Source organism: Phycodurus eques, chromosome 10, assembly GCF_024500275.1.
Source record: "Phycodurus eques isolate BA_2022a chromosome 10, UOR_Pequ_1.1, whole genome shotgun sequence".
Lineage (NCBI taxonomy): Eukaryota > Metazoa > Chordata > Actinopteri > Syngnathiformes > Syngnathidae > Phycodurus > Phycodurus eques.
Window position 1 is genome coordinate 28,765,233 of NC_084534.1, and position 121,896 is coordinate 28,887,128.

Genomic DNA, 121,896 nt, shown 5'->3' on the forward strand with positions numbered 1-121,896 from the left:
ACCGATACCTTTGACATCCAACACCTGCGCTTCCTCCTCCTATTCTTCATGCACACAAACGTTCATTCCTTCTTCTTCTGTGTAAGAAGCAGCAGCATGCCCCCCCCCCCCCTCCCCCTCCCCCGAACCTGGCACTCCACAAGCTCTGTTAGAACCTTCTGGCCCGTCCTGTCTCCCTAGGAGGTTTTTTTTTTCTTTTCTTTTCTTTTAATCTATCCCCATTTTCTTCCTACTTCCTTCCTCCTCCTCCTTAACTTCCTATTGGCTTGTTAGTCCTGCCCACTGGCTGCTTTTATTCCACTTTAATCCAAACAAACGACAAGACAAAAAAGGTTATTAAACTGTGTGTTTATTTTCAACAACAATGCTCACGACTTCTCCTTTTCGTCCCACTCATGCTCGTAATGCTCGTTTGCTCATAGACTCGAGGGGGGCGCCAGGGGGAGAACACCCAAGCACCACATAAAGCATTTTAGGAACTAAAACATCGAAGACCTAAACAATCACAATCCCGAAGTTTACCGGACCTCTCGAAAATTTCCAGGAACTAACAGATCAGATTACGAGAGGTTTCAGAAATTAAATATTAGACCCCAAAAGTTGAAGAACTAAAAAATAAAAATCTGACCCCAAAGGCTCCAGGAACCACACACTCAAAGTTTAGGAACATAAAGATCAGAGCCCAAAGGTTCCGGGACCTCTCCAAAAGTTTACCAGCGTTTTGGAAATTAAAAGATGGAAACAAAAACAAAATAAATAAATTGGACCCCAAAAGTTCAGGAACAACCAGAGAAACCAAAAGACACCCAAAGGTTGAGGCTTTGGGTCTCACCTGTGAAAACTGCATTTGCTGTTGTGTTGTTTTCTTGGCTTTGGGTCTCACCTGTGAAAACTGCATTTGCTGTTGTGAAAACAGGCAGACCAGAGAGCTGTCTATGGGAGAAAAGCCAACCATTTTGAAGCTGAGAGAAAATCGATCAGAGCTATTGCAAAAACATTGGGCATAGCTGGTGCAACAATTCAAAGCGTCCTAAAAAAGGAAACTACTGGTGTACTGAGAAACCGACATCGAATAGGTCGGCCAAGGGTATCGACAGCAACATTGTGAGAGCTGTGAAGAAACACCAAAGACAACAGTCAGTGGCATGACTGCCAACCTCAACAGGACAGGGGTGAAGGTATCACAATCCACTGTAGAAGAAATATACAGGCCATACCACAAGACGCAAAGCACTCATCAGCAAAAAGAACCTGAAGGTCAGATTGCATTTTGCAAAGAAGTAGAGAGATGAGCCACAAAGGTTTTTCAACAAGGTTTTCTGGACTGATGAGACCAAGATGAACCTCTAGCAGAGTGATGGAAAGGCCAAATTATGGAGAAAGAGAGGATCTGGCTCATGATCCAAAACACACAAGCTTATCTGTGAAGCATGGTGGAGGCATGTCATGGCTGCTTCTGGAACGGGCTCACTAATCTTTATTGATGATGGGAGCAGGAGAATGAATTCTCAAGTCTACAATGCCCTTTTGTCTGGCAATTTACAGAAAAGTGCATCCAGACTAATCGGGAGAAGCTTCATCATGCAATAAGACAATGACCCAAAACACACTGTCAGCACAACAAAGGACTTCATGGGGGGGATGGAAGGTTAAGTCAATCACCAGACCTTAACCCAATAGAGCATGCATTTGACCTCCTGAAGAGGAGACTGAAGGGAGAAACAAGACCTGAAAGAGGCTACAGTAAAGGCCTAGAAAAGCATTTCAAATGAAGAATGCAACAGTCTGGTGAAGTGAATATTGCAAGTAAGGATTATGCCACCAAATATTCACTTGAAGTTCATTTCATATGTTCCAATACTTTCTTTTGCTGACTTGGAAAGTGGGTGGCTTCAAACAAACGGTGCTCTGTCCTGAGTTGTTGAACACATCTAGATGTAAGTGCCATGAAATAAAAGGTGGAATTCTGAACTTTTGTCTAAAACAAAAACAAAGGAATTGACCTTGCTGTTCTAATACTTTTGGAGGGCACTGTAGAACAGGCATTTTGTCAAGTTGGACTGGTTTCCATAGTGACCAGAGACCGTATCAAGCCACCATTTTATGAAAGTTGTCCTAATACACGCTAACAAGCGTGATTGGTCATGGACATTCCACTCTTAATTTTGGTTTGCTGGATCAAAAATATTTTCATCCACTGACCAAAAAAAAAAAAAAGCTGCAGAAGCTTTTTTTTTTTTTTTTAACCCACTTTAAATCAAATCAAGAAAAACTAATTTGCTTGTTTGACTTAAGGGTACGTCCCCCGCCCGGATGATTTTGTCTTTCAGCTTTTACGTGTTGACGACAAGGACACAAAAAAATGTACAAAAACATTTAATGTCAAAGATTTATCGGGTCTTGAAAATGTGATTTTTTTATTTTTTATTTTTTTTTTGCCAACACACTACATTATCACAATCATCAGTTCCAAAATGAGTAGGTTCTGAAGAGTTTGAAGATGTTGCCGCTAACATCGCTTCTGCGGGCCAATCGGAAGGCTGCGTTTCCGTCTGCCGGGGGACAAAGAAACATTTTGCGTGATAACTGGTGTCACGTTTACCTGGAGTGAGGAACATCCAGGATCGAAGATGGGATTAGATGAAAAAATGACCAACAAAGGTGTGATCACAGGCAACAATATCAAAGCTGCGATGAGCGTGAGATTTGACATCCCTAGATGAAGAATGAAGACGTGTCATCTAAAACACACCACAAGGAGACTAAAACATCAAAAGACTAAATTGAATGAGACCAATGAAGCAAGGACATGACAAGATTAAGGGGATCCAAATGAAAGCAGCGCTGACTGATTGAGAGATCAATGGACCAAAAAGCTGAGGCGAAAGTAGATCCGTGACATCGAGCTCGAAGACACGGCATAAAAGATGGCGCCAACGAAGGACGATTTAAAAAAACGACAGCTAAGCCACAACCAATGAAGATCAAAGACTATACGAAAGGAAACGGTGAACTGAGCAATGAGGATGAAAGGAGCCCAAAAAGAAGCGATCGAAGGGGACGACTAATGAAAAAGCTCAAAGACGCCAGTGATGGAGGAGGTTTCAGGCACTTGGGTCAAAAAGATGGGTGGCGCCAGTAGTGACATTGACGGAGCGGACTGCTTCATGATTGGTTGTCTTTGTGGACCGAACTCCGCCCACTTTTGTTCCCGAACAAATGCGCGTCAGGTGGTCACTTCTTCTTGGTCTTTGACTTCTTCTTTTTCTCCTGCGGAGGTGGTGGTTGTTTCTGTTGTTGTAATTGTACTTCCTGTAGCAGCTTGATGGCGGCAGTGTTGTTTGGCTCCAGCTCCAGGAGCTTGTTGAGGTCTCGGACGCAACTTTTCACGTCCTGGAGGAAAGAAAAAGATGGAAACCGCTACGTTAGCATCGCTAAATAAAACCATGTACAAAAGTAGGTGGTCAGGAAGGTAGGTTGAGTGGGTACCTAGCTGGGAAAGTCAGTATGTAGCTAGATAAGCAGGCAGGTAGTTGTGTGTTAAGTAAGCAACAAGGTAGCTTGGTGGGTAGCTAGGTAAGTAAGCAGACAAATAGGTGCCTAGTTAGGCAAGTAAAGAAGTAGGTAGCTAGCTTGGAAGGTCAGTAAGTAGACTGGTAGCTATCTAGGTCAATACGTAAGTAGACCGGTTGATTCCCATCTAGAAAGGTAAGTACGTTAGCCGGTAAGCGGTCACCTTGAGCTCCTTATGCGCCTGCGCCCGTCGGTAGAGCGCCTTGATGTTGGCGCCGTCAATGGCGAGCGCTGCATCACAGTCAGTGGCTGCATCGCGGTAGCGCTTCAGCGCCAGGTAGCACAACGCCCTAACCACACACAGGTTAGCATTGATGCCACGGCAATGCATCCATCTTGTTTACCTACCGGTTGGTGAAGGTGGCAGCCTCTTTGGCATGGTGGAGGAGGCTCTGTGTATATTTGTCAGCGGCCCGGGCGTGCTCCCCTTTCTTTACCAGTGCGTTTCCTTCCTCCTTGAGCAACTTGGCTCGCTGTACGTCCTCGCCCGCTAGATTGTGGTTCTGCGCGGCGCCGTTGTGTTGCGGCGGCGCGGTCCCGGCCGTTCGTCTGAGCTTCTCTCGGACAGCCAGAGGCACGACGGGGATGGTGGGGAGCTTCTCTCGCCACGCCGGACCGTCTGCCTCCGTCAGCGCTTTTGTCATCCTACGTAGGAAAGGGTAAGTGCAGAAATAGGTAGGTTGGGTAATTAATAAAATAGTAGGCAAGTATGTGGAGTGGATTTGATATTTGCGGTGGATAGAGAGTGGAGTGAATGAATGAGTGCAATTGAAAAGCGCTGTGAGTGGTATGCATTATTATTATTGTGTACCTGTTAGTACATTTTACACCGATATTTAGCATTTTATGCTGATTGGCTTTGTCGTAATTCTCCGATCCGCAAAAGACTTTTAGTCCGCGTCGCCATCGTGCACACTATATTTGAATCCAAAAGCTAGTTTATTTTTAGCCTTGTCACGTGTCTTTTGACCGTAGTACTGTAAATATGACGGCCAATGAAGTCATTTAAAAAAAAAATGAAATATGTCGGTGGTATGGGACAGACAACAAGACAGATTTGCTCTTTTGCGACTGCACTGTCAAGACTACTGCAATAAAATATTGTATCCCGTTTTTTTACGATCATTGGGCTTTATCTTGTCAACTCAAATGCGACCGGACACACTTGTTACCGTGGCGACGACAAGAGTGGAGCGAGCCAACTGCATTATAAGAACACAATGGGGGGGGGGGGGGAAACGTTGGTGTAAGGCTCGCTTGAGGAATGTTTTCCTACTTTGAATACGATACGGCTCGCAAGCAGGCAACAAAACGTTATGTAGCCTAGCAAGCTAGTGCTCGCACTAACGGTTGTGCGTAAACATGCAAAGCATTTCTAAAGTTTTGGTGTGGGTGAAGTAATTTAATTACAGTAGGTTAACACCCATTATTTCTGTCATGTTGTAATGTTGGTTTGACCTGACTGATTAGAATATATAACCTGACTAGAGCAGTGATTTCCAACCTTTATGGACCCAAGAAACATTTTACAAATGAAAAATCACTACGTACTTCCTGTCATCTAATAGAAGACCTTTCATTTGTTCCGTCTGTCACTATGCCTCACTGGCATAAATAGAGGAACAAAGATACATTTCTTGTAAATATAATTCTGGGAGCAATTAAGTATATACAGTAAATGAACAGGTCATTTAAATAGACATTGCTCCATCTTGTGATCGTTTTTTTTAAACTCACTGATCGTCCCCAAAAATCCTGATCGTGTCAAGCCTAATTATTAGGGCTGTCAAACCATTAATGTAAGCGCACGTTCTAATCTTATCTTTCCTCATTCTTTTGGGGAAGCTCAATGTCCGAATATTGTTTTTAAAGAAAACCCACTACGGTGCGTTTCGGCACCCGCAGATTCACAGAGTTCCAATTCATTGAATTTTGTTTTCTTCATTTGGGGGACCCAACCCTCAAAACACTTATTCACACTTTATTCATGCTTATTTGAGAATTTTTGGGAATCTATAGAAAACTTCCCTTCTCAATGCAATTCTAATGGGCATAAATTATCCGTGGATTTTCGTTCTTCGCAGTCCGGCCCGCTTCTTATCCCCCGCACACCCTAAATCAGTGACTACTTTACTGTTCTTAAGCACAGAAACACCATGAGCCATTCAGCCACCAACACAAGAACGTCAAGGCAGAAATTTGGTGTCGACCTATTTTTGAAGTGGACTTAAAGCGAGTTATTCGATGATTCTTGGCCACCCAGCCCTAATATGTAAGGAAGGTAGCCCGTACCTGTTTGCTCCGTCGTGCGCCGCCACAATGTGTGCGTCCAGCTGCAGTGCGGTCTTGTAGTCCACGTAGGCCTGCCGGTAACGCTCCTGAGCCTCTGAGGCGGCGGCCCGGCGCAGCAACGACTTCACGTTGAACGGTACCAACTCCAGAGAACTGGCAAAGGACAGACCGAAGAGGAGGTGGGGGGGGCTTTTGTCATCTCACAGCCTAATACTCAAATACTTGCACGCCATGTTTTGACTGACGTCATTTGTTAAAACTTGGCGGCTTGCTATCAAAGGATTTCCCAGCGTGTCTAGCGCCATTGTGTTGTTTTATGTCAGTTCGTCCCCTAAACTCTTAAATAGTCGTAATGTGAATGTTAATAGCCCTTGTGTGCGTTTATCCCCCTCTGCATCTTGTTGTTGTGTCCTATCTTTATTTTTATGTTGCACTAGGAGTGACATGACTTGTTTAGCTTTCACTACGTTGCGCAAGTCGTCTCACGTCAATGTGGGAAATGCATACATCAAGCTGCAAGGTCAAAACTAAACACTGGGGTGCGCCACAGTATAAAATATTAAAGTGCAAGTACAGTTGTGCTCATAAGTTTCCATACCCTGGCAGAATGTATGATTTCTTGGCCATTTTGCAGAGAATATGAATGATAACAAAAACTTTTTTCACTTATGGTTAGTGCTCAGGTGAAGCCAATATATTCATATTCTCTGAAAAATGGCCAAGAAATCATACATTCTGCCAGGGTATGGAAACTTATGAGCACAACTGTACATAAGTATTAATAAGAAGTGATTAGGAAAACTAAAAGTGCATCACCACTACCTTTTATAGCATACAAACATATGAATGGATAGACAATCATGGGTGTGCATTGTATATGGGTAGAAGACTTCTTGATTTTAGGGGTGTGCATTATACACAGGGAATTATGGTTAGATATTTTTTTTTTTATACATTTCAATGCCACCGTGCAATATTGTCTAGAATTCAAATCTAATTGCTTTTCAAGGGGATGTATTTGAATTATTACGCGATATATTGGTTGCATAAAAAAAAAAAAAAATAATTTACATCTCGATGTAAATACCATCATCCATCCATTTTCTACCGCTTATCCGGGTCGGGTCGCGGGGGCAGTAGCTTTAGCAGGCACGCCCAGACTTCCCTCTCCCCAGCCACTTCATCCAGCTCTTCCGGGGGGATCCCGAGGCGTTCCCAGGCCAGCCGAAGGACGTAGTCTCTCCGCCGTGTCCTGGGTCGTCCCCGGGGTCTCCTCCCGGTGGGACGTGCCCGGAACACCTCACCGGGGAGGCGTCCGAATCAGATTGCCCCAGCCACCTCATCTGGCTCCTCTCAATGCGGAGGAGCAGCGGCTCTACTCGGAGATCCTCCCACCCCATCTCTAAGGGAGAGCCCGGACAGCCTGCGGAGGAAACTCATTTCGGCCGCTTGTATCCGGGATCTCGTTCTTTCGGTCACGACCCACAGCTCATGACCATAGGAACGAAGAGCGACCGGTAAATTGAGAGCTTCGCCTTTCGGCTTAGCTCCTTCTTTACCACAACGGACCGATACAAAGTCCGCATCACTGCAGACGCCGCACCGATACGCCTGTCGATCTCCCGTTCCAGTCTTCCCTCACTCGTGAACAAGACCCCAAGATACTTGAACTCCTCCACTTGGGGCAGGATCTCATCCCCGACCCGGAGAGGGCACGCCACCCTTTTCCGACCGAGGACCACGGTCTCAGATTTGGAGGTGCTGATTCTCATCCCGGCCGCTTCACACTCGGCTGCGAACTGCTCCAGTGAGAGTTGGAGATCACGGCTTGATGAAGCCAACAGAACCACATCATCAGCAAAAAGCAGAGATGCAATACTGAGGCCACCAAACCGGACCCCCTCTACGCCTCGGCTGCGCCTAGAAATTCTGTCCATAAAAGTTATGAACAGAATCGGCGACAAAGGGCAGCCTTGGCGGAGTCCAACCCTCACCGGGAACGAGTCCGACTTACTGCCGGATATGCGGACCAAACTCTGACTCCGGTCGTACGGGGACCGAACAGCCCGTATCAGGGGGTTCGGTACCCCATACTCCTGAAGCACCCTCCACAGGACTCCCCGAGGGACACGGTCGAACGCCTTCTCCAAGTCCACAAAACACATGTAGACTGGTTGGGCGAACTCCCATGCACCCTCGAGGACCCTGCCGAGGGTGTAGAGCTGGTCCACTGTTCCACGGCCAGGACGAAAACCACACTGCTCCTCCTGAATCTGAGATTCGACTTCCCGACGGACCCTCCTCTCCAGCACCCCTGAATAGACCTTACCAGGAAAGCTGAGCAGTGTGATCCCCCTGTAGTTGGAACACACGCTACGGACCACCACCCCAGTCTGCCAATCCAGAGGCACTGTCCCCGATGTCCACGCGATGTTGCAGAGGCGTGTGAACCAGGCCAGCCCCACAACATCCAGAGCCTTTAGGAACTCCGGGCGAATCTCATCCACCCCCGGAGCCCTGCCACCGAGGAGCTTTTTAACTACCTCGGTGACCTCAAACCCAGAGATAGGAGAGCCCGCCTCAGAGAACCCACACTCTGCTTCCTCATGGGAAGGCGTGTCGGTGGAATTGAGGAGGTCTTCAAAGTATTCTCCCCACCGACTCACAACGTCCCGAGTCGAGGTCAGCAGCGCCCCATCCCCGCTATACACAGTGTTGGTGGTGCACTGCTTTTCTCTCCTGAGACGTCAGATGGTGGACCAGAATTTCCTCGAAGTCTTTCTCCATGGCCTCACCGAACTCCTGCCATACCCGAGTTTTTGCTTCAGCGACCACCAGAGCTGCATTCCGCTTGGCCAGCCGGTACCCATCAGCTGCCTCAAGAGTCCCACAGGCCAAAAAGGCCCAATAGGACTCCTTCTTCAGCTTGACAGCATCCCTCACCGTTGGTATCCACCAACGGGTTCGGGGATTGCCGCCACGACAGGCACCGACCACCTTACGGCCACAGCTCCGGTCGGCCGCCTCAGCAATGGAGGCGTGGAACATGGTCCACTCGGACTCGATGTCCCCAGCCTCGACCGGAACATGAGCAAAGTTCTGTCGGAGGTGGGAGTTGAAACTCCTTCTGACAGGGGATTCTGCCAGACGTTCCCAGCAGACCCTCACAATACGTTGGGGCCTGCCACGTCGGACCGGCATCTTCCCCCACCGTCGGAGCCAACTCACCTCCAGGTGGTGATCGTTTGACAGCTCCGCCCCTCTCTTCACCCGAGTGTCCGAGACATGTGGCCGCAAGTCCGATGACACGACCACAAAGTCGATCATCGAACTGCGACCTAGGGTCGGTGTCCTGGTGCCAAGTGCACGTGTGGACACCCTTATGCTTGAACATGGTGTTCGTTATGGACAATCCATGACGAGCACAGAAGTCCAATAACAGAACACCGCTCGGGTTCTGATCGGGGGGGCCGTTCCTCCCAATCACGCCCTTCCAGGTCTCACTGTCATTGCCCATGTGAGCATTGAAGTCCCCCAACAGAACAATGGAGTCCCCAGCGGGAGCGCTCTCCAGCACCCCCTCCAAGGACTCCAAAAAGGATGGGTACTCTGAACTGCTGTTTGGTGCATAGGCACAAACAACAGTCAGGACCCGTCCCCCCACCCAAAGGCGGAGGGAGGCTACCCTCTCGTCCACCGGGGTGAACCCCAACGTACAGGTGCCGAGCCGGGGGGCAATAAGTATACCCACACCTGCTCGGCGCCTCTCACCGTGGGCAACTCCAGAGTGGAAGAGAGTCCAACCCCTCTCGAGAGGACTGGTACCAGAGCCCGAGCTGTGTGTGGAGGCGAGTCGGAACTTCTCGACCTCACACACCAGCTCGGGCTCCGTCCTTGCCAGAGGTGACATTCCACGTCCCTAGAGCCAGCTTCTGTAGCCGGGGATCGGATCGCAAAGGTCCCCGCCTTCGGCCACCGCCCAGCTCACACTGCACCCGACCCCTATGGCCCCTCCCGCAGGTGGTGAGCCCACGGGAAGGGGGACCCGCGTTACCCCCACGGGTGCAGGCCCGGCCACCGGGCGCTCGCCTTCGAGCCCCACCACCATGCCTGGCTCCAGTGGGGGGCCCCGGTGACCCTCGTCCGGGCAAGGGAAAACGAAGTCCATTGTTTGTCGTCATCATTAAGGGTTTTTGAGCCGTGCTTTGTCTGGTCCCTCACCTAGGACCTGTTTGTCATGGGTGACCCTGCCGGGGGCATAAAGCCCCAGACAACTTAGCTCCTAGGATCACTGGGACACACAAACCCCTCCACCACGACAAGGTGACTGCTCAAGGAGGGGATACCATGAAATAAAAGCTGAAATTCTGAACTTTTGTCTCATATTCATCATTTGATCTGAAACCCAAATGTCTTCAGTAGACAACAAAAACAAAGAAATTGAACTTGTCGTTCCAATGCTTTTGGAGGGGGCTGTAGCTAGGTAGTCAGCTATGTAGGTTGCTATAATAATAATACATTTTATTTGTAACACACTTTTCATTTCGTAAAATCTGCGGTAATAAGTACTTAGATAACCAATTAAGTAACTAGTTACCAAGGTAGGTTGCTAGCTACAATAGGTTAGTAACTAGGTATGTAGATTGACAGGTTACGAGTTAGGGAGGTTGGTAAGTATGGAGGTAGTTGGTTACCCAACTAGGTGGGTTGGCAAGTAGGGAGTAGCTAAGTATAGAAGTAGGTAGATGCATAAGGACAAACTTAAGCAAATACAGTGTCGGAGTGTCCGGAGAAAACCCACGCAAGCACGGGGAGAACATGCAAACGCCGGATTGAACCGCGGTCCTCAGAACTGTGAGGCAGACGCTCTAACCAGTGGGCCACCGTGCCGCCACATTTATCATCTGCGAGAAATTAGAATGTTACCTAAGAAGCAGTCAGCTTTGAATATGGAAATGAGGTTGGAATTGGCCTTCTGAAAATTATTTTCTTGTGTTGAATGAATCTAACATTTATGAGTTTCACGTTTGGATTTCCAATGCTGAAATACAAAAAAAATAAATAAATAAACTCTCCGACATTATTCTCGTTTAATGAGATGCACCCGGAAAGTGACGGAATGTAGGAGACCAGAAAGGGGGCGCTTTGTCATGTGACACGCCGAGTCATAAAAGTCATTATAAAAATATACTGACATGTTGCAGTCCTTGAAACATTCTGCACAGTTTCCTTCTTTGAGGTAGCTGGCGGCGCGGTTTGAGTGCAACACGCTCAAATCCTCCACATTCTTTGGATCTGGAGGCACAAACATGACATCTTGGGATCAAAGTATATTAATATTTTTATACTCAATACAAAGCAAAAAAAAAAGTGAATTGTGGTTATTTGGAGTCTGTCCAAATAACTATGTAATCTGGTATATGCGCAAACGACTTCCGCATTCGGCAAGCCAATTAATGAGGAAAGCCTCTCCGTAATGTATTTTTGGTCAAAATGGCTGTCAATTGTCGTACTAGAGCGGCTCCGACTACCGGAGACAAATTCCTTGTGTCTTTTTAACATACTTGGCAAATAAAGTGGATTCTGATACATAGTCTGTTATTTCGTGTTCCGCTTTGGTCACGTGACATATAGTGGATTGTAGGCAAGTAGGGAACTTGTTAAAGTTAGCAAATATGCTATGCATGAATTCTGCCTAGCAACAAGCGTGTGTTGCCTTCATGGCACCTGGGGAAAATATGAAAGTTTTAAAAGGAAGTGTGAAAAAGGCAGAAATTCCCCCCAAAAAGCACTATATTTTCATTAAATGTATGAATGTGTTACATTGGTTCAGTAGTCGTAGTAAAAGTACAAATATAGTAGAAATGTAATAAGAGACGTGCACGTTGACTCACTAGACTTGTGTAGCTCGCCGATGGCCTGGCTGTAGTAGCGGGTGGCCTCTCCGTACTGGCCCGCCTTAAAGCATTCATTGCCGGCTTGCTTGAGCTCGGCCCAAGGCTTCACTTTCGTTTTCTGTGTCATTCTTGCTTTCCTGTTTTTCGGGGAACGTGAACCTCAGCACACAATTTGTTGCAACATACGCCCAAAATAACCTTGTCAACACTGAAGATTCTAGAATACAGGTATTTCCATCGAAAGTCCATGAAATCGGTTCAGGGGAACCTAATGGGTCGACTAATCACTGGAACCTGACTCTTTGGTCAGAATAAAACACTGCCCTCGTTGATTGGGGGGGGGCGTCTCTTTTATTACACCAACTAGTTGTACTTTTTTCGGACTGAAAAACGTAATAAAACAAGACTACTCTGGACTTCAAATGAGCACCTTAGTTGCTATGTCACGCTAGCCCCGACAAGTGTTTTCTTATGGGAGCCCCGCACGAATGGGCGCTAAGCTAACAAACCATGTAAACGAACGCCGGAAGCTAGGCTAACCGGAACACTTCCGTTTGAGAGCTAAGCTAACAAACCATGTATACGAACGCAGGAAGCTAAGCTAACAAACCATGTAAACGAACGCAGGAAGCTAAACTAATCGGCACGCTTCCGGGTGCTGAGCTAAAACAGGAGCTATCACCGGCGTGTGCGAGAGATTTGGGAGAAAGAAGGGAAGGCTCGTATCACTTACCGGCTTTAGGACGCTCAGTAGCGGCTTCGGCGAGAAAGGTTCGGGGCGTAACGTTTTAAAATGTCATTAACTCGCTGGCGTAAACGACAGAGTCATTCCTCCAAGGGCCTGTTTTTTCCTCCCTGCTGATCGTGGTTGTCAGTCTTCTGGTCGTACTGACGCTGCAAGCGCTAAATGAGGCGGAGGGGGCGGGGTGTCGCGAGCTTTGCCGGCCGGCTGCGCTCACTCGTCAGCGGGGAGGATGACGACGGTGGTGACGAGGGTGGTCGGTTCGCCTCACGCTGCATTCATGTTCCCTGGGAAATCGAACATCTTGCTGTGATGTGCTTTGTTAAAACGAACAGTTAAGAAAAACGGACTTTTTGTATGCTTGGATATGAATAGTTTTGAGTGCCTGCTCACCCTTACCCAACCCTGGAAATCTTCTCTACCTATTTCTGAAAATAGGCACTGTGTGCTACTTGAATCGACGAGTGCATTCTGATGGTTTGGTGATGAAATGCTGCATTCACCAGTGATAATGCAAGACGTCGAGAAACCGCGAAGTGTGGACCCTCTCCACACGTGCTTCCTCAAGTCGATGACGATCTCCTTGGTTTTGTCGATTTTCAGAGCCAAGTTGGTGTCCGAACACCAGGTTGCCCAGCTGACACCATAAAGTACAAGTTTATGCTATTTTATGAGTTTCTTTTGGGTGGGAGTGTGGGGGTTGCCTTCATTTGGTAACCGACCACTCCTTCTCCATCTCATCCTGGAATTAGCTTCACTGCCACTAATAAGTCCCAGTATGGTATTTGTTCTGAATTTGTTACTGTCCACAAAGGTGTGGCACAGGGGGACAATCGATTCATCATCAAGGTTCCCGTAGGTAAATATGTCAAGTGAAAAAAATCATCTCAATCAATCATTGTGGCCATCGTCAATGCTCTATTTACGGTACAGGCGTAAAACATGCTTGACAGCAAGAAACGTACGACACTAAATAGTCAAAGTAAAGTAAAACTACAAACTACGGACTCTTTTTTTTTTTTTTTTTTTTTTTTTTTTGTCGTGCTTATTGTACCAAGCTACCGACGTCGCAGTCATTTCCATCACCTGCTCAATGGTTAACTGGCTCACTGCTACCCTCTTGTGGCGATGTCATACAAATATTTTTAACAAGCGTAGCGTGGAGTGTTCAAAAACACTAAATGTCAAAACGGCAGCGAGCCTAAAGCAGGAAAATGTTCTGCTCATGTTTGAAAAAAAAATAAAATAAAATTAAGCACCCGTTGGTTGAAAAGTACTTTTTTGTAGCAGATATTTCAAAAAAAGGAAGAAAAAACAAGAGGACAATTCACAGTCTGACGTTGACTGCGCATCTGCCCTTAAAATCTTTAAAAATGGTCGCGTGGATGTCGGCCACCAGCATCCTCGGTCCCGTTCTGTACGGGAGAAACTCAAACTGGACGCGGATGCGGCTGTTGGGAGACAGGTCGGGAAGTCTGAGGGGACAAAAGAACATCATCACATTCTTATCATAGCGTCATGTGTGTAATGTGCGCCAAGTTCCGTGTCAATTGCTGAAAATGGAGTCGGGGGTTGAGTTTTACGTTTCCCCCTAACTTTCCAAGGAAGAGTGTTTTGAGTGTGAAATGGCTGCTTTGAACCATAATGGCCACCTTCCTGTTGAATTTCTCACATCGGTCCGTAAGACCTTTTCGCGCATGCTATTACGATACGCACGTCCACCTAATATCATGGCAGTCAGAGAAACTAGCCTGAATTGTTTTCTAACTTTCCAGACGTGTTTGAGTGGGAAATGGCTGCTCAGAACCAAAATGGCCGTCTTCCTGTTGAATTTCTGACATGAGTCCTTGAGACTTTTTCGTGCATCCTGTTACGACTGACGTGTCCACCCAATTTGGAGCCGAACAGGGAAACTGGTATCAGGGACTGATTTTTATCCCCACCCCCAATTTCAGGCAAGGGTCCCTGTCCACATGAGGACTGTGGGGCCTCGTGGGAGGTCTTGCGTCGGAGATTTGGTCACCTGTACTCCAACTCGTCCCGCAAGAGGCCGCTTCCCGACAGGGTCAGCGTCATGCCCGTCAGGGTCTCCTGGATGGGGTTGAGGAAGACCACCTCTCCCGACGCCCACTGGTGCTGTCGGACGTAACTGGAAACCTGCCGCACGCAAAAAACAAAAAAAATTGTTGAATAAATATTGTACACCGGACCCTAAATAAATCATTCAAAAGCATTTTTTTGGGAGTATAGTTCCGTGCTTTAAGACTGACACACACTGAGCGACATCGCAACGGACATGACTGACATCTGTGACGCCCAATGACATTCAAAGGTCAGAATGTGCATAAAGGCGGGACTTGCAACCAAACCCAAAGCCACAGAGAGAAGTAATCCATGCCGACTGACTCCAAAAAGTCAGGATTAGTTTTTTTCTTGTAACCCCCCCCCCCCAGAATATTACAATTATTATTTTTGTTGAAGAAAAAAGTATTTTTGATGTATTGATTTGTTCATGGCGGAACAATGGACGTCTGGTTAGAGCGTCTGCCTCACAGTGCTGAGGACCGGGGTTCGAATCCCGACCCCGCCTGTGTGGAGTTTGCATGTTCCCCCCGTGCCTGCGTGGCTTTTCTCCGGGAACTCCGGTTTCATCCCACCTCCCAAAAACATGCATTCTAGGTTGATTGAGGACGCTAAATCGCCCGTAGGTGTGAATGTGAGTGCGAATGGTTGTTTGTTTGGATGCGCCCTGCGATGGGCTGGCGACCAGTTCAGGGTGTACCCCGCCTCCTGCCCGATGATAGCTGGGATCGGCTCCGGCACGCCCGCGAGCCGCCTGAGGAGAAGCGGCGCAGAAAATGGACGGATGGATATATATAAAGGTTCACAGAAAAATGTATTTTGGGGGAAATAAAGTAAGTTAAGTTTCAAAATAAAGTATATATTTTGAGAAAAACGTAATAATATTACGAGACCAGTCATGCGTTTTGTAGGGGGGGAAAAGCGACTATGACAAAAGTTGCATTTTCTTCAAGGGAAAAAATGTCTACAGGGAGGATGGCGCTCCTCAGCCGCCCTGCTAAGGTCTATTCAGGGGTGCTGGAGAGGAGGGTCCGTCGGGAAGTCGAATCTCAGATTCAGGAGGAGGAGTCCGGATTTGGTCGTGGCCGTGGAAGCGGATCAGCTCTACACTCTCGGCAGGGTCCTCGAGGGTGTCGCCATGTGTTTTGCAGCGACGGGACGAACAACACCGAGAGCGAGTGCGTGTATCGCTTTAAGATCAAATCACGTGACCGATACAGGAAGATGTGTCGCGCCAAATTGTGTTTATAAGGAAACAAACTGTCGACATGTTGCGGAGTTGTTGGATGGCGTTTTGCTTGCCCTCACCTTGTTTCCGCTGACGTCATGGATCGTTCCAGAACTTTCCCCCAGCAGTCGGGAATCATTTCGATCTTTTGACGCCAAATAAGGTCGATCCTTTTCCCCTTTGGGCATTGTTTACTGTTTGTTTTTGAATGAAATATGTTTGTTCTCTTTTCTGGTAAACGAACTTTGGATTTTATTGTAGGTGAAGTGTGGGCTCCGCTCCACAGAACTATCTTACATCAATAAGAGCACTTCGTCAATGCTGAGGCATTATCGGCGTTATCGGAATCAGAATCATCTTGATTTGCCAAGTATGTCCAAAACACCCACAAGGAATTTGTCTCCGGTAGTTGGAGCCGCTCGAGTACGACAACAGACGGTCGATTGACAGAGAACGCTTTGGAGACAGAAAGACATTGATAAAAAAAAAAAAAAGAAAAAAAAGTCACTGAGTAGTAAAGGGTTGCGAGTTATCTGGTAATCGGCATGGCAATGAAGAATTGGCAGCTACTCGCCCAGGTATGTTGAAATGCTCAGCCAAAAATGTGAATTTTCAAAAGGAGCTTATATGACACACAAAAAAGGCTGTGTGTGACTCCGTAATGTTGTTTTTCAAAATGACAGTCCTTTAATAAGCTTTGAACCAAATATTTCCGTTTGGCTTGCAGTTCCTAAGCAAGCAAGCAGTGGTCAACATGAGCATCAAAGACCGTCAGCCACTCATCATTGTTGAAAATGACGGATTCGGGGAGCTCCTGAAGCGCATCGACTCGCGCTTCAATTGTTCTGCTCGCCATCTTCATCTGTACCCTGTCAAAGAGTTTTTTTCCAAGGCAGAGCAACTGGTGTTGCTAACTAAGAGGAGGAATCGCCTTGGAGCAAAGACGCCGATCACAAGCTGATCTTGGGTTTGCAACATGTAAGCTTTTCCATCTTATTTTCATTTTGTTTACCTGCAATGATTGAAGGGGTCACTATTGAGTGACCAACACAGTGTCAATACTGTGCCGACACAGTTTGTGTAGCGTGTCAATACACTCCTTGAGGTGTCGTCATCCCATCACTAGTGTTTTGCGGACTCGGAGAAGGCGTTCGACCGTGCCCCTCGGGGAGTCCTGTGGGGGTTGCTTCGGGGGTACGGGGTACCGAACCCCCTGATACGGGCTGTTCGGTCCCCGTGCGACCGGAGTCAGAGTTTGGTCCGCATATCCGGCAGTAAGTCGGACTCGTTCCCGGTGAGGGTTGTCACCGATTCTGTTCCTAACTTTTATGGACAGAATTTCTCGGCGCAGCCGAGGCTTAGAGGGGGTCCGGTTTGGTGGGCTCAGTATTGCATCTCTGCTTTTTGCTGACGATGTGGTTCTGTTGGCTTCATCGAGCCGTGATCTCCAAGTCTCACTGGAGCGGTTCGCAGCAGAGTGTGAAGCGGCCGGGATGAGAGTCGGCACCTCCGAATCCGAGACCGTGGTCCTCAGTCGGAAAAGGGTGGCGTGCCCTCTCCGGGTCGGGGATGAGATCCTGCCCCGAGTGGAGGAGTTAAAGTATCTCGGGGTCTTGTTCACGAGAGAGGAAAGAATGGAACGGGGCAGTGATGCGGACTTTGTATCGATCCGTTGTGGTAAAGAAGGAGCCAAGCCGAAAGGCGAAGCTCTCGATTTACCGGTGGATCTACGTTCCTACCCTCACCTATGGTCACGAGCTGTGGGTCGTGACCCAAAGAACGAGATCCCCGATACGAGCGGCCGAAATGAGTTTCCTCCGCAGGTTGTCCGGGCTCTCCCTTAGAGAACGGGTGAGAAGCTCGGTCATGCGGGAGGATCTCAGAGTGGAGTCGCTGCTCCTCCGCATCGAGAGGAGCCAGATGAGGTGGCTGAGGCATCTGATTCAGATGCCTCCCGGACGCTTCCCCGGTGAGGTGTTCCGGGCACGTCCCACCGGGAGGAGACCCCGGGGACGACCCGGGACACGCCAGAGAGATTACGTCGGGATCCCCTCGGAAGAAGAGGAAGTCTGGGCCTTCCTGCTTAAGCTACTGCCCCCGCGACGCGACCTCGGCTAAGCGGAAGAAAATGGATGGATGCTCATTTCCTGTGTTGCCCTAAATCATCTTTTGTCTTTTCGTGTACTGTCTTAACGACCATGATTTCAACTTTTGGCCGATCGACTGTGAGGAAGGCAGGATTAAAAACAGAAACCCAAACCACAGAAAAAGGAGGAATACTTAACGTAACGGTTCAAAAATGTTGTAAAATAGTGAGGAGACTCACGGTGACGACGACGGGGGCGTCGCGCAGCACCACGTCGTCCTCCGCTAGGTACGTTTTGTCGGGATGCTTCTTGTCCGTCACCAGGGCCGAAACCTTCAAGTTGTCCGCTCGGCGCATGTGACTGTAGTACGTACGCACGGGGATCACGATGGGCACGGACAGCTCTGCAACGGTTTCCAGACGAAACGAAAGCGTGGCATCATAAAGCAGCACATCTACAACATAATTATAAATCTGGACCGCTCTCATCAGGACCTCAGATTTGAGGTACGGCTTCTTGCGGTTCGTCACAGTTACATTTTTGACCCGCTCTTCGTTAAGAAGTTTGACCTAAAATATGTTTTGCCCAACTTGTGTTGACAGAAGTGAGAAGGCCCTCATCAGGACCTTTAATTGGACATATGACTCAATGTGCTTTGTGTCAAATAATTATTATGACCTGTTCACGCCCTCAAATTTGACAGACAAAAAAAAAAAAAATCTGTTTTGGTCACTGTGTCATCATATGAGGGAATATTGACAAAGTCATTACAGATCTGAATAATCCCCCTTCGCAGGCTTTAATTCTTGATGAGGTTTGTTGCAAAATCATTCTCATGACCTTCTCCCTCTTCAAATTTGACAAACAAAAAACTGCATTTTGGCCATGGCGTCAGATTTTTGCGGGCATCATTAAAACCTTTAAACCGAGGTATGACTTGACGTGGTGTGTTACACATTCAACCCCCCCCCCCTGTTACTTGTCAAATCTGACCAAAAAAAAAATGTTTTGGTCATGGTGACGTCACATATTGACAAAATCATCCCAGAGCTGAAAACGGCCTCATCATAGGCTTTAAATTGAGGTATGACTCGATGTAGTTTGTCGCAAATATTTGATTTCCCCCAAAAACTCATGTTTGGGTCACAGTTTCAGATTTCATTTTCTACTTTATTATGAAACAGTTTCAGACTTTTTTAGGGCTAATTGACAACGACAGATCTGGAAATCTCACATCGGCACCTTTAAATGGAGGTATGACTTGATGCAGTTTGTTGCAAATTCAATTTCTGACCTGTTAAATGTCAAATTTGACGCGCCCAAAAATAATGTTTTGGTTATGGAGACATCATATGAGGGCATATTGACCAAATAATGACAGATCTGGAAAGCTCTCATTACAGGTTTTAATTTAAGATACGACTCAATGTAGTTTGTCACAATTCGATTTTTGAGCTGTTCGTCAAATTCGACCCAAAAAAAGCAATTTTTTTTTTTGTCATTCTGTCATCATGTGAGGGCACATTGACAAAATCCCTTTTATACCAGGCAAAAATTCATCAAGACCTTTAACTTGAGGTATGACTCGATGTGGTTTGTTGAAAGTCCAATTTTGGTGTCGTTTCACCAAAAGACGATCCGATGGAAATGTTCTTCAGCGAGTTTTACCTCTCAAAGGCTGCAGCGTCTCCTCCTTGACTTCGGAGTGGATGGTGACGACAAAGGTGCCGTTGTACCTCATTCCTTCCACGTTGACGCGGATGCTGAGCTTCCTTTCCACGCGGCTCTCGCTGCTCAGCACCAGCCTCAGTTGCACGTCCTTGCCGTACTCCGGTACCGACACCTGCCACCGAAAACCAGTCTCATTCAGGGAGCCGAGGGCAGCGATGGGTGAATTCTGACATATTCTTTATTATTCCGCCACTTTTTCTACCTCACAGCATTGAATGTACCCGCACGAATCACAGAACTGACTGGGATATATTTTTAAGGACACATGTATGTCATTTTATGTAATTCCGTAAATCTCTCGGCTTTGACGGGAAAAAGTCACAGGCGGATAAACGCTGATTTTCCAGAGAATTTGTCTAAACATAGTCCTACCCCCCCCACCCAAGGCACTTCTCAGTGTGAAAGGTAGAGGTATGAAAACCGCTGGGTCGCAAGAAAAAGAAAAGCTAGCGTCAACTCTTAAGGCGCGTCATCGTGTTGCTGGGTCGAAAGCAGTTGTCACCGCCATCTATCCGCCGGCTGAAAGGCAAATGAACGCCGCGAGTGTTGAAACCTCATCGAAGCGCATGGTGAGCTTCGGCGGGGGGACCGGGGGGGCCGGCGGGCGCGAGGTGTCGGCCACGCCGCCCGCAGAGTCGTCGTCGTTATCATCTTTGTCGTCACTGATGGCGTACTCGAACACGTTGCGCTCCATCTCCGAGCCTGAAACACGCAACGGGGACGCTGTCAAGTGTGTGTGTGTGTGTGTGTGTGTGAGATACTCACCCTCCTTGTGTTTGTAGGAACTGGTGATGCTGAGCCACCTGTCCTCACCCACTGCCTTGGTGGAGATGCGCTTACCAACTCGCTTGGTGTCCGAGTTAAGGACTACCTCAGTGCCGTCATCTTTAATCTGAAACGCACACAACGCACAAAACACACACACACACACATTGACACATGACCTTTGAATTTCACACAATCGTTGAATTGCCCTCACCAGCCAGTCGATGCAATCCGCGTTGACCTCAGCGAAGACGAACGGGACGTCGTACTCGAGGTCGGTCTCGCCGTTCAAGATGGCCACCAAAGAGGCGGGGCCGCAGCGGTACAAGCCTGAGCCAAAGACATCCAGTCAACAAGTCGTTAAGAGATCTCGACATCAATTCAGTAAGTCGGCGGGTCACCGAGCCCACAAGACCCACAAGTCAACAAAAAACACAAAATCAGGAATAACAGAATGGAAGGATTACACAAGTATAGTGGACGGCCTCGTACTCGCGTGGTTTGACCTTGCTGCTGATTGTCTTTTTATATTCTTTTTCTTTCAAGTTAAAAAAAAAAAAAAAAAAAAAAAAAAGTGAACTTTTTAAAATGTTTTTCCCTTTTTTTTGGGGGGGGGGGTGGAACCAATCCCCCAAAAACTTAGTGGCAGTTTATCCCAGCTCATTCAAGAATGTTTTGGGTTTTAAAAAAAACCAAAAACTCCAATGGGGGTTGGGGTTGCTATTCACGGTCCAGCCCGATCCCTATCAACTATCAATCACCCACCAATAGCGGGGGTTCGCTGTCCACCGAGGTAGAAGCGTGTCCCAATACGTTTGTCTAGCGTATGCACTCGGAAGATGGCGACATTGAGGACGACACTGAGGCCTTACCCTTGCTGGGTTCCTGCGGCGTGGCATCCAAAACCTGCCAGCCGTCATATTTGCCGTTGGCCTTCAGGTCGGGACGCTTCATCCATGACTCGACCCACACGTGATAGTTCCTGAGCAGAGAACATGCGTTTAGAATGCGCACGCACGCACGCACGCACACACGCAGGCACGCACCAGATACTGTCCATGGACTCTTTGCGGTTGGCCTCCGTCTCGGCGTGGTAGACATCGATGGTCAGGCTGCCGTCTGTGTCGTGGGCCGACACGAAGTTGGTGACCACGCGGGTGGGAACGCCCAGCAAACGCATCACTTAACAAAAACACACACATGCGAGATGTTCGGCTAATAGGCAAAGTAGACAATTGGTTGGGAGGGAGGGTAATAGGTAAGAAGCGATCCAGGAAGGAAGGAAGGAAGAAGCCCGATAGCTAGCTAAGGTAAGTAGCGCTCAATGTACGTAAGAAGGTAGGTAAGTAGGTAGGTTGGTAGCTAGCTAGCTAGGTAACTAAGTAAAAGGGCATTAAGCTAGGTCCCAGCTAGATATTTTATGTAAGGCGGGAGGTAGCTCATTAGGAAGCCACAGGCAGATAAGTAAGGTAGGTTAGCTAGCTAGCTAAGTAGGAGGCAGGTAGGTAACTAGGTAGGTAGCCAGGTACATAGGTAGGATGGTCGGTTGGTTGCTAGGAAAGTAATTAGCTAGCTAGCGAGTTAGATGGGTAGGTAGGTAGGGTGACAGATAGGTAGCCAGCTAAGTAGCTAGGTAGGAGAGTAAGTAGAAGGTAGAAAGCTACATAAGGAGGTAAATAGGTAGCTAGCTCGACAGGTAGATGTAGCTAGCTAGGTAGGACGGTAGTTTATTTGTGCCAAATCCAAAGGTCGTGACGTTACCTGAACACATGACTCCGGCAAACACCCAGCATTGTCCATACTTGACCGACTGGCAGTCGCTGCTCTTCCACTTGGACAGGATGGCGTGGCTACCGCTCCAGTGCATGGGCGACATGCCGTCCTCATAGAAATCCGACCAGTTGCCCATCAGGACACCTCCATCGTCCTGGCTGTTGATCTACTTGTGCGAGACCACCGTGTCAACGCGTCCCAGTCCTTCGCTACCGGTCCCGATCCGGCCGCCTCTCCCGCTCCCGTGCTTAGACCTACCATGGCGCTGACCACGCGGCCCACGTAGGCCGGGTCGCTGCGGGAAGCCAGATCGCTGCTGGGGTCCTCTTGGTACTTCCGACTCTTGTCCAGAATCAGGAGGCAAATATCTATCATGTCGTCTTCAAACTGGACAGGAAGGAAGAGATTCAAAGTCGATACAAAGGTCAAGTTAGTAGGTAAGGAGGGGACGAGGGAGTTAGGTAAGGTAGTTGGTAAGTGGGTAGACAGGTAGGCAGGTAGGTGGGTATGCAGGTATGGGGTTCCATAGGTAAGTAGGTAGGAAGGTGGATAGCTTGGTAAGAAAGTACTCGTGTGTCTCTTGTTCACATACGTGTCCAAAGTCCCAGTCGAGAGGTGCAATGTAATCGGAACTTCCTTGGTAGATGACTCCTTGTTCGTTCAGCACATACTCTCGTCTCTCCTGCTCGTTCGGCAAGAACACCGAGTCTCCTGCGTGGAGCGCAAACATTTGATTTGATCCAATTCTGTGCATAAAGGAAGCAATTACCACCGCACTCGACACACAGCAGAGGGGTGGCCCGTTTAGGCAGTTAGGCAGGAAGGTGAATAGATAGGCAAGTATCTAGCGAGGCAGTTAGGTAACTCGCTTTGTAGGTGGGAAGATGTAGCCAACTAGGTAGGAACATAGGTAGCTAGGTTGGTAGGTTGGTAGACTAGTACACACGGCATATGCATATACAGCGGACCCCCGCATACTCGCAGGTTTTTGTCAAAATTCTTCATCTTTTCTCTTTTTATGAGGGGAACCAACCACGACGACACATAGTGCTGGTTTATGCCCGCTTACTCAAGAATTTTGGGGCAAATTTGTTCTTTTTCCAAAAACTGTCCACCTGACTGCCGCTATTCGCGGGGGATAAGGAGCGGGCCGGACCGCGAATAGCGACAATCCGCCGATACTTGAGGCCGATGACAAGTGCATGGAGAATTTTTTTTTCTTTTTTTGAAATCCCCAAAAATGATTGCCTAAGCAGGTATAAACCACTAATCAGCATTTATGAGGTTGGTTCTCCCCCAAAACGAAAAACAAGAGTTTCAAATATTTCAAATCAATTGGGGAAAAAAAACTAAAGACGAAGACCAGGCATTGAGTATCGAGAGTCGAGGAGGAGCCTACCTACCGGAGAACCAGGGGTTGAAGAGCAGCACGAGCGTGGCGACAGTCTTGTCCTCTCCCCACAGGCTGGCCTTCAAGGTGTACCTGCCGACGGGGGCGTCCGCAGGGGCCGTGATGAGCAGCACCGGCCCGCTGGGAGACGAGCCGGCGTCCAGCTTGGCCTTCCACGGGGCTTTGGCGGACGCCCGGCGGTTGACCGCGTCCGGGATGCCGAAGCGACACGAGGTGCCCTTCTCCTCGGAAGCGTGTTGTCCTGTCGGGTTGGCGACAAAAAAGTCTTTCGGTCCAAAACCAAAAATGCACTTCTGGGCCGACCTCGGCCGAAAACATTCTGCGGCTGAAAATTCGATGCGTCGCTCAACGAGGGAGTGGCATACAGGACTTACCCACAATGGAGGCGATGAGGACGAGGGAATCGTGGCCGTCCTTGAAAGCCTTTGCCAAGTTCAAGGTGACCTTGAAGGCCTGTCCTCTGCGCACGGTCAGCTGATGTTGGGGAAACTCGCCGTTGTGATGCTCGCTGTTGTTGCGCTTCGCGTGCACGTCCACGCTCTTGAACACTAACGCACGCGACAACAATAACAACCAAATCAAGTCTTAGTTCCCGGTACTTTAGGTGGAATGATGCAAAAAAACAAAAAAATAACCCAAAAAAAACAGCAGTAATATAGTTCAATCTAATGTGAAGATTTCATCTGTTTTAGTCCTCGCCTTGGCCACCGGGGGCAGTGGAATACACTCCTCCGGACACAAACGAAGCGTCACTACTCATCTCTGTGAGGTGCAATAATATCACAGAGTCAAAAGAATAAACACCCGCGAGTACTGTTATATTGTCTCGACATGTATTGTTGCACAATTTCTATTCAAACAGACACGGCTTCAAGCACAGGTGTCAAACTTGAACCAAATCCGGCCCACCGCGTCGTCGTGTGGCCCCTAAAAGAATATCATTTGCATCAACGTCCAGGACTCTTTCTAGAATCTATACCAAAATGTCAAATCGTCATATAAACAAATTATAATAATAACACTGATATTGCAAAAAAAAAAGAAAAAAAAAAAAAACTCGATGGAACAGTAACCCTAATTATAGGGTGCTGGAATTCAACGCCCTACTTCAGCAATAGTTTTTGTATTTCACGAGGAACATTTCACGAGACTCAATGGGAAAATGTTGATGAAGTCGCGTCATAAAATCAGACAAGCAGACAACCACGAACTGTATACGATCTAACCCATCTTTCCTTTGGATTTCCACATCAAAGGAATTCCTTCAGCCGTTTGTATGTTTACGAGGGTTTTCCTTCTCTTCTCCGACCGTAGCGTGTCTTTGGTGTACAGCAGAGGTTGGAGTCTTCAAAGAGGACCGGTTGGCATCTTACGCGATAAGGGTACCTACCATTTGGGCCCCAGGCCAGTCTGTTCGACGCCAGCAGGCGGGTGTGGGTATTTCACGGACACAGAGTGCCACCTGGTGGCCGGCAGAACGCTCCAAATGTGGGCATGCGGCGCGCCCGCCTTCCGGGTAAACCCAGGGGCGGGGCTAATTCCACGCCCAGATAATTCCACCTTTATAAATTGGCATTCGGGATGTTTCGGGGGCTCTTTCGTTGTCCTGGCTTCGTAAGCAGCTGCTACGACACTTTAGGCTTGTTCAATAAATCGAAAGTGTCTCGAAGTCTTCATTCTTTCCTGCCCAACGGAAGCCGGTGTTCGACTCAGAACCACGGGCGAAAAAATCCACCTCAATACATCTGAACTTTGCCGTGAAAAACAACGTACGTCACTTTCTTGCGTCTCGCACTGAGGAGAGGCTTCCGTCGGGTCACTCTGCCATAAAGCTCCGACTGGTGGAGGGCTGCAGTGGACTTTGTAGAACTTTCTCCCATCTCCCGACTGCATCTACGGAGCTCAGCCACAGTGACCTTTGGGTTCTTCTTGACCTTTCTCACCAAGGCTCTTCTCCCCCGATTGCTCAGTTTGGCCAAACAGCCAGCTAAAGGAAGGGTTCTGGTCGTCCCAAACGTCTTCCATTTCAGGATTATGGAGGCCATAATGTGCTCTTAGGAACCTTAAGCGCAGTAGAAATTTTGTTTTGTAACCTTGGCCAGATCTGTGCCTTGCCACAATTCTGTCTCCGAGCTCTTCAGGCAGTTCCTTTGACCTCATGATTGTCATTTGGTCTGACATGCACTGTAAGGTCTTATATAGACAGGGGCGTGGCTTTCCTAATCAAGTCCAATCAGTATCATCAAACACAGCTGGACTCCAATGAAGGTGTAGAACCATCTCAAGGATCATCAGAAGAAATGGACAGCACCCGATCGGGTTCAATATACGAGTGTCACGGCAAAGGGTCTGAATACTTACGGCTGTGTGATATTTCACTTGTTCTTTCACTGAATCTCGACATCAAATCTCAAATGATTAAAAGAGAAGAAAATTGCAGTACCGTAAACATCCATCCATTTTCTGAGCCGCTTCTCCTCACGCGGGCCGCGGGCATGCTGGCGCCCATCCCAGCTATCTTCGGGCGAGAGGCGGGGTACACCCTGAACCGGTCGCCAGCCAATCGCAGGGCACATACAAACAAACGACCATTCGCACTCACATTCCCACCTACGGGCAATTTAGAGTTGTCAATTAACCGACCACGCGTGTTTTGGGGATGTGGGACAATTGATGGTAAAATACAAAACAAAAAATGGCTTTAGCAAGAAATATGAGGAGGTAAAGATTATCGGTCTTCTTTTTAAAATAAATTGTGCAGGTTAAAAGAACAGTCAAGTCCATGAGGTTAATATATTTAAAAAATTACAGTGTAAAATTCCATAGAATTTGCACATTAAAAGGAGCGTTTGCAGTTAAAAAAAAAAAACACCTTTTGTCATATACTGTATGGTAAAAATGTCTATAGGACCTGACAGTATATTAGTATTAAAATGATCTTTTGAAAAATCCCCCCTCTCTGACCATCTAACGCCTCTCTTTGAATTACGATTTTCCAACTGGGCACGGCGGGTCAATAGCCAATGACAGCGTCGCGACAGGAGGTGCGACCGAATAGACTTCACATGGCAATCGTTGGCGCACAACCACCGCGCACACGGAGGCTCGCGCGGACGGACCTCAGCCCCTCGCAGAGTGCACCGTTAACTCCGGTTAGCGAGAAAATGTTCAAAATAACTCGGACATCTCTCTACTCAAAACCGGGGTAAACGCATATAATGGTGGCGTGCGTCTCATAGGCGCACAGCTGCACGGTTTGAGTTTAGGAAAGCACCGCGTACGTCACGTTGGCGTTGTCACAGAGTTGACCACCTCTCTTGTATTTGCAATCGACTGTACAGTCCCAAAAATACATCATCAAGCCAAACCGGTAACATTTCGCGTAACGACCTCGAGGTGAACTCTGAGGCGGCCGCGGACGAGCGCGACACAGCGCTCGTCTCTCTAGTTCCTTTTTGTGCTGCCCAAGTTTAGTGAGCTTTTATCCGCGGATTTTCACAATCCTCGGCCGCAAATAGCGCCCGTAAAAAAAATGTGCAAATGAAAACAGGATTACTGTAAAAGCCCCAAAAGATACACTCCTGCGCTTCATTCGCAGGCATCGTCCATTTCTGCAAAAATTGGATTACAGACGGCGCGTGAAAAATGACAAAACATTTGCATATGCATCCAAGCTTTTATTTTTGGGGAGGAGAGAATCAATCAATTTTGACAGGCAGAGAAATCATTGAGTAATATTTGATTATTTTGGACTCACCCGAGTTGCTGCCCATGAAGCTCATCTTTGCACGCCGGCGTGGTCTCTCTGCAGGACTCTGGTCTACGACTACGGAGGAGGCGATGGTGTGTGATCTTTATATACCTGCGAAGCGCAACGGGCCTGGCAAGCAGTCAGCCGTTCATCACGGCCCGGGAACCAGTCAGTCAGGTTTGAACCACAATCTGCTGCGACAGATATCCTCCCATTACACGCCGGCGCTTTTACCAGGTAGTATCAACATTCTGTATCACTTACAGGATAGTTGTTGGCATCAATATACCTTTCTGCCAGCTACTAAACCTTCATGACAACCGAGAAATGTAGTCAAAACTCTTACCCTGTGGAGTGGGCTTCTTATCACGGAAGTTGACGAGCACGATTTGCTTTCGCGGGCCTCATAAGAGGATGTGGCGGGCCGCATCTGGCCGCCGGGCCTCGGGTTTGACACCTCTGCTCTAAAAGGAGTCCGTCTTTAAAGGAGCGCAGATAATGTCCAAAATGACCTAAAAATGTCTGCGCCAAACCAACGTGGTTGACTCACTGTCGCTTTTTGTGGGTCTACTCGTGTCTTTTTTTTTGGCGTGTATCCCAAAGTTCGTGTTGCGCAGTCAAATTGGTTTCGGGGCCTGAATTGTTTTATAAAAAAACATTCCTGGAGAAAGAAATTGCCATTGCAGGATCCCTGGAAATGGCCAAAATCACCCTCAAATGTTTGCTTCAAACTAAGGTGGCTGACTTCCGGTTGCTGTTCGGGCACGGCTTCTTGCAGACATGCAAATACCAAAGGCATGAAAAAGGTGAGAGAGAGGAGAAGAAGAAGAAAGACAAAAAAAAACATTGTAGGCGGGGCCTGGGGGAGAGAATATTTTGGATTTGAACATAAATTAAGCAATCTGGAAGACTCTGAAGAGTACAATAAGGCAAAGTAAACACGTTTCTTCCCGCAGAAAAACATTTATTTACACCGCTCAAGTCCATGTTGATGTAGAAATTTAGGATTGAAATTGAATTTGCCTCATTTCTTTCCTTTTTTGGTTTTGGCCAGGCCCATCTCCACCTGCACCCGATGCCGGCGTCAAGCTGTGCCACACGAACGGCATCCTCCTCTTTAACCTCACAACCGGGTGAGCTGATTCATCTGGCATTCGATTAGACTGTCACTTCCTTGTCGTTAAATCCTTCCCTCATATAGTCGCTTGAATCCATTTCTTCCATTTGCTCCGGACTTAACGGGCTATTTACAATGGGTAATTGAAATGGTCTTCCGTACAGAAATTCAAACGGACTCTACTGTCCTTCCCACCAATCCTGCACTTTGTGGATGATATGAACAACGGCGCTTTAACCGGATGCCTCCATTTCCTCATTTACAAAATGACTTCCGTTGTCACTCCAAATGATTTGTGGCATGCCATACCCCGCGGGGCACGATATATTCACACAATGCCTTTGCCACAGTAATAGGCAATATTTGTATTGTCCTACTTGATTCAATTCAATACAATCCATATGCACCGCTTGAAAAGGATACTGCACTTGTGGAACTCGGCGTCTCTTGGGCCTGATTTGCCTCGTGAATTATGTTTCGCACAAGCCACACACGCGCGACAAAAAGGTTTTAGAGAAATGATCGCATCCGCATGCAGTAAAGCGTTGTTCCGCTATCTGCACCGTCCCTTCTGTTGAGACATGGCAAGGCCCATGACTCAGAATTCCTGCCCACTTAAACAAGCCTTTCGGGAGGATGGATTTATTGTGATTGCTTCATTATTTGGGTCGCTCCATGTTTTTGCAACAAAACTGAGGCCGTGTGACCGTTTCGACAACCAACTGTCGGTTCAAATGGTTTTTCATCATTTGGTAACGCCCACAACTGCTGTTCCCGCCAACCTTCTTTTCAATTGACACAATGCTCGTTCTCCTTCCTCTGTCCATTGAATTTTGTCTGACATTGTCGTTGGTGTTTCATAAATCAAATGATGCAACGGTGTTGCATAATAATCACTCTTGCACTAATTGCACAGCGCCAAAAAAGACATCATCTTGTCGTTTTGTTTCAGGTTGTGGAGCTGACAAGATGGCTTCTTTTCTCATTGGGTCCACATGACGACCGCTTGCCGTCAACATGTGACCTCCTCAATATTTCACTTCTCTCACGCAAAATTCTAATTTAGCTTTGTTCACTTTTTGTTTTGACAAGGTGTCGCAACAGAGCCGACGTGTCTTTTTCACAGTCCTGTTCATTTTGTGATGCCACAAGAATGTCGTCCACGCAAGTCAAAATCTGACTTCCGCGTGGAGGATCAAATGTGCTCAAGCGAGTGTTGATTGCTTGGGAGAAGATTGTGGGACTTTCACAATATCCTTGAGGTCATCGTGTATCTTTTTCCTTCAAAGGTAAATGCAAACCAGAATCTGCTGCCGGCGTGCACTGGTAAAGAGAAGAATGCATTCCTTGAATCCAAACAGAAAACAGTTTTTGCTTCAGGATCCAAACGATTTACGAACGTGTGTGGATCTGGCACTCTTGGCGCTCTAGCAATCACTGCTGCGTGTACTGCTTGCAAATGATGAACCATCCTCCGTCCTCCTGACGGGGGTGCTTTCTTGACGGGAGATATTGCCGGATTGCAAGGTCAATCTGAACGTGCAATGAACACTCCTGCTTTTAGCAAGCCATTAATGACTGGCTCTATACTTCCTTTAACATCTTGCTTTAATGGGTATTGTTTTTGGCGCGCACGATATTTGCCTCTGGCTCTAATTTCCACTGGCTCACACGTTGTCATTAAGTCAACATCAGAGCGGCTTTTTCTCCATAATTCATCAGGAAGCTGGTTTAGCAGCTCTTCCTGCTCCGTGGTTAAAACAAAAATGCTGCCGTACCTCTTCAAGTTGCCTAATAAATTCACTGGAAACTGTGGGGCCACGACTCGGGTGCTCTAACACGGTTTCCTGTTTCTGGATCAAAGATAACCAGTGCTTTTGTCACGGTGTCGATATTTATTGCTCCACTAGCAACTCTGACAATGATTTTCTCTTTTAACATTTCTTTGTTCTTCTCACTATTCTACATGCTCCTGAATCACACCAAAACTTGGAACTTTCTGGAGTAACTCCAGGTTTCGTCTTTGAACTTAAATCAACTTCTGCTGCGTGTACGTCTACTTGTTCTAATTAGCTGTTACCATTTTCTCTTTGTATCTCGCTAACACGGTCCCCTTTTACAATTTGTCTGCGTTCAGACTGATCTAGTCCCGCTGAACGTCCTGCAATTCCTTTGTCTCTCGCACGCACGGCCGTGTCCTCCTTTGCCACAATCCCAGCCACCTTCTGCGTTCCGTTTTGACCGATTCCAACTCTCTCTTCCACCATGAGAACCTCCTCTTCCGTTCCCACGACCACGGCCTCTGCCGCCGACATAATTGACTTCCTCTTCTCCTTCATCGCTCCAGAATGTCTCTGTCTTCTTCACGACGTTCTTTTTCTTTTGATTTGGTACTACACTTTCAGCATGTCTCGCGTGATTCCCCAACTCCCCAGTGGCCAGGTTTACATCATGTTTCTTAATCCACTCTTTTACTTCTGTGCTAACCGGCTGTGGCACATCCCAGCACCACTCTTCTCCATCTCTTTTGTAAGGTGTTAAGCTTTCACAATCTCTTCTTTTGACCAAGGTCTGTAGACAAGAATTGTTCTGCCTTCTCTGGCTCCTTCACCTTCATATGCAGGATTTGCCACTTCGATCATGGGATACAGGTCCCCGTCAGTCCCAAAAGTTTTCAATTTGGGAGAGGACTCTGGACTTAACACTCCGGCCGTCATTCTGCTCCAATTGCCCAGACCACCAGTTGTACTTCTTTGTTTGCGCTGGTGTGGCTGGCAGAGGCGGAAACAGGCTTATCACATTCTTGTTTCCAGAGAGTGGAGGAGAGCCAGTAGATCCTCCCCCGCAGGGCCAGATAAGAGAGGAGCAGAGGCCTCAGGTGCACCTCCCTGTTGTCTGCATTTCTTAGAAACATTATTGGTTTAGCATCTAACTAACCTTTTTTTCTCCGTTTTTGCCCATCTAATAGCTGCTGCTATTTCTTCGTCTAACTTCACTTTTTTACTATCTGTTCTGAGTTTCTCTTCCTTCCAATTTTTTTTTTTTACCAATTCAATGGTCCCTGGTATTGTGAATTTTCCATTAAAATGATATTTCTTTTTCCTCCTGTATCCCTCCATACTTTTTTCCCCCCCATCTCCTGTGATCTCCTCGCCACTCTGATCCTTGCAACAACCATTTCGCATTTTCTGGTAACGATGACAATATTTGCAGCAAACAAACCGAGTGAAAATCTCCCAGTGGCGCAAGCTCAACCTTATCACAGGTTTGACTTGTTTTAGATTCACCTTTTGACTGCCAAAACATCAACGACTTGTCACCATTCACTTACTTCACGTGAACCTAACAGGTTTAAGTTAACAGCGTTCGGTTTTCGAGCTGTCCCGCTGCTTCAGCGTTTGGTGACTCGTTGCAGACACACACAATCACTCAAACTCACACACAATATCGTACGTACCGAACACGGGACTTTAACCCTGGCTTTGTATTGAGTGCGAGACTAAAACCCCACTCTTCTAGGCAGGGACTCGAACCCTCCTTTATAGCACCGGACTAAGAATCCTGCTTTTTTTAGGCAGAGACTATAACCCTCCTTTTTGTTCTAAGCGCTTAAACAACAAAACTCACGGCTTGCGTTTTCTCCCCGTCTCAATTGGCGCCGTTCGTTCTGGATGCCGTCGGACCGCGACCCTGGGGGGGAGGCTGTCGCGACCGGCCACGGAAAGTGGACTTCTTTTTCAGTTTCTCATCTGTCTGCGCACTGGCTTCAGTCGCCGTCAGCAACACCCCCACGATCGCAGATATATTGGCATCCGGCTCCAAGGACCAAGTTCGATGTCAGGGTTATTCTGTAAACCTACACATATTCTCAATTTAGCATAAAGCTTGAGTAGGTGGTATCACATTCCGTGACCTTTGAAGGACTTGTTTGTTATCAATATGGGGTCAGTCTCGATGTACTTTTCCAAACTACTCTTGTTTGCCGTGAACAAGGGTGCTATCGTCTTTATGCAGTTACAGCAACAATGTGTCTTTATGCGATAATATATACCATTTTTTTCCCATCGCGCTTAATTTTTCACTATTAGCAACTTCAAAGCCTCATCCCAAACGCATCCTCCAGAAAAACATGTACAATATGTTTTTGTTTTTATTGGCCATTGCTAAATTTGAAGTTAGTTCATTCCGAACATCGCTTCGTCGCTTAATACATTTAACTTTAACATCCGTGAACGGATTAGCTAAATGCGTTTCCTAATTAATACAGTATTTACAAGCGGATCAACCCTTGTCGCCGATGTTACGTGTGCTTCGCTGGGACCGCAACCAGGCCCGCGACCTGCAGCGCCTCAACGCGAAAATACAAAAGACCAGTGCAACAAATACGACACGGGCTGATCTGATGAGCAAAAATGTCGCTTCAACGTAACAGTAGCAATCGAGGACGTCCGCTCCAGAGGTGGGGAGAGTAGCCAAATATTATCCTCCCTTGACGATAAGGTGACTCAAGTCAAAGTCAAAAGTAGTCCTCCAAAAAATGACTCTAGTAAGAGTAAGAAGTACACAGTGAAATAATTACTCAAGTACTGAGTACATAGTGAGTAACATCTGATTTGTTTTAACGACAGCATGAACATCAATAAAAAAAATGACAAAATAAAATGCAAATTCTGATGCTGTGAGTGGGCGTGTGTATGCACAGTCAAAACTACAACAAAACATCTGCAATTGACTGCACGGTGTTTTCTCAAGTTATAAGTGAGCTGAAACACCCACGTTTGGGCACACGGTGCCGAAAAATACACGAAAGCTGTTGTTTTTGTTCGTCTACATGTAAACATGACGAGTTGCGCGCCGTTGCCTTCATGGTAACGACGACCTTCCCAACGTGGACGCCACGTAGGCACGACGATCAGCCGGGCTGGCTTTTCTAGTCTGAATACCTGTGCCCAACAGAAGATGTCGTGTGAGATGAACTAGACTTCAACGATTTTTTTTTTTACGATTCACTGAAATTTGATTATTTTGAGTTCAAAATGGCGAATTTCACCTCAAGGCGACTGATTTGCATGTATGTTCTTGAGACTTTTCGTTCTTCACGTCACGTCGTTGATTCCAATCAGATTTTAATTTCCACTGGGATGAGCACAAAAGTAGGTGAGTTTTTGAAAAGCAGTTTATTCGGCGGACAAAGAAACTTAGCAAATTTTAGGAGGCCCAAAAATAATAAAACCTCAAAGAGAAACGTGAAGCAGGTGATCATAAATGATGCCTTCCACTCTGTTGTAAATCAAGAGTGAAAATGTTACACACACACACACACACACACACACACACACACACTAACTGTCCAGCCGAATAAGATCTTTGGCTTTTTGGAGGTTGTGGTCCACGGCTCCGTCCAAGAACTGAACCCAGGTTAGCTCGGCCTCACCGCAGATGTGACTGGACCTGGTTTGGGGGTGGGGACAGACGGGAAGACGACAGATAATAATCACACGCGGAATTCTCATGTAGCAGACTGAGCCGGAAGCAGCTGGCACCGTTGTGGGCGCCGCAACATTCTCAAACACGCCCAGATACGCCACGTCCTCTGCAAATAAGCTACTTCAACCATACCCGTAAACTTCGCTTCACTGACATCTCGCCTGGCCCAACTTCATTGGAATTGGGGTTGTATAATGCATGATTTTGCTTCTACCCATATGATCAAAACATGAAATATCTATATTTTGTTAGTTTGTTTTCCCCAAAGAATTATTCTGAAGTTTAGCAATTTATTTGAACACGTAATAGTTTTTTCTTTTTTATTTATTTTTTTATTTACTTGCTCTTGAAAATTTTGAAATTCACAGCCCTGCTTTTCTTTCGTAAATGAGGAAACACACAATTGTGCTCATATATTTGATTAGCCAGGCAGAATTTGTAAGATGGGTACAATTCCTTGAAGAAAACATGAAGGACCATGGGGGAAACATTTAATTTTATTTTAATGAGATTCAAACTAAACGGTCAAGCATTTCAGAAAAGCATTATCATGAAACAAAACATAACCATAAAGAAATTAATTATGGTTTTTGTTCAGTCATCAGTCATATTTTAAATAAAACAATATTTCACAAATTCTGCCAGGGTATGTAAACTTATGAGCACAACTGTACATATATGCAGTCATAGGTACCCCTGTCATATTGGAATGAAAGTGTAGGCTACACCTTTTTTTAGAACCACGAGGTGGTGGTGGCATATTGGAATGAAAGTGTACATCTTTTTCATAACCACTAGATGGTGGCATACATTTATAAAATGTGAAAGTTGTTTCCATTTGCCCCTATACCTATGTATAATGCGCACTATTGACTTAACTTTTTTTGGGGGGGGGTGGGGGGGGGAAATGTGCATAATACACGATAAATTACGGTAAGCCTGTTTTGTTATAGATGGAGAAGGGAATGCCACACCCATGAAGCGAAGTTTGCACGCAGATTAATTTCCCCTTGTTATACGGCTTAGTTAGCTCGTAGTTTTATTTATTGCATCACTCATGGTGAGACTGGCCAAAAAAAAAAAGAAAAAAAAAAGAAAGGCAAGTGGCGCTCACCGAATGATGCCGAGAACTTTCTTCAACAGCGCAGCCAGTTTAGAAACCTGCAAACAAAATGGACTTTGTTTTGTTTTCTGACGAACGGCAGAAAGATTAGCTTTTGTATGTTGCAAAAGCTAATGGGGATTCAATAAACAATAAGCACACACACACACACACACAAACATTATCTTGAATTGAGTTTTAGGGGTCACAGGTCACATTAATGGTGGAGAAAGTTTTGAAAGGTTTTATTTTGGTCTCATTTTTTTACATGACAAAAACCTTGCATTTGAACAGCAGTGTGTAGACTTAATATTGCCAATGTATGTAAACATGATCCTTAATAAAATGTTCATCAATTGATCGTTATATATAAAAAAAAAAAAAAAAAAAAAAAAAAATGCCTCAGGTCGAGACCATCAATGTTCCACTGTTTTCACTTCTATCACTCATGCAATCAATCACGTGACAAACCTCAAGAATCCACACGGTATCCAACTAAATACCTTTGTGTGTGGGAGCATGTGTGTGTTTGTTTTTATGAGTGTGTGTGTGTGTGTGTGTGTGAGAGAGAGCGTATGTACTTTCTGTGTGCATGTGCGTGTTTTCTGTGTTGATTTGTGTGCGTGTGTTTTTGTGTGTGTGTTTCAGACTTACATCGTTCTCCACACTGTTGTAGTCCACAGGTGGGTAGAGAGACAACGCCAGGTCGTCAATTCTGTCAAGAAATCAAAATGATACGCAATGTTTATTGGGTCTGATTTTGAGCGTGTGGCGACAAGAACTTTTTAACAAGCACCATTTTTTGTTGTTTTAATGACTTTTACGCCACAGCACAAAGGCAAAGCAGTTTTTGTTTAATACGAGCCAATAAGAAGAATGTGTAGGAGGTAGGGCTGGGTGATTATGGGGAAAGAAAAAAAAAATAATCATAATCACGATTAGTTTGATTGACACTGAAATCATGATTAATGCAATGATTCAAATCTTTGTATTTATTCAACTACTAAAACTCAACTTAAAATATAACTTAAAAGAACGACTAAAAAACATGAGTAACAAGTAAAATAATAATTAATTAAAATCATAGCATTACATAGCAGTTACATAAAAATAGGTACCTAGCTCTTATGGGCAGTGTGATGCATGCATGGAGATACACACTTACATTAAGATCAAGTAGAAGAAGAACTGTATGAATATAACTTGTTTTTTTCTACAGATTAGGAAGACTATATGCCAGTGAATATTGTTATATTACCTGTCCGTATGTATTACGACAGTGTTTGTGTGTGACTATTCATTATTTGAAGGTAAATCCTTCCCATGAGTTCTAATGCTAATTTTTGCTGGGTTTTACATTTTGATTTAGCATTGTGCTGACAATTATCGAGAACGCAGCTAAAAACGCTAAACCTATGCCTTGTATTTAAATATACATTGTGTGTAATTCTTAATGTTGTGTGTTTAGCTTCACAGTAAACTCCAACTGGAGTGTTAATAAACAGCTCGAAGCACGCTCAGGGGCGGCAGAAGCACACGCGTCCCACGGTGCGCTCGGGTGTAAATAAAGGTGTACAATGCAGCCACTTGCATACACGCCACATCTTTTTTCTTCGATTGTAATGTTTTTATGATAGTGAGTAGCCAAAATCAAAATCTCGATGAAATTTCAATTATTTAAGTAGGTACATAGGTCAGAAGGAAGGAAAGCAGGCAAACAAAGACAGAAAAACAAAGAAAGAATGAGGTAGCTGTGTATGTGAGTGCGTGTGGTCAAGCGTTTGAGTGTGTTTGCACTTTTTGCACGTGTTATGTTTGTGTAGGGCTGCACAATGAATACAAATTCAATCAAAAAGATTTTGGCTGGCACGATGAAATGAGCCTGATTGCCGGCGATTTTTTACATTTAAAATGCGGGCACAGCTGCATATGAAAAGCGCTTCATTTGCAGCAGAGCCCGCAAACGAGTCACCCAGCCCACCCGGGGGCGCACGTATGGCTTCATTATGCGCCGCACTGCGATCCGGTGCAAACTTCAAAATAAAAGCCGAAAATGGCATTGCTGTCCAATGTCGTAATTGATGACGTTTTTATTTTGAAGTTGGCCCTCAACACGTTGGCGGACACGATTAACAATGTTGTCGCGGTTGCCTTGACTACAACTTTTCGGCTGGCCCGAACGCCATGAAAAAAAACGAGGGGGAAATCCCAACTGTCGAGTTCTTTGCAGTTAGTGAGCGTGCACGACTGACCAACGGTCAAGCACAACAACGGTCACTATACTGACGGGAATTTTCAAATAAAAAGTCAGTGCTTGCGGACTAATGTTATTGCCGTTTAATGCATTCATTGTGTTTGCTTCCATTAGGTTGAAATTCATGATTGCACTCTGCAATAGCATATTTATTTAGTTTGATCTTGGTAAAGTTGAATTTTTGGGAGTAAATGTTTATTATTATTATCTATAATTTATCCCTGATTAAAGATTCCTTTTGCACGGAAAACTGTTCGGTCAGTTGAAAAGTAGTGCAATAAAAATAATGATTTTTCCCCAACATGAGGAATAATGGTGATTACACAATTGATCAAAATAATCGTGATTATTATTTGGGCCATAATCGTGCAGCCCTATGTTTGCGTGTGACTGTGTGTGCGCTTGAGCATGTATGTACCGTCATTTCTCCTGTATAATACGCACCCCTAAAGTTGACCTAAAAATTCCGGAAAACCCTTAATGAACGCTTAATCCTTTTTTTTTTTATTTACTGGCTCTTATTTTGAAATTCACAGCCCTACTTTTCCATCTATGCATCCATTTTCTACCGCTTACCCGAGGTCGGGTCGCGGGGGCGGTAGCTTTAGCAGGGATGCCCAGACTTACCTCTCCCCAGCCACTTCATCCAGCTCTTCCGGGGGGATTCCGAGGCGTTCCCAGGCCAGCCGAAAGACGTAGTCTCTCCGGCGTGTCCTGGGTCGTCCCAGGGGTCTCCTCCCGTCCGGGAGGCATCTGAATCAGATGCCTCAGCCACCTCATCTGGCTCCTCTCGATGCGGAGGAGCAGCGGCTGTACTCTGAGATCCTCCCGGATGACTGAGCTTCTCACACGTTCTCTAAGGGAGAGCCCGGACACCCTGCGGAGGAAACTCATTTCGGCCGCTTGTATCCGGGATCTTGTTCTTTGGGTCACGACCCACAGCTCGTGACCTTAGGTGAGGGGAGGAACGTACATCGACCGGAAAATCGAGACTTTCGCCTTTCGTCTTAGCTCCTTCTTTACCACAACGGACCGATACAAAGTCCGCATCACTGCAAACGGCGTACCGATCCGCCTGTCGATCTCCCGTTCCATTCTTCCCTCACTCGTGAACAAGACCCCAAGATACTTGAACTCCTCCACTTGGGGCAGGATCTCATCCCCGACCCGGAGAGGGCACGCCACCCTCTTCCGACTGAGGACCACGGTCTCAGATTTGGAGGTGCCGATTCTCATCCCGGCCGCTTCATACTCGGCTGCGAACCGCTCCAGTGAGAATTGGAGATCACGGCTTGATGAAGCCAACAGAGCCACATCATCAGCAAAAAGCAGAGATGCAATTCTGAGGCCACATAACCGGACCCCCTCTCCGCCTCGGCTGCGCCTTGAAATTCTGTCCATAAAAGTTATGAACAGAATCGGTGACAAAGGGCAGCCTTGGCACAGTCCAACCCTCGCCGGGCACGAGTCCGACTTACTGCCGGCAATGCGGACCAAACTCTGACTCCGGTCGTACAGGCACCGAACAGCCCGTATCAGGGGGTTCGGTACCCCGTACTCCCGAAGCACCCCCCACAGGACTCCCCGAGGGACACGGTCGAACGCCTTCTCCGAGTCCACAAAACACATGTAGACTGGGTGGGCGAACTCCTGTGCACCCTCGAGGACGCTGCCGAGGGTGTAGAGCTGGTCCACTGTTGCACGGCCAGTACCAAAACCGCACTGCTCTTCCTGAATCTGAGATTCGACTTCCAGACGGACACTCCTCTCCAGCACCCCTGAATAGACCTTACCAGGGAGGCTGAGCAGTGTGATCCCCCTGTAGTTGGAACACACACTTCTTAAAAAAGGAGAACACCACCCCAGTCTGCCAATCCATAGGCACTGTCCCTGATGGCCATGCGATGTTGCAGAGGCGTGTCAACCAGGACAGCCCCACAACATCCAGAGCCATTAAGAACTCCGGGCCACCCCCGGGGCGTTGCCACCGAGGAGCTTTTTAACTACCTCAGTGACCTCAACCCCAGAGATAGGAGAGCCCGCCTCAGAGAACCCAGACGCTGCTCCCTCATGGGAAGGCGTGTCGGTGGAATTGAGGAGGTCTTCGAATTATTCTCCCCACCGACTCACAACGTCCCGAGTCGAGGTCAGCAGCGCCTCATCCCCACTATACACAGTGTTGATGGTGCACTGCTTCCCCCTCCTGAGATGCCGGATGGTTGACCAGAATTTCCTCGAAGCCGTCCAGAAGTCTTTCTCCGTGGCCTCACCAAACTCCTCCCATGCCCGGGTTTTTGCCCCAGCGACCACCAAAGCCGCATTCCGCTTGGCCAGCCAGTACCCATCAGCTGCCTCAGGAGTCTCACAGGCCAAAAAGGCCCGACAGGACTCCTTCTTCAGCTTGACGGGATCCCTCACCTCCGGTGTCCACCAACAGGTTCGGGGATTGCTGCCACGACAGGCACCGACTACCTTACGGCCGCAGCTCCGGTCGGCCGCCTCGGCAATAGAGGCGCAGGACATGGTCCACTCGGACTCAAGACGTGGGTGATGTTCTGCCGGAGGTGGGAGTTGAAACTCCTTCTGACAGGGGATTCTGCCAGGCGTTCCCAGCAGACCCTCACGATACGTTTGGGCCTGCCACATCGGACCGGCATCTTCCCCCACCATCGGAGCCAACTCACCAACAGGTGGTGATCAGTTGACAGCTCCGCCCCTCTCTTCACCCGAGTGTCCGAGACATGCGGCCGCAAGTCCGATGAAACGACCACAAAGTCGATCATCGAACTGGGACCTAGGGTGTCCTGGTGGCAAGTGCACGTGTGGACACCCTTATGCTTGAACATGGTGTTCGTTATGGACAATCCGTGACGAGCACAGAAGTCCAATAACAGAACACCGCTCGGGTTCTGATCGGGGGGGCCGTTCCTCCCAATCACGCCCTTCCAGGTCTCACTGTCATTGCCCACGTGAGCATTGAAGTCCCCCAGCAGAACGATGGAGTCCCCAACGGGACCTCTCTCCAGCACCCCCTCCAAGGACTCCAAAAAGGGTGGGTACTCTGAACTGCTGTTTGGTGCATAGGCACAAACAACAGTCAGGACCCATCCCCCGACCCGAAGGCGGAGGGAGGCTACCTTCTCGTCCACCGGGGTGAACCTCAACGTACAGGCTGAGAGCCGGGGGGCAATAAGTATACCCACACCTGCTTGGCACCTCTCACCGTGGGCAACTCCAGAGTGGAAGAGAGTCCAACCCCTCTCGAGAGGACTGGTACCAGAGCCCAAGCTTTGTGTGGAGGAGAGTCCGACTATATCTAGTCGGAACTTCTCGACCTCACACACCAGCTCGGGCTCGTTCCCTGCCACAGAGGTGACATTCCACGTCCCTAGAGCCGGGGATTGGATCGCCAATGTGCCCGCCTCCGGACACCACCCAGCTCACATTGCACCCGACCCCTATGGCCCCTCTCACAGGTGATGAGCCCACTGGAAGGGGGACCCACATTACCCTTTCAGGCTGTGCCCAGCCAGGCCCCATGGGTGCAGGCCCGGCCACCGGGCGCTCGCCTTCGAGCCCCACCTCCAGGCCTGGCTCCAGAGGGGGGCCCTGGTGACCCGCGTCCGGGCAAGGGAAAACGTCTTCCTGAATTGTTTGTCATCATAGGGGCTTTTGGAGCTGTGCTTTGTTGGTCCCTCACCTCGGGCCTGTTTGCTATGGGTGACCCTGCCAGGGGCATAAAGCCCCAGACAACTTAGCTCCTAGGATCATTGGGACACACAAAGTCCTCCACCACGATAAGGTGACAGCTCAAGGAGGGGAGCCCTACTTTTATTTAGTAAATTAGAAAACACAGTTGTGCTCATATGTTTGATTACCCTGGCAGAATTTGTAAGATGGGTACAATTCTTTCGCGAAAACATGAAGGAGCAGGCGAAACACATTTAATTTAATTTTAATGGGATTCAAATTAAACGGTCAAGCATTTCAGAAAAGCATTATCATTAAACAAAACATAACTATAAATACATTAATGATTGTTTTTGTTCATTCATCAGTCATATTAAAAAATAATTGTTTTTCACAAATTCTGCCAGGTTATGGAAATGTATGAGCATAACTGTACATGTATGCAGTCATATGTACCTCTATCATATTGGAATGAAAGTGTAGGCTACACCTTTTTTTAGAACCACGAGGTAGCGGTGGCATTTTTGAATGAAAGTGTACAGGTTTTTTTATAACCACTAGATGGCGGCACACATTTATAAAATGTGAAAGTTTTTTCCATTTGCCCCTATACCTATATATAATACGCACTATTGACTTTTGAAAATTTGTGGTGGGAAAAATGTGCATTATACACGAGAAATCACAGTATGTTTGCTTGTGCGTGTGACTTTGTGTGCGCGTATGTACGCACGCTTGCGTTTGTGTGCATACTGGGGGCTGATTTCCTTGACGCCGTCTACCAGGTCGTCCAGCTGCGCCACCCTGTGTGGCGCGTCGGCGTCCCCGTGGACCCTGACGGCCGCCGTCATTTTCCTCAGACAGGCGGCGGCCGCCTTCATCATCCCCCGGCAGGCGGCCACCACGCGGCGGTCCCGTTCCGACCAGTAAGTGTCCCGGTTGCCCCGCGGCTCCTCGCCATCCTCCTCGTCGCCCAGGAAGTCGCCGAATGGATCGTGGGCCTCGGACAACGCCTGGTAGATAAACGTCGACGTTCCGGTTCAGTCGGAAGAACGCGTTAGGGCGGCCGTGTCGTCCGAGCGGGCCGTACCTGCTCCAACTCCTCGATGGCGTCTTTCACGATGCCGCTCTGACCGGTTAGAACCAGCAGCACCGCAGCCTTATTGTCTGAAATGGAAACATCCATGACATCAAGCTAAAGATAGGTCGGTAGCTTGGTAGATAGGTACGTGGGTGGCTAAGTACTGTAGGTAAGTAGGTAGTTAAGTAAGTAGGTACAGTTGCTAAATTGTGGGGTAAGTGGGTAGGTAGGAAAGTGATGAGGTGGCTAGAAAACTAGCAAAGAATTTAGAAAGCCCAATTCCAATGAGGTTGGGACATTGTGTAAAACGGAAATAAAAACAGAATACAATGATTTGCAAATCCTTTTCAACTTATATTCAATAGAATACACTACAAAGACAAGAGAGTATTTAATTGTTCAAATTTGGGACAGGGTCAACAGAAGTTGAGGAATGCTCAAAAAACACCTGTTTGGAACCTTCCACAGCGGAACAGGTTAACTGCAAACAGGTTGAGTATCACGATTGGGTATCAAAGGAGCATCACCGAAAGGCTCAGCTGTTCACAAGCAAGCATGGGGCAAAGTTCACCACTTTGTGAGCAAATAGTCCAACAGTTTAAGATTACCTTTCTCAACGTACGATTGCAAGAAACCTATCAGTAGGTAGGTAGACAGGTGAGTAGTTACAAAGAGAGGGAGGTACTGTGGGCCGGTTGGGAGCTAGCTTTATTGATGAAAGCAAGAAAGGAAGGCGGGCTGGTAGATGCACACGAACCTTGAGGTAGGTGGGTAAAGCGGTCACACGCTGACCACACGCCTCCCGTTGACGTCAACTGCTCTTGAGTCAGACTAGGAGGAGGAAAGTCATTTCTTCACCTCCCCAAACCCAGAGCCATCGTTCTCCATTGTGCGTACCTTTGTAGTGGTGAACTGAGGATGACCTCCAGGAGCTGCGTCAACCCCTCCAGAACCTGCACGGTGGCGTCTCGGACTTGCTGACGCAGACTGACACCTGGGACACGGACGGTACAACAAGGAAGGTGAATAAATATGACAACATTTTTCCCACCTCTGTCCTGTATAGACTTTACGCCGATTTTATCGGCCTGATCGGTATCGGCCCATAATTAGCATTTTATGCTGATTGGCTTTACTGGCATAATTCGCCGATCCGATCAATGACCGCAAAAGACATTTATTCCGCGTCGCCATCGTACACAGTATATTTGAATCCAAAAGCTAATTTATTTTTAGCCTTGTCGCGTGTCTTTTGACGTAGTACTGTAAATATCTGAGGGCCAATGAAGTTATTTAAAGAAAAAGAAAAAACATGTCGGCGGTGTGGGACAGACAACACGTAATGCCCGGATCAAACTACAAGACAAATTTGCTCTTTCACGTTTGCACTATGTCACACTACTGCAATAAAATTTTGTATTCCGATACCACCGCATCCCGTTTTTTTTTTACGATCATTGGGCTTCATCTTGTCAACTCAAAATGCGACCGGATACACTCGTTACCGCGGCGACGACAACAAGAGTGGATCGCGCTGACTGTATTAGAAGGATAAAATGGGGAAAAACGTGTGTTGGTGGTCACCGGTGCTCAGGAGAGGACGTTGGTTTAAGGCTCGCTTGAGGTAAGTTCACGTACTTTGAATACGATACCGCTCGCAACCAGGCAACAAAAATGCTATGTAACCTAGCAAGCTAGTGCTAGCGCTAACGGTTGTACGTAAACATGCCGCCGTTCTGTCGAATCAGGGCTGTAAAGTTTCCGTGTGGGTGAAGTAATTTAATTACAATAAAGTAATTTAATGACGGTAATTTAGCACCCATTATTTCTGTCATGTTGTAATGTTGGTTCGACCCGACTGATTAGAATACACGATCTGACGAGAGCAGTGATTTCCAACCTTTATGGAGCCAAGGAACATATTTTACAATTGAAAAATCTCACGGCACAACAACAAACAAAATTGTCACAAAACGTGGATACATTAATGACTGTATTTACTTCCTGCCATCTAATAGAAGACCATTCATTTGTTCTGTCTGTCACTATACCAGTGAGGCATAGTGACAAATTGATGAACAAAGATACATTATTTATTGTAAATATAATTTTTGGAGCAATTAAGTACACAAGTGTATACAGTAAATGAACAGGTCATTTCAATAGACACATTCCTCCATCTTGTGATAGGATCGGTGATCGTTTTTTTAAACTCGCTGATCGGCCCCAAAAATCCTGATCGTGTAAAGCCTAGTTCTGTATGTAGTAGTCCCTTGTTTATCACGGCGGTTATGTTCCAGAACTCACCGCAATAGACGGAAATCAGCAAATGTGTATTTATCTGCCTTTTTCCTGTGTCTGTTCTGTACGGCAGCGACACAAAATAGGGCGAGATAGATTAATACCATTAACTTCTGCAAGCGTCTATGAAAGCAGATTCACTGGGTTCTGTGTAAACGGAAAGGTGACTAAACCTTCTGTTACGGCACTACCGCCGCAAAGCCGGCGATAGCGTCGGTTAGCGGGCGTTACCTTGGCTCTTGGGAAGCCAGTAATAAACGGCGGAGAGGCTGAGGACGCTCTTGAGGACGGACTCGGCCAGCTGCTCTCCATCCTGTTGGACAAAAAAATAAAATAATGTGACGGCACGTTTATCCCATCAAATATTCCCAAAATGTCACGCTGATTAACCTGCTGTGACGGCAGCGGCGGCTTGGAGAAGATGAGGCTGACTTTGGTGGCTTCCTGAGACACTGCCTTCACCGCCTGGTCTGCAACACAGAGGTCAGCATTTGCATCAGAGATAGCCCTTAGCATTGAAAGGGTATCGTTAGCATGTAACTTCCGCTGTATCTTGGTGGAAGGCACGACTTAAAGTACTCAACTCAAAGTGTCCCAAAAGTTGGAGAGGTTGAAGTCTCCGTCAGACTCGTTGGACTCTCCGTCTGAGACAGAAACATGAACGCTAGCGTTAGCATTTTAGCTCCATGTTATGGAAGCCTTTACATTTTACGGTTAGACTCAATATATGTTGCAGATATCTGTAATGTCATTTTGCCTCGTCAAAAATAACATTTCATATAACCAATACTACATTCTTCCCATCCACAATTAACACTTCAGATTTCTGCAACATCATTTCGCCAAGGACAAATGACGTCACTTCTGCAATTCACGTGCATGGGATTTGTCAATACAGATATCCACAATTCATTTTATTTGCAGATATCTGCTATGTGAATTAGAGGCATCCACAACAGAATTGTAGATCTCTAACTGTAGTTTTAAGTCAAAGAACACGAAAAAATGCAGCCCATTCCATAATAGTTGATGCCCTATTGGACATGCTCAGGCTTAATTGTATTGATTTTGGTTATCATCAAACAAACCACAGGAAATGGCTAGATACCGGCTCTTGAATGAAACTCTTATGAAGTATTTTTGTTGTCATCATTATATTTGTCCAAAGAAATGTACCTTTTGTTGTACCAGCCATTAAACATGAACGAGAAACTGAAGAAACGAAGGAGGTCTCCGAATTGATTAAGATTATGCTTCATTAAACTAATAATTAATTAATAATTAACTAATAAAAACTAATAATTAATTATAATTAATTTGTACTCATTATCCCTAGCACGGTTCTGTTTTGTTTCTATTTGTCCTTGTCATTTGTTGTTTCTGCAATATCTTATCGTTGTGTTTGATGTACTGATAGATAAAGGAAATGTAGTGTGGCTGTCACGTTAGCCTTCCTGGCTCCGTGTTAGGTTAGCACGTCGAACGTTATACAATGTACATTCATTGTGCAACTCGGAGACACCAGTCGAAGTAACGTTCACATTTTCGCTGCACGTTACGCAGCGGATTGTACTCCTTCAATGCTAACGTTAGCATTTTAGCTCTCGGCGTGACGCGCTCCCGAGCCACACTGACCTCGAACCCGGCCCGTGACGCACTGGACGGAGTTGAGCAGGTTACGGAGAGTCACGCAGACGTTTTGCGTCGAGTCGTCCTCAGCACTCATGTCGGTCTCCCGCTCCCCCCCGCAAAAAAAAAAAAAAAAGGCAAAGTTTCCAGCGGTCGTGTTGTTGTGGAACGAAGGTTTGGTGGCTCGGTTGGGGGTGGAACGCGGGACAATAAAAGACGACGGACCACAGGACGCTGGATTTAAAACCCCAAACTTTTGGGAGCTTTGGCGACATTCGGTGGTGATTTGTGTAAGTACAGTATTATGCTACGTACAAAAAGGTCTTGTGCCATATTTATTGTACAACATCCATTTAATGTACCATGTGTACGTAACATTTCGTGTCCATACACCTTTAGTATACCATATTTATATAATATTTCATGTCTATACACCTTCAATATACCGCATTTATAGAATATTTCGTGTCCATACTAACCAGGGGTTATTTAATGTTAGGGGGGCTGAACATCGGTTTTGGAGGTTACTAAGACAATAAAACATCACCATACACACATACGACCAAATAATTTTGGGGGGCTTCAAGTGCGCGTGCAGTACACCTCTAATGTAGCAGATTCACAAGGTAGAATGGTAGAACTTGTTTTATTTATTCACTTATTTTATGTATTTATATGATGTATGTAACTCTAAATCTATCACATTGAAATGAGATGTAATGTCTGTCCAATTTGAATGTACCGTGTTCACATCACCCTAACCCTCACGAAGCAAATCATATTTTGTCTATACAGCACTCAAGTAGCATCCTTATTGTACAGTACACTGAAAAAAAAATCGTTTGAATTGACTTCATTTGAACAGGTACATTGTCCACTGTATCGTCAAATATGTCGTCCACTTCGTTATCCACGATGTCGTCCACTGTGTCTTCTACTACGTCGCACATTTCTTTATCCACGATGTCGTCCACTGTGTCTTCTGCTACATCGCACATTTCGTTATCCACAATGTCGTCCACTGTGTCTTCTACTACATCATCCACTTCGTTATCCACGATATTTTCCTGTGTCTTCGACTACGTCATCCGCTATGTCGTCCACTTCGTTATCCACTATGTCGTCCACTGTGTCTTCTGCTACATCGCACATTTCGTTATCCACAATGTCGTCCGCTGTGTCTTCTACTACGTCATCCGCTATGTCGCCCACTTCGTTATCCACGACGTTGTCCACTGTATCTTCAAATATGTCGTCCACTTCGTTATCCACGATGTTTTGCTGTGTCTTCGACTACGTCATCCGCTATGTCGTCCCCTTCGTTATCCACAATGTTGTCTACTGTGTCTTCTACTTCATCATCCGCTACGGTCGTACACTTCGTTATCCACAATGTCGTCTACTTTGTCTTCTACTACGTCATCCGCTACGTCGCCCACTTCGTTATCCACGACGTTGTCCACTGTATCTTCATATATGTCGTCCACTTCGTTATCCACGATGTTTTGCTGTGTCTTCTACTACGTCATCCACTACGTCGCACACTTCGTTATCCACGATGTCGTCCACTGTGTCGCCCACTTTGTCACACGCTACGTCGCCCACTTCGTTATCCACGACATTGTCCACTGTATCTTCGAATATGTCGTCCACTTCGTTATCCACGATGTTTTGCTGTGTCTTCTACTACGTCATCCACTACGTCGCACACTTCGTTATCCACGATATCGTCCACTGTGTCGCCCACTTTGTCACCCGCAGTATGGTGGCCACAATGTGTGCCACCATGTTGCCCTCAGTGTTAGTGTTGTGTTGCCCGCTACGTCGCCCCCGATGTTAGATGTTCGGTAATCCCTCGTTGATGGCGGGGGGTCGGCTCCGGACCGCCACCGCGATAGGTGAAATCCGCAAAGTGGCGATCACGTATTTATTTATACATATTTTAAAGCTGTATGAACTTCCCCACACTATTCTTAATACTGTAACTCATCTTAACCGTACTCTTATAAACACTTTCTATACTCAAACACATTTTTAACTCACAACGTTTTAACATACAATAATGCACAGTAGTGCTGTACATTTTATTCCTTGTAATATGTGTTTTAATGATTTTTTTTTAACAGTTTTGTTTTAGGCCACGTAGCATTTATTTTGCAACAAAGAAATTACAACATACACTCAAAATCCCGTAATATGGCCAATTACGTGTGATGTGAAATCCGAAATTCACCAAATCTGTAATAAGTGAACCGCGATATAGCGAGGGAACTCTGCACTATGTAACAATTGTATTGTCCTATGTCGAAGCAAGAACACTTTTGGATTTTTAAGAGCGGAAATGTGTGACGTCGTCGTGTTAAGTTGTGTGCAGGCGCACGTGTACAGAATGTGTGTGTCCCTCCTCCCCGACAGAAGACATTTGTAATAGTCTACTGCGTCCAGCTCGTTGAGGGGGAACAGGAGACGGGGGGGGGTGCGCACATGTGCATGTGTGTGTTGGAGGAAGACAGATTGTGTCAGGTAATGAGCTAGAAAAAGGAAGAGAGGCTTTGCACTGCACTCAGACAGACATGACCTCATACGCTGCTGCAGTGCTGCGAGGTCGCCAACTTCGCCTCACTTTATGCCACCCGTAATGTCGTCCATTCGATCCCCTAATATTTTGTCGATTAGGTCGCCCATTACGTCGCCCGCTATATCACCCACTATTTTCTGCCCGCTATGTTACTCACCTGCTATGTCACCCACTATTTTGCTTATGTCACCCATGATCTCGCCCACTGTAGCACCCACTATTTTCACCCACTATGTCACCCTATGTTACTCGCTATGTCACTGACTATGTCATCCACTATGTCGCTTACATCAACCACTATGTCACCTGCTTTGTCGCTTGCGATGCCTCCCATTATGTCACCCACTGTCGCTTAATATGTCACCCCCACTATGTCGCCCACTATATTCCCTACTATTTTTGCCAACTATGTCACCCACTACATAGCTAATTACGTCACCTACTATGTCTCCCATTCTGTCACCAATTGTATCAACTACTATTTTCGCCCACTGTTTGCCACAATGTTGCTGGCTATGTCACCCACTACATCGCTTGTTACGTCACCCGCTATGTGACTTACTATGCCTCCTTGAAGTGGCCTACGATACCAGAGCCTCCACACAGTGGAACATGCTGGGGCACAGGAGGGGGCAGCAGAGGGCTGCTGTGACTTTTGACATATGGCATAAATATATTTTTCATTAATTGATTGTCATTAATCGTGTACTGATTATAACCATCAGCACTACAGTTCAGCAATCTGTCAATCTGAAGTGTAACAAAAAAAAACGTCCCTCACTGCGAACGCCACCACACGCTTGCGCTTCGCTGATGACGTCACCGCATGACGAAGCCAATCGACATCGTCCGTCATGTAGTCACGTGACAAAAGACCAATTAACGGGGTTGGTCAAATCAAATTGCCACTGTTGCGCATGCGCGACGTGTCGGGGTAAGCTCTCTCTCTCTCTCGCTCTCTCTCTCTCTCTCTCTCTCTCTCTCTCTCTCTCTCTCTCTGTCTCTCTCTCTCTCTCTCTCTCTCTCTCTCTCTCTCTCTCTCTCGACTCCCTTGCCAGACGTCTGCGTTGCTTTTAGTTGAATCGCCGTTCACACGGCGGAAAACACGGAAGAGACTGTACTGAGTCCGTACAGACAATTTAATGGCTGATAGATAGACAGATAGATAGATAGACAGACAGATAGATAGATAGATAGAAATCATGAGAGTTTAAATGTTCCAACTTTTCATGGGCGTCCTGAACGCAACGGCTGCCAATGTCTCGTGCGCGTGTGACTGCGCGCGCCTCAGCTCCGTGCACGTCATGGACGTCAGTGAGTACATGATCATGATGATGATATTCTGATTGTTAATCGTGCGCTGTGTGCAAAAGTAGATTTAGTTCTACTTTTTGTTGCTCGCTGATGTCAACTTTGACATGTTGCTTGTTTTCGCGAGACTTTGTGTACGTTGTCTGAAAGTGAAATGTCCCAAAAAAAAAAAAAAAAAAAAAAGCGGGGAAGGCGGGGCTTGGTGCTCCGGTAAGAGTTTGTCACTTTTGTGGCTTCGTCATTAAGCAGACGTGTGTCCGGGAAGTGTGTGTGCGCGATCATGATGGTTAGTCCGAATGCTGTTCTCTAGCACACTACATGTCGCTACTGTCTTTGCGAATCATATTTCTCCACATGAGGATGATTTTGACTTATTGTGAGTATTTATGCAAGTGTCCCAATACTTTTGTCCAGATTCCTTAGTTTTTTCTTGACTTTTGCCCAACTGTCTCCCATTATGTTGCCAACTGGCTGCCAATGTCGCCCACTGTTTCCCAATATGCCGCCCCGTGTCCTCCGCTACTGCCCGCTATGTGCCCACTTTATCACCCGCTAATTCTCCCATTATGTTGCCATCTATGTGTCCCACTAGGTCTTCCGTTATATCATTCCCCGCGTCTTCCATTGTTGCCAGCTACGTCTCCTATTACATTGTCCACGACGTCGCCAACTATGATCTTGCCCACTATGTCACCCAGTCTATTAGCCATTGTTTCCCACTGTCGCTAACTATGTCTTCCTTCACATCACTTTTATGTCCCTCCACCTTTCGACTTGCTTCCTCCGTCTTCCTCACATCCTCCTGGTCTGGAAGTCACTGCTTCTAATTGCAGGCTACACAATCACGCGCGCACGCACGCACACACACACACACACACACACACACCTGTTTCGAGCGGATGACTTGCTCGTCGAGCAACGTGACATCAGCATGACTCACAAGCTAGACGAACGTCTTGATGTTTGTCAGCTGGATGACATCGCTTGGGGAGAGTGCGTGCGTTGAAAAATCGGCCCCCGGAGTCAGTTCTACTCACCGACATGAAATTTGGCGGACGTGTCAATCGAGAGAAGACCCACGAAAAAGCCGCGCTCGGAAAGTCACAGGAAGTCGGCCGTTTTGGTTTGAAGTGACCACTCCGGGCTCATTTTGGCAGCGAGCGGTCGTCTTGAACTTGCATTGTTTCTCCATCATTTGTATTATGAATAAAGAAATCAGCCCCAGAAGCAAGTTAAAAGAGAGAACAAAAGTCTCTAGGAACCATGCTCGAAAAAGTCACAAGAAGTCGGACATTTTGGGGTCTTTGTGGTTATTTCCGGGGATCGTTCAACAGCAAACATTCCCTACGAGAATATTTTCAACATTCAGCCCCTGAAGTCAGTTTGACTTAGCAAGATGACATTTGCTACACTTGCCTACAATGAACGAGTAGAGCCGCGGAAAAGATTTAAGGAGCTGTCGCAGGGAGTCGGCCATTTTGGGTTGAAGGCTCATTTTGCCAGAGGCCATCTTGAAATTGCGTTGTAATTATTTCAAAAATTCACCCTGTGAAACAAGTTACTCCTAACAAAATACAATTTGGTAGACTTGTCTATCACGAGTAGACCCACAAAACAATTCCCCAAAAGACACAGAAAATCTGCCATTTTGCTTCGAAGCGGCCATATTAGGCTGTGGCTCGGTTGCGCCCGACCAGATTCAAAAGAACGAAGCCCCCGACGCCAGTTTGACTGAGCAACTCGAAATTTGGTGGACATGACTATCATGAGTAGACCCACAAAAAGTCCCAAGAAGCCGTGCCCAAAAATACACAAGAAGTTTGGCTTTTTGGTTTAAAGTGACCATTTTGGGCTCATTTTGGCCAAATTTGAAGCACTTGCAGTATACTAAACGACGGCTGAAGCAAAGCAAGAAACTGATCGTTAATCTCCACTGTGTGATGAAATTCATGAGGTGACCCCTATGGGAAGAAATATATACATGTAATAAAAATCCTCACAGGCATGCAAAAGACTCCATCTCCATCCTTTTTCTTTTTTTTTTTTTTTAAAAAAAAAAAAAAAAGCACCTCCTCCTGTCACTGGAGCTCTCAGCTGTTTTTTTGTTTCTCCGTCTAGACGCTGGCGACTCTCTCAGACGCCACAAAAGCAGCGCGTCACGTATGCAAATGTGGGCGCCGCGCGCGTCTGGAGGGCTTCAGGCCGTGCATATTATCTGCATACACGCCGGCGTTTAGCCCGAGCCCTGCAGACGTCTCTGGTCTCCTTTGTTGTGTCATTAATCTGGAGTCAGGATACGTGAACACGCATGCTGCGTCTTTCTTTAATTACTGCGTGTGGGTATAAATAGCTCAATGTGTCCGCGTTCTCGTTAATTAGCTCTCAAAATGACTCCAAGCTCGTCCAGCAATTAGTCTGGTCATCCGAAGCGGGAACGTTAGCTTTTTGATTTTAGAGCGTTCACGTTCCGTATGTTCGGCGTAGTACACGTCAAAAGGTATTGCGGGGACGTAACTGTGAAAAGTTATTCCAATTAAAAAACATTTTCTCCACTTTTCACGCCCTGTGCTTGTCCCAATAATACCCTTTGTCTCATTTCCATATAAGTATTGGGACACATATAGGAAATGAACCTACACGTGTCCCAAAAACGTTTGTCCGAATTCCCCAAATTGTCTTCGCTTTTCACTTCCTGTACGTGCCCAAATACTTTTGTCCAAATTGTGTATTCCCCGTGAATTCACCTGTCCCGTGGTCAGACCGCTGGCATCTGAAAAACTTAACTGCTGAATCATGAAATGAAAATGAAGTCAAGCCACTCGCCCTTTTGAGGACATGTGACAGTGAAGCAATACCGTCACCCAGTTATTGACAAAAATTACTTACTGGCAAAAATTCCACTTCCTGTTCTGTGATTATCATCACACGTCTCCTCTCTGCCGTCGCTAATCTTCTACTTCTTTCTAATTTCCTGACAAATAAGTACTGTTGCTGTTTTACGACAGCGTGAGTTTATCTCGGAAAAGCTCATTTTTACATGTACTCATGCACCGACAGAGCGCATTCAATGGGGAAAAAAAAAAAAAAAGTCATTGATCCAAACATTTTGAATGAATACATTTTACTGCTGTAATTGTAATACCGTCAAAATACCGTTTTTTTTTTTTTTGCTCACGGTTATCAGAATCTGACACCCGCCCACGCCTGACCGGAACATCCGTGCACAATTCTGGAAGCCCGTCTCTGGCGTTTGGCATGACATGTTAGCATTAAGCTACCGGACTTTGGCTGGACGGAACGATCTAGTTGAATTGTTACAATACACACTGTTTAATTCTCTTTCGTTTTAGGTGTCAGTTTTACAATGAACTGCAACTGAATGTCAACAAATACAGGGGACCCGAACAGGCGCTGAGGAGTCCTTAAAAAAGCGACTTTGAATAAGTTTGAATTGTGAAACTATCGGCGCATAACTGGAATTGTTTCAGTCAAACGTTGCTGTCTGCTGGTTCCTCCGTTTTTCTCTTCCTCCTGAGTCAACTCAACGTCTTTGTTGCTGACATTTTTGTTTGGGTTTGCGCGGACATTTGTTTTGTCTACTCTCAACACGCACACACGCGGACACACGCATACGCGCATGCACAGTGAGAATCGGGTTGCGCTGATCCAAGTCGTTTTGCTGTGGAAAATGTCTGCAGGTGGACGCACAACAGGAGCGAGACAGGAAGTGTTTGCTGCTCACTCAAGCGTGACAGCAACACACACGCACACACAGATTAAATTGTGGCTCACTGTTATCTCTAGTTCTCCGTCCATCCGTCCGTCCGTCCATCCATTCATCTGTCTGTCTATTCAATTTACGATGGAAAAAGCATCACTGCCATTATTTGTAGTCGTTAGCTTAATGCTAATACAATGGCAAACGTTATAGGTGGGCTAAAAGGAGTTAGCGTCGTTCTTCCAGCAGTCGCTTTAGCATAAATGTGGCAGGATGGCATGCAAATACTTGCGATAGGCTGGCGACCAGTTCAGGGTGTACCCAGCCTCTCGCCCGAAGATGGCCGGGCTGGGCGCCAGCGCGCCCGCGACCCGCGGGAGGAGAAGCGCTTCGGAAAATGGACGGATGCATGCAAATAGAACATACAGCAACGCTCACGGGCATATGTTCGCTTTGCAGAAACAATTAGAACCGCTGAAGTTTATAACGTTGGCTTGAGTTCACTGACCGAACCTCCTTTTCCTGTTCTATGGTTATTTAAACTTTTCGTTTTGTTTGTCCTCATTGGCACTGGTGTTTTGTTTGTGTCATGCACATACACACACATGCAATTCATAAAAAACTGAAAGGTGTGAAGTCAGACAGGGCAAGTCTGAGAGGGTGTGTGTGTGTGTGTGTGTGTGTGTGTGTGTGTGTGTGCGTGCGTGTAGTCTGGTTCCTTCTGGCTGGCATTTTAATAAGGCACACACACACACACACACACACGCGGCCTGTGAGAGGCAGACAAGCAGCTGATCATAATGAGCTTTGATTTTCATACGTTTCAGACACAGTGTGCGAGTGTGTGTGCACCTGCGTGTGTGTGTGTGTGTTTTTTGCCATTGACAGACATGCAAGAGACATTTGTGTGCACTTTCTTCCTCACTTATCACGCACGATAACGCAAAAACGTGACTTCTGAATCATCTCCACATCACGCACGCGCTCGTCCTAGACAGAACATTAGGTACACCACCTGCAGCAACGTCTCAGACGTCCCACGCCCCCTGAACATGTCATGTCCATGAAAAACAGGCTCACCAACATATTAGGAACTTCGTTGCATGTATTTGACACCCCAGCAAAAGGTTTCTATTTGCTCATATTCACAGCTTCAATCGTAAATACACCACAAACTATGAGCCCAAAACGAAGATTATTTCAAACTCATCTCCGGCAGCGTGTGTGCGCACATGCGCAGACTCTCTGTTATCAACCCAGGCTAAACTTAGCTCCTCCCAACATAAAACGATCGTAGTCTCTCAGCCGTAACGTACGGCCTCGACACCGATTACTGCTTTCTTATTATCCCGGGCTTCTGGCGCCACCTTGTGGCATCTTGAGTGCCCCGAAAAATGCAAAGAGGTCAGTTTTTCAGCCAATCACAGAGGACAGATTTCACCCCCCCCAAAATTTGTGAATGTCAAATGGAAAATAGGTGTTTATTTTTTTTTTTTGTATTAACATTTTTGACCAACACGTGGACAAAGAAGAAGGCAGATTGTAAAGACAAGAATGAAATGAAATGAATGCAAATGTCATGACCCCGTTCCAGGCAAAACAAAAAACAAAAACACAAAAAACATTTTTGTAAAGTGTTTTTGATAAGGAAAAATATAACACTATATAACATTGTATTATGTTACTACATTATATACAGTCAATTAAACACGTAATAACAGTTTGTGCATCATGATTCATTCACTGCACCTCCTTCTGGTGTGCGTGACTTAACCACCAGGGGGCTGTATAATACATTCATGCAGATACAAACAAAGAAGACTTTCACAGGTACTGTGACTCAATAAAGGACTGTAATATTCGTCGTTTTTCGCAGAAGATGAAGAAAAAATGCCTGTCTGTCGACATGTGTTGCTGGACTAACCCAAATGTCTTTTGTTTCCCATGATTTCTTAGCATCGAGTTGTGTGTTTGTTTGAAATGTAATTCTCTTTGATTTACGTTTAGTTTGACAGCAAACTTGAACTGGGGGCGGCACAAAGCGGAATCTTGAGGAATCTTGGAAGATTTGTTCACAGTCTGCCGAACTCCCGCTGGTTGCGAAGCAAGTTGAGTTCGCTGCCACCATACGGCGCTCGTATCTCGAGATTTTGCTCTTAAGTCCAAGTAAACGCAAAATCGGCCGAACGGCGGCTCGTAAAACTTGTGACTTGTCAGACCGCCGCACATTTGCAGTTCGGCACCCGTGGATTCACCTTTGCATGGATTCCTTCTCTTTTTTTATTGGGTGGGGACCAATCCCCAAAACACTTCTTGGCTGCGTATCCCTGCTTGCGTCAGATTTTTTTAAGACAAAACAAATCTCTTCTATCCCAATGGCTGTGATTATCTGTCGAGTGTCACAATGGGTGGCGGGGCCCGGTGCACTTTATTGATGAGTATCTGGGCAGACAATGTTTTAGGCAAGCACACACATGCGTGGGAGTTTTACGGAGAAAGGTTCCCACACTTGTTGGCTTCACTTTGACCATGCAGCATAAAGTCAATGTGTGTGTGTGTGTGTCCTCTTTTTAGCCTTTCTCATGGAAATTGGCAAGCAAATTGTGTGACCCACGCACGCACACACACACACACACACTCAGCTGTCTGTGCTATTTGTGAGCGTCCAGACTGCCGAGTCACGGTGAGACTGGCGGACGGGGGCGGGAGGGGCGTCTGGTCCTCTTTTCCTCCGTCACATTCATCCCTTTTTCTTCCACACGGTCTGCCTTTTATCAAAGTGATGTTTTTTTTTTTTTCAAACATTGTTTTACAGTGTGCTGCTTCGTCCACATTTCGAGTTGTGCGCCTTCGGTGTAGTACCACGTTATGCCACAAAGGGCCAGGCAGCACTGAGCTGGACTGAAGAGCTACGGCGCCATTAATAGCAAGACGAAGAGGCGGAGTAGGTCCCCGACTAAAGTGCAGTCATGTTGTAGAAGAAGTGGTTGTTCCCACAAAGCAGAGAGGATTGTTGTACATTCTGTTTGTATGCGTTGCTGCTCCGTCCGTGTTTAAAGTTTGATCGTTATTTTAGCAGCTTTGCTCATTTCCGTTAGCCCGCCAATAACATTTTGCATTATATGTCAGCATTCAGCCAATCATATCGAAGCGCTGCATGTCCCGCCTAGAACTCAAGTGGAATTCATCATAACATCTCCATTCTTCTGCGAGCACATCAGTGCGGCACTAACGCTAGCCATTCTGCGCATCGGACAAAGGGAAGTACTGTTACACGGTCTGTCGACGTGTTGCCGAACCATTCGGTTTTGCGACATAGATGCTAATTAGCGTTAGCAGGATTTCTTTAGACAGTTGTTTGACTGGTTTAAATACACAAGGTGTCATCCTTTTAGTTTTAGCGTCAGCATCGACCGGAAGGGCATTCGCCAGCTTGAAGCTTACCGCTTGATCCATTTCGGACTAGTTCCCAAACTGCTGCTCATTGTACAGTGAGTTGAGTTCACTGACGCCGCACAACGCTCATATCCACCAAATGACAGCTCGTTCCTTAAAAAAAAAATCACTCATATTTCAAGGCACAACTACATTATTTCATTGTCTTTGGTTTCATGTGTCAGGTTTTGTTTTTGGTTTTGTTTTTTTTGTTCTTTTTCTGATCTCGGCGGCACGGCGGCCCACTGGTTAGAGCGTCAGCCTCACAGTTCTGAGGACCGGGGTTCAAGTCCCGGCCCCGCCCGTGTGGAGTTTGCGTGTTCTCCCCGCGCCTGCGTGGCTTTTCTCCGGGCACTCCGCTTTCCTCCCACATCCCAAAAACATGCGTGCTAGGTTCATTGACAACTCTAAATTGCCCGTAGGTGGGAATGTGAGTGCGACTGGTTGTTTGTTTGTATGTGCCCTGCGATGGGCTGGCAACCCGTTCGGGGCGTACCCCGCCTCCTGCCCGACGACCGCCGGGATGGGCTCCGGCACGCCCGCGACCCGCGTGAGGAGAAGCGGCTCAGAAAATGGAGGGATGGATGGATGGATGGATGATTCTGATCTCTCTCGGCTGCAGAATGTCACCTTTCGCGGAAGGATTTGGAAAGACTCCCCCGCGATAAACGAGGCGTCACTGTATCTCACCTTTTGCATGTTGAAACAAAAGTGACTCGTTCAAGAAAACTGGGAAATGTCAGACCTCTGACTGGGGAAAGGATTCTCAAGACAACATATCAATTTCATTTCTCTGTACATATTGCCAATAGCTAATTAAGAAACCAAACAAAACGGTTGCTTCATCACGAGCATGTTTTTTGTTTGTTGTGGAATTTCCTGCTCCAACGAACGCAGCGTGACCGACGCCTCTTCCCAAGTTGAATGTTGAGCTCATCGTGATACAATACACTTTGCCACTTTGCCCCCCGCTCCCCACCCCCTGTCCCCCTTTAACCCATCTGTCTTTGCCAGACAGCCCCCCCCAACAGTGCCCCCTTTTGTTCGCAGCTAAAAAGTGGGGGGACAGTGGGGGGTGTCAAGGGGGGGGGGGGGGGGGGGGTGGTACGGTCAGCTGTTTGAGTTTTGTGTGGGAATGCGGCCGGAAAGAAAAAGAGGCGACAAAGGTTGCGCGCCGACAGCGAGTGCGTGTCGGCCGGCCGGCAAGGACGCTCGCTCCAAACGCTTTGCCTCTTTTTTGTTTTGTTTGTTTTATTTTCCAACATTTTGAGTCCAAATCTCGATTGCGGGAATATCGGACGGAAGACGAGCGACGATGCATCCTTCGGCAGGGACGCACGAGCACGGCGGCTGCGTGCAGACGCAGCTGTGCGGTAAGTCGCGCTGCGATATCGTTTCGGCGACCAAAATTGTCACCCCCCCGCGACGACGATATCGCAATATGGCCGCGACGTGATAACCGACGCGTTGCACGAAGAAGAGCTAAAAACAAAAACAGAAGTAGGACAGATGATTTTTACGATATCTTGCATATACAGAGATACAGACACAGATACAGGAATGACGTGATCGTCGATATATTGAATGAAAACATCGACGACATGTAATAATTTGAGAGAGATACGTAAATAACTTGGTAACAGTGATACGATATTATTGCCATATTTTGCCAATGAAAATATCGCAAGACTCCAGTGTCATTGATGCAAAAACATCAAAGGAATTCAGTCCTTTAATATGAAAACAAACGTTTCTCCTATATTTCCGTCATGGAATGACGATATAGTCGCGTGTGATAGATATTATTGCAATATTTGGCATATGATAAAATCATGATGCAGCATTGACAAAGTGGAGGAGAAAAAACTTGAAAAACATCAAATAATTCAGAAATGTAAAGAGCAAAGTTACTTCCCATATGATATTGTTGCCATATTTTGCTAACAATAATAGCACGATGCAGCAATTTCGGACATAAAAAAGCAGCTTTAATATGTCAAGCTTTCAATTGAATCACTAAAACAACATACGAAATCCAATCTTATTGTGATGTTTTATGGGTTACAATCATCACGATAAATGATAACGTGGTAGTCCGTACGTTGAATTGAAACAAGAAAATTCGCTAGTTTCAGGGAGAAATACACTGTCAATAAAGTTAGACGATAATATCACCGTAGTTTGCCAGCAATAATATCATAACACGCCAAAGACATGATCATCGAAAAACTGGAAGAAAGAACGCTAAAGATAAATATCGCAAAGTTTTTACAATGTGTAAATGTCGTTATAATACGTGTGTGTGTGTGTGTGTGTGTGTGTGGTCAGGACTTTTATAGCACTGTGTGTACCGTCTAGACATCTGTGTGTATGTGTGTGTTTGTGACCTCTTAGTGCTCCCTGTTAAAAAAAAAGTGTGAGAAAAACCCCGCGTGTGCATGCGTTAAGGGCTGGTGGAGCATTTAGACTCGACTGCTGCGAAACAAAGCCCGCCCTGTCTGTCTGGTCTGGGGTGTGCGGGCGCGCGCGCGCGTGTCTGACACACTAAACCTGGCCGCACGTCATCCTGACAGAGGCAAATCGTTTGCAGAGGTGGAAAGTAACACAAGAAAGATGAGGCTAAAAGGTCTGCTTCAAACCCGAATGGCTGACTTCCTGTGTTTTTCTTCTTCTTGTTGTTGTTGTTGTTGTTGTTTTCTTCGAACATGGCTTCTTGAGACTTTTTTGTGCGTCCACTCATGATAGGCATGTCTACCAAATTTCATGTTGCTGAGTCAAAGTGGCTTCGGGGGCAGAATTTCCAAAGCATCCTGGTGGGATGAGTTCATCTTTGAAGGACCCCAAATGTTCTTCAGAAATAAAACAAATCATAATAATACAACTATTTCCATGAAATTCTTTTTTTTTTTTTTAAGGAAAAAACACAACTTCAGCCTCATAACAATACAACTTGTTTTTCATTTTTCCCCTCATAGTTTTTTTTTAATGTACTGTATATCTTTGAATTTCATTGTGTTGAATTGATACGAATTATCATATGTCTTCGCTGATGCTTGGGGCACAAATGATTGTGCCCTGGGAACTCTCCCTAGCAACAAGTGACCACATAAATGTGAGGATGTTATTCACTTGTGAGATTTAATAAACAGTCACCATTTGATTTGTTTGTTGTTAAATTCATAATTCACCACCGCGTGGTTCTTATTCGGCTCATCTCGCTATTGCTTTTAACAATCGAAAAATGACTTTTTTTTTTTCTAAAGAAAATTGCTTAATTCTCCTAAAATTGCCACTTCCCCATAAGTTATGTGAATATACAAATATAACCTTTTTTTTTTAAAAAAAAATAAGAGTCACTTTATTTTCTAAAAAAACAACTTCATTGTTTTTTCTTGGAAAATACTACTTCATCCTCATAAAAGTATTGAATCCCCCCTTAAAGTTATTCTTGTACATTTTTCATTTGAATATGTTGAATTGAAAATCACACTGATTGCTTTGAGGCACAAATGATTGTGCCCTACAAATTCTGCCTGGCAACAAGTGACAACTTACAAAACTTCTTTCTTGCTACCAGTAGTCTTCTTTGGCTAAACCATTTTCTTCTACTTTATCGCCATTTTTTTTCCTTGCTCTCTCTTTTACTGAAATGAAAAAAAGCTGACAGCATTTTTCTTTTATTTGACTACATTGTGACATCACCAGAGTGTTGTGCTGATTGTGTTTTTGTTTTGTTTGTTTTGTGTGTGTAGCCCAGTTGGAGTTGGTTCAGATGGTGGTGATCATTGTGGTGATGTTGGTGATGGTGGTGGTGATCACGTGCGTGCTCAACCACTACCGGCTTTCGGCGCGATCGCTGCTCTCCCGTCAAGCCCCGCCCCTGCCGGGGCCACGCCGACACCTCGCCTGCATGGTTAGTTTGTAACTTTTCAACCCATTGACCTTGGAAAAGTTGCATGAAGAGAGCAGAATAACAAATACAGTACAAATGATTATTTATTTTTTTAATGGAAACTTTATTGTCATCACATTACCACGTTTTAGCTTGGGGGGAAAAAAAAGTTTTAAGAAAATCTCAAAAGAAATATGACTTTTTCTTGAAAAATGTGACTTTGTTGTCATAAGATTAAAACTTATCTCGAAAACATTTTGCTTGAAAAAAGCCTGACTGTTTTTAGGAAAAATTCAACTTTATTGTCATAAGATTTAAAAAAAAAAAAAAAAAAAAACCTTGAAAGGAAGGTCAAAAAAAAAAAAAAAAAAGTCAAAAAAACGAAACTTTTTTTTCTTGAAATATTTTGTTTTTTGTTGTTGTTGACTTTGTTGTCATAAGATTAAAAACATTTATCTAAAAAAAGTACAACATTTTGTTGGGGGGGAAAAAAAACCCCTGAAAAACGTATTCAACCAAACCTCCTAACTTGCCACGATGAAAGTCTGCTAGTTTAATGCTAACACACAATGCAAAATGCCATAGATGGCTAACAAAACTCGAATCGATGATGCGAGTTATAAGCGTCACATATTCAAACATGTAAAGAGGCATAATACTCACAGCTACACTTTATATTCTTGGAAAATGACAACTTCGTTGCGTTGCGTACCCATCAGGAAGCGGGTCTGTGGAGCTCGGAGGGACCAAGCGGCGTCGGGAATCGGGTATCAGAGACTTCCTGCTTCCTGTTATGACATCGCAGTCACATGACCCGACTTCCCTCTGTCTCGCAGCACGGGTTCCAGCCCCGGGGTTCGGCCCGAGGAGCGTCGAACCTTCCGCGGCGTTTCCCGCAGGGGGGCCCCCCTCCCGCGGGCCGCTTCCAGCCCACGTTCCCGATCCTGCGCCACGACCTGACCACGGACCTGCCGCCCACCATCTCGCTGTCGGACGGCGAGGAGCCGCCGCCCTACCAGGGGCCGTGCGCCCTACAGCTGCGAGACCCCGAGCAGCAGATGGAGTTGAACCGGGAGTCTGTGCGGCCGCCGCCCAACCGCACCGTCTTTGACTCCCACCCTCTTGACCCGCCCACTTCCTACATGCACGCCAGGTAGCGAGTGACCGCCATCCTCCTGAAAAAGTCGATGAGGTGGCGGTTCGGAGTTTGAGGGTTTCAGGTTACAAGAGGGCTCAGGGTTAAGGCCAACGGTTTGCGTTTGGGGGTAAGGCTTAATCGTTAGGGGTAGCATTAACGGTTGGGGGTATTAGATTTTGGGGACTTAGTGTTACTACGGTTATATGTAGCTTCATGGGGTGGGTTGGGGTTATAGATTCAGAGTTGGGGATTAGGGTTAAGGTTTATGGTCAGGGTTTGAATTAGTGTTAGTGCAGTTAGGTTTTAGGTTTCTGAGGGTTAGTTTTAGAACCAAACTTTTGGATTAATGGTTAGGGTCCAGGTTTTGAATTAGTTTTAGTACGGTTGGGTTTTAGGGTTATGAGGTGTGGGCTTCATTTGTGAAGAGCAGGTTTAGTGTGGATAGCTCTCTGGATCAAAAGTGACCGAGTCCCGCTCGGTTCTGCTAGATTGACGCCCTCCATTTTCTCGACAGCCTCCGAGCGACCCGGCAGCACAAACGGGAAGGCGCGCCCCCTACCTACAGCGAGGCGATAGAACACCTCTACCACCCCGGGGCTTCGCACCCGCCACCGGAACCGGACAGCCGGAACGCCAGGAACGCGAAAGAGAAATCGTAGAACCCTCGGCAAGGCGTGACTCCGTACGACCGGTCAGTAACCCGTGACGACCAGCCTGCGCTCTGATTGGTTGGGAATAAGAGATGAGTCACGCCTCACCACCGGGGGGCATCACTTCCTGTTGCACAGCTTTCTACTTCCTGTATAAGGATTGTTACATATTGACTTGTTTGTTCGTCTTCTTCAAGCGTCTACATTTTGATTCCTTTTGACTTTAACTCTGTTCTGGCTGCTAGCGCCGCAACACACTAGTACTGGGAAATACTTGTGCCGGGTCATTGTAGCACTTGTATTTCTAGTACTGAGACATTCGAGAGCACCGGGCTACACTAGAGTCAGGTCATAGTCGTGCCAGGCCCAACCAGCGCCAGGCCATACTATCGCCGGGTGTTACTAGTGCCGTGCCATCAAAGCACTGGGAGATACTAGCACACAAAGTCCTCTCTTGTTTGCCCCCTTGTGACGTTTGACTAGCTTAGCACGTGCTAAGCGCTCTGCCTTAATGTTCTCCACTGGACGGAGGAGTGAGTCTACGCCGGTGAGATTCGCGAAAGACGTTTTCTACGGAAGCTTTGCACAAGAAAACGCCAAAACATCCTCGATGAGCGACATCATTTCTAATCAGTAAAAGATGGTTTTTGTGGTTTTCTTTTGTTTTTGTTTTAGAGAGACAAAAAAAGACATCCCGTCTGCTGCGTACTTGCTAACAAGTGGAAACGTTTTGATTTTATTTATATGAAAAGAATTGCACTATGTTTTTGATGTCGTACAGAAGGGTAAAAGGAGCTCTGTCCATTGGACGCACAAATCGCGGTATTTTGGCTCATAGTGCAAAATGTCCAATCAGAGAGGCCCGTTATCGTTCCCTCCCATTGGCCAAAGGTTTGGCCCCGCCCCCTAAGCAGGCGGTCACCATAGCCCAGTTTGTCAATCAAATGTGGAAATGTCAGCCCATGCACTCTCATACTTGTCTTTGCTACATAATGGTTACACAATGGAGGCGCCTCACACTTATCTTGTCTTTGTGCCATTACGGGGTAACCAATGAAGCGAGCGCCCGCGACCCGCGTGAGGATAAGCGGAACGGAAGATGAATGAATGGATGAATGAAGCAAGCAATGTGACACGCGCGCGCGCACACACACACACACACACACACACACTTCTTCTTGTCTCTGTGGTATGGTCGGGTTTACATCGACAGGACTTTGACACACACGTTGACAAATCATTCTTGTCTTCATGACCACGTGGGTGACACGTGCATACTATTAAATGTGGGAACCACGCACACACATTGACATGCATGCACACGCACGCGCACACGTGTTGTTCTGGTGTCAGCACTTTACTGCATCAGACAAAAGAAAAACAATCCAAGTCGGTCAGCATTGGCGTCCAATCGGAAAGCAGTGAGCGTCCAATCCTCCAGTTCTCTCTTCAAGCGTCGGCGTGTGACTGGTCGCCACAGAACAGACACACGGAAGTGTTGACAGGTGACACGAGTGTCGGCGGCGACCCGTCTGCAACGCCGTCGCAAAAGGCGCCGCAGACCCGACAAATCCGGCGCCCCCTAGGGTCCGGTCTTTATGCAACAGCGCCCTCCGCAGGAAAGTGCGCTCGGTCGCAGCGCGCTTGTCGCGCCTGGGAGGGTCGCAGCGGGTACGACGAGACCGGACGGGTTCTGATCGGGGATCCTGCGGAGCTGACCGCGGCGACTGTTTGCTGGCTAACGATTGGTGGAGGAGGTGGAGGGGGCGGGGCTCTCGGAGAGGCCCACGCAAGTAGATGTGGACAAGCAGCGCTTTTTCAATTACATTATAACTGAAGAGGTGTGCGTCTGTGTGTGTGTGTGTGTGTGTGTACGTTCTTGTCTGTCTATCTTCCTATGACTCCACCCTTTGACCTTTGTCATGTGGGAACGAGTGTCCACTCAGACCAAAGCCCCTCTGCCATTTGTACGTGCGTGCGCGTGTTGCTGCTGTTTAGACTATAAACCGAACACACTGAGCAGACTAAACAAACTCAGCATACACGCACACACGTGTTCAGCCTCTCCACTTCCTGTCTGAGCAAGTGCTTCCTGTTTCCTACTTCCGGCGTCCAATGACACAGCTCCTTCCGCGGTCTCCCTGGCAATGTGTTTTGTTTGAGGCGTGAGTGGCCAGTTTGGGCTGTCAATCGTGCCGGGACACGCCTCCCTCAGAGCCTCAAAGATGATTGGATGATGATGATGATGATGATGCTTTTGTTGTAGCGAGAGCGTTGCAATACATCCGCAGTTTGCCTTCTTTCATGCTAGTTTAGCTTAGCATTGTTGTTGTTTTTAAATGTTTTATTCACACATTTTCACATCATTCCGTCCTCCCCCCCCCCCAATCTCCTCGAGTGTGAAACTTTTTGACAGCGTCTCGCGCTAATCACGTGTGTGCCTTCTGCATTTTCATCTTGTTCCATTTACTTTAGCTCGCTTGCAACATTTGGGGGGAATAAATACATAAAAAACGAAATATAGTCGTCAGTTTGTCAAGTCTCCGTTGTGAGCAGTGATTGTGCGTTCGAAGACGGCTGGGAATTTGGAACTTCGAACTCAAAGCGTTCCCAAAAAAATTCACAATTTTAATTCGCAATATCCAGTGGAACCTCCAAAGTGGAACACAATGTGTCCTACGAAATTGTTTGCACTTCAAAGCAAATCCTCCCATCCAAAATAATATTGAAATAATCTGTTCCTGGCTGAAATTGGCCGATGTTCCCAGTTGCCCCACGTGGAAAGTTAAAAACACGCTCAAATCAAACTCAAATGAAGTAAAACTACTCTGACAGGCACAAGCTAGTCCTTTAGTCACTTTATCGGCAATGCAAAAGGCTGGATTGGAACATTTTTAATTGTTGGAAAAGTGTCAAAAATCACAACAAAGAAAACAAATGAATCACTCGAAATGAAAATAAAGTCAAATTGCTCACCCTTTCAAGATACAAAATCCCCGATTAACAGAACAGACCGTACGAAATGTTGCATTTCTCATTTGCATGCTTGTAAAGTTTAAAAAAAAAAAAAAAAAAAAAAAAAAAAAACACACACACTCACAAACAATGCTAAAATAAAACAAATCAAACTAAAATAAAGTAAAGCTACTCACTCTTTAAAGGTTGTCAGACAGCTACATAATCCTTTAGTAAATGTACAGGGCATGTCAAAAGGAGCATTTTCGCACGTTTAAACATACAAGCGCAAACAAAAACAAGAATTGCTGTCAGATTATGAATAATAATAATTGTTATCAATAAAAAAGGATTTTAAACCAAAAAATCAACTAAAACTAAAAGATGAAACAAAACTATTTAACATGGAAGATGTCTGACTGACCCAAAGTTTTTTTTATTCATTTCTCGTTATTATTATGGGATAAGTAGCATTTGTAACAATTTAACCGTCGTAAAAGTGGACAACAAATAACATGACAAATCATTGTTCGTAACGGTCATGTCAAGTCAAACTAGTCTTCTTCGCCTTCTGAAGACGTCTTTGGACATTTTTCGGGGGTGGGCAATGGCAAATCACAAACAAACCAAAAAAAAAGCCAAAGAACAAGCCAAGCCCACACAATAAACATCTCGCGGGACGATGGCTTTCATGGCGTTTGTTGTTGTTGTGGTTTTTTGTTTCGGGAAGTTTGTCAGTTGAAATGGGCGTCGCAAATCGGAGGTTCCGCGAAGGTCAATTATCAATCAAAAGATTCAAACGTGGTCTCGAAGGTCAACTTTTGAGCGCCGTCGGTTCCCTCGCACTTTTCGCGGAACGTCCCGTTTTCCCAGTTTTGCGGAACGCAGCGCGCCACGCGATCTCCTGGCAAATTTCCTCGGAGCTTCCGGAAACTTCCTCGGCGAGGGCCACGCGTGGGAAGTCCAGCACAATCTGGTCCATTTTTAAAATAAAAAATAAAAAATGTTTTTTTTTTTTTGGGCGGTTAGAAAGCACGAATCCCGCCAACATTCCGAAGGCACAATTTGAAGATTTGTTCAATGTTCAAGTTTGCATTGAAAGCGCACTCGGGATGTTTGCATTTGGAAGAAAACGCTCCTGAACTCTTCTTCTTGTTGTTTGATGATTTGAATCATTTCAATTTGTACTGTTGTCAAAATAAATGCCTTTTGTACAAAACATTAGCTTTTTTTGTGTTCGCATTAAGTGTCAAATTGGACTCGTGACCTGAAAATACCTGAAATGTGAAGAACGTTCTGAGAGCGACCAAAAACGCAAATGTGTATTATTACTGTCCCGAATCCAAAATAGAGATGTTTTATTTTTGTATTATTTTGGCCAGTTCTCGGAACTGTTTAGAGTTGTGTTGCAGCCATAAGAAGGACCAGACTCATCAAACGCTCTTACTCATACATACTGAATATCAAAACTTTTCTTGAGTGGGTATTTGGAGCCAAAACAAGAGCTTTACAACATAAAACAACTTTAGTATTGTCAGGCGTGCTCGTCATACATTTTGAAAAGATCTGCGGTTCTTAATTTGATGCAGAACATTGTGATCAGGCTGGAAGAAAATGTGAGCGTGTCAAGTGCAGTCAAAGGCGCTTGCTCGTCGCCGTGTGCAAATGCGTAATTGCGGCTCGTGTGCAGCAGGTGGCGCGCTCGGACGCAAACAAAATGCGCGTCCCCAACAATGCAACAGGAGACAAGTGGTCTCATTTGGATGGACTCGAGTTCGTTGCATTGCAATTGTTTGTTTGTTTTTTTGCTTCCAAGTGCAGGATTCTCAAGTGTGACGTTGAAGACATATTTTTGAATATGGTGATGGCCTTCAACAAGACAAAAATGACAAAATAACACATGACAAGTCATCCTCGTCCTAAACAGACTCACTTTATTTTCCACGGGACCACGTATCGCTATAACGACTACACTTACCTCTCACCCAATTGTTTTGTTTTCAAACTGGCACATACAAAAAATCCTAACAAACAACAACAACAACCCATTTCAAATGATGTCGTCGCTTCCATTTTTGTCTCCACGTCATGCTTGGGTTTGTGTAGTTCATGAGAACTGCATTCATATCAAGATTCACAAATGAGTATTTTGCCTTTCCCATTTTATCTCCAGCGGTGTTCACAATTGCACGTAGCGTTATTCATATGTGGTGGCCACAAATGTGCATTTTGTCCACGTTTCCTGCGTTTTGTGCTCATAATGGAATGTTTCCGTTGCCCCCGCGTCCTCACTGCGCTTCAGAGGATATTAAAAGACACAAATTCATCTTCCAAGCTTTGTTTTTGAAAGATAGCACTCAAGAATATCGGACTAAAAATATACAGTCGTGACATCATTGAATCAAATGGGAAAGAATGCAACCGTTATTGTTTTCACTTGACATCAATTGACGCCGCTCCTTCTGGCCACCCGGGGGCAGTCTCATCAAGACTGCCCCCGGTCACAGCTCCTCAGCGGGCCCGCGCTAAAAGAGTGGTCGTTCTTCGCCGAGGATAAAGAATACGTGACTGTGCGCACTGTTACATTGTTTGTCAACACGTTTGTGTTCTAATATCTTCTAGCTTAAAGGGTTGTAACACCGCGACAAAGATGCTATTCGTTAGCCCGCCAGTGGAGTTTCACATTGTGTGTTAGCATGAAGCTAGCACACGTTCAGGCACAGTGATGCGGTTGTCCAAACGGAAGGAATCTTTGACGCATTTGCCTCCTCCTTCCACAGTTCTCCACCGATCCAAACTTCCGGACATCTCGGGAACAACTATTGATCCCATTCCAAAAAGGTTGACAGTGAAATTCCCAAATGAAGAGACTTAAGAAATGGACCTCCATCTTCCACCTTTCCCGGTCAATTCCAAACATCCCAACTTCCACAGCCTTTCAATGCAGCTTCAGGCTCCTTAAGCATTTCCACGCAATGTCTCATTTCTAATTGCATTTTCCCGTTTGGTTGTGCCGCGTCCTCATTGGTGAGCGCTAATCCACACGTTTACGGGAGTTTTGGCAGCGGTTGTTTTTTGGCACCTTTCCCTGAAGTCCCGAAGCCGAGACGAGCTGTCGAAAACAAGTCGGTGATGATTAACTTTGTCCGCCGTCTTTATCTTGACGTGTTACGCAAGAGGTGGAGAACAACAACAACAGTGAAGAAGACTTTCGCTGCTTCATCACTTCACGTCACCTGAGGGCCTTCTTCCGTTTGACTACCTGTCAGCTTGCTTGGAGACATTTTTTCCCCCCTTTTACTTTTAATGCGTAAACTAATATGAGTTCTTGTCCTTGGTATGAAATCTCCTCTTGTTGACTTTTTTTTCACCCGTCAAATCAATCTAAAAATGATATTCCAAAATATATTCTCAGTACCCGTACCATCTTTTTCCCTTCATCTGTTCAATTCAAATGTCACTGTCGGCAGAGGGTGTGTCCACTTCTTCAAATCAAAGTTGCGTCTTGCATTTGCTCCCTCGGAGCGCAGGAGACCCGTATTTGATGAAACTGCTCCCCGCTCCAAAAATGGACGAGCGATGACGTGTGAAATGTACATTTTCAAGTGTTGAGTCGAGAATGGAATCGCTTCGAACCAAATTGGATGATTCACTCCAGTAAATAAGAAGGAATCCAACAAAAAAAGGAACAATTGGCCAAAAGCGGCCACGAAATGGACCAAAAGTTCCAATTTGAATATATTCAGTATATTATTGACAGAGTGGAACCTCGGTTTTCGTATGCCCTAGTTTAAATCCCATTTGATTTTCCACAATTTTGTTTGGTCGAAAATTTGTCCCAGTTTTCGAACATCCCGGGGTTTTTGCACACACACACAAAAAAAACAACAACAAAAAACAACCCCCAAAACGCCTGACTCGTTCTTCATCGGAAGCCTCGTGGAATACGCCCCGTCATCTTTTGACGCAGCACGGCAGAAGGTTCCGGTGCCGGCCATTTGATTAAGCAGGCGAAAGACGCCATCGAATTCGAGAAAGAACTCGGAAAGGGTCCTCCTCTCTCGCCTCCTCGTCCAAAACGCCATCAAGAGTCTTCAATAAAGGCAAACGTGATGATAAATCTACATTTATTCCACACTGTTTCTGGACATAAAGATGTAGTTATTGTCTATCAAATGTGTTTTGTGTTAATATTTTAGAGTGAGTGGAACGGATTCATGGCATTTACAGCATTTCCCCTTGGAAATATTGTTTTGGATTTCGTACGATTGCGTTTTAGTCCGATTTCCTGCGACGGAGTCCTCATGACAGCAGAGGTTTCCACTGCATATTTCAAGAGGCGAAGTTGGAAGTTCTAAAAGCAGAGAAAAACTAACATGCCGACTTTTGGATGGCGGCAAATAATAAGAATGTCGTTCAAGGTTTAAGTGAGCGTGAGGATTATATATTATATTTTATATTATTAGATTATATATTATATAAGTACGGATCGCAGATTTCCCTTATTTTTGATTTGCCCCAAAACCCAAACGCCCATTGAAGGCCTGTTTCCAATATTTTGGACACTCTATTTCCATTTCAAGTGACACACATCCCATATAGGATTAAAAAATATATCTATTAAACATTGCATAAGTGTTTAGTTGGCCTCTTCCTCGCCACTGATTTAACTAAGAGTCAATGACACATTACGACACATGATTTCTTTGGGTTTTTTTTTTTTTATTGAATGTTGCATATTTACAGTCCATTGCATTTACTACTACTTCTACAACTAATACGTATGGCGCATTTCTATTCTATTTCATTTCTATTCACCACTACTGTACCGAACGCGCTGCAATGTAGCACGTTTACGTGATATTTAATGATATTGAATTCACCTCTAATCGCCGTACATATTTAACTGTGAGTGCTTTTGCTGTTTACGCGCACGTCGTCTCTTAAACTTGAAAGGATTTTCACGACGACGTAACGAGACTTGCGAAACGCTCTCGAGCGCAACTCTGCGGTTTTATTTATCAGGGAAATAAAGATAAATCGTACCATCGTAAAACGAGACGATCCATTTGATCTGCAGGCGGAGTCAAATATGTCAGTTGGAGTCTTTGGACTCGCTGAAGCTGCACGGGGCCCAAGCGATTTTCCTACGCTTTGTTCCAAGTCAACAATTGTATGTTGGTGAGCTGCTTGAGGAAACGACAAAAACCATACAAAGTGTTTTTCAGTGTTTATTACAGTAACACAGACAAATGTTTCCACATCAGATTTACACCAAATGTTGGCAAAATGGATATACTATATAGATATATATAAAAATGAATGAGGTGATGATAAAATAAGAGAAAAAAAGACACCTAAAGTCATCTTTGGATGCTTTTCAAATATGACTTACCATTCAAACATTTAGGAGGGACGCAGTTAGCATTGAATGCTAACCATTCAGACGGGAATAGAGTGAAATCCTGCTGCTAGCAGTTAGCATTTAATGCTAACCAATCAGTGGGGCAATACAGTGAACACCCGCAAATTTGCTGTTTACAAATTCGCTTTTTAACCATTTGCTGAAAAACTCACAAAAGGCGCAAAGCTGCTGGATAATAGGAAAGTAGTAATTGGGGTCAAGGAGGGCATCTCCACTGAGAGACGAAAATCTTTGTATGTCGGGGAGGAGCCAAGTTTAGCCTGGGTTGTGAGCAGAAGTTACCGCATGTGTATGCTTTTGCTATGCTACACGTGCTCTTCTGGCGCATTTCTTCAGAATGAAATGAGAATTTTTAAGGGTAATCTTTTAAGATGAATATGAAATGATATTAAAGTGTTGGGGATCATTGTTTGTTTTATATCTACGGTTGAAACTATTCATCTGGAAAATCACAAACAGTTTTTGTTCATTACTGTTTTTTTGTTGTTGTTTTTTTTTTTTTTTTTTTTTTTTTTTGCTATTTGCAGCAACGCTCGGTTCCTAAAACCTGTAAAACTATGAAAACAATGGGTTTTTTTTTTATGCGCTCTCTTTATATTGCAGATTTTCACCTCTGGTGGGTCGGTCCGGAATGCATCCCCGGCATAAACCGGGATTTACTGGATATGCATTTCTTCACTCAACTTCCAATCAAAAACAAATCACCTTGAATTACTCGCAGTTAGCCAAAAACGATTACCATGCGAATTGAAGATCCCATCCAAGGGAATGTGTAGAATTTTCTCGAGACAACTAATTTTTCAAAAAATTCACATCTGGTTGACCCTCTGCCGAAGGAGTTCCAGCTGCCTCGCCACCTCGGCGGGAAGGTCCTCGTTTACTTGCGTGGCGAAGTACTTCCCGACGTCTTCCGCCTCCTTCTGCCAGAACTCCTGGTCCAGAGCAAAGAGCTGGTCCAGGTCCACGGGATCCCTCAGGCCCTCCAGATCTAAGGAATCATGGCACGGCAGGTAGCCCACGGCAGAGGGCAATGCTCCGGCCTCACCGTTCAGCCGGCGGAACATCCAGTCCAGGACACGGATGTTTTCGCCAAAACCGGGCCAAAGGAAACCGGCCGAAGGGCTCTTGCGGAACCAGTTGACGTGGAAGATCTTGGGCAGCTTGGCACCGGGACGCTCTGCCATGCTCAACCAGTGCGACAGGTAGTGGCCGAAGTTGTAGCCGAAGAAGGGACGCATGGCGAATGGGTCGTGCATGATCTCCTTGCCTAGGACGCGGAAGGAGGAGACGTCAGTTGACCACCGTTGTTCGCGGGACTTCTTACCAGCGGTGGGAGCAAGTCACATATATGCAAATCACGAATAAGTCGAAAACGTCTTATGGTACGTACCTTTGTGTTCAGCTGCTGCGGTAGCCTCCGAACGCACGGCAGCTCCAACAAAGACGCCGTGTTGCCAGCTGAACGCCTCAAAGACCAGCGGGACGCCTGAAGACCAAGAGGAAAGATTTAGTCATGAGATCGTGGACTCTTAAAGGGACCTTTCACATCTATAGTTCACTTTCTCTGGTCTGAATGGTCTGTAAATTAGTTTCTTTCTTGATGTAATCATATGTAGCCTATCATGTTCAGATTGCTTTTACAACCGCGTAGGAGTTTGTTTGCCGCTATCCCGAGACCTCGGACCAGACCTACGATACATTGGAGGGACTACAAATGTCGACTTATTCCCCCCGTGGTGCTAAAGGAGGTAGCTTGAGAAAGGCAGATTGGACCTGCAACCAGGACTCGGACAAGTGGGGAAAAAAATGGATGGAGAGATAGTACTAAGGTATCCCAGACTTCAAAGAGAAGCCAGCTACAGGAGCCCTTTAGGGTAAAATCTGATAGAGTAATTTGATGGATGGAGCAGATTAAGTTCGGATTGCTTTTACAACTGTGTAGGAGTGGATAGGAGTTCATTCGGAACTGTACCATGACTCTGGTTCCGACCTATGACTTATCGCTCTAACTTATCGCTATAACCTAGATGAGGAGACAGTGAAGTCTGGCTTCCCTACTGAGACTGCTGCCCTCCACAATCCAGACCCAGATAAACCGAAGAATATGGATGGACGGATGGATGTCTATCGCTACTGTATCTCTGCGTCAAAGAACGCAGAGGAGCTGGCTCCAGGAGCCCGATTGGGGTCAAACTTAGCAGATCGCCACATGCAAACGACGCTGAAAGTACCACAAATGGCGTCTGGAACCCAGAGTCATTCCGGCTCACCTTCAGGCCGCCGTCCTCCAAAGATGATAGCCTCGATGGGGACCCCCTCAGGCGATTCCCACAGCGGGTCGATGATGGGGCACTGATCGGCCGGAGCGCAGAAGCGGGAGTTGGGGTGGGCGCAAGGTTCTCCTAAACAAACGAGCCAAGTTGCCTTATATCCTCTGTCAATTGTCTGTTGTCGTACTAGAGCGGCTCCAACTACCGGAGACACATTCCTTGTGCGTTTTTTGGACATACTTGGCAAAATAAAGATGATTCTGATTCTGATCAACGAATCATGCTGCTTTTTTTTTTTTTTTTTTTTTTGACCTTGTTTTTTTTTTCTCTCTCTCTCTCACCATCTTCCGGGCTCCATGGTTTGTTCTTCCATGAAGTAACGGTGACACCCTCTGGCAACACCTCGTCCATGCCCTCCCAGTGCACGCCGCCGTCGCTGGTCTCTGCCACGTTGGTGAAGATGGTGTTCTTGGCAATGGTGGCCATGGCGTTGGGGTTGGTCTTGGCGGAGGTGCCAGGTGCAACTCCGAAGAACCCGTTCTCTGGATTGATAGCTCGCAGGTGACCTGGTGGGAAGGGAATGACGGGAGCGATAAGAAAATAAGACATTGGAAAGGGACTGGATGCTCCTGGTGGTTCCTAACCTCGGTGGTCAAACTTCATCCAGGCGATGTCATCTCCCACGCACTCCACCTTCCAGCCGGGCAGCGTGGGGCTCAGCATGGCCAGGTTGGTCTTCCCACAGGCGCTGGGGAACGCGGCCGCCATGTACTTCTTCTGGCCCGAAGGGTCGGTGATGCCCAGAATCTGAGCGGGACACAAGTCAATAAGAGTTCTCCGGGGTGGGCTCCGGTAGACGGCTCAGCGTCCTACCAGCATGTGCTCTGCCAGCCAGCCTTCTTCCTTGGCGAGACGTGAGGCGATGCGTAGGGCGAAGCACTTCTTGCCGAGCAGGGAATTTCCACCGTAGCCGCTCCCGAAAGAGATGATCTGCCGGTGTTCTGGGATCTGGGCGATCAGGGTCTGCTCGGGGTTACAAGGCCAGTTGTTCACCAAAGGCCCTGAAGACAGGAAACATGCAGTCTTACTTGCCTGGAGGAAGCCGAGGTGGGCTTCGTCCAGTCATGTGACTCGAGTCCCCACCTCCGCTGCGAATACATGCTGTGATTGAGCAAGACCGTATGACTTCATTTATGACTTGTTTAACCCGAGTAACTTGAAATTTCGTGGAGGACTCGACTCGACTTGCTTGATTTTTGCCACAGTAACTTGGAACTTCGAGATTTGAGATTTATTCATCACTTGCACGTACGTGACTTACTCCCACCTCTGCCAACCAGTCACCAATCGTAAAACCCGAGTTCTAAAATTGGTGACCCGTCTGACTTGAGACAATTCGTGAGAGGATTCTACTGTACGTACTTTGAAGTGGCAGCGGGCAGCCGACGGAGTGCAGACAGCGGACGAAGTCGCCGGTCCCGAGGGCGGTCAGAACCGCCTTCCCCATCCGGGTCATCACCCTCATGCTGGCCACCACGTAAGGCGAGTCGGTCAGCTCCACGCCGATCTTGGACAGCGGCGATCCGATCGGTCCCATACTGAAGGGTACCACGTACATCGTGCGACCCTTCATACAGCCCGGGAAGCGCCGAGCGACCGCTTTGTCCAGCTCCTCGGGTGACATCCAGCGACCCAACTGACTGACGCCGCCCTCCAGAGGGGTGGGCGCCGCGTCGCGCCGGTCGCGGGTCACGACCACCGTCCGGCTCTCCACGCGGGCCACGTCGCGAGGGTCCGTCCTGGCCAGCCAGCTGCGGGGGGGGGGGGGGGGAGAAGATCGAGTTGAGGGGCAAAAGTATTGGGACACCTGCAGCAGTGAAAATATGGAGTTGGACAAAAGTATTGGGACCAAAAACAAAACAACATTCAGAAAATGTGGAGTTTGGGGGGAGTTGGAGTATTGGGCCACCTACAGGACATGAAAAGTGAAAATAATGAAAATGGTGACTTGGGACAACATATGTACAGCAAGTGAAGAAAGTACGGGAATTTGTGAATTTAAAAAAGCAAGTCAAAAATATGGAGTATTGGGACATTTACTGGACGTGAAAAGTGAAGAAAATGTGGTGTTTGGACAAAAGTATTGGGACACCGACAACAGGTAAGGAAAATGCGGACCACAATATTCAGACGCCGCAAGTGAAAAGTGAAGGAAATGTGGAAAGCGGGACAAAACTACGGCGTGACGTCTCAACAGTTCAGTCGGTACTTTCATATGATGTCTGGTGTTTAACGTGCGTGGGGACTGGACTGACCGGTCTCAGGGGTTTTCTTCCAGCTCTGTTATTCAGGAACAAGCAAAAACATCCTCGACAGACTCAAGATGCCAGATTTCGCGCTGGCTTTGACGTGCCGTGCGCTCCGCCTACCAGTCGCGGTACTTGGGCAGCTTCTTGATCACGCCCTGCTCCTCCAGCTGGGCCAGGACGGTCCGGTTCTCCTCGTCGGAGCCGTCGCAGATGTGGAGGGCGTCCGGCTGACAGAGCTTCACGTTGGCCTCCACGAACTCCCCGACGGCCGGGCTCAGGGCGCTCAGCTCGCCCCGCAGCACCCGAGGCCCGTCCCGCTTCGGAGACGCCAGCTGAGGAGGCATCGCGATCCACTGCGTGGCGAGCACGGAGCCCGAGGAGGAGGAGGAGGAAGAACGTGCGAAGGTCCGAGAAGAAGTGACAAACGGGTACTTAGCAACTAACTACCAGATGAAAAAAATCAACAAACCAACCTAACTCACTCACTCACTCACTCAATAACCACCTCACATTGTCAAGAAGCATGACTTACAAACTTACTAAATTAAAAATGTACTACATAACCAACCAGTAACGAAACAACCAGACAATGAATAATTGGAACTATAATGAACTAACTGGCTGACTATCCAACAAACTAACTCACTAACTAACAAACGAACCTATAAATTAACCAAAAAATGGACAAACTAACAAGGCAACTATTGAACAAATGAAATTACTAACTAGCAGATGAATGAACGAACGTGTGTAAGTAATTAAGCAGGTAAGCTAGTAAGAGGCTGACTGACTCGTTTCGTTAACTAACTCACTACCTTACTTACTAACTCCAAGACAAACAAACTAACTCATGAAATAAACAGAACTAAGAAATGAACTTACAAACTAATCAACAAACCAAGTACCTAAGTACCAGATGAACGGACAAACGAACACATCGACGAGCCTGTTCACAAACAAATGAACTTACAAATGAATACTAACCAGGTAACTAACTAATCACAAGACAAACTTAGCAACCAATGAAACGACCGACTCAATAGGTAAATAAGACAACTAAGAGACGGCACTTTCATCTGCAGAATGAGAAGTACTTTCATCTGCAGAAGACCCTGTGGAACACCTCCCGTTTGAACCTTTCTAACCTACTAACAAACTAAGCAACTAAGAAAAGAAGTTGGCGCCTCATCTTGCACACAGTATAGCGATACATATTGAGAAGACGTAGCGTGACTAACCTCATTTGATTGTGTTGCTCAGCACGTTTATCGAGTCACTCGCTAACAAATACGCTTGTGAACCGACTCAACGAATAAATGAACGAACAAACTAACCATCTAACCGAGTTAGTAAATGACACAAAAAAAAAAAAAAAAAACTACCCATGATGCAGAATGATGGACTGCATGCTGGACCCTAACGCCTCAAATGATCTCACTAACCTACTGACTGGTGACCGTTGAAGGAAGGTGACTCGTAAAAATGGCATAATTGAAGAAGTACGGTGACTGACCTGACTTGCTACGGTGTTTCCGGTCTTTACAGTGATGTCATCCGCCGCGTGTGCGCCGCTCACCGAGTTGCGCTCTTTTTATCCTCTGGAACCTCCCACCGGAAGGCGGAGCTCCCGGGGCCCCCGGGGCCGAGGGGGCCGAGGGGGCCGAGGGGGCCTTGCGCGTGTTCGGACCTGTTGTTCCGTTCCGAGGTGAATGACTCATTCCGGACGCGTTCGAGCCGCTGACCGAAGTGGTTTGATGAAGGCTTTACAGCCTATTGATTATTGACTATCTTATCTGCGCCTAACCCCCACCCTGGCATTTACCTTTGAACTTTGACTCACTTTGACGTAAGTTGACGGCGTGACTTTGTCATTGGAAGACCGCGGGGGGGCTCGCCGCCTGAGCCAATCGACAAGTTGAGTCAGTGTACATGTACACTATGTCACATACGCTACGTTGCGCATCATACATACAATAAACATGGTGTATTCTGATTTATGTCCTTTAGTTAGTTACTTGTATTTATTTATCAACTTCGTTACTTCATTAGTTAGTTAGTTCGTTTAGTTCTAGACGATACATGATACATTTGTTGTTGGTTAGTCAGTACATTAATTTGTTAGTCCTTCCGTTAATTTGTGTGCAGCGAGCCGCCAGACGCAGCAGGTTAAGATAAGGTTCCCAAAATTGGCGGCGTGTGGCAATGTAAGCGAGCAGCTCGGTCAAAAGGCGTTTGCCGCCAACGGACTTGGCCCTCCGTGTCTTATTTACGAGCGGACGGGAAGGAACGCGACGCGGTCACGCTACGTGCGGACCGTGTTGCGTAAGAGCCCGGGTGCCGTGTTTTATGGACTACGCGCAGTCAAGTTGTAAAAACACAAAACTCATGAAAAGACTTCCGTCTGCACACGGCATCGCGACTCTACTCAGCAATATCGCCTCAACGACACCAACATTTGGCAATGCAACCATTTGCGACCCTAATATTTGAAATGCTAATCATTTTGAAACTCGGTGACTTTACACCCAACTGATTTTCAACCCTGACAACTCTCTGTTTTTCGATCCTGATGATTTGAAAACTGAATGATTTTCAACATTTGTTAGGCGTTTGCTATCTAGTCAGTTACTTAGTTTGTTCATTTGTTAGTAAGTGTGTTGGTTTGTCACCAAGTTAGTTTGTTTGTTCATTTGTTAGCTGCTTAGTCAGATTATTCGATAGCTTGTTTGTTTGTTCATCAATTTGTTAGCTAGTTTGTCTCTTGTTCAATTTTGTACCTAGTTCATTCCATACTTTGTTCATCTTTTTGTTACTTCATTTATGAGTAAGTTTGTTAGTTTGTCAGTTTATTTTCATTTGTTAGTCGGTTCATTTGTTTGTTGTTAATTTGATTTAGCTGCTTCATTGCGTACTTCGTTTGTTCATGTGTTACTTTATTTGTTGGTTGGTTGGATGGACGCGTGGCGTGGTTGCTGAGGGTGGCGAACTCGGTCAAGCGGACGATGGATGGACGGACTGACAGACAGATAGATTGTTAGCTAGCTATTGACTTCGGTTTTTTTTTCTTGGCTAGTTAAGTTGTTATTTGTTCATGTTGTTTGGTTAGTAAGTGTATTTGCTGGCTAGTCAGTTCATTGCTTGTTTTTGTCATCCTTTCATTTGTTAGTCAGTTAGTTAGTTGCTCAGGTAGTTGGTTGATTGGTTACTTATATGGTTTGTTTGTAAGCTAACCACAATATTGTAAAGAGTTGTCTTTATGATTGTAAAACAATAAATATTGCTATTATGAATCAACTATATAATTAATACATATGGTTAAATGAGGCAGCACGGTGACCGACTGGTTAGAGCGTCAGCCTCACAGTTCTGAGGACCCGGGTTCAATCCCCGGCCCCGCCTGTGTGGAGTTTGCATGTTCTCCCCGTGCCTGCGTGGCTTTTCTCCGGGCACTCCGCTTTCCTCCCGCATCCCAAAACCATGCATTCATTGGAGACTCTAAATTGCCCGTAGGTGTGACTGTGAGTGCGAATGGTTGTTTGTTTGTATGTGCCCTGCGATTGGCTGGCAACCAGTTCAGGGCGTTCCCCGCCTCCTGCCCGATGATAGCTGGGATGATAGCTGGGATAGGCTCCAGCATGCCCGCGACCCGCGTGAGGAGAAGCGGCTCAGAAAATGGATGGATGGATGGATGGATGGTTAAATGACAGCAATGCAGCCCTATGGGGGGCACAAGCCAATGCAAACTGTAGGCCCGTCCCAAGCCCGAATAAATGCGGAGGGTTGCGTCAGGAAGGGCATCCGGCTAAAAATGAGCGTTCATCTAAAGAATTCCATACCGGATCGGTCGTGGCCCGGGTTAACAACGTTAACCTGCAGGGCGCCGGTGGAGATTCAGCTACTGTGGGTCGAAGACAAAGGAGAGGTGGAAAACGGGTTCTTCGGCAGAAAGAGAAGAGGAAAGCACAGAGCGTACAACTGAATGTGGGGAATTTGAATGTTGGGACTATGACAGGAAAATCTCGGGAGTTGGTTGACAAGATGATTAGGAGAAAGGTTGATATATTGTGTGTCCAGGAGACCAGGTGGAAAGGAAGTAAGGCTAGAAGTTTAGGGGCAGGGTTTCAATTATTTGACCACGGTGTCGATGGGAAGAGAAATGGAGTCGGGGTTATGAGAGAATTGGAGTCGGGGTTGAGAGTTGGCTCAGAATGTCTTGGAGGTGAAAAGAGTATCAGATCGAGTGATGAGGCTGAAACTTGAACTTGAGGGTGTTATGTGTAATGTGATTAGCGGCTATGCCCCACAGGTAGGACGTGACCTAGAGGTGAAAGAGAAATTTTGGAAGGAGTGAGACGAAGTAGTTCTGAGCATCCCAGACAGAGGGAGAGAGAGAGAGAGAGAGAGAGTCGTAATTGGTGCAGATTGTAATGGACATGTTAGTGAAGGAAACAGGGGTGATGAAGAAGTGATGGGTAAGTACGGCACCCAGGAAAGGAACTTGGAGGGACAGATGGTGGTAGACTTTGCAACAAGGATGCAAATGGCTGGAGTGAACACTTTTTTCCAGAACAGGCAGGAACATAGGGTGACCTACAAGAGCGGAGGTAGAAGCACGCAGGTGGATTACATGTTGTGCAGACGAGGTCATCTGAAGGAGGTTACCGACTGTAAGGTAGTGGGAGGGGAGAGGGTGGCTAGACAGGAAAGAAGATGACTCTGGTGGTGGGGAGGAAGATTAGGAAGACAAAGGGAGAGCAGAGAACCACGTGGTGGAAGCTGAGACAGGACGAGTGTTGTGCGGCTTTTCGGGAAGAGCTGAGACGGGCTCTCGGTGGACGGGAGGAGCTTCCAGAGGACTGGACCGCTGCAGCCAAGGGGATCAGAGAGGCAGGCAGGACAGTACTTGGTGTATCTTCTGGCAGGAAAGAGAGAAGGAGACTTGGTGGTGGAACCTCACAGTACAGCAAATCATACAAGGAAAAAGGTTAGTGAAGAAGAAGTGGGACACTGAGAGGACCGAGGAGAGGCGAAAGGAATACATTGAGATGCGACACAGGGTAAAGGCCAAACAAGAGGCATATGATGACATGTACGGCGGGTTGGACACTAAAGGAGGAGAAAAGGATCTATGCAGGTTGGCCAGACAGAGGGATGGAGATGGGAAGGATGTGCAGCAGGTTAGGGTGATTAAGGATAGAGATGGAAATAGGTTGACTGGTGCCAGCAGTGTGCTGGACAGATGGAAAGAATACTTCGAGGAGTTGATGAATGAGGAAAATGAGAGAGGAGGAGAGTAGAAGAGGCAAGTGTGGTGGACCAGGAAGTGGCAATGATTACTAAGGGGGAAGTTAAAAAGGCATTAAAGAGGATGAAAAATGGAAAGGCAGTTGGTCCTGATGACATTCCTGTGGAGGTATGGAAGCATCTAGGAGAGGTGGCTGTGGAGTTTTTGACCAGCTTGTTCAATAGAATTCTAGTGCGTGAGAAGATGCCTGAGGAATGGAGGAAAAGTGTACTGGTGCCCAGTACACAAAGGTGATGTGCAGAGCTGTGGGAACTAGAGAGGAATAAAGTGGATGAGCCACACAATGAAGTGATGGGAAAGAGTCGTGGAGGCTAGACTCAGGACAGAAGTGAGTATTTGCGAGCAACAGTATGGTTTCATGCCTTGAAAGAGTACCACAGATGCATTATTTGCCTTGAGGATGTTGATGGACAAGTACAGAGAAGGTCTGAAGCAGCATGTACGGACATGTATGAGGGCAACAGAACATTGGTGAGGTGTGCTGTCGGTGCGACAGACGAATTGAAGGTGGACGTGGGACTGGATCAGGGATCAGCCCTGAGCCCCTTACTGTTTGCAGTGGTGATGGATAAGCTGACAGATGAGGTTAGACTGGAATCCCCGTGGACTGTGATGTTCACAGATGACATTGTGATGTGCAGTGAAAGCAGGGAGCAGGTGGAGGAACAGTTAGAAAGATGGAGGCGTGCACTGGAAAGAAGAGGAATGAAGATTAGCCGAAGCGACACAGAATATATATGTGCATGAATGAGAGAGGTGGTGGGGGAAGAATGAGGCTTCAGGGAGAAGAGATAGCGAGGGTGGAGGACTTGAAATACTTTGGGTCAACCGTCCAGAGCCATGGGGAGTGTGGTCAGGAAGTGAAGAAACGGGTCCAAGCAAGTTGGAACGGGTGGAGGAAGGTGTCAGGTGTGTCATGTGACAGAAGAGTCTCTGCTAGGATGAAGGAGACCGCCAGCCATGATGGACGGATTCGAGGCAGCGGCACTGAAGAGACGACAGGAAGCAGAGCAAACGAAGGTGTTGAGGTTCGCTCTCGGAGTGACCGGGTCGGATCAAATTCGAAACGAGCTCCTCGGAGGGACGGCCGAGGTTCGATGTTTTGGAGGCAAAGTTGGAGAGAGCGGACTTGGATGATTTGGACACGTCCGGAGGGAGAAATAGTGAGTATATTGCTAGAAGGATGATGAGGATGGAGCTGCCAGGCAAGAGAGCGAGAGGAAGAGCAAAGAGAAGGTCGATGGATGTCGTGAGGGAAGACGTGAGGGCCGTTGGTGTTGGAGAGGAGGATGCGGGAGATAGGAGGACGTGGAAAAGGAGGACGCGCTGTGGCCAACCCGAAAGGGACGAGCCCGAAGGGAAAGAAGAAGATGGTTCAATGATAGTGTTAGTCAAAAGCAAAGCTAAGCTAAGCTAAGCTAAGTGCATTGACCCTGACTTTGCGTGTTGTCGACTGCAACTTCAGCATCACCGCACGCACATCAAAGAGTGTTGCAACGCAAACACCACGTCAACATATAACACGCACACACGCTCACACTCGAGGCTGCTGACATCAACGTGCGGATCAAGGTGCACACGTGCACGTGCGCGTCACACAAACAACATGTTGTTCACGTCAACGTTTTACAAAAGTATTGTGTCCATCTCGCTACCTATTTCTTCCTTTGATTCGTGCTTATCCTTTGTTTATCCAGGTCGGCCAATTGAGAGCAGATTGTGCTTCGCGATGCCGACCTGGCCGCAGACAGCAGAGTCAAACGAACTTCCTGTTGGTGTCCCAAGACTTTAGTCCAAACTCCACATTTTCACTTCCTGTAGGCGTCCCAATATTTCTGTCCAGTTGGAAGCTTTCGGTAGGAGCGCCACCTTGAGTTCGTCCGGTGTAATGGCATACCTTTTTGATTGACAGCTCAAACTTGACTCTTTGGTGTTTCACTGTTGTCATGGTGACGCAACCCGGCCAACTGGAATCGTGGCGACAGTAAACGGTACGTGTGACGTGAGCCGGGCCTGAGGCGCCACACCGCGCCACACACACACACACACGCTCACACACACACACCGCAGGACAGATGGCAGAGGAAACGCACCGCGAGCCCGTTAACTTTGTACATCAGGATGAAATATGGTTCAAAAATATTTTGATTATGGTTATGTTAAAATCTGTAGTAATATGATTGTGTGTGTGTGCGTGCGTACATTTGACCTTGTGTTTGTTTCAGTATGAGGTGGAAAGCATGAATTTGAAGAATGCAGCCTCAGCAGAAACTCCCAAAGGACCTCCCACTCCTCCAGTAAAGCTATGAGCGTCCTATGTGTGTACCAACCATCTACTTTCTACCTACCTACCTAGCTTCAGTATCTACTAATCCAACCGAGCTAGTTAGCGACTTGCCTACCAATCCGGCCTACTGGGCAAAGTAGCTGCCGACACGGTATGCGGCCGGGTCGGCCCCTTCCCTCCGGTCGGCCCCTTCCCTCCGGCGTTGGGCTCGCGCCCGTCTCGGAGCGGAAAGGCCCGCCGTGACGCACTTTCCTCGAGGAGCCGGGCCCGAGCGGAAGCGGGTTAACCGCCGTTTGCTTTTTCTTTGGCTTTTCCCGCCGTCGTCGCCACATCGTTGTCACAGTCAAACACTTGTTCCCACTTGAAAAAATAAATATATTATATATATTTATATATACAATAATATATTAATATTGTTTATCCTACAAGCCCACTTTACTCTGGTGATAACATTTGAACCTTGGAGCCCAGCAACAACTGACATACGAAGTAAAAAAAATAAATAAATAAAATCAGTTTCATTGTCTGTTAATTATTTTTAATTGCTTTATTTCCATCCATCCATTTTTTAAATGTCATTGTTTATTTGATTATTAATTATTCAAATCAATTTATTTTGAAGGTGAATCACAAATCTTTTTTTTTTTTTTTTTTTTTTTTTTTTTTAATGGCGGTGACGTGACGACATACATCCGCGACATCAGTCCCACTTCGGGCGGGAAACTCCCCCGGTGAGTCATGTCGTAGCCCTGACGTCACTGGAACACGGGACCCGTATGTAGAAGGCGGAAGTAGACGGAAAACAACATCAGCGGCAGCAACGCCACCTACGAAGAAAAGGGGGGGAAACAAAGAAAAGCTACAGTTTTCATTCGTCTTCGGTCCACAAACATGTCTCTGTTCGGCAAGTGGTTCGGCACCGGCGGCGGGGTCAAGGGAGGCAAGGCGCCCACACCCCAGGAGGCTGTCCAGAAACTCCGAGAGACCGAGGAGATGTTGGCCAAAAAGCAGGAATTCCTCGAGAAGAAAATCGAGCAGGAGACCGTGTCGGCCAAGAAGCACGGCATGAAAAACCAGCGAGGTGAGGGGAAAAAACGGACCGCGGTCATTGTCGCTTTTGGAGAGTTGCTTTGCTCGTTACTTAGCACGCGTGCTAACTTGGCGTGACGTGAAGTGGACGAGCGGCCGCCGGAATCCATTTTTAAATCACGGTCACACTTCGGGCACGTCAAAAACCAAAAAGAGAAGAAATAATAAGAAAAACAATGGCTGACGAACCTTCTCACACTCTGTACTTGAAAGCACAACTGTGGCGATTGGATTATAAAAACATATATTTCTTAATTCCCATCCCTGTATTCAAACATTATCTTCAAATTAACAGTGCAAAAAACATAATTTGATTATGATTCAGTAACTGGTATGGGCCGTAAAATGTCAGAAAGTAGGCAAGAATGTTGAGGATTGTTTTCCAAAGTGAAAACAGATATTTGCAAATGTCTCATTTGGATTCAACACAAAGACACTGCCTCGCTTTGCTTTCATGGATGACGACAGAAAACAGAATATTTACTGGTGAGAGGCTGAAATTCGAATGGTTTGAACAATTTTAACTTAAAGCAGACCTTTAAATGATTAATCGATTCTTAAAATAGTTGTCAATTAATCCGCTGTATGCGGAACGTCGCCCGGCCAAACCCGGAAAACGGGTTCGCAGACTTCCTGTGTATGCTGCGCTAACGAGCATGACGTAATCCTTTGAAGCCGAACTTGCGAATGTGGTTTTAGTGATTGGCTGGTGTCTTCGAACAAAAGTTAAATATGTGTGTTTCACGGATTTATACGAATGCGATATGAATGAAGCCTAAACTTCGGCTGTTGTCGTCTTTGGTGGCTCTGCGGTGACCTCTCGTGTCAACAAAAGACATTGTAGACGTATAAAGTTCCTTCGGTGCTTTGTGGCGGCCCCGTCGACCTTTGACCTTCACCCGAGCCGGAAGTAAGTTGGGCATATACCGGATTCGATCATCGATTAGTTGCCGATTAATGGATACATTGCGCCTCTATTTACTTTTGAGTTCTGTTTTCATAAATGTTGGTGTCACAGTGCTTCAGTACATCACTTTAAGAAAAAAATAAATAAATTTACAGAGCAAAAAAAAAATAAATCCTGCAAAACAATAATTTTGTACAGTTATATGGGTGTATATGACCTTAAAAAAGTGCTTGGATGTAACGGACATTTCAGCTGTAACGGTCGACCCCCCGTCAGCCCCGCCCCTTTTAGTCAGTTCCGTCGAGGTTGTACTGTACTTCCGAATGTGGAGGAGCATCGTTGTAAATATTGTGACGGGCAATCAAATTTTTCCGTAAAACGAGTAATTCTGTCCGACGTGTCTGTTCGTAAATCAGCAATCCAGGTGTCAACCTCGAGGCCCGTGGGCCAGATTTTCACATCATTTTATGTGGCCCGCAAAAGCAAATCGTTTGAGTCAACTTCCATGACTCTTGAAAATTTTTGAGCAAATTTTCGTTTGTAATAAATATGTTGAGCTAGCAAGCATTCTTTGTTCCCAAACCCCTTTTTCTGATTTCAACACTAGTTATCCATCAATTTCATGCAATGATGAGGCGATGAAACATTTATATGGCTTCACAGTCGATACGGCCCTCTGAGGGAAACCGTACCAACAATGTGGCCTGTGGCAAAAACGAGTTTGACACCACATGGTAAACATGAAACATTTGGATCATTTGGCAGGGTTTTCTCTTGATTTTCCCTGCATTGCGCGACATGAAGTTAGTACACGCTTGCAGTCATTGTTTACGACAAACCTCTCGCTACGTCACACGACGCTATTCAGATGCACGACGGCGAAACTTGAATGTCGACATAGCTAAAGTGCGACAGACAAGAAAGCGTCTTTGAATAACGACGTCATACCAACAAAATGACTCCTCACAGACATCCGCTTGACTCACACAAACATACAGTGGCGTCCCGAAGCAGGAATGTTTCTATGGCCGTCAAAGAAAAGCTCCAATGTAAAACAAAAAGTACTTCCTCTTAGCAAAAAACTCTACAGTGTAGCGATGCGACAGATACGTGTATCACTGGCAATATTATACATCTAAGCTTGTACTGACATATTGCGGCATCCGTAGACAATTCTAAACCTTTTCGGAAGGCCTCAGTTACTTGCTGATTTGGAGGAAACTGTACTATTTGTGAGGGACGGGAGGCTTTGAATTACGGAAAGCACTACAAAAAGCGTATTACAGTCTCCTAGTCTCAGAGGAAAGAGGCCGCAAGCAGATGGTCAGATAAACGCTAACAATGTTACCTGGCCAGAAATACATCTTGTGTGTTGGTGTAATCCAATCTGATTGCTGCTGTGTGCCCACTCACAGGCCAAATTGTAGACAGATGGGTTAACGTGACTTGTACGTGGCTATGATGAAAATCATTCGTTTGGATGTACATGATGTTTAAAGGCTTGTTTGTTTTCGACCGGCGCTTAGCCGGTCCAATCGGCTTATTCGTTTTTCGAGCTGACCAGAGCGTCCGCGCTCGTCTTTTGGGATGTCTGCCCGCTCGGTGAGCCGCAAAGCTGCTGCCGCGCATTATAATCAGATTAAAAGGAAGAGAAAAAACAAAGAGTCCTGCTTCACTGGGATCGCATCTTTATGGCCTCAACTGAGGCAGTTTTGTTTGGTTCACAACATTTTGGGAGAAATCTGCATTTTGACTGCGTACTCAGAGGATGTGGTGTCAAACCAAGTGTAATCCTTATCTGATTCTGATTCAGGTTTCTGTGGTCAGCAACGAAAAAACACCTCAGTGTTTTAATAAAGAAAAACAGTACAGTATTTAAGAAAAACATAATAGAGAGCACAACCCCAATTCCAATGAAGTTGGGGCGTTGTGTTAAACATAAAAACAGAATACAATGATTTGCAAATCATGTTCAACCTATATTTCATTGAATACACTCCAAAGACAATATATTTAATGTTCAAACTGATAAACATTATTGTTTTTACAAGGCACCATTAATGCTGAAAGGTACATACATGTTTTGGAGAAACATACGCTGCCATCCAAGCAACGTCCTTTTCACGGACGCCCCTGCTTATTTCAGCAAGACGATGCCAAACCGCATTCTGCACGTGTTACAACAGCGTGGCTTCGTCGTAAAAGAGTGCGGGTACTAGACTGGCCTGCCTGCAGTCCAGGCCTGTCTCCCATTGAAAATGCATGGCGCATTATGAAGCGTCAAATACGACAACGGAGACCCCGGACTGTTGAACGGATGAAGCTGTACATCGAGCGAGAATGGGAAAGAATTCCACCTCCAAAACTTCAACAATGAGTGTCCTCAGTTCCCAAACGTTTATTGAATGTTGTTCAAAGAAAAGGTGATGTAACACCGTGGTCAAAATGACCCTGTCCCAGCTTTTTGGGAACGTGTTGCAACCATCAAATTCGAAGTTCATGATTATTTGCTAAAAACAATCAACTTGATCAGTTTGAATATTCAATATCTTGTCTTTGTAGTGTATTAAATCAATTAAATATAGGTCCAACATGATTTGCAAATCAAAGTATTCTGTTTTTATTTGTTTAACAATGTCCCAACTTCATCTGAATTGGGGTTTTAATACGAGAGTACGTAAATAAACTGGTTTTATAAAGTATATTTACTATATGTACTGCAGTATTTGTGTTTTGGATGTGTACCTTTTAAGGGGCGTGGCCTAGTGAGTGATGTCTGGAGCTGGAGTCGGTTTGCCCGGTTCATCTGTGTGTGAGTGTCTGAACGCGGGTTGTGGCCTACAGCAGCACGTTGCGATTCCTCTCACTGCTTTGAGTTCACTCTGTATCGTATAGCGTGTTGTGCAGGGGCGGTAAACACATTTTTGTCACGGCCCACATTTTTGGTACGGTTTACCTCTTAAGGCCGTTATGACCGTGAAACCCTCAAAATGTTTCATCGCCTCAACAAATTGATGGATAACTCGTTTTCAAATCAGAAGTCAAGGATAATAGTTTGTCCAACTGTTGTTCAAGTTACTGCAAAAATGGGTTTGGTAACAACAACAAAAATGCCTTCAATATCTCAACGTTATTTATGACATATGATGATGTGAAATTTGATACAACTTTTAGCAAGAATCATGGAAGCTGACGCAAATTATTTGCTTTCACGGGCCACAAAAAAAGATGTGGTGGGCCAGATGTGGCCCCCGGGCCTTGAGTTTAACATGCCTTGTGTAGTGGATCTGAAGTTTGCTCGGAACTCAAACTTTGGCTCGCTAAACAAAGCCAAAAAATCCTAAGTACCAAAAACCAACTACCCCGCTTACTTGACAACCCCCGCTCCCTACACTACTTGACTAACTGGCTTATTTTAATACTTTACTACTACCCGACTTATTTGACTCGCCCGCTTACTTGACCTTCTGACCCCGCAGCGGCACTGCAGGCCCTAAAGAGGAAGAAACGCTACACCAAGCAGCTGGAGCAGATCGACGGCACCCTCTCCACCATGGAGTTCCAGAGGGAGGCGCTAGAGAACGCCAACACAAACACGGAAGTCCTGAAGAACATGGGCTTCGCCGCCAAGGCCATGAAGGCCGCGCACAAAGAACTGTGAGATAACGCACGCACGCACGCACACATTTCACGTGCATGGGAAATATTGCAAATAGATTGTTTTCAGAATTAACTCATCATTCGTGCATTGCTGTCAAATATGTGGAATAATAATAATTCATTGTCATTTTTGTTTTTATTTATAGCGATGAAATGATAGTCAATTTAAACATTTTAAAAATATGTATGGAGATTTATTTTACCATTTTTATTATCTACAATAAAGCAACTAAACAATTATTGCATTAGCAAACTCTAAAAACCAATGAACACATTTTAAGTAACAATTTTGAGAACAAACAGCCTATTTAATGGCAAAAATAAAAGTTTAACTAGTAAATAGTTACATTTGTGTATTACTTTATATTTAATTGGAAAATATTTTAGCAAGATAAATAAAATGTTAAATCAATACAATACGAATACAAAAATACCCCCAAAATGTTTTGTATTGTATTATGATAAATCAATTTAGGTTAATGACAAATGAATGAAAGAAAACAATTCATAAATGTTTCAATTAACCATCATGAGAGAACACATCTAATTGAATGCAACAATTAATTAACCGATTATTTCATAAAATATGTTCATTTTTTTTCATTGTATAATTGACACTAAATCAGTTAATCAATTATTTGATGATAAATGCATTTTCAAAATACATAATTCAATTTTAATCAAACATTTTTATGAAGAAAAAAAGGCAAAATGAATGCAAAATGTACAGGGCGTTTGATCATTTAACTCAGTGGTGGGCAAACGTTTTTGTTCGGGGGCAATCTTTCAAATGGGCAGCAGGCCCAGGTCAGTCATAGATGAGGTTCAACTTTAATTTGTTTCATTGAGTATTCAAAATCACAACTCAATTGAAAATGTAAATTTATGAAACAAACAATTCTTAGCTTTCTACGTGTGCACGGAAAACGAGGCGTACGTGCGGGCTAATGGAGCCACGTGTGCGTGTCGGGCGGCAGGAACGTGGACAGCGTCGACGACCTGATGTCGGACATCGTGGAGCAGCAGGAGCTGGCGCAGGAGATCACAAACGTCATTTCCAATCCCATCGGTTTCGGGGATCAGTGCGACGAGGTACGACCGCACCGCGTCCTTCTCCGTCGCCGCTTTTTTACGAAAACCACTTCTCGACTCTTCAGGATGAGCTCATGGCCGAGCTGGAGGAGCTGGAGCAGGAAGAGCTGGACAGGAATCTTCTGGAAGTGGAAGGCACGCCGGACGTCACCCTGCCGAGCGTCCCTTCCGTGTCGCTGCCGTCCAGACCAGGTGTGCTCTCCTTTATTTCAAAACCTTTGGAGGACCGAACGGCAGGGAACACCGAGTTTCTAACGTGCTCACCCGCAATAGATTAAAATCCGCAATATTGAAATCATGTTGAAAAAATACATTTGTGTAGTTGTACTCCTCCCACATGTTTTAGCACATTTAAACAAATTAAACGACACTTAACCCTTTAAAACCATTTAGGTGGTATTGGTTGCTTTAGAACCAAAATGGCTGACTTCCTGTCTCTTTTCAGGCACGGCTTCTTGAGACTTTTTTTTGTGGGTCTACTCACGACAGACATGTCTACCGAATTCCGTCTTGCTAAATCAAATTGGCTTCAGAGGCTGAATTTTTTTTTAGAAAATAATTACTACGAAGAAACGCAATTTCAATTTTGAACCAAAATGGCCGACTTCCTGTGTCTTTTCAGGCATGACCTCTTGAGACTTTTTTGGTTCATCTATTCTTGATAGACATATCCACTAAGTTCAATGTTGTGTAGTCAAACTGGGCTCACGGGCTGAATTTTAAAAAAGAAAATGAAATCAAAAATCCAGGATGCGCTACCAAGAGTTAGCCAACTTTTTTTCCAAATTGAGCGCTACATGGCTGCTTTAGAACCAAAGCGGGAGACTTGCTGTTTCTTTTTGGGCGTGGCTTCTTAAGATTTTGTGGGTCTGCCTGTGATCGTGATTGTCGTAAAATTTCATGTCGCTAAGCCAAAACCGTTTCAGTGGCTGGTTTAAAAAAAGAATCATAATAATTACTATGAAGAAACAAAGCAAATTTTAAAAGAGTGTCTTCGGCAAAAATGACCCTAAAATGAGCCAAAATGGACGACTGTGTCTTTTCAGACATGGCTTCTTGAGACTTTGTTGTTAATGTACTCAGGATAGACACATCTACCAAATTTCATGTTGCAAAGTAAAACCTTTTTTTGTGGTTTTATAAAATTGTGATAATCTGTGTTAGGAGTTCCGTGATGACGTCTTTGTCACGTTTTTGTTCCGTTTCAGCCAAGAAGCGGGAGGAGGAAGACGAGGCGGACATGGCGGACCTGGAGGCCTGGGCCACCAACTAAACTCAAGCGGGCAGACGAGGGACTTCAGGGGTGCTCCCCACCTCGCCGTCACCCTGAAGTATGAACTCATGCCAGCCCGTATCGTGATCGGAGTGCACCAGTGCATACTTTCCAGGTGGAAACAGTCAATGTGAACAATCAGCTCATTTGTGTGCACAGGTGGTACCATCCAAAACCTGAACAATGACACCACTTGGATATTTGTGCTCCTTATATTGTTTTAAAAAAAGGGGGGGGAAGACATTTAGGTGAAGATGGAGGGATGCGGAAGCCACTATCCTGTCCTGACATGCAAGTTTTATAATCTCGCGCTTCAAGTTGTGCTGTTCAATAAACGAATGCTGCCAGACTAAACCAGCAAAAAGAACTCCCTTGATTGAAGGAGGTGACAGCGGACGAACAACAGTTCCACCTCCACGCGCACGTTACAAACATGCTACAAGATAACGCCTGTAGCCTTTGAAGATGGAGGCCACCGTACGGGCACATTGCATCACTTTGTGTGTGTGTGTGTGTGTGTGTGTGTATGTATTCATGTGAGAGTGTGCGTCAGTTTAGTCGGTGTACCAGGAAATCGGGCACTGACAAAAGTTCCGTGTTGTTTGGAACAAAAAAATGACATTAAAATGCCTTTATTTTTTTTAACTAATTGATTTGTTTGTAATTAATTAATTAATTATGGCGGCACGGTGGGCGACTGGTTAGAGCGTCTGCCTCACAGTTGTGAGGACCGGGGTTCAATCCCCGACCCCGCCTGTGTGGAGTTTGCATGTTCTCCCCATGCCCGCGTGGCTTTTCTCCCACATCCCAAAAACAAAAACATACATGGTAGGTTCATTGACAACTCTAAATTGCCCGTAGGTGTGAACGTGAGTGCGAATGGTTGTTTGTTTGTATGTGCCCTGCGATTGGCTGGCAACCAGTTCAGGGTGTACCCCGCCTCTCGCCCAGAGATAGCTGGAATAGGCTCCAGCACCCCCGCGACCCTTGTGAGGATAAAGCGGCTCAGTAAATGGATGGATTAATTAATTGTGATTCATGCGTTAAAGTCGCACCCCTAATTTATTTGTGTGTGTGTGCGTGTTTGTTTTACGTTTGTGTCTTTCTGTAAACTTGTTTGTGCGTGTGACAGTGTGTTTGTGTGAGTGTGTGTGTGTGTGAGTGTTTAAGCATTTGTGTTTTTGTGAGTTTGTGACTGTGTGTACGCGCGTCTTTTTGAAAGTGTTTGTGTGCATTTTCATGTATGTGTGTGTGTGTGTGTGTGTGTGTGTGTTTGGGCAGTTTTGTGCGAGTGTGTTTGTGTTTCTAAAATGGAGTTGAGCGCGTGTAAAAAGTGCAGTTAAGGATCGGATTTATCACGAGCGTCCGTCTGTCAATAAGTGATCGATCCGTAGTGAAACATTTGCCACGTTGTGATTGGTTCATCCTTTGCATAAACAAGTTCAAGGTCCAATCGTGTTACAGGGGAACGGTCCCCGAAAAACGGGGACAACGTCCAAGACGAGTTCATATTTGAGTTAAAAATATATATTTTTTAAAGTGTGTCTACTAATTCATGCTGTTTTTCTATTTAATATTCATTTAAATATATTTTTAAATGTATGATGTGAAATAGTTTTGGACCCCCCCCCCCCCAAAAAATGTTTTTTTTAATTAAATAAAGGCTAGATTAATGCATTATCTTTATAATACATTCTCATTTTAAATTGTAGTTGTAACTTAATTTTAATTAATCATTAATTTAAAAAATTAAATATTTATTTGCAATGTATATGGAAATCGGTTTTATGACTGTTTTATACTTATTTGCAATAGTTTAACCAGTCATTTAATTAGATAAATTTATTTTAATAAATAAAATTCAAAAAAACTAATTTGACAGAAGAAGAAAAAATTCATTATTTTAGTAATTCATTCTCATGTTAAAATTGTATTTTTAAACAAAATAATTATTACATCTTGAATTAATCGACCTATCTAATGAAATGTGGGCTCTTTGTATTGATAAGATTGTTTTTCACTCGTGTTTTATTATTTGCAATGAATTTAGCAATTATTTCATGCGCTAATTGACTCAAAATTGATGCTGAAAAGTATGTGGCAGCGGTGGGATTCAAACCCACGCCCCCGAAGAGACTGGAGCCTTAATCCAGCGCCTTAGACCGCTCGGCCACGCTACCCTGACTGTGCCTTCTTTTTGTTACATTATGTTACTCAAACTATTTGAGCAACATTAAATAACAAGTCTTGGTAAAAGCTTTCTAGATATCTGACTATGTCACAAATATACGCTTCTATACTGGAGCAATGAATGTTTTTTTTTTAATTAAAAAAAAAAATGTCCTTAGTAACAGGTCAAAACATTTATTGTAACAAAGTCCATCGAGTCATACCTCAAACAGAAGTGCATGATGACAGCCTTCCAGATCCAGAATTCTTATTTCACTGAGTATTATTTGATGAAGTAATACCTGAAAAATAACTAATTGTTATCAAACTAAACTCTGGACCAAAATCCAATTGCAACTGAGTTCATCGAGTCATACCTCAAATGAAAGCTCATGATGAGAGCTTTCCAAGGTCCACAATTGCTTTCTCAATCCACCCTCATGTAATGACATCATGACAACAAATATTTTTTTGTTCTCAAATTTCACTTTAAACAGGTCAAAAATCTACCAGGAATTGCATCAAAGTACATCAGGTCACACATCAAATCAAAGTTTTGTATCATACTTACCAGACCTGTGATTGTCTTGCCTATCCGCCCTCACATTAGGAAACAATGACCCCCCCCCCCCCAAAAAAAATACAATTCTTGCAAGTGGCACAGCGGCAAGCGCTTAAAGATGTGAGTGGAGGAGCAGCTGCTCACAGCGTGATCGTACAGGACACCCACAGAAACCACTCAAACTTGCAGCATTCATAACAACGGAGACCGACGTGGACTAACACACTCCAAATGGCCTTAAATGATTTGACAACGCACCGATGCAAAGATCAGAATCAGAATCATCTTTATTTGCCAAGTATGTCCAAAACAAAAATACACAAGGAATTTGTCTCCGGTAGTTGACAAAGATGTTTTGCCTGCTGCTCATTTAGCACCAAGCGTCCATGGAAATATGTCTCTTGTGTTCTGTTTAACCATTCAGTGTTAGTTTTGCAAAATGCAAAATCATCATTTACAGGTGGTTAGTTCAAGGAAGCCATTTTAGGTGGTCTCTGCTACAAAATGTTCGTTCGTGTAAACACACCTCGGGTTTGCTCTATGTGAGTCCATGTGCATGATTGTGTAAGTGTGTCTTTGGATTTGTGCGAAGTTTGTGTGCGCATTAGTTTATTTGTGTGAGTTTTTGGGGAAACCCCAATTTATTTTAGGGGGGCTGAAGATCGATTTCAGGGGTGCTCAGACAATAAAACTTCACCATTAACACAGAATACCAAATAAGTTGGGAGGGGCTTGAGAAGTTTTTAGGGGCCTTCAGCCCCCCTAAAATAGGCCTAGTGACGCCACTAGTGTGAGTTATTGTGTTTGCGTGTATTTTTGTTTGAGTGTATGCGTCTTTGTGTAAGTGTTTGTATTTTTGGTTGTGTGTGTCCCTGTCTTCTATTTTACGTTCTCTAAAAACATCCGTTGTGCAATACGGTATAGAAGTAGTCGATAGACGCCGTGTGAGAGTTCAACAAGATCTGTCGTAACAAGCGAGTACGTGAGTTAAAACTGTCCGACCGCTTCCACACGAGCCAGTTCCTCCCACCCGCATGCTGTTCTTGAACGCATCATTCCCAGGGCGTGTCTATGCCATCTACCTGACCAATCACGTCACGATTATTCTGGGCGGATGTGCTCCCGCAGCCAATGGGATTAATAATTCGCCCTCCGAGTACCGCCCCCAACCCGGTAAAGCAACGAGGGCTTGGTCGGCGTGGATAAAAAGCCCGGCGACATGTTTCGGTCCCTCCTCTTTGCGTTCGCACATCGGCCAGGCTGCTGCCGCTTCGCTCAACCGACCCTCAGCAACACGCCGACGCGTAAACATGTCCGAGAAACTCCCCTTCAAAGTTGGTCAGTGGCGCGTTGTCGTTGTTAAGTATTGAGTTTTGTGTGCGTGTGTGTGTGTGTACGGCGAGGGCTTCGATGAGTAGTTAGCTCGCTAGCATGTGCGAGCGGCACAATGACTACGAGACGTGAAGTTGTTGTTTTTTTTAACACACTTTTATTGCGCTCGTAACAACCTCGCGATCCACGCTAACTTTAACGCTCCGTGTGTTGAACTGCACAGACAGCGTGTGTGTATTTACGTCGTGTTGGGCGAGTTTTATTATTTTTATTATTTTTTTTGGGGGGGGGGGGGGGGTTTACATTTCGCAGTGAGTGAACAATTTTGAAACTGGTCGTCGCAGCTGCGTTGGATTGGGGCTATTGTAGTTTGCAAATGTGGCGAAGCGCCGCGAGTCTGTGTATTCGAACTTCAACTCCCATGATGCTTGGTGCCCCGCCCCTTCCTTGCCTGCCTGATTGACAGCGGCAGACTCGTAATGTCACACGCGGTAACTGCACAATAAAATGCAAAATTGATGTCAATTAATGAAAGTTTATTTATTAACAAGTCAACTCAATTTTACTTACTCGAACTGATATATGATTTATAGTGATAATGGAAACATTTTTGAGTTTAAAAGTAATGGGGGGAAAAATATTGAATCTTCTATTAATTAATAGGAAATATTGTTAGTTATTCTGTTTGTTTTTACATTTCCTACTCCTTTTTGGACCGGCTGTAGCTACATGGTGTTTCAGCATGGGATATTAATTTGTAATTTCTTTTTTTTTTTTTTCTTCTGCTTGTTCAAAATAAAGTTAACTCATTCCTATGTATCCATTCTTTTTAAATTTTTTAAAGACTTATTTCACGGCCAAATTTATATCACGTATTTAAGGATGGGCGAGTTCCCATGCAAGGCATTGGTACTCGTCTGTTCCGGCCTTATTTCAAGATATCGGGTACTCGTGAAGGTTGCCGAAACCAGCCACCGATACTTAGTAATTAAATAGTAATGCACTTTTAAAGAATTCACTTTTTTTTTTTTTTTAATTTTACTGACACAAAAGCTCTTCATGGTAGCAGATGTTTGCGAATGTGTCTGATCATTTTGCACATTCTGGAGTTTTTCCCCCCAATCGTATTAACAAAAGTCATTCACATTTCTGCATGGGAATCTTATTCTTATATACTGTATTTTGTGTCATGTAAGGTGAAACGCACGCGTTGCTCAACACCGTGCGGTCAGATAAGAGCAAAAGAGGCAAAGTCCGCACGTCCGTCAAAAGTCAAACTTGTTCAGCGCATCATCAAAGCGGCTCGTGATTGATTTACTGCCTGTCAATCTGTCACCCAGACCTTCAAAGCGGTTTCTATTTGACCGCCAGTTTATCAGTGTTGGAACGTCACGCGGGTAAAAGCAGAAGGAGTCGACTGTCTCACCGACGCACCTGTGTACTGTTTTAGGGGCTATTTTGGTTTGAGGGAAAGCGAAATAAATCTGAAATCTCTTTTGAACTGTTGTAAAGTTTGCCTTCAAAATGTCAGACTTTGTTTCTCTGAAACCTGCACAAAGCTACATTCCATCTGTTCCAGTTATCAGTATGGTACAAGTAGAGATGTTTGCTATCACTTTTTTCCCAGACCGGTACTAGTACGAGTATTCCCTCCTGAGTACTTGGAGGTACTGATACCGCGAGTACTCTTGATGCATACAATACCAATGAAAACAATGAGGGATCGTTGTGAACGAAGACCTTTCTTTCTTCCTGACGCACATGATGATCAAACGGCCGCAGTTTAGCTTGTTTATAGTAGATTATTTTTTGCTTGAAGTATCAGTGGCTGGTATCGACAGCCCCCACGAGTACCTGATACCTTGAAATAAAGCCAGGTTAAGCCCGGTACCGATACCATCGTGCAAGTAGCGCTAGCGGTATGCGGGGCTCCATGTAGTGGTTCGCGAAAGAGTCCCTGCCTAAATCGAGTTGACTTGTATTCAACGTTTTAGTCCAAAAGTGTGGCATTTTGTGATGATGATGATGATGAGGTGACGTTCACGTTTGTTGTCCGTCCCTCAGCTGACACCAGCCTGGCCGAGTGGGGGCGCAAGGCCATCGACATCGCCGAGAACGAGATGCCGGGGCTGATGAAGATGCGCGAGATGTACGGCGCCGCCAAGCCGCTGAAGGGCGCTCGCGTCGCCGGCTGTCTGCACATGACGCTGCAGACGGCCGTGCTCATCGAGACGCTCACCGCGCTCGGAGCTGAGGTTTGCAGGCGAAACCTTTTGAATGCTTTTGTGTGAGCTCCGTTGGTGCTTCTTTTTCCTCATGAAACATCACAAGGTGTTTGCGTGTGTGGCTTTTCTGTCTGAGATTGTGTGTGTAGTATTTGTGTGCATGTAGCGTGTGTATGCAAATGTGTAGCATCTACGTTTGTTTGTGTGTTTGCCCAGCATTTGTGTTTAGCATCTGCGTGCGTGTAGAATCTGTGCGTGCGTGTAGTCTTCGTTTGTTTGTGTTAAATGTTGTTCTGTGTGTACTTCGTTATACAGGTGTCATCCCACTTGTGTATGGCGTGATTGTGTGTGAATGTTGTGTTGCCCCTTGAGGCGTTGCAGCGCAGCCGTCCGTGTTGCGGCTGTGTCAAAAGGCGGCAGAGAGCAAAAGGCGGTCGTCTGCACTGAGTCGACACGACGACGATGATGACTCGGCGTTTTGTTGACCGCCAACACGCATTCTGAGATTGTTCTCAGTCAAATACCACAATTTGCTATTTTGTTTTCTTTCTTTAAAATATTGTCGTCGTCCCCCAGGAAGATATTTGCAAGCATAACGTTTTTTTTTTATCCAAACACTCAACATTCAAAGAATACTCTCTATTTGTAATATTACCATATTATTCTTGAATGAAACTTTCTTGGGGGGGGGGGGATCTTTTGATACACAGGTTTGTTTTCATAAAAATGACACTTTGCAATTTGTTTCTTCTTTCAAATATTTTCCCCCAAAAATACTTTTTTTAAAATTATTTTCCCTGAGAAAATATTTTTCTGATAAGATTCCAACAAATCCAACCCCCCCCCCCCCCCAATACATTAACTTTTTCAGGAAAAAATGACCCATAAGATAAAAAAAACATTTCCCACCCCTCTAAATTCAGATTTCATTTTTGTCCTTGTGTTCCTGTCCCAGGTTCAGTGGTCTAGTTGTAACATCTTCTCCACTCAGGACCACGCTGCTGCCGCCATCGCCAAAACCGGTGTACCAGGTGACCAAAAAAACTTGACCTTTACAGTGTTACCGCACAATTTGGCAGGTTTTTCAGCCATTGTTACAGTGCAGTGGACCCCAACATTCATGAGTCCGCATTCAATTTCACTTTTTTGGACTTTTTGCCCGTCTATGCTGTTTGGCATTACATGTTAGCATTAAGCTAGTGGACTAAATGCTGAAGTTTGGTTGAACAATTTGACCTTCAAATATAGAATATTTCTTTGATTTGTGTCAGTGACAAACGGCAGAAGAAAATGGATGACAAACAGCTTGAAGCAAGCACACTTAACCTCTTATTTGGAAAATTGCAGGTGGGAGAGAGAGAGAGAGAGAGAAAACGGGCCCTCAGCAATACTTGTAAAAAAGTGTTTTCAATAAATACATGTTTCTAAAGTGTGCGGAAGAACCTCCTATTGAGGATTTTCACCTGTTGCGGGTGGGCGGAACATAACCCCCACAATAAACGGGGGTTCACAGTGTTTGACCTTTATACTGCCGACACACAAACGACCCGCCTTGCGTACGCAGTGTACGCGTGGAAGGGGGAGACGGACGAAGAGTACATGTGGTGCATCGAGCAGACAATCTACTTCAAAGACGGACAAGCGCTCAACATGATCCTGGACGACGGGGGGGACCTCACCAACCTGGTCCACAGCAAGTACCCCAAACTGCTCAAAGGTACACGCGCGCAACCGTGTACTGCTCGACAGTCGACAGTACATCGTCACTCGTAGTCCCAATAAAAGCGTTAACATTTGTGCCGGCTCATCACATCACTAGTGGCCATCGTATGCGACCTTCGTGATGTTCTAACACTCGAACCAGCCCGTGACTATTCTCATTCACGCGGGTCATTTGGTTCTCGGGGCATCGACTCGATCGCAACTGAACTTTTCTGTTCGTCTTCGATGTTCTTTCGCCTGTCATCCGAGCAGGCGGCGTCAGTTCATGCGACAGGGCTTCGCACACGGCTCTCTCCCATACGTGGTGAGGGGCACGCCTCGAAGTTGGAGCATAAATAGTTGAGTTTTGCACACAAACTCTGGCTAGTGCGTCCTCACTAAGCCTTGTCGCATGAACTGATGACGCCTGCTCGGATGAGGTGCGAAACTTCTTCGAAGACAAACGGAACAGTCGAGTTACAATCGATTCCCAACCCTGAGAACTCAAGAATGAGAGAATAGTTTTCCAAGGAAACCCTCGTAATCACAACACAAAGTAAATGCCGTAGGAATTTCAAAGTTGACCGTTTTCGTGACGAAAAAGTTGTATTGTTTTGATAAATTTATATTTTTTAGAGGGGGGTGGGTAGTGATATGAAAGTACGTTGCGTTTGGTTCAAGAAAAAAAGTAATCTTAGAACAGTTGTATTTTTATAAGCTAGTTTAATGAGGAAAGTCACATTTTGAACAAGTGAGTTTCAGAAATACAATTCCATTCTCAATGAGACCTTTTTTTTTAATGGGAAATATTCATTTCATCTTAAAGATTATTCTTGGAAAAAACAACTTTGTTCTTAGGGTGACAAACAATTTTATTTATGGCCAATGTGCCGCCTGTTCGAATTCCACTTGCCGAATACAAAATGTCAATGAGTTGCTTCACGTATTGTTAGCCCTTGAGCAATAAACCAAACTACGTTGAGGCGTCGCAGCGCGGTTGTCACGAAAGGCCACGACGATGGCGACGACTGCGTCTTATTGACCGCCAACGTGTACCGGTTCCTGTCTTTTCCGCGACCGTGGACCGCCGTCCGCCCAGTGTGTTTAAGCGTCCGTGTGTGTACCAGGCATCCGCGGCTTGTCGGAGGAGACGACCACGGGCGTCCACAACCTGTACAAGATGATGAAGAAGGGAGAGCTCAAGGTGCCCGCCATCAACGTCAACGACTCCGTCACCAAGGTAACGGCTGACTCGAGTCCACCATACATTTGGGAGCAAAACTCGAGACTTAAAGCTTGTGAGAAACATTTTTAAGGGAAAGGAATACAGAAAAGAAAATAGATGTTTTTTGTATTTAGACAGGCAACAAATTGCTTCTCGGATAGCTATTATCACCTCATTGATGATGGAAAAAAAACAAAACCCAAATAAACACATTTTCTTGAAAAATTAGATTTTTGGGAACACCATTTTTCCTTGGGGTTCAGAAAGTATTTGTCTAACATTTTCTCAGGTGTAGTAAATAGACATTTGGGATGTTTTGAATACGTTTTACTTTCTTTTCTCAATCATTCCTATAAAATTCCTACACCTCGGGGGAAAAATATTTTGTCCTGACAAATGCAAACGTTCACGTAAGATGACTGCTTTTAAAAACGACTTGAAAACAAGACTCATTTGGTGGTACTTTTTTTTTTGTCTGAAAAATACAACTGTACTTGGAATAAATGTTTTCTCAAATATGATCATTCTGGTAAGAGTCCTATTCTCTCAACAATCTTCTTTGTCGTAAACACGATAAATCTATATAGGCTTTAAAATATATATTGTCTCTTCCTCCCTTTGGGTTTTGAGATTCCTTTTGTTGTACTATTGTGTAATAACCCAAAGACACCTTCGTACCTATAAAGAATCATTTTGACGTGACCGTGTGAGAAGGAACGATTTCATCCGAACGCGTCTCGCTACCCTCTTAGAGCAAGTTTGACAACTTGTACGGCTGCCGCGAGAGCCTCATCGACGGCATCAAGCGCGCCACCGACGTGATGATCGCCGGCAAGGTGGCGGTGGTGGCGGGCTACGGCGACGTGGGCAAAGGCTGCGTGCAGGCGCTGCGCGCGTTCGGAGCCCGCGTCATCGTCACGGAGATCGACCCCATCAACGCCCTGCAGGCCGCCATGGAGGGTAAGGAACGGCGCCGGACCGCGACGCCTTTTCCTCGAGTGCGTTTGGGAGATTTTAAGGGGAGTTGTGCAAAATTTTGAAACAAAGGTTGAACTTTTTGGCCAAAATGTGTTTGGGGCAAAGACAACAGTGCTCATCACCCAAAGAAAGCAACAAAAAAACACCGCAGCTCCGGTAAAGCGCGGCGGCAACAGTGTGATGCTTTGCAGCTGTTTTTATTCAGCTGGAGGTGGGACCTTTCTCACTGCGGAGGGAATTATGAACGCTTCCAAATAGAAGTCAATGTTGGCTAGGCCTGTCACGATAATGGTTACTATATCGACTTATCGTCGGAGGAATAAAATGGACACGATAGTTTTTCCGGACTCGATAAATTGTCGTCGTCGTGGTTAGCCGAGAGAGTTGGACGGCTGCGTCGTCAGCCGCTCGCGGAACGCCGGCGTCGGCTCCGCCCGCTACGCCGCAGCCTCGCTCCATCTGCAGCGCGTCCGTTCACACTTGTGGCAAAATGAAGTGTTGTGTTCGCAAGCCAGCGAGCTGGCCCGCGACCTCCGCTGCGGCGCAGTCGATCAATGTATATTTGATTGACCTGGGTTTACATGGAGACTTTCCCCCCCCGCTGTTTATTTTTTACTTCCACTTGATATTTTGTTTTCCCCCCAATGGAGTTGCACAGGTTATAGGTCGATGGTAGAGTGTTTTGAAGGATTTCTTTTGGTTTGGTTTAGGCTACGAGGTGACCACCATGGACGAAGCCTGCCTGGAAGGCAACATCTTCGTCACCACCACCGGCTGCGAGGACATCATCCACGGGCAGTAGGTGGCGCCGCGACACAAACGGTCTCCCGGCTCGCTGCGATGGCATTTTGCTGACGTTCGTTCGCGTCCCCCCGCAGTCACTTTGAGAGCATGAAGGACGACGCGATCGTGTGCAACATCGGACATTTCGACTGCGAGATCGACATGAGCTGGCTGAACGACAACGCCGCAGAGAAGATAAACATTAAGCCGCAGGTTAAACAAACTGACAAAGGCTAATACATCCGCTTATAGTAATGCTAACAAACGATGCAAAACGCCACAGACGGATAGAAATTTGAGCGCAACTTGTATCTCGAGGCACACGTGTCTTCTGAAATGACAAAATGAGGCAAAAAAGCTCACTCCCGCAACGTTTCATTACATTTGCATGAATAAAAACTGGAACGAAGTGGATACATGACAAACAAAAAAGCCCGGAGGGGTACGGAAAACTCATTTCACTGTTTTTTGCAGGTGGACCGCTATCGGATGAAGAGCGGGCGCCACGTCATCGTGCTGGCCGAGGGCCGCCTGGTCAATTTGGGGTGCGCCATGGGACACCCCTCGTTCGTCATGAGCAACTCCTTCACCAATCAGGTGCCTTCGCCAACAATTTCAAATTGCCACAGTAAATACAAAGTGTTGACTTTGAAAATGGAGGATGAGTGCAATTATTTCAATGACTTTCTCAAAGTAATGTTACTCCTTACATTTGATTACTATTTGATGATTTTTTTCTTCATTTGGAATGAATGACCCTTGGCGCTTTCCTCAAAAGTGAATTAAAACCTAAGAACATTATTTGGGAATTAACCATTTCTTCTTTCGACAATTACCGATTAAACTGTTAACAAAACAACAACATTCGTTGTGTGTTCAGAATGTAGAAAACCACCAGCACATCATATGACAGCCCACATAAGGGAATGTTGTGTACGAAAGTCGAAACTGTACAAAAGTCAAAAAAGCTCCAAAAGCGAGCCAATCGCAAGCATCTGCTTTAGATGTGATAAATGTATATATTGCAGCTATTTTTCAAATGGAAAAAATTTTAACCATGGAAATTTCCAAAAGCAACTAATTAGTTTACACATGGAGTACATTCACATAAATGTTGTAATTGAATTAAACAATCTCCTTATATTTACAGTGTTGGGTAACTAATTACATGCATTTGTATTCCTAATATTTGTGCATTTTGCGGTGCAGGTTCTGGCTCAGATCGAACTGTGGACCAACACGGCCAAGTACCCCGTGGGCGTCTACTTCCTACCCAAAAAGGTCAGACTGCGCTTAATACTGTAGAAGGTTCTAGAGCTGTGCTTGGCGAACTTGGGAAATGTATGGAAATGTTTGGGGGGGGGGGCACAAAAAAATGATGCAAATTTAATTTACATTTCAGAGAAAACTAAAGCCACTTAAGTTGACATTGTACAGTTTGGTTGAATTGGTGATTCTTTGGCCTACCACTAGAGGGAGCCTGCCTCACAAACTTATTACTTATAAGTTTTATATCAATTGTTTGAATGATTGTTTTTTTTGCTGTCAAGTCCGGTAAGCCGGTAAACTCCTCCCGCCGCAAGTCACCGACAGCTTTTCTTTTTGCACACATCATAATCATCAATGCAGCCCTATGGGGGGCACAAGTCAGTGCAAACTGTAGGCCGGTCCCAAGCCCGGATAAATGCAGAGGGTTGCGTCAGGAAGGGCGTCCGGCTTAAAACCTTGCCAAACGTTCATCCAAAGAATTCCATACCGGATCGGTCGTGGCCCGGGTTAACGACGTCCGCCACCGGCGCCGTCAACCTGCGGGGCGCCGTTGGAAATTCAGCTACTGTGGGTCAAAGTCAAAGAAGAAGAAGAGGAGGTGGAAAGCGGGTTCTTCGGCAGAAAGAGAAGAGGAAAACACAGAGCCTAGAACTGAATGTGGGGACTTCGAATGTTGGGACTATGACAGGAAAATCTCGGGAGTTGGTTGACATGATGATGAGGAGAAAGGTTGATATATTGTGTGTCCAGGAGACCAGGTGGAAAGGCAGTAAGGCTAGAAGTTTAGGGGCAGGGTTTCAATTATTTGACCACGGTGGAGATGGGAAGAGAAATGGAGTCGGGGTTATTTTGAAAGAAGAGTTGGCTAAGAATGTCTTGGAGGTGAAAAGATCGAGTGATGAGGCTGAAATTTGAAATTGAGGGTGTTATGTGTAATGTGATTAGTGGCTATGCCCCACAGGTAGGACGTGACCTAGAGGTGAAAGAGAAATTCTGGAAGGAGCTAGATGATGTAGTTCTGAGCATCCCAGACAGAGGGAGAGTCGTAATTGGTGCAGATTGTAATGGACGTGTCGGTGAAGGAAACAGGGGTGATGAAGAAGCGATGGGTAAGTTCGGCATCCAGGAAAGGAACTTGGAGGGACAGATGGTGGTAGACTTTGCAACAAGGATGCAAATGGCTGTAGTGAACACTTTTTTCCAGAAGAGGCACAAACATAGGGTGACCTACAAGAGCGGAGGTAGAAGCATGCAGGTGGATTACATGTTGTGCAGACGATGTCATCTGAAGGAGGTTACCGACTGTAAGGTAGTGGTAGGGGAGAGGGTGGCTAGACAGGAAAGATGACGACTCTGGTGGTGGGGAGGAAGATTAGGAAGACAAAGGCAGAGCAGAGAACCATGTGGTGGAAGCTGAGACAGGACGAGTGTTGTGCGGCTTTTCGGGAAGAGCTGAGACAGGCTCTCGGTGGACGGGAGGAGCTTCCAGAAGACTGGACCGCTGCAGCCAAGGGGATCAGAGAAGCAGGCAGGAGAGTACTTGGTGTATCTTCTGGCAGGAAAGGAGAGAAGGAGACTTGGTGGTGGAACCTCACAGTACAGCAAATCATACAAGGAAAAAGGTTAGCTAAGAAGAAGTGGGACACTGAGAGGACCGATGAGAGGCGAAAGGAATACATTGAGATGCGACACAGGGCAAAGGTAGAGGCGGCAAAGGCCAAACAAGAGGCATAGGATGACATGTATGGCAGGTTGGACAGTCAAGAAGGAGAAAAGGATCTATACAGGCTGGCCAGACAGAGGGATGGAGATGGGAAGGATGTGCAGCAGGTTAGGGTGATTAAGGATAGAGATGGAAATAGGTTGACTGGTGCCAGCAGTGTGCTTGCTAGATGGAAAGAATACTTCGAGGAGTTGATGAATGAGGAAAATGAGAGAGAAGGGAGAGTAGAAGAGGCAAGTGTGGTGGACCAGGAAGTGGCAATGATTAGTAAGGGGGAAGTTAGAAAGGCATTAAAGAGGATGAAAAATGGAAGACATTTGATGACATTCCTGTGGAGGTATGGAAGCATCTAGGAGAGGTGGCTGTGGAGTTTTTGACCAGCTTGTTCAATAGAATTCTAGTGCGTGAGAAGATGCCTGAGGAATGGAGGAAAAGTGTACTGGTGCCCATTTTTAAGAACAAGGGTGATGTGCAGAGCTGTGGGAACTAGAGAGGAATAAAGTGGATGAGCCACACAATGAAGTGATGGGAAAGAGTCGTGGAGGCTAGACTCAGGACAGAAGTGAGTATTTGCGAGCAACAGTATGGTTTCATGCCTTGAAAGAGTACCACAGATGCATTATTTGCCTTGAGGATGTTGATGGAAAAGTACAGAGAAGGTCAGAAGGAGCTACATTGTGTCTTTGTAGATCTAGAGAAAGCCTATGACAGAGTACCCAGAGAAGAACTGTGCCACTGCATGCGGACGTCTGGAGTGGCAGAGAAGTATGTTAGAATAATACAGGACGTGTACGAGGACAGCGGAACGGCGGTGAGGTGTGACAGAGGAGCTTAAAGTGGAGGTGGGACTGCATCAGGGATCAGCCCTGAGCCCCTTCCTTTTTGCAGTGGTGATGGATAGGCTGACAGACGAGGTTAGACTGGAATCCCCGTGGACCGTGATGTTTGCAGATGACATTGTGATCTGCAGTGAAAGAAGGGAGCAGCTGCAGGAACAGTTAGAAAGATGGAGGCATGCATTGGAATGAAGATTAGCCGAAGTAAAACAGAATATATGTGCATCAATGAGAGGGCTGGTGGGGGAAGAGTGAGGCGACAGGAAGAAGAGATAGCGAGGGTGGAGGACTTGAAATACTTGGGGTCAACCGTCCAGAGCAATGGTGAGTGTGGTCAGGAAGTGAAGAAACGGGTCCAAGCAGGTTGGAACGGGTGGAGGAAGGCGTCAGGTGTGTTATGTGACAGAAGAGTCTCTGCTAGGATGAAGGGCAAAGTTTATAAAACAGTGGTGAGGCCGGCCATGATGTATGGATTAGAGACAGTGGCACTGAAGAGACAACAGGAAGCAGAGTTGGAGGTGGCAGAAATGAAGATGTTGAGGTTCGCTCTCGGAGTGACCGGGTTGGATCAAATTAGAAATGAGCTCATCGGAGGGGCGGCCGAGGTTCGATGTTTTGGAGACAAAGTTAGAGAGCGCAGACTTCGATGGTTCGGACACGTCCAGAGGAGAAATAGTGAGTATATTGGAAGAAGGAGGATGAGGATGGAGCGGCCAGGCAAGAGAGTGAGAGGAAGACCAAAGAGAAGGTCGATGGATGTCGTGAGGGAAGACATGATGGCAGTTGGTGTTCGAGAGGAGGATGCAGGAGATAGGATGACGTGGAAAAGGATGACGCGCTGTGGCGACCCCTAACGGGACAAGCCCAAAGGAAAAGAAGAAGATAATCATCATCATCATCAATGCTGCTACACTTGTGAAGGGAATAAAACCAAAAGCCTCCCCCAGCGACGTCTCGTATGATCGTCTGAAAATTGCGAGGGTTTGTGTGTGTGTGTGTGTGTGTGTGTTGGGCAGGGGAGGGGAGGTTGTATACTGCTAAGTGCAAAGATTGCCTTCTTCATTTGTCCGTGGTTTTCAAAGCTAACAAATGTGGGTTTAGACAAACGGATTCATACACATATGACGATACTATGTGCAAAGTTAAGCAGCCCAGACACATTGGAAGAGAGTTATATAGGAAAACAGACTATCGTTCAAATAAATGCCAATGAGATTGATTCATATTCTGTTTGGGGCTATCGTTTTACATGGGTAAATGGGTTTGTTTTGCTTTTAAATAATTTGCAAAATACTGTGACTAATCATAAATGCTAGATTTATATGATAGTGGTCCACTTATGCAATCCTTTTTAAATGCATGTTAATCATTACGTTGTGGTCATGCCCAAAAGCGAAAGAGGGTTAGGGGCCCCTTACAATAACAACTGGCCCCCCTTAATCGAACAAAGGATCAAATAAAAGTCGAGGCTGTTTTTAAAAAAGAAAAACATTTTAATGGACGCAGACAAACTTCTGCTCTCACGGGAACATATCTAGCATATATCATATTTTGAGTCGCTGTCAATGGAAAGTGTGGTCGGCCACGCCCGTGCTGCACCTCCGCCAAATCGCGTTGTTGCTCACACCGGTGCTACGAGTGCAAAAGTTACTGTCGGGCCCTGATTGCGGTACATCGCGACTCGGCGAGCTACGATTTGTGGGAAATTTCCAGCGCGCTATATAGGGTGCTGAATTTGGGACACCGCTACAAAATGGCATCACCGCTATGATTGTGCTTCAGACAGCAGCTGTGTGCGACGACTTTTTGCCTTTCAGTTATTTTTGTGGGGGAGGAATATTTTTTTTCTGGTTTGTTTTGAGTTCGTTTTCAGTCGTGTCATTTTTTTGTTTTGTGCTCCCTTTTTTTTCTATTTATCAGTTTTCTCTTTTCATTTTGTTTGTTTGCTGTCCCCCCCCCCCCCCCCCCCCTTAAGTCAAGTTCCTTTATCTAGTCTTTTTTTTTTCCCCCTTTCCACTCATTTTTTGGCTGTATTTTTTTTCCTATTTCACTCTTCACTTTTTCTGAATGTTTGCTTTTGTGTTTTTTGCACGCGCAGTTGGACGAGCAGGTCGCGGCGGCGCATTTGGACAAACTGGGCGTGAAGCTGACCAAGCTGACTGACAAGCAGGCCAAGTATTTGGGGCTCCCCGCGGAAGGACCCTTCAAGGCCGACCACTACCGCTACTGAGGAGGGACGACGACGGAAGACGACCGCCGTAGAAACCCGAGCGTCCTCGGCGGCCGCCGCTTTTGCTCATCTGCTGCCGTTCCCTCTCCTTAACGGAATGGGAGCCCCCTGCCCCATCCGGACCGTTAGCCTTTTTAGCCAGCTGACGAGTTGCTGCGGCCTTATTCCAGTTCGCACTTAGCGGTCGCTCGGACCGCCATCGGGTCAGAAGAGAGGATTCCTAATGAGGTCTTAATCTTTCATTACTGTAATTAATTTAATTTGACTTGAACGGTTCCTTTGGCGACTGCGCTCTGAACTCGGACGCTTTGCAGCGTCTGTGATGATTGTTGACAATAAACACGGTGAGTGACTGTGTGTGTGTGTGTGTGTGTGTGTTCTCACTACCAAGGAGTCCGCACATTAGATTTGCCTTAGTTATACGGGAAAATAAATGATATAGAATTTACAGAAGATACAGAAAAATGTTGCTATTTTTTGAGTTGTCAATTTCATATATTTTCACAAATCGATATTATTGGTCGCTCCCCTAGTGGGGCTGCCGTTTCTACAAATGATTGGCTTATCAGAAGTGTTAAATGGCTCGCTCTGGGTGATGCAATGTTACTGTAACTGTTGCTCGTATTGTTTAGTTTTCCTTAAAAGTGATTTGGTTTTGGACGTGCTAGGAATCCGACTGACTCCAGCGATCGTGTGCATGTGTGTGTGCGCACACTACCGGAATAAAAGTTTTAGAACGCCCCAATTTTTCCAGCTTTTTAAAATTGTTATTCAGTTCAATTTCTCATTTTATTCTGAAGTGAAAGCACAGAACAAACGATTCAAGTTACAAAAGAAGTCATGGAATCAATCTCCAAACCAAAATGTTTTTCGCGTGGTGCGTTTTCAAAGCCGAGCTTTACCTGATGACGCCGTCCACACACTGCGCTTCTCCGGCAGGTGGCGGTGTGCACTGTAAAATGTCATTGGAACAATAAAAAAATTGGATGACGTCAGTTTGGAATACAACTAGATCAAAAGTCCAAAAGTAAAGTCACGTTATCAATGAAAGATCGCTGTCAAGCCCCGTTTTGAATATTTATCAGCAAAATGTACAACCTTAGCGGCTTGCCTTTCTGTGACCCTTCCGGTCTCTCTGTTCCAAACTGCTGACGAAAGGCAGAAAAGTGGACGTCCTGGGAGTTTAAATTGCGCCAATAAGCAATGGGGGTGCACTAGCACTACTAAATATGCGTTTAATATTTGTAATTTGTTTTTATATCCATCCATCCATTTTCTGAGCCGCTTATCCCCACTCGGGTCGTGGGCATGCTGGCGCCTATGCCAGCTATCTTTGGGCCAGAGGCAAAATATTGGTGGTTATTGGGGGTCCGGTTTGGTGGCCTCAGAATTGCATCTCTGCTTTTTGTAGACAATGTGGTTCTGTTGGGTTGATCCAGCCGTGATCTCCTACTCACTGGAGCGGTTCGCAGTCGAGCGTGAAGCGGCCGGGATGAGAATCGGCACCTCCAAATCTGAGACCGTGGTCCTCGGTCGGAAAAGGGTGGCGTGCCCTCCCCGGGTCGGGGATGAGATCCTGCCCCAAGTGGAGGAGTTCAAGTATCTCGGGGTCTCGTTCACGAGTGAGGGAAGAACGGAACGGGAGATCGACAGGCGGATCGGTGCAGTGATGCGGACTTTGTATCGGTCCGTCGTGGTGAGGAAGGAGCGAAGCTCTCGATTTACCGGTGGATCTTCGTTCCTGCCCTCACCTATGGGTCACGAGCTGTGGGTCGTGACCCAAAGAACGAGATCCCGGATACAAAATGGGTTTCGTCCGCAGGGTGTCTGATTTCGTCCGCAGGCTCTCCCTTAGAGAACGGGTTAGAAGCTCGGTCATCCGGGAGGGGCTCAAGAGTAGAGCCGCGGCTCCTCCGCATCGAGAGGAGCCAGATGAGGTGGCCGGGGCATCTGATTCGGACGCCTCCCCGGTGAGGTTTTCCGGGCACGTCCCACCGGGAGGAGACCCCGGGGAGACCCTCGGGATCCCTGCGGAAGAGCCGGGGAAAGGCCTGCTAAAGCGACTGCCTCCGCGCCCTGACCTTGGATAAGTCAACGAAGATGGATGGATGGATGGAAAAAAATCCAAACAAATTGACTATTTATTTTGTGCTTTTTGTATTGGAATTTAAAAAAAAAAAAACATCTGTTTGATAAATCCAAACAAATTATTATACTTTTTAATATATTACAATCTGGGAAAAAAATAAATACATCTATTTATTCATTTATTTTTTTAATTGGAAAACTAAAAGCTAAATTAATTATTAAAGCAAACATTTCCAATTGTATTGTGCTATTGTTGGACAGGAAAAGGACTACTAATGGAAAAAAAAAAAAAAAAAAAAAATATATATATATATATATATATATATCTCCATCCATTTTCTGAGCCGCTTCTCCTCACGCGGGCATGCCGGAGGCACGGGAGAACATGCAAACTCCACACAGGCGGGGCCGGGGTTTGAACCCCGGTCCTTGGAACTGTGAGGCAGACGCCATATATATATATATATATACACACACACATATATATATAGGGGTGCAACAACGCAAATGTTTTGTTTCAGTTCGATACTTTAGTGTCACAGTTTTAAAAATTATTATTATTTTTTTTATTTTTCAATGCAAAAAATATTTTTTTTGGTGCCTTTTTTTTTGAGTTATTTGAAATTTGCATCAATTCAAAAGTATAGTTTTTGAATGAAATGCCTCTGGTGCAGCGACAGCTGTCTCATCTTTTGCTGAGCTAACTACAAGTTAGAACCATATAAAACAAAAACAGTACCTTGTAAAAATAATAATAAAATAAATGCATCTGTGCCCTGCGCCTGACTGGCAAGCGGTCCAGGGTGTCGTCAGTTCACCTTTCGCCCCAAATCAGCGGGGATTGGCGGTCCTGAATTTGGGGGTTACCGATGGTTTATTTTCTCTTCTTGACAGAATGGAAAACAAACACACCCAGTCCCTGACATGAAAAGAATTTGAGAACCACTGTTCTACGGTGTACAATTCTTTCTGAATATAAAAGAAGTACCAAATGAAAATGTTGTTTCCGGTGCTGTTTGAACTTTGAAGTGCAGTGTTCTGTTTTTGTGTTTGCACGGACAAGTTTGTGTTTGTTGTTTTTGTCTAGTTCCACTTGTTTTCGCATCGGGGTGATGACAATTTGTTGTCACGTTTCTCGTATTTCCACAGATGTAGTTTAGCATCGTGCGACAAATGGTTGTAACCTTTGTCCGTGATGCGCTTCGCCATCAGGGTCACACTTAATACAAAAAGTGCCTATCATTAGGCGTGTTGCAACGGCGAGCTTCTCATGTAGCTTCTGTCCGAATGAATGTGGGAGGGGCAACTTGAAGTGGATCTGCGCCCAGCAATGAGAGGTCCAGCGCACATCCTCACCGTCAGAAGTTGATTTTGATAATTATTATTATTTTACATTTTGGAGGTATTATTGGAAAAATCTAAAGAAATCTACATATATATATAGATATATTAATAAAACATTATTTTGTTCTTTCTCTGTTTAGTTTTAGTATTTCTGATGACCCAATCTGTAGTTTCCAGACGATGCCAGTGGGTTTGGATATTTTCTTACAAGGCTAATTTTGCTCCACAAACAAAACTGCTGAAAAAAATTGTCGGTACCCCCTACCGGCCTTGAGGACTTGCACGCTGCCACAACTAAGACAAGAGCATGCAAAATCTTCTTGGATCCTCCACATCCCGGGCGCTATCAAACAATGCAAACTAAAACCAGCAGACATTCCAATAGCTTCTTCCCTCTTGTCATTAATTTCTTAAACAGTTCATTTAAAATTCCATTGTAACATGCTGCCAGTTTTGCACATCTCTGTTGAGACACTTTTACATTATTCGTGCACTCACTCACTGTCGTAGTGTCGTTACTCTGCACTATTTGCATATCTGTTGTTGACCAATACTGGGCACTCGTGATTGAGAAGTGTCTGCACCATTTGCACAATTGACACTGTTCAAGATTATCGCACTACTCGTCACTTTAAACCGATTCAATTTCTTGATGTCTCTGCACCATTTGCACAATGGTCACTGTACTAGATAATCGCTCTCAGTCATTTAAAACTGCTCTAAATTGCTGGTGGACTCAGCATCATTTGCACAATTATCACCCAAAAAAAAACATTTAAAAAATAAAATAAAATAAATATATATATATAGAGAGAGAGAGAGAGAGAGAGAGAGAGAGAGAGAGAGAGAGAGAGAGAGAGAGAGAGAGAGAGAGAGAGAGAGAGAGAGAGATATTGTATCAGCATCTACGATTGGCTGGCAACCAGTTCAGGGTGTACCCCACCTCCTGGCCGTTGATAGCTGGGATTGGCTCCAGCACTCCCGCGACCCTTGTGAGGAAAATGGATGGGTGGATGGATGTATCAGCATTACCACGTTACCGGTAACCTTTCAGTGCTCAGTGAGTCTTCGTACTGTTTTTATGTTTTTATTTCTCAAAAGTATTTTCGGTCAAATGGCTGTCTGTTGTCATACTAGAGCGGCTCCAACTACCGGAGACAAATTCCTTGAGTGCTTCAATCAAAATTCCAAGAAAACTTGTTGATGAGACCTGAGAAATCGGGTTGTTTCATTTTAAGTATTTTCTATTTGTTAATGTAAATATAATCAAATTCGATGGGTTTTGGGGGGATTGAGAGATAACTTGTTTATTTGGAAACACTCATTCCGAATTTTTTTGACATAAGTAGAGGGGAATCAGCATGTGAGAAGAGTAATTGTCATATCTCCAAAACTGTCACTTTTCAGGAAAACAAAACAAAAAACAGACATTTGTTTAGCCATCAAATATAGAGTCATTTACACCACTATATATTGGTCAGTAATTTGAAAATAACATTTCCCACATTGGGGCTAACCATAGCATCGGTTTCTGAAAAAATATTGAATTGATGAAACTTGACCATAGGAAAAGAAGCGGTCCCAGAAGAGATCCCTGTGGGACTCCGCATGTTCGAGTGGTACGGTCTGCTGGTCATCGTTATCGTTTTGTTTGTTCTTTTTTTTTTTTTTTTTAAATGAAAAAATACATTTCCTGTAATGTATTTTCTTTCTGGAATAATAACAAAACTACATACATTTGTTATTTTTTATTTACTCTATCTGTGATTTTGTCTTGAAAAAGTTAAACTATTTTAATTGTATATTTTTTTATTCATTCAATTTCTTGTTTTGCTTTTGTTTTACTGGAAATGTGAAAAGAAAACAATTTTTTGCTTTTACTATAAGAAAAATAATGAATTATTGTCGTTCTTAATTATTTGTTCTCAGTGTTGTTTATTAGAAAAATAACAATCAATAAATAATCCTATTATTATTATTTAATTTCTTAGTTTTTTATTTGGAAAAATAAAATTTAATTTCTGGAAAAATGTAGCTTTATTATTTTAATATATATTTTTTAAATTTATGTTGCTTTTGTGTTGTTGGAAAAAAACAGCTACATTTGTATTTTGTTTTATTCATATAATAAAAATGAAAAAAAAGATATGTTTTGTTTTAATGTATTTTCCTTTTTGTTTAGTATTAAAAAATGAGTTTTGTTCTTTTTTTAATTGAAAATATTTTTGATTGTATTTTTTGGTTCTATGTTTATCATAAATTTTGAAAAGTGACAAATAAAATGTTCAATTTTCCAAAATGAGTTTGCGTCGGGCCGTCAGCTGCGTCTCGTTGAAAAACGTCCCGCGGGACTCGTGTCGCGGCTTTTTCGCCTTTAAAGAAATGTCAACTTTTCAAAATCCACATCAGTGTTGACATGTTTGCAAAAAAAAAAAAAAAAAAAAAAAATTCCCCTCAAACGTCAAAAACGGTTGCCTCAATCCAAACCCCCCCCCAAAATGAGCGGAATGCGGCCGACTTCCAGTGGGCGGAAACGTTCGTAAATCACCCCAACAACAAAGGTCGTCAATAAAGCAGAAAAAAAAACCCATAAATTTTCTGGTGTCCACATGCTGGAGCGTAAATCTGCCCTGCCAAAGAACGTTTTGCGGTAAAAACAGATTAGACACGATTTGGTGGCGTCCTCCGTCAACTGCAACAGCGGACGAGTTTCACCCCAAGAAAACGTTTTGCTCTTCAGCGTAAAGGAGCAGAAGTGCAGATCGTACTCACACATTCAGGAAAATTCAACAAAAAGGACTTCAGTCATGATTTCATTCAAATGTGTTGCATACAAAGGTTAAGTCGAATTTGCACCTAAATAAATGTTTTCTAACAAAGATTCAATGCAACGGAACTGTACCTAGGCAGCGATTTTGTCGCGTACCACTAGAGGGAGTCCGTGTACCATTGGTGCCACTGGGACCGCACTTTGAGAATCACAGCTGTCGAATATAAGAAATATGAACTAAGCGGAAACAGAAATTGTTTTGCGTTACGAGCGAGGTGATGGAACGAATTCAAGTTGGGTCTCAAGTTTTTCAAGGAAAAGTCGTCAGAAAAATCAATTGGCGAGTCGAGCACACATACTGGAAAAGTCTACTTGAGTACAGTAAGCGAGTATTTGTACTGGGTTACTTTGTAGCGCTGTTTCGAACAGTCTTGGTCTGGGCCTGACCGCAAGGCAGCGCTTGTGAAATTGAGGTCCGCCAGCTGGGACTTGGACATTTGCAAAATACTCCACAAAACAGCGGGAAAAAAATGGTGGTTTTTGACGGCTGTTGCGGTGAAATTTCCTCATCCGACACCTGTTTGGAACAACATTTGGCTGCAACACGTCCAAAAAAGCTGGGACAGGTGGCGAAAAAAACTGAGAAAGTTGAGGACTGCTCATCAAACATCCCACAGGTGAACAGACGGGTGCCGTGATTGGGTAGAAAAGGAGCTTCCCTGAATTGCTCAGTCATTCACAAGCAAAGACGGGGCGAGGTTCACCTCTTGGTCAACAAGTGCCTGAGAAAATAGTCCGACAGTTTAAGGACAATGTTCCTCAACGTACAATTGCAAGGAATTGAGGGATTTCATCATCTACGGTCCAGAATATCATCAAAAGGTTCAGAGAATCTGGAGAAATCACCGCATGTAAGCGGCAGTGCTGAAAACCGACATTGAATGCTCGCGACCTTCGATCCCTCGGGCGGTGCTGAATCAAAAACCGACATCGATGTGTAAAGGATATCACCGCGTGGGCTCGGGAACACTTCAGAAAACCAATGTCAGTAAATACAGTTTGCCGCTACATCCGTAAGTGCAACTTGAAACTCTACTACGCAAAGCAAAAGCCATTTATCAACAACACCCAGAAACGGCGCCGGCTTCTCTGGGCCCGAGCTCATCTAAGATGGACCGACGCAAAGTGGAAAAGTGTTCTGTGGTGCGACGAGTCCGCATTTCAAATTGTTTTGGGAAATTGTGGACGTCATGTCCGGGCCAAAGAGGAAAAGAACCATCCGGACTGTTATGGACGCGAAGTTCAAAAGCCAGCATCTGTGATGGTATGGGGCTGTGTTAGTGCCAATGGCATGGGTCACTTACACATCTGTGAAGGCACCATTCATGCTGAAAGGTACATACGGGTTTTGGAGAAACATACGCTGCCATCCAAGCGACGTCTTTTTCACGGACGCCCCTGCTTATTTCAGCGAGACGATGCCAAACCACATTCTGCACGTGTTACAACAGCGTGCCTTCGTCGTAAAAGAGTGCGGGTACTAGACTGGCCTGCCTGCAGTCCAGACCTGTCCATCATTAAAAATGCGCGGCGCATTATGAAGCGTCAAATACGACAACGGAGACCCCGGACTGTTGAACGGCTGAAGCTGTTCTCGAGCGAGAATGGGAAAGAATTCCACCGACAAAGCTTCAACAATTCGCGTCCTCAGTTCCCAAACGTTTATTGAATGTTGTTCAAAGAAAAGGTGATGTAACACAGTGGGTAAACATGACCCTGTCCCAGCTTTTTTGGAACGTGTTGCAGCCATCAAATTCGAAGTTCATGATTATTTGCTAAAAACAATCAAGTTGATCAGTTTGAACATGAAATATCTCGTCTTCGTAGTGTATTCAATTAAATATAGGTCGAACACGATTTGCAAATCATTGTATTCTGTTTTTATTTATGTTTAACACAACGTCCCAAGGCGGACGACTGGTTAGAGCGTCTGCCTCCCAGTTCTAAGGACCAGGGTTCAATCCCCGGCCCCGCCTTCGTGGAGTTTGCATGTTCTCCCCGTGCCTGTGTGGCTTTTCTCCGGGTACTCCGCTTTCCTCCCACATCCCAAAAACATGCGCGCTACGTTAATTGACGACTCTAAATTGCCCGTAGGTGTGAATGTGAGTGCCAATGGTTGTTTGTTTGTATGTGCCCTGCGATTGGCTGGCATCCAGTTCAGGGTGTGCCCCGCCTCCTGCTCGATGATACCTGGGATAGGCTCCGGCACGCCCGCGAGCCGCGTGAGGAGAAGCGACTCAGAAAATGGATGGATGGACAATGTCCCAATTTCATTGGAATTGGGGTTGTAGCTCCTTCTGACCTTCTCTGTACTTTTCCATCAACATCCAGCCTTTGTCTTCCCAATCTTCCTCCCCACCACCACAGTCATCTTCTTTTTTTTTTTCATCCCCAATTTTTGAAAGTACACAAAATGATCACTCGAAAAAAAACAGTGGCCCTAAATGAAAAAAGGTTGAGAAAATGTCTTCTCCATCCATCCCTCCATTTTCTGAGCCGCTTCTCCTCACGCGGGTCGCGGGCGTGCCGGAGCCTATCCCGGCGGTCGTCGGGCAGGAGGCGGGTTCCACCCTGAACCGGTCGCCGGCCAATCGCAGGGCAGATAGAAACATTGGCACTCACATTCACACCTACGGGCAATTTAAAGCAATTTAAAGTCTTCAATTAACCTACCACGCATGTTTTTGGGATTGAACCCGGGTCCTCAGAACTGCGAGGCTGACGCTCCAACCAGTCGCCTCATTGCACTTCTTATTCTATTAATGTTTTAATAAACAAAGTGTACAAAATGATCACTTGGAAATAAATGGTATGAACCATTTAAAACTAATTATTATGATTATTATTATTTCAAGTAGTAAATAAAACCATGTGTCTCTGCTTCAGCGCACTGACAACTTAGAAAAAAATAATAATGAAAAATGAGTGAAAATCCAACAAATAAAGTGTAAATAATGTTTTTTTTTTAAAATCCCCAAAGCTTTGAGTAAAAAACAGCAACAATTTGCCAATATTACGCTGATTATTTAAGTTGGATATGATCCATATTTGCATCGAGGTCCAAATATTTTTTACTTTTTTTAATTTTAAGGGAACCGTGTTACCTCGGCAACCAAAGCACACATGATGCACATTAGCAGGTTTGGCTGCACCAAAGTCAGAACATTTTTGGCCGCTCATTGTGATGATGACCATCACATTTTTGGGAGAATGATGATGATGATAGCGATTATGATCATTTGCGGGCTCCCGGTGGACCGACACCCAAAATCTTTTCAAACATCTTGGAAGTAAATCATTTGATAAACAGTCTTTGCAAAACTGCTGGAAGGGCGCGCTATGCTTTTTGGCTGCATGCTAATTGCGCTTAGCATTTGCTTGACACATTGAAAATTGGGTGTATTAGGGGAAATTGCTTGGTTTTTTAAAAAAATTATTATTTGTATACAGGTCATTTTCATATCATTTGATCAGTCACCGTTAAGACAATTGTAAAAAAAAAAAAAAAAAAAAAAAAATTGTCATATTGAATTTTTTATTTTTTTTATGCCGCCTTGGTTTTGTATGTGTAAATGTCTCCCACACGTCAAGTCCGAGTTTCAAAAAGTTACTGATCATTTGAAATTTTAAGCATTTCTAGTAAAGGCAATCCTTGTTGACAGAGTAAATGGTGGCGGCCCATCGAAGTCCACTTCTTTTAAGGACGGTCAAGACAAAAGTGCATCGCGATACACGTCAACAGCTTCCGAAAAAATGGAAGCACTTTTTATCAAATGGATAAAAAGTCCATTTTCCATCGTAAGTCCCTTTGAAAGCGTTTCCCGTACGGTTACTTCCAACGGCTGCACGTTATGATGAAAATATTTGATCGCGTCGATCAACCGCATGTTAGCAGGTTAGCGGCGATCTTTGTTTGCTTTCGTCGCATTCGGACCAAACGAAGACGCGGCCCGACCGCTCGGCGTCCGCGCCGGAAATCAACAGCGCGTCAGGCGCTCGTTATTCGTTATACAACTGACAACAAACGAGGAATGGACTGATTATTGGCACCTTTTTTTTTTCATTGACTTTGAGATCTATTCCAAAGTGGTAAACTTCAGAGGTTTATTTCTTTCCTTCTTTATTTCAGGTTTCTTTCTTTCGAAGAGCTTCTGCTGCGCCCGGGAACTGCTTGCACTTTTTGTTTTGGTTTGAACATCAAACAAAGATGGGGACGACAGATGATCATTTCAGTTATATTGACATCCTGGAAAACAATTTCCTGTAGAAAACATGAGGGAGCTATTGATTTTGATCCGAATATTTGTATTCAACTTTCCGAGTTGTCTATTTTGTAAGATTAACCCTGTTAAAATGGCAGGTGTCGCCGATGTGTGTATTTCAAATGACCGCGACTTCGTGCAATTGTCATCATTCAAACTGCCCCTGAAAGCTGGGAAACTAATAAATATATCTGTTACTATGCTGCTTAAAGGGTTCAAAACCAAACTTTGATGTGCTGCAAAACTGGAAGGCAGTTTAATAAACCTTTTCTTAAAGGCATTTAAATGGATTTAAGTCTTGAAGATTGTATTAATCAAAAATTTGACTGCAAATGAATATCGGTCGTCGGCCTCCCGGACTTCGAATAATCGATATTGCTATCGGCCCTGGAAAAAATATTACTCTATTTTTACTTGACAGAAACTTGACAATGTGATGCACACTTAATAAGTCATGTTTTGAAACCATTTTCACGTGTTTCAAGGAAAATTTCACTTGAAAGAAGTTTGTCACAAGGGAAAAATCTTACTCCCCAAACAATTTTGTTCGACTTATTTCAGGAAACAATTTGCTTAAAAATGAAGATTGTCGAAAAAGAAGTTACTTTTTACATGATGAGTTTTATGTCAAGTGTCATTTATTACTTTTGACTGGTAACCGAACAAACATTCTTGGTAAGATTTGGAGTTTTGCAGTTTGATGGCGCAAAACAACAAGCACCGAAACTCCCCTCCAACGAATGTCACCGCCCCCCCCAAAAAAAAAAATATAAATTAAAGTCCACAGCAGGTCCAGACGACGTACGATGAACATTAAAATTAACAATTAACAAACATGAAAAAACAAAAAAGGCCCGAAAGGTACAAATCTGTTGTAAAACATTGGATGACTCCGGTCCGCTCTCTTACTAGCTGAAGCATCATTTTTCACTTCTTTTTATTTTATTTTTTCTGCTCATGATAATCCCCCTCAAGGGGAAATTCACTAATCGAAATGATCATAAGTAATCGAAGATTGTGGGCCGTGCTAATCGGCTGGCATCCAAGCTAAGTTGAGTGAGAGCTGACCTCGCCCAAAAAAAGATTCTATATCGATAGCGCGGGTGGCGTCTGAACGTAGCGCCCTGCCTCGGTCCGATCTTTTGCACTGAACTACTGTTAACAGTTAATGAAACGCTATATAGGTTAAGTGAAGACGCTAAATTGCCCGTAGGTGTGAGTGCGAATGGTTGTTTGTTTCTATGTGCCCTGCGATGATTGGCCAGCGACCGTTTCAGGGCGCACCCCGCCTCTCGCGCGCAGTGGGCTGGGATAGGCGCCGGCGCGCCCGCGACCCGCGTGAGGAGAAGCGCTACGGAAAATTCGAACGAACGGATATTAGGCTTTACACGATCAGGATTTTTGGGGCCGATCACCGATCAGCAAGTTTAAAAAAAAAAAAAAAGATAACCGATCACCGATCCGATCACAAGATGGAGGAGTGTGTCTCTTTACGTGACTTGTTCATTTATTGGATATACTTGCGTCCGTTTTTGGAGCGTCCCAGCTCAAATGATTCTCGAGCGTTTTAGACAAAAGTTCAAACATCAATGACCTCTAGGGGGCATTCAAGGATTGGCCACTGACATAAGTTGAGGTCAGAGCAATATTAAAACTGACAGAAATAATGGGTGCTAACTTACTGTTATTAAATGACTTTATTGCAATTAAATTACTTTAATAAATAGTGTTATTACTCGACTCTAACTTTCTCACTATCCGGCTATATGGACACGTGTTGTCCAGAGTTCGATATTTCATGTTCAAACTGATCAACTTGATTGTTTCAAGCAAATAATCATGAACTTCGAATTGGATGGCTTGCAAAAAAGCTGCGACAGGTGGCAAAAAAGGCTGAGAAAGTTGAGGAATGCTCGTCGAACACCTGTTGGGAACATCCCAAATCCCGTGAACAGGTGGGTGCCGTGATTGGCTAGAAAAGGAGCTTCCCTCAATTGCTCACTCATTCTCAAGCACACACACACACACACAAACAAACATATATATATATATATATATATATATATATATATATATATATATATCCATCCATCCCTCCATTTTCTGAGCCGCTTCTCCTCACGCGGGTCGCGGGCGTGCCGGAGCCCATCCCGGCTGTCGTCGGGCAGGAGGCGGGGTACGCCCTGAACTGGTTGCCAGCCAATCGCAGGGCACATGCAAACAAACAACCATTCGCACTCACACCTACGGGCAATTTAGAGTCTGCCTCACAGTTCTGAGGACCGGGGTTCAAATCCCGGCCCCGCCCGTGTGGAGTTTCCGTGTTCTCCCCGTGGCTGCGCGGCTTTTCTCCGGGAACTACGGTTTCCTCCCACATCCCAAAAACGTGCATGCTAGGTTCATTGACAACTCTAAATTGCCCGTAGGTGGGAATGGTTGTTTGTTTCTGCGTGCCCTGCGATTGGCCGGCGACCGGTTCAGGGTGTGCCCCGTCTCCCGCCCGAAGATGGCTGGGATCGGCCCCGGCGGCCCGCGACCCGCATAAGGACAAGCGGTAAAGAAAATGGGTGCATGGATGAAATTGTAAATTTAAAAAATTATTTCAAAAAATCAGTCAATAGGTGAATCCATAGGTGCGGAAGCACGAGTATGCGGAGGTCCACTGTAGACTCTTTATCCTGCTCATCTCAAAATAGATATCCATACATTTTAAAACATTTTTATTTTATTACCAATACTTAGATTTATTTGTTTGTCTCCAAAGAAAGTAATGTGGTGATCACCAGAAGTGCCGAACCCGCCACTTGCTTTCAAAATACATGAAACTTCGTAGTCTCCATGCCGACGACACACAGGCATCCGTTATCGGGTTCGCCGCTTCGAGTGCGAGTTTGAACTTTCCCGTTTTGTTTTTGAAGCAGCGCTCAAACGTGCGCATCGTTGAGTCTTTGCTCGCCGCGGCAGCCGACGCGATACGAAAACGCCGTGTTCCAAGTTTGCTGCCAAACGAAGAGCGGAGAGTGAAAGTTCGCATTCATTCAGCCGCCAACTA

At 45.4% G+C, this 121,896-nt stretch overlaps 8 protein-coding genes and 2 non-coding genes across 11 annotated transcripts in view; 5 read left to right on the top strand and 5 right to left on the bottom strand.

The window, feature by feature from the left end:
* The window catches only part of LOC133408407 (14-3-3 protein beta/alpha-1-like), an 11,021-nt gene extending 10,041 nt beyond the window's left edge, over positions 1–980 (top strand). Inside the window, exon 7 of the mRNA XM_061687290.1 lies at positions 1–980. This exon is cut by the window's left edge and continues 95 nt beyond it. The gene's annotated coding sequence lies outside the window, so the exon portion shown is untranslated.
* Positions 332–12,671, bottom strand: tomm34 (translocase of outer mitochondrial membrane 34). The gene is made up of 7 exons (XM_061687289.1): positions 12,496–12,671; positions 11,760–11,899; positions 11,061–11,160; positions 5,866–6,018; positions 3,922–4,218; positions 3,737–3,863; positions 332–3,393 (listed from the first exon to the last, which is right to left on the bottom strand). The coding sequence occupies exons 2-7, from the start codon at positions 11,887–11,889 to the stop codon at positions 3,235–3,237; spliced, it is 966 nt and encodes a 321-aa protein (XP_061543273.1). The 5' UTR covers positions 11,890–11,899; positions 12,496–12,671; the 3' UTR covers positions 332–3,234.
* Positions 12,672–12,701: 30 nt separating this feature from the next.
* Positions 12,702–27,906, bottom strand: tgm8 (transglutaminase 8). The gene is made up of 16 exons (XM_061687284.1): positions 27,339–27,906; positions 23,956–24,129; positions 23,574–23,822; positions 22,763–22,881; positions 22,429–22,557; positions 22,159–22,336; positions 21,444–21,579; positions 21,270–21,379; positions 20,612–20,727; positions 20,398–20,524; positions 20,186–20,334; positions 19,570–19,744; positions 18,141–18,304; positions 14,528–14,661; positions 12,898–13,979; positions 12,702–12,791 (listed from the first exon to the last, which is right to left on the bottom strand). The coding sequence occupies exons 1-15, from the start codon at positions 27,361–27,363 to the stop codon at positions 13,832–13,834; spliced, it is 2,133 nt and encodes a 710-aa protein (XP_061543268.1). The 5' UTR covers positions 27,364–27,906; the 3' UTR covers positions 12,702–12,791; positions 12,898–13,831.
* Positions 27,907–28,189: 283 nt separating this feature from the next.
* Positions 28,190–46,181, bottom strand: ccndbp1 (cyclin D-type binding-protein 1). Of its 2 annotated transcripts, none has more exons than XM_061687285.1 (11): positions 46,000–46,181; positions 44,949–45,008; positions 44,755–44,834; positions 44,596–44,677; positions 42,961–43,057; positions 42,821–42,894; positions 42,073–42,149; positions 41,736–41,995; positions 35,693–35,753; positions 35,051–35,097; positions 28,190–33,900 (listed from the first exon to the last, which is right to left on the bottom strand). In XM_061687285.1, exons 1-11 carry the CDS (start codon positions 46,088–46,090, stop codon positions 33,792–33,794), a joined length of 1,038 nt encoding a protein of 345 aa, XP_061543269.1. In that variant the 5' UTR covers positions 46,091–46,181; the 3' UTR covers positions 28,190–33,791. The 2 variants fall into 2 exon arrangements, with proteins under 2 accessions (XP_061543269.1, XP_061543272.1); XM_061687288.1 differs by having other exon boundaries at positions 33,816–33,900; positions 41,716–41,995.
* A 3,451-nt stretch (positions 46,182–49,632) lies between these two features.
* pmepa1 (prostate transmembrane protein, androgen induced 1) lies at positions 49,633–66,924 on the top strand. The gene is made up of 4 exons (XM_061689065.1): positions 49,633–49,885; positions 60,788–60,948; positions 61,764–62,080; positions 62,580–66,924. The coding sequence occupies exons 1-4, from the start codon at positions 49,786–49,788 to the stop codon at positions 62,722–62,724; spliced, it is 723 nt and encodes a 240-aa protein (XP_061545049.1). The 5' UTR covers positions 49,633–49,785; the 3' UTR covers positions 62,725–66,924.
* A 4,776-nt stretch (positions 66,925–71,700) lies between these two features.
* pck1 (phosphoenolpyruvate carboxykinase 1 (soluble)) lies at positions 71,701–76,018 on the bottom strand. Its single transcript, XM_061687867.1, has 8 exons — positions 75,795–76,018; positions 74,788–75,176; positions 74,239–74,426; positions 74,010–74,172; positions 73,707–73,931; positions 73,366–73,497; positions 72,486–72,581; positions 71,701–72,362 (listed from the first exon to the last, which is right to left on the bottom strand). Exons 1-8 carry the CDS (start codon positions 76,016–76,018, stop codon positions 71,905–71,907), a joined length of 1,875 nt encoding a protein of 624 aa, XP_061543851.1. The 3' UTR covers positions 71,701–71,904.
* A 7,999-nt stretch (positions 76,019–84,017) lies between these two features.
* On the top strand, positions 84,018–91,641 carry LOC133408635 (charged multivesicular body protein 4b-like). The gene is made up of 5 exons (XM_061687728.1): positions 84,018–84,347; positions 88,742–88,919; positions 89,900–90,014; positions 90,080–90,206; positions 91,223–91,641. Exons 1-5 carry the CDS (start codon positions 84,158–84,160, stop codon positions 91,285–91,287), a joined length of 675 nt encoding a protein of 224 aa, XP_061543712.1. The 5' UTR covers positions 84,018–84,157; the 3' UTR covers positions 91,288–91,641.
* A 1,744-nt stretch (positions 91,642–93,385) lies between these two features.
* trnal-aag (transfer RNA leucine (anticodon AAG)) lies at positions 93,386–93,467 on the bottom strand. The gene has a single exon. It is a non-coding gene; the product is annotated as a tRNA-Leu (tRNA).
* A 1,770-nt stretch (positions 93,468–95,237) lies between these two features.
* ahcy (adenosylhomocysteinase) lies at positions 95,238–108,673 on the top strand. Its single transcript, XM_061687906.1, has 11 exons — positions 95,238–95,356; positions 97,415–97,605; positions 98,531–98,606; positions 99,140–99,292; positions 100,404–100,516; positions 101,254–101,461; positions 102,190–102,277; positions 102,358–102,475; positions 102,737–102,859; positions 103,472–103,543; positions 108,189–108,673. The coding sequence occupies exons 1-11, from the start codon at positions 95,329–95,331 to the stop codon at positions 108,318–108,320; spliced, it is 1,302 nt and encodes a 433-aa protein (XP_061543890.1). The 5' UTR covers positions 95,238–95,328; the 3' UTR covers positions 108,321–108,673.
* LOC133409346 (small nucleolar RNA SNORA17) lies at positions 97,935–98,071 on the top strand. The gene has a single exon (XR_009769394.1). It is a non-coding gene; the product is annotated as a small nucleolar RNA SNORA17 (small nucleolar RNA).
* Positions 108,674–121,896: the final 13,223 nt, after the last annotated feature.

What these genes read in the sequence shown, in the direction of transcription:
- LOC133408635 (XM_061687728.1), top strand. Translation starts at nt 84,158, where the DNA reads ATGTCTCTGTTCGGCAAGTGGTTCGGCACCGGCGGCGGGGTCAAGGGA. An exon ending in TCGGGGATCAGTGCGACGAG is followed by an intron (nt 90,015 to 90,079) that starts GTACGACCGCAC and finishes TCGACTCTTCAG; the next exon opens with GATGAGCTCATGGCCGAGCT. An exon ending in GTCGCTGCCGTCCAGACCAG is followed by an intron (nt 90,207 to 91,222) that starts GTGTGCTCTCCT and finishes GTTCCGTTTCAG; the next exon opens with CCAAGAAGCGGGAGGAGGAA.
- pck1 (XM_061687867.1), bottom strand. Translation starts at nt 76,018, where the DNA reads ATGCCTCCTCAGCTGGCGTCTCCGAAGCGGGACGGGCCTCGGGTGCTG. An exon ending in CTGCCCAAGTACCGCGACTG is followed by an intron (nt 75,177 to 75,794) that starts GTAGGCGGAGCG and finishes CCCCCCCCGCAG; the next exon opens with CTGGCTGGCCAGGACGGACC. An exon ending in TGGAGGACGGCGGCCTGAAG is followed by an intron (nt 72,582 to 73,365) that starts GTGAGCCGGAAT and finishes CTTGGTCTTCAG; the next exon opens with GCGTCCCGCTGGTCTTTGAG.
- tgm8 (XM_061687284.1), bottom strand. Translation starts at nt 27,363, where the DNA reads ATGAGCTTCATGGGCAGCAACTCGG. An exon ending in TCGACTGGGACTTTGGACAC is followed by an intron (nt 22,558 to 22,762) that starts GTATGTGAACAA and finishes CTTCCTGTCCAG; the next exon opens with TTTGAAGACGACATGATAGA. An exon ending in GCCGCGTGGTCAGCGCCATG is followed by an intron (nt 22,337 to 22,428) that starts GTAGGTCTAAGC and finishes TCGCACAAGTAG; the next exon opens with ATCAACAGCCAGGACGATGG.
- tomm34 (XM_061687289.1), bottom strand. Translation starts at nt 11,889, where the DNA reads ATGACACAGAAAACGAAAGTGAAGCCTTGGGCCGAGCTCAAGCAAGCC. An exon ending in TGTTTCAAGGACTGCAACAT is followed by an intron (nt 6,019 to 11,060) that starts GTCAGTATATTT and finishes GTCCTTTGCCAG; the next exon opens with TTCTCTGGAGTTGGTACCGT. An exon ending in GCTGCCACCTTCACCAACCG is followed by an intron (nt 3,864 to 3,921) that starts GTAGGTAAACAA and finishes GTGTGTGGTTAG; the next exon opens with GGCGTTGTGCTACCTGGCGC.
- ahcy (XM_061687906.1), top strand. Translation starts at nt 95,329, where the DNA reads ATGTCCGAGAAACTCCCCTTCAAAGTTG. An exon ending in CGCCAAAACCGGTGTACCAG is followed by an intron (nt 98,607 to 99,139) that starts GTGACCAAAAAA and finishes TTGCGTACGCAG; the next exon opens with TGTACGCGTGGAAGGGGGAG. An exon ending in AGATAAACATTAAGCCGCAG is followed by an intron (nt 102,476 to 102,736) that starts GTTAAACAAACT and finishes TGTTTTTTGCAG; the next exon opens with GTGGACCGCTATCGGATGAA.
- pmepa1 (XM_061689065.1), top strand. Translation starts at nt 49,786, where the DNA reads ATGTTCCAACTTTTCATGGGCGTCCTGAACGCAACGGCTGCCAATGTC. An exon ending in CGTGCACGTCATGGACGTCA is followed by an intron (nt 49,886 to 60,787) that starts GTGAGTACATGA and finishes TTGTGTGTGTAG; the next exon opens with CCCAGTTGGAGTTGGTTCAG. An exon ending in ACTTCCTACATGCACGCCAG is followed by an intron (nt 62,081 to 62,579) that starts GTAGCGAGTGAC and finishes TTTTCTCGACAG; the next exon opens with CCTCCGAGCGACCCGGCAGC.
- ccndbp1 (XM_061687285.1), bottom strand. Translation starts at nt 46,090, where the DNA reads ATGAGTGCTGAGGACGACTCGACGCAAAACGTCTGCGTGACTCTCCGT. An exon ending in CAACTTTTGGGACACTTTGA is followed by an intron (nt 44,835 to 44,948) that starts GTTGAGTACTTT and finishes TCTGTGTTGCAG; the next exon opens with ACCAGGCGGTGAAGGCAGTG. An exon ending in ACAACAGTGTGGAGAACGAT is followed by an intron (nt 35,098 to 35,692) that starts GTAAGTCTGAAA and finishes TTTTGTTTGCAG; the next exon opens with GTTTCTAAACTGGCTGCGCT.